This window comes from Tursiops truncatus, chromosome X (assembly GCF_011762595.2).
Source record: "Tursiops truncatus isolate mTurTru1 chromosome X, mTurTru1.mat.Y, whole genome shotgun sequence".
NCBI classification, from domain to species: Eukaryota; Metazoa; Chordata; class Mammalia; order Artiodactyla; family Delphinidae; genus Tursiops; species Tursiops truncatus.
This window is the reverse complement of record NC_047055.1, coordinates 27857946-28002124: the sequence shown is the minus strand read 5'-3', so window position 1 is coordinate 28002124 and position 144179 is coordinate 27857946. Positions and strand designations below refer to the sequence as shown.

Below are 144179 nucleotides of genomic sequence, written 5' to 3'. Positions count from 1 at the left end.
TTATTTATTTATTTTTGGCTTCATTGGGTCTTCGTTGTTGGGTCTTCGTTGCTGCCCATGGGCTTTCTCTAGTTGCGGCGAACGGGGGCTACTCTTCGTTGCAGTGCACGGGCTTCTTATTGCGGTGGCTTCTCTTGTTGCAGAGCATGGGCTCTAGGCGCATGGGTGTCAGTAGTTGTGGCATGCAGGCTCAGCAGTTGTGGCTCATGGGCTCTAGAGTGCAGGCTCAGTAGTTGTGGCACATGGGCTTAGTTGCTCCGCGGCATGTGGGATCTTCCCAGATCAGAGCTTGAACCCGTGTCCCCTGCATTAGCAGGCGGCTTCTTAACCACTGCACCACCAGGGAAGTCCCTTAATTTATTCTCTGACTAAAGTTTTTCTACAGACAAAAGGCAGGCGGAGGACATGGGTAGGGGTCTATTCTGGGAAGGCCTCATAGGGTCTTTCTCGGTTACATATCTGTGAGTCTGTTTCTTTTCTGGCATATTCACTAGTTTGTTTTATTTTTTAGATTCCACATATAAGTGATATCATATAGTATTTGTCTCCCTGACTTATTTCACTAAGCATAATACTCTCTAAGTCCATCCATGTTGCTGCAAATGCCAAATTTTCCTTTTTATGGCTGAATAATATTCCATTGTATATATAGATACCACATCTTCTTTATCCATTCCTCTGTTGATGGACACTTGGGTTGCTTCCATATCTTGGCTATTGTAAATAATGCTGCAATGAACACTGTGGTGCATGTATCTTTTCGAATTAGTGTTTTCAGTTTGTTTTCAGATATATACCCAGGACCACTCACCCTCTTTGAGAAGCTGGATGGAATGTTCAGAGTTTGATGGCCTATCTCAGAAGTCAGCAGTCAGTGACCAAAATTCATGGTGGCCAGAAGATTTCCAAAATGCTGCCAGTAACTCTGTGCTTACTTACGGTTCCTTCCTCTTCTGCTCCACTGACACTGTGAACAGAGACACTCAACAGGATCGGTGGAGTAAATGTGGTGGTTAAATGAGTCCTTCCTGGACACAGCTCTTGTGGAATCTGAGCACCAAATGCTGGGAAATCCTTGCCTATAACTGAGGCCCGGAATGACCTCCCGTGTGTCTTTTGCCATGGTGTGCCATCCTTCTTTCCAGTAATGACCAGTTATACTCTATTATAGTGTCTCACGCTTGTTGTAGTGGCTTTGACAATTTAGCTAGGCTAGAACTTTCCCGGGATTGCCTTCCCTGTCCTGAATTAGGGTTGGCTGGAAGAAAAATTGGGGCAAGATTTGGGAGGTAGAAGTGAAGCCACAGCCATTATGTTCTGAAATTTGGTATAAGACCAGGTGCTATTGCCACTTGTGCACGTTGGCACTGACCCTCTGGCATATCTTTTTGGCGTGGGACAGCAGTGGGGCCCGCAGCGACTCCACCCACAAGATCTCCTCCAACGTCTCCAGATCCTGGGCCGGGTGCGTGTGCAGCTCCGTGGCAAAGGATGGCAGTTCCTTCTCTAGATTGGAGACAGTAAGAGGCAGTTATAGGGTCCACAAAGTTTTGTGTCTTCATGGGTTTTAGTTTGTCCTCATGGGTTCAAGGGAATCCTTGCAGATTCCAGTTGGTCTTTGCTCTCCCCCATTTCACATGCACTTATCTGCCCAACTATTGGCCTTGAATATGTGCATTGACTTCAGGCCACCGTCAAATGCAGAGGCAATAGCCTTTCATAGACTTCTTCCTCAGCTCCCACAACTGCATGAGATCTAATCCCTATAATAAATTCCCTCATTGCCTTTCACTCCGCTTCTCTGATCAAACCCTACAACTGTGTTTAGGTGAGTCTTATTTTATACCCAAATTTGAAAGTCAGATACAGGATTACAGACATGACAAAAGAATGGTTTCTTTGTTTTTTGGCCGCGCTGTGCGGCATGTGGGATCTTAGTTCCCCGACCAGGGATTGAACCCACGCCCCCTGCATTGGAAGTGCAGAGTCTTAACCACTGGACCGCCAGGGAAGCCTGAGAATTTTTAAAACTGAAGTATGGTTGATTTACAATATTGTGTTAGATTGAGGTGTGCAGCATAGTGATTCAGTTTTTTGTTTGCAGATTATATTCTATTATAGGTTATTATATTACAAGGTATTGGATATAATTCCCTGTGCTATACAGTAAACCCTTGTTGCTTATCTATTTTATGTATAGTAGAGTGTATCTGTTAATCCCATATTCCTAATTTGTCCTTCACCCTCTCCCTCTCCGCTTTGGTAACCGTACGTTTGTTTTCTATGGCTGTTGAGTCTGTTTTTGTTTTGTACATAGATTCATTTGTATTATTTTTTAGATTCCACACAAGTGATATCATGCAGTATTTGTCTTTTTCTGTCTGACTTATTTCACTAAGCATAATATTCTCTAGGTCCATCCATGTTGCTGCAAATGACAATATTTCATTCTATTTTATGGCTGAGTAATATTCATATATATATATATACACACACACACACACACACACACACACACACACACACACACATATATATATATATATATATATATATATATATATATATCACATCCTTTTAAGCCAATCATCTGTTGATGGGCACTTGGGTTGTTTCCATGTCTTGGCTGTTTGTATATTTTGGATATTAACCCCTCGTTGGTTGCATTGTTTGAAAATATTTTCTCCCATTCAGTAGGTTGTCTTTTTGTTTTGTTGATGGTTTCCATTGCTGTGCATAAGCTTTTAAGTTTGATTAGGTCCCATTTGTTTATTTTTGCTTATATTTCTTTTGCCTTGGGAGACTGATCTAAGAATATATTACTACAATTTATGTCAAAGAATGTTTCGCCTATGTTTTTTTCTAGGAGTTTTATGGTGTCATGTTTTACATTTAGGTTTTTAAACGATTTTGAGTTTATTTTTGTATACGGTGTAAGGGAGTTTTCTAATTTCATTGATTTACATGTGGCTGTCCAGCTTTCCCAACATCACTTGTTGAAGAGACTGTCTTTTCTCCATTGTATATTCTTGCCTCCTTTGTCATATATTAATTGGCCATAGGTGTGTGGGTTTATTTCTGGGCTCTCCATTCTGTTCCATTGATCTATGTGTCTGTTTTTGTGCCAGCACCATGGTGTTTTGATTACTGTGCCTGACAAAAGAACCTTTGATTTCTCAAAAGAAAAAAAAAAGATTTGTACGTGACAGTTAACTAACCATCTATTACCCTTGCTTTCGTTTTGATGTCAAACTCCTTTAAATTGTACTCTACGTTTATTGCCAACTTATTTTATTTTTCTTCCTCCCATTTTCTCTACAATCCCTTGAATATGACTCCTCCCTTACAAAACACTTTTTTACTTCAGTAGGGACTTACCAAACAGCACATCCAGGTCTCAGTCTTCTTTATTTCTTCTTCGTACTTCTTTACACAGTTGGCTGCTTTCTTTTTCTTGAATTTCTCTCCTCTCTTGGTTTCTGTAATCTGCAGTCTTTGGGATTTTCTCCTCTCTCTCCAACTGCTCCTTCTCTGTCTTGTTTGCTGACTTTTCTTCTCCCCACTCCTCAAGGTGTAGTTGTTGCCCAAAGCCCAGTTCTTAGCACTCTTGAATTCTCACTTTACCCTTTATCCCTTTATGATCTCCTCTACTCTCATGGATTCAACCATCATCCCTTCACACTCATGATTTACAAATCTATGTCTTTATCTCTGCTGTCTCTCCTGAATGCCAGGATCATGTTTCTAAGCGTTCATTGAGTTGCACATGAATCTCAGATTCAACGTGTGTAACCCCCACTATTTGTTTACCACCACAAGTCAGTGTTCCCTAAATTGCATAATGGCATCACTGTCCTTCAGTCGTCCTGCTCAAAACTTCAGAGCTGTTCAACACTCTTCCCTCTAATCATCTTCAAGTCCATGAGTGCTCTGACTCTCCCCTTCGTCCAGTTCCCCTTGCCAGGCCCTCATTTGGGCTTACTTTTACAACTTACTATTACAACAAACTCCTACTTGATTCCTAACTTTAGCTTCCACCTATTTCCTTTCCTACCCCCTGCAGCCTGTGTTACTTTCCCAAAATAGGCATGGGTTTATGTAACTTCTTTGCTGGAAATATCTCCTGGTTCCCCCTTACATATATAATAAATACCTGCCAGTTTTGCACAGCACAGCCACATCTTGATTCCTTCCCTTTCAACCTCATGTCCTACGATACTCCAATCTCCCAGCATGCACAGTCTATGGATCCCTGGACATACCTGCCTGCTCCCAGCCTAGGGCCTTGGCTCAAGTCTTTTCTGCTTGGGCTCTGTACTATATTGAATTCCTAACCATCCTCTCTATCCAGGCTCAATTCTCACTCCTAGCTAGTGAATTGGGTAAGAATCTCTGAATCAGAGGTAGTTTTCATCAATAACATGAAAATAACAATACATATAATAGCAATAGCTCTCATGGCTCAAGTACTTACCTACTGTGCCAGGCACTGTTCTACATGTTTTACATGTATACATTCTTGTGTTCTTCCCAATAACTCCTCACCTGACATCTTCATGTCAGTGCGGACGTGGATACAGACTGACCTCACTCTTGATCCCTTTACTTGAGCGTCAGCTGATGTTGGTTGAGTGCTCACCATGGGCCTTATCTTTTTTTTTTTTTTTTTTTTCGGTACGCGGGCCTCTCACTGTTGTGGCCTCTCCCGTTGCGGAGCACAGGCTCCGGATGCGCAGCCTCAGCGACCACAGCCCACGGGCCCAGCCGCTCCGCGGCATGTGGGACCTTCCCGGATAGGGGCACAAACCCGTGTCCCCTGAATCGGCAGGCGGACTCTCAACCACTGCGCCACCAAGGAAGCCCATGGGCCTTATCTTTATTACGTTATTTAAACCTCACAACACCGTAAGGCAGGTACCATCATGATATCCATTCTACAGATGTGGCAATTGAGGCACAGAGGGAGGTCAGCCTTGCCCAGGGTCACAGAGTGAGTAAATGGTGGGGCTGGGCGATCTGCCTCCATAATTTGTGGCTTCCTTCTCTGGTGTGGGCCGATCTGCCTCTCGAGACTGAGAACCCACAGCACGATGGCTGGGTCAGGCATTGTGACATTCCCCACATCGCCTGGCACAGGGCCCTGTATACCAGCAGCTGACATAGGCTTACTGACTGATGCTCACAGGTACAGAAAGCGGCAGGAGGGACATTATTTTCACAGGAAAACATCCTGTCCTCGTTGAGAACCACCAGAGGATAACCATCTCCCCTCTTACAGACCCTCATGAATACATAAATAAATAGAAAGTGACTGAAGTGGTGAATATAAAGCAGTGTGGTGTGGTCATCTGTAAAGTTTTATTAGAAATATTCAATCCCAAAGTGTTACTGCCCATGATGTAAGTAACCGCTACTCCCAAAGACAAGCTTCCAAAGAGCACATCAGTGATGCGTGCACAAATCTCACGTCACCTCTTCTCCTCCACACCTGCACTAAATTGTCATTAAGAATGAGACATTTAAAGAATTTATAAATGGAATTAATTAATGACAAAAAATGATTAATGTCCTCCAGGGTAAAGGTACCTAAGAGGCTGCTTAATCAAATCCCCTTGTCCCCTCAAAGGCAGGTTGGCTGACACAGCAGCCCAGGCTCTGTCTATCAGCTCCTCCTTCTCTGTTCCAACTCACTGGTGGACGAGGGGCCACATCTGAAAGTGCAGTGAGTGGAACCACTTCATCATCAGGGCAGGGCAGGGCTTGTCTATGAGTGAGGTTGAGCCATTCCACCCTGGTGTAATTTCTTTTAAAAAGGGGATGATGATAATGATGATTGTGAAGGTAGAAATAGGATAAGTCATGTACAATGTCAAGCACAGGACCCATGGTTAGAAGCTATTCTTAATATTCAGGATATTAACACGCCCCTGGGGACCTGTAAACACCTCTTGAAGAACCATAAAACCCTCAATCTGGCCTGGCTTTCATTTGGCCCTTCTTGGTGGGGAACAAGAATTCCAATATGGAGAACAGTATGGAGGTTCCTTAAGAAACTAAAAATAGAACTGCCATACGACCCAGCAATCCCACTACTGGGCGTATACCCTGAGAAAACCATAATTCAAAAAGAGTCATGTACCAAAATGTTCATTGCAGCTCTATTTACAATAGCCAGGACATGGAAGCAACCTAAGTGTCCATCAACAGATGAATGGATAAAGAAGATGTGGCACATATATACAGTGGAATATTACTCAGCCATAAAAAGGAACGAAACTGGGTTATTTGTAGTGAGGCGGATGGACCTAGAGTCTGTCATACAGAGTGAAGTAAGTCAGAAAGAGAAAAACAAATACTGTATGCTAACACATATATATGGAATCTAAGAAAAAAAAAAAAGGTCATGAAGAACCTAGGGGCAAGACAGGAATAAAGACACAGACCTACTAGAGAATGGACTTGAGGATATGGGGAGGGGGAAGGGTAAGCTGTGACAAAGCAAGAGAGTGACATGGACATATATACACTACCAAACGTAAAATAGATAGCTAGTGGGAAGCAGCCGCATAGCACAGGGAGATCAGCTCGGTGCTTTGTGACCACCTAGAGGGGTGGGATAGGGAGGGTGGGAGGGAGGGAGACGCAAGAGGGAAGAGATATGGGAACATATGTATATGTATAACTGATTCACTTTGTTATAAAGCAGAAACTAACACACCATTGTAAAGCAATTATACTCCAATAAAGATGTTAAAATAAAATTAAATTAAAAAAAAAGAGGAGAGAGCTACCAAAAAAAAAAAAAAAGGAATTCCGGAAGTTAGAGGAGAGACAGAGTGGGAGGGGTGGGGTGGGAGATGGGGTGCAGGAGAAAAGGGCGGCATGGGGAAGATGGAAACTCTCCCTGGTCTACAATACAGGCCCAAGTGAAGGGCAAACATGCACCTATGTAGGGCACCTGCAGCCAGAGGTGTGGAGCAGAGTCCAGCGGACGATGCATAGCTCCACAGTTACGTCCAAAGTCGAAGGAAGGGCCCCTTGCACTGTAAACGTTCTTGGGAGCACTGATCACTGGCAGGGTTCTACACTTGCACTCTGACGTGGGTTAGTACAAATCTGGAGCACTTGTTGCATTCGGCAAGAGACAGGTTGGGTTTCTTGCAGCAGGCATCTGAGCACACAGAGTGCTCTGCAAACACAGCCCCAAGCTCCCACTATAATGCGCCCCAGGGAGCCAGAGCAAGCAGCTCCCTGATCATTTCATATGAACCACTAGCCCAATTCGTGGACTTTGCGGGCGAATGGAACAGAACCAGAGTCCCATCCATTAGTTACCGACTTTCGGGCGGTTAGGGGGAGAGTCGTGCTCAGAGCCCACACGACAAGGGGTGGTGACCGGGCTGGGGCTGCTGGGGCCCCGCGTGCTTTCTCCAGCCCCACCTCTGTGTCTCTTGCTCCGGGGTAACTAAGGGCAACGAGCCTGCGCCCATGGAGGGGCCAGGCCGAGAGATGTTCTCCCAACATTTTTCCCGGGCCCCGGGGGCGAGTGAGGTCTCATTCCCATGCCCCTCCCCCGCCTCAAGTTGGCACCCCTCTACGGTCACTCCCTGGCCTCGTGCACGCCTCAGCGGGTCCTACCCACCGCAGGCCAGGTGGGGATGGGCACCTAACCATGAGCGGGTACGCACTGCACCTGCGACAGACACGCTATAACCGGGACCAGGCGCCAAAAAGAGGACCTGACCCGGCCACTGACCCTAGCTCTATCCCCGACGAGGGCATCCCCACAGATCCCAGCGCAGCTTTATCCACAGCACTCAAGACGTGGAGCCTCGGCTCGTGTGGGGGCGGGGCAGTGGAGTAGCCTTGATGATACTGGCTATCACAGCCTGAGTCGGTGAAGACCGGGAAGAACCACAAGGCCAGTGCCCGGACCGGGACAGGTGCTTTGGCGAAGCCCAGGAAATGCCCTTTCCCTGGGAGAGGCGAGTGGACAGGACGCTGCTGCGGCTCAGTGACGGCCCTTCGCCTCCCTATAGGCTCTCTCTTTGCCTTTCCCCCTTTTCAGATATGAAGCCCTCCGTGATCTCAGCGATGGATGGTAGCGGGAGGTGAAGAGGAGGCAGTGTGGTCCGAACTGGGGCGGGGGAGGACGAGGAGGCGGTGGCCAGGAGCCCACAAAGCAGCAGCAGCAGGAGCTGACCTCCCCAGGTCCCTGAGGGGCGGAAGCCTGGGGACAGGTAGCGGCGCTTCTACCGCATCACATTCACCCCTTTGCAGCTACGGATGGAGAGCCTTTTACACCGCACTGGATACCCCGCCGTGTTCCCCATGTACGCGGCTAGCCCTGGAGGTGCCTAGCTCTCCAGGGGGCTCGGTTGTCTCTGGGTGTCTCTGGCTCTCTTCCGGAGTCTGAGCCAAAAGCCACCTAGAGGGCCCAAGGCCACCAGGGCCCCCTCCCCCAGGACTCTGGGGTGGGGGCAATACCTACCGGGCATCAAGGTAAATATTTTCATGCGGTATTTAAATCCATCAAGTAGGGAAACTTTGGCCGGAGGCCCGTTTTGTAAATAACGTTTTGTTGGAACCGTGCATGAGGCACCGTGGAGCAAGTGCAGGGTCAGATTCTACCTATGTTTAAATTTTGGTAATATTTTCATCATGGGCTATTTTTGCACTAATTTTGGTATTTGTTAAATACTACACTAAAACATTATTTATCTTGATTACTGATTTTTTTGGTGTCCCATTAAATTTTGTGTGGGAGGGAAAACCACCTGCTAAGGCGAGCCTGGAGCTGGATATTACAGAAAAGTGTACTGTGGTGGGGGGCATGAAGGGGATAGAAAATTTAAAACAAGAATGAAATAACATCCATATATTTAATTTCATCCACATCTCAGAATACTGAACATTTGTGATTTTCTTCTCGCTTGCAAGACACATGGATGATACTGAAGCCAAGGTGCAGGTGAGTAAACCTGAAAAAAACAACCTGGCAGGGCAGCCATCCTAAAACCTGCTTTGGGACTTGGACATCTTTGTCATGGACATTCTCACGTTGGTTTGTTTTTATTGCCTTTTCCATGATTGGAAAATAAGTTTTTGAACTTTGGGGACTTTAAGGGGTAGTAAATGGGATCAGTAAATTCCAGTTTATGGAAACTGCCCATCATTCCCAAAGAAGAAAAAATAGAACAGAGCCACTTTTCCTACACCTGTGGTATCTATCCATCTGAATATATATAGATATGTGTTTTTTCCAATAAAATTCAAGTCCTCCTAACACAAGTATCCTTTAGGGAGAATGTTAGCCCTCCTTAAAGCAATACTTCTATCTTCCATGCAGTCATGTTGGGACTCAATCTGACCTGGAAGTATTTACATTAATACACTGAGGAGCTGGGTTATAAGAGGGTTCAACAGTGCTAAATTATTTAAAATATTCAAAACCAAGCATAAACTCTGAGGTAAAATGAGTGATTCTGTAAACATTTCAGCACTGGTGCAAGGGAGTAATTGGTCCAGAGAGCACACTATAGGAGTAACTAGCATCTGTTTAGTTGCAATGAGACGGATGGGGTTGAGAGCTTAAAGTTCAAGTCCTCCTGCTGTTGTTTTTCAGCATTTGGTAAAGCAAGGTAGGGAGTGGTAGCCCTAAAGTTGTCTAAAAAAACAAAAACAAAAAAGAACAATTATGGATAAAATTCCACTGACCCAAAAAGGGTGAAAATGAGAATTCTAATATATTGTCAAAATATGCCTTGGAGATATCACACAAAATCAATGTTATGAAACTACCAAATGCATAAATGAATATTCTCTTGAGGAACTTCTCATCTAAGGACTTTTTTCCCTTTTGGTGGTACAATTAGGAACAAGTGGGTTTTGTGGAACTTTTTGGTGCTGGTGGGGTGGCTGTCAATTCAGGGTAGAGTTGGACCTGTGTTAATCTGAAGTACCTTTTCATTTCCTCAAGCAGGGATGACTTATTTCTAGGTCATGGAATCAAGAGGTGACTACTTAAGATCACAGAAAACCTTAGGTTGCATCAAGGAAGTATTGGTAGGAGGAAAAATCAGGATGAGCTTATTATTAGCTTTGCTGCAGAGAGCGTGTGTGAGGGCAGTGATGGACACGGGCTGCAGAGCTGGTGGTGGGGTCTGGAAAGCAGTGCTGGCGGCCTAAGGCCACGGGCTGGGCTCACAGTCAGGTCTGGCCAGGGCTTGGGAGGCGCAGGCCTCTGCTTTCTCAAGCAGGCAAAGCAAGCTCAGAGGAAAAGAGAAACTGAAGTTTTGGTGGCTTGCTTCTCCTGGGTTTACGTAGTGGTCTCTTAATGGAGTTCTGAAGGGAAAAGGAACCACAAGAAAAAAATAAGGAAAAAGAATGTTCTCATCTATTTCCAAACTACAGCATGAACCCCAAAGAACCTCCTTTTCTCTCTTTTTTTAAAATTGAGGTATAATTGATATACATTATATTAGTTTCAGGTGTACAACATAATTATTTGATATTTGTAAATATTGCAAAATGATCACCACAATAAGTCTAGTTAACATCCGTCACCACACCCAAATTTTTTTTCTTACGATAATTTTTAAGATCTACTCTCTTAGCAACTTTCAAATTAGTACTATTAGTACTTTCAATAGTACTATTAACTGTAGTCAGCATACTGTACATTACACTCCCCATGACTTAAGTTTGTACCTTTGACCCCCTTCACCCATTTCTCCTACCTCCCTCCTCTGGCAACCACCAATCTGTTCTATGAGCTTGTTTTCTTTTCTTTTCTTTTTTGTTTTTTGCGGTACGCGGGCCTCTCACTGTTGTGGCCTCTCCCGTTGCGGAGCACAGGCTCCAGACGCGCAGGCTCAGTAGCCATGGCTCACGGGCCTAGCCGCTCCGTGGCATGTGGGACCTTCCCGGACCGGGGCACAAACCCGTGTCCCCTGCATCGGCAGGTGGACTCTCAACCACTGCGCCACCAGGGAAGCCCCTATGAGCTTGTTTTCTTTAATTGACGGGGGGTTGTTGTTTGTTGCTTTTAGATTCCTCCATGTAAAAGTGAGATCACACATTATCTGTCTTTCTGATTTATTTCACTTAGCATGATGCACTCAAGGTCCATCCATGTTGTAGCAAGTGTAAGATTTCATTCTTTTTTGTGGCTGAAAAATATTCCACTGTATATACAGGCACACCTCATTTATTGTGCTTCACTTTATTGCACTTTGCAGATATTGCGGTTTTTTCTTTTTCTTAAACAAATTGAAGATTTATGGCCACCCTGAATCAAGCAAGTCCACTGGTGCCATTTTTCCAACAGCATTTGCTCACTTCTTGTCTCTGTGTCACATTTTGGAAATTCTGGTGATATTTCAGACTTTTTCATCATTATTATATTTGTTATAGTGATCTGTGATCAGTGATCTCTGTTTCTATTGCAGAAATATTACAATTTGCTGAAGGCCCAAGATGGTGGTTAGCATTTTTAGCAATAAAGTATTTTTTATTTTTCATGGTTTAAACAACAGAAATTTATTTATTTTTTATTTTTTTTAACATCTTTATTGGAGTATAATTGCTTTACATTGATGTGTTAATTTCTGCTTTATAACAAAGTGAATTGGTTATACATATACATATGTCCCCATATCTCTTCCCCCTTGCATCTCCCTCCCTCCAACCCTCCCTATCCCACCCCGCTAAGTGGTCACAAAGCACCGAGCTGATCTCCCTGTGCTATGTGGCTGCTTCCCACTAGCTATCTATTTTACTTTTGGTAGTGTATATATATGTCCATGTCACTTTCTCACTTTGTCCCAGCTTACCCTTCCCCCTCCCCGTATCCTCAAGTCCATTCTCTAGTAGGTATGCATCTTTATTCCCATCTTGCCCCTAGGTTCTCCATGACCATTTTATTTTAAGATTCCATATATATGTGTTAGCATATGGTATTTGTTTTTCTCTTTCTGACTTACTTCATCCACCTCACTACAAATAACTCAGTTTCATTCCTTTTTATGGCTGAGTAATATTCCATTGTATATATATGCCACATCTTCTTTATCCATTCATCTGTCAATGGACACTTAGGCTGCTTCCATGTCCCGGCTATTGTAAATAGAGGTGCAGTGAACATTGTGGTACATGACTCTTTTTGAATTATGGTTTTCTCAGGGTATATGCCCAGTAGTGGGATTGCTGGGTCGTATGGCAGTTCTATTTTTAGTTTCTTAAGGAACCTCCATACTGTTCTCCATAGTGGCTGTATCAATTTACATTCCCACCAACAGTGCAAGAGGGTTCCCTTTTCTCCACACCCCCTCCAGCATTTATTGTTTGTAGATTTTTTGATGATGCCCATTCTGACCGGTGTGAGATGATATCTCATTGTAGTTTTGATTTGTATTTCGCTAATGATTAATGATGTTGAGCATTCTTTCATGTGTCTGTTAGGCAATCTGTATATCTTCTTTGGAGAAATGTCTATTTAGGTCTTCTGCCCATTTGTGGATTGGGTTGTTTATTTTTTCAATATTGAGCTGCCTGTAAATTTTGGAGATTAATCCTTTGTCAGTTGCTTCATTTACAAATATTTTCTCCCATTCTGAGGGTTGTTTTTTTGTCTTGTTTATGGTTTCCTTTGCTGTGCAAAAGCTTTTAAGTTTCATTAGGTCCCATTTGTTTATTTTTGTTTTTATTTCCATTTCTCTAGGAGGTGGGTCAGAAAGGATCTTGCTGTGATATATGTCATAGACTGTTCTGCCTATGTTTTCCTCTAAGAGTTTGATGGTGTCTGGCCTTACACTTAGGTCTTTAATCCATTTTGAGTTTATTTTTGTGTATGGTGTTAGGGAGTGTTCTAATTTCATTCTTTTACATGGAGCTGTCCAGTTCTCCCAGCACCACTTATTGAAGAGGCTGTCTTTTCTCCACTGTATATTCTTGCCTCCTTTATCAAAGATAAGGTGACCATATGTGCATGGGTTTATTTCTGGGTTTTCTATCCTGTTCCACTGATCTATATTTCGGTTTCTGTGCCAGTACCATACTGTCTTGATTACTGTAGCTTTGTAGTATAGTCTGATGTCAGGGAGTCTGATTCCTCCAGCCCCGTTTTTCTTTCTCAAGATTGCTCTGGCTATTCAGGGTCTTTTGTGCTTCCATACAAATTGTGAAACTTTTTGTTCTAGTTCTGGGGGAAATGCCAGTGGTAGTTTGATAGGGATTGCATTGAATCTGTAGATTGCTTTGGGTAGTAGAGTCATTTTCACAAAGTTGAATCTTCCAATCCAAGAAAATGGTATATCTCTCCAACTATTTGTATCATCTTTAATTTCTTTCATCAGTGTCTTATAATTTTCTGCATACAGGTCTTTTGTCTCCTTATGTAGGTTTATTCCTAGATATTTTATTCTTTTTGTTGCAATGGGTAATGGGAGTGTTTTCTTAATTTCCCTTTCATATTTTTCATCATTAGTGTATAGAAATGCAAGAGATTTCTGTGCATTAATTTTGTATCCTGCAACTTTACCACATTCACTGACTAGCTCTAGTAGTTTTCTGGTAACATCTTTAGGATTCTCTATGTATAGTATCATGTCACCTGCAAACAGTGACAGCGTTACTTCTTCTTTTCCAATATGGATTCCTTTAATTTCTTTTTCTTCTCTGATTGCTGTGGCTAAAACTTCCAAAACTATGTTGAATAACAGTGGTGAGAGTGGGCAACCTTGTCTTGTTCCTGAACTTAGTGGAAATGGTTTCAGTTTTTCACCATTGAGGACAATGTTGGCTGTGGGTTTCTCATATATAGCCTTTATTATGTTGACGAAAGTTCCCTCTATGCCTACTATCTGGAGGGTTTTTATCATAAATGGGTGTTGAATTTTGTCAAAAGCTTTCTCTGCATCTATTGAGATGATCATATGGTTTTTCCCCTTCAATTTGCTAATATGGTGTATCACGTTGATTGATTTGCATATATTGAAGAATCCTTGCATTCCTGGGATAAATCCCACTTGATCATAGTGTATGATCCTTTTAATGTGCTGTTGGATTCTGCTTGCTAGTATTTTGTTGAGGATTTTTGCATCTATGTTCATCAGTGATATTGGCCTGTAGTTCTCTTTCTTTGTGACATCTTTGTCTGGTTTGGTATCAGAGTGATGGTGGCCTCGTAGAATGAGTTTGGGAGTGTTCCTCCCTCTGCTATATTTTGGAAGAGTTTGAGAAGGATAGGTGTTAGCTCTTCTCTAAATGTTTGATAGAATTCACCTGTAAAGCCATCTGGTACTGGGCTTTTGTTTGTTGGAAGATTTTTAATCATAGTTTCAATTTCAGTGCTTGTGATTGGTCTGTTCATATTTTCTATTTCTTCGTGGTTCAGTCTTGGAAGGTTGTGCATTTCTAAGAATTTGTCCATTTCTTCCAGGTTGTCCATTTTATTGACATATAGTTGCTTGTAGTAATCTCTCATGTTGCTGTGTATTTCTGCAGTGTCAGTTGTTACTTCTCCTTTTCCATTTCTAATTCTACTGATTTGAGTCTTCTCCCTTTTTTCTTGATGAGTCTGGCTAATGGTTTATGAATTTTGTTTATCTTCTCAACACACCAGCTTTTAGTTTTATTGATCTTTACTATCGTTTCCTTCATTTCTTTTTCATTTATTTCTGATCTGATCTTTATGATTTCTTTCCTTTGGCTAATTTTGGGGTTTTTTGTTTTTCTTTCTCTAACTGCTTTAGGTGTAAGCTTAGGTTGTTTATTTGAGATGTTTCTTGTTTCTTAAGGTAGGATTGTATTGCTATAAACTTCCCTCTTAGAACTGCTTTTGCTGCATCCCATAGCTTTTGGGTCGTCGTGTTTTCAGTGTTATTTGATTCTAGGTATTTTTTGATTTCCTCTTTGATTTCTTCAGCGATCTCTTGGTTATTAAGTAGTGTGTTATTTAGCCTCCATGTGTTTGTGTTTCTTACATATTTTTTCCTATAATTGATATCTAGTCTCATGGCGTTGTGGTCGGAAAAGATACTTGGTAAGATTTCAATTTTCTTAAATTTACTGAGGCTTGATTTGTGACCCAAGATATGATCTATCCTGGAGAATGTTCCATGAGCACTTGCGAAGAATGTGTATTCTGTTGTTTTTGGATAGAATGTCCGTAAATATCAATTAAGTACATCTTGTGTAATGTATCATTTAAAGTTTGTTTCCTTATTTATTTTCATTTTGGATGATGTGTCCATTGGTGAAAGTGGGGTGTTAAAGTCCCCTACTATGATTGTGTTACCGTCGATTTCCCCTTTTATGGCTGTTAGTATTTGCCTTATGTATTGAGGTGCTCCTATGTTGGGTGCATAAATATTTACAATTGTTATATCTTCTTCTTGGATTGATCCCTTGATCATTATGTAGTGTCCTTCTTTGTCTCTTGTAATAGTCTTTAAAGTCTATTTTGTCTGATATGAGAATAGCTACTCCAGCTTTCTTTTGATTCCATTTGCATGGAATATCTTTTTCCATCCCCTCACTTTCAGTCTGTATGTGTCCCTAGGGCTGAAGTGGGTCTCTGTAGACAGCATATATATGGGTCTTGTTATTTTATCCATTCAGTCAATCTATGTCTTTTGGTTGGAGCATTTAATCCATTTACATTTAAGGTAATTATCAATATGTATGTTCCTATTCCCATTTTCTTAATTGTTTGGGGTTTATTATTGTAGGTCTTTTCCTTCTCTTGTGTTTCCTGCCTGGAGAAGTTCCTTTAGCATTTGTTGTAAAGCTGGTTTGGTGGTGCTGAACTCTCTCAGCTTTTGCTTGTCTGTAAAGGTTTTAATTTCTCTGTCAAATCTGAATGAGATCCTTGCTGGGTAGAGTAATCTTGGTTGTAGGTTTTTCTCCTTCATCACTTTAAATATGTCCTGCCACTCCCTATTGGCTTGCAGAGTTTCTGCTGAAAGATCAGCTGTTAACCTTATGGGGATTCCCTTGTGTGTTATTTGTTGTTTTTCCCTTGCTGCTTTCAATATGTTTTCTTTGTATTTAATTTTTGATAGTTTAGTATGTGTGTTGGCGTGTTTCTCCTTGGATTTATCCTGTATGGGACTCTCTGCGCTTCCTGGACTTAATTAACTATTTCCTTTCTCATATTAGGGAAGTTTTCAACTATAATCTCTGCAAATATTTTCTCAGTCCCTTTCTTTTTCTCTTCTTCTTCTGCGACCTCTATAATTCGAATGCTAGTGCATTTAATGTTGTCCCAGAAGTCTCTGAGACTGTCCTCAGTTCTTCACATTCTTTTTTCTTTTTTCTGCTCTGCAGTAGTTATTTCCACTATTTTGTCTTCCAGGTCACTTACGCGTTCTTCTGCCTCAGTTATTCTGCTATTGATCCCTTCTAGAGAATTTTTAATTTCATTTATTGTGTTGTTCATCACTGTTTGTTTGCTCTTTAGGTCTTCTAAGTCCTTTTTAAACGTTTCTTGTATTTTCTCCATTCTATTTCCAAGATTTTGGATCATCTTTACTATCATTATTCTGAATTCTTTTTCAGGTAGACTGCCTATTTCCTCTTCATTTGTTAGGTCTGGTGGGTTTTTGCCTTGCTCCTTGAGCTGCTGTGTCTTTCTCTGTCTTCTCATTTTGCTTAACTTACTGTGTTTGGGGTCTCCTTTTCGCAGGCTGCAGGTTCATAGTTCCCATTGTTTTTGGTGTCTGTCCCCAGTGGCTAAGGTTGGTTCAGTGGGTTGTGTAGGCTTCCTGGTGGAGGGGACTAGTACCTATTCTGGTGGATGAGGCTGGATCTTGTCCTTCTGGTGGGCAGGTTCACGTTTGGTGGTGTTTTGGAGTGTCTGTGGGCTTACTGTGATTTTAGGAATCCTCTGTGCTAATGGATGGGGTTGGGTTCCTGTCTTGCTAGTTGTTTGGCATTGGGTGTCCAGCACTGTACCTTGCTGGTTGTTGAGTGGAGCTGGATCTTGGCGTTGAGATGGAGATCTCTGGGAGATTTTCGCCGTTTGATATTACGTGGAGATGGGAGGCCTCTTGTGGACCAGTGTCCTGAACGTGGCTCTCCCACCTCAGTGGCACAGCCCTGACGCCTGGCTGGAGCACCAAGAGCCTCTCCTCCACATGGCTCAGAATAAAAGGGAGGAAGAAAGGAAAGAAAGAAAGAAGAAGATAAAATAAAGTAAAATAAAATAACGTTATTAAAATAAAAATTATTACGAAAAAAATTTTTTTTAATAAAATTAAAAAGAAACGGAGAGAACCCTAGGACAAATGGTAAAAGCAAAGCTATACAGACAAAATCACACACAGAAGCATATACATACACAGTCACAAAAAGAGAAAAAGGGAAAACAATATATATATCATTGCTCCCAAAGTCCACCTCCTCAATTTGGGATGATTTGTTGTCTATTCAGGTATTCCACAGATGCAGGGTACATCAAGTTGATTGTGGAGATTTAATCCGCTGCTCCTTAGGCTGCTGGGAGTGATTTTCCTTTCTCTTCTTTGTTCGCACAGCTCCTCGGGTTTAGCTGTGGATTTGGACCCGCCTCTGCATGTAGGTCGCCGGAGGGCGTCTGTTCTTCGCTCAGACAGGATGGGGTTAAAAGAGCAGCTGATTCGGGTGCTCTGGCTCGCTCAGGCCAGGGGAAGGCAGGGGTATGGATGTGGGGCGAGCCTGCAGGTGCAGAGGCCGGCATGACATTGCACCAGCCTGAGGCGTGCCGTGCGTTCTCCCGGGGAAGTTGTCCCTGGATCATAGGACCCTGGCAGTGATGGGATGCACAGGCTCCCAGCAGGGGCGGTGACCTGTGCTTGCACACAGGCTTCTTGTTGGCTCTAGCAGAAGCCTTAGCGTCTCATGCCCATCTCTGGGGTCCGCACTGATGGCTGCGTCTCGCACCCGTCTCTGGAGCTCCTTTAAGCTGCGCTCTTAATCCCCTCTCCTCGTGTACCAGGAAACAAAGAGGCAAGAAAAAGTGTCTTGCCTCTTCAGCAGCTCCAGACTTTTTCCCGGACTCCCTCCTGGCTAGCTGTGGCACACTGGCCCCCTTCAGGCTGTGTTCACTCAGCCAACCCCAGTCCTCTCCCTGGGATCTGACCTCCGAGGCCTGAGCCTCAGCTCCCAGACCCCCGCTCAACCCAGCAGGTGAGCAGACAAGCCTCTCAGGCTGGTGAGTGCTGGTCAGCACCGTTCCTCTGTGCGGGAATCTCCCCGCTTTGCCCTCCACACCTCTGTTGCTGCATTTTCCTCCATGGCTCCAAGGCTTCCCCGCTCCGCCACCCGCAGTCTCAGCCCACGAAGGGGCTTCCTAGTGTGTGGAAACCTCTCCTCCTTCACAGCTCCCTCCCACTGGTGCAGGTCCCGTCCCTATTCTTTTGTCTTTTCTTTTGCCCTACCCAGGTACATGGAGAGTTTCTTGCCTTTTGAGAGGGAGGTCTGAGGTCTTCTGCCAGCGTTCAGCAGGTGTTCTGTAGGAGTTGTACCACATGTAGATTTCTGATGTATTTGTGGGGAGGAAGGTGATCTCTGCGTCTTACTCTTCTGCCATCTTGAAGCTCCTCACCAATAAAGTTTTTTTTTTTTTTTTTTTGCGGTACGCAGGCCTCTCACTGTTGTGGCCTCTCCCATTGCGGAGCACAGGCTCCGGACGCACAGGCTCAGTGGCCATGGCTCATGGGCCTAGCTGCTCCGCGGCATGTGGGATCTGCCCGGACCGGGGCACGAACCCATGTCCCCTTCATCGACAGGCAGACTCTCAATCAACTGCGCCACCAGGGAAGCCCATCGATAAAGTATTTTTAAGGTATTTACGTTGTGGGTTTTTAAAAAAATATTTATTTATTTTTTGGCTGCATTGGGTCTTCGTTGCTGCACACGGGCTTTCTCTAGTTGCAGCGAGTGGGGGCTACTCTTTGTTGCCCGGGTTTCTCATTGCAGTGGCTTCTCTTGTTGCGGTGCATGGGCTCTAGGTGCACGGGCTTTAGTATTTGTGGTTCGCAGGCTCAGTAGTTGTGGCATGTGGGCTGTAGAGTGCAGGCTCTGTAGTTGTGGCACACGGGCGTAGTTGCTCCATGGCATGTGGAATCTTCCCAGACCAAGGCTCGAACCCATGTCCCCTGCATTGGCAGGCGGGTTCTTAACCACTGGGCCACCAGGGAAGCCCTTTATGTTGTTTCTTAAGACATAATGCTATTGCATACTTTAATAGACTACAGTATAGTGTAAAAATAACTTTTACATGTATTAGGAAACCAAAAAATCCATGTGGCTCACTTTATTGCGATATTCACTTTGTTGCAGTGGTCTGGAACCACACCAACAATATCTCTGAGATGTGCCTGTATACACATTTTCTTTATTCATTCATCCGTAGATAGACAATTGGGTTGTTTCCTTATCTATCGCAAATAATGCTGCAGTGAACACGGGGGTGCCACACTGTTGCTGACCTTGTTCTAAAATGCCTAGTTCCACTCTCCTGCCTTAGAACTCTTGTTGGTGTTGGGATCTCCTAGTTGAGGAGTAGGGCTGGCAGGACCTACTCTGGCAACATCACCTTCCATCCAGAATCCTGAACCTGGAGGTAGAACCGGGTTAGCTGACAGTGTCCTGAGCCCATGAAGACTGGAGGGTGGGGGCAGGTTGGCACATGCAGAATGGACAGTGGTCTGCCTCTTTCCCTCCGAATTATTGGCTGGGCAGAAACTGGGTTTGAATGGAGTTGAACCTAGTTAGGTTGAACTTTCCTTAGCATTAAAGACTAAGATATCAAGGCAGTGACCAGATCTTCAGCAACTCTCACGTGCCAGTAAGACAAGTCAAAACCCCACTGGGCCCCTCTTGCCAGACCACCTTTCTAACTTTTAAGATGTTTCAGAGGGTGAATGACTCCTTAGTCATCCTTGAAGGAAGCCTTCTGTCTAAAAATCCAACATGTTCCTTCCTATTAATTATTTACTTCAGACTGAAGATGGGTTTTAAAATAGGGGCTGCCTCCCTCAGTATGACTTTGAAAGGGGTTGAATTTTTACCATGTTCAGCTCCCCCCATCACCAGGGTGACATTGTCTCTAGTGAGGAGGGGCAGGGCAGCTCGACTGCTGTCAGAACACTAACATGTCTTTACCCTGTTACCAGGCAAAGCATTAACAGCAAGGACACAGTGCAATTCACTAGCTGGTTTGCATGTAGGACATGGAAAATAGTTAAAGAATACTAAAAGTGGGAGGACAGGAACAAAGCAATAAGCCTAGACCAGAGCTTGGCATGTATAGCCTACGATCACTAAGTTTGGGCTGAAGGGAGGGGTGCAGTATTAATTTTCCTAAGATATTTGAGCAATAATGAAATAGTTTCTTCCATTTCATCAATAGCACATAGATTTGCATATTGTGTTTTTCTATTAAGACATTAACTGTTCAATATACTAAACCAATACCTTTTTTCCCTCTGATTAAAGTTTTGGTTTAAGAATGGGAGGGCCAAGTGTTGGAGATATCAGAGGGGTTTAATTCCCAGAAATACATCCCCTTTGGCCATGGGTCACCCTGTCATCATAATCCTGGATGGACCCTATAATGCCATATTTATTCTGCAACCCAACTGGAGTTGGGTTCCTCTGGTGCCACTGCAGCCCCAAATACCTGGGCCACCCATGCCATCCTTGCCTTGTCTGCCCTTGCCTCCTCCACCTATGTCTTCCTTTGGCTTAGCTTTGCTTGGCCTGGCATGGGTCCCTGTCATCAGCATTCATTTTCTAGTCCCTATCTTGTAAGACATGTTTTCTATGAGTTTTTCCAAAGTATTTTTTTGCCAGATTGAAATTTTTCATAGCACCTCAAGAGCAGTTCACCAAATGCCTAATAAATGAACTGAATAAATGAAAACAGTGCACTGTGTTTTTAATAGGGCATATTTTTTGTATTTTCAGTAAAGATGTGAATTCTCTTGTATACTTGTTTTTATGTGCCAAATGGGGTTAGTATGATATGGGTAAGAATTGCTAAGGAAAGTCAAGAAGGTCTCTTTTCATGAGGTGACGTCCCTAAGCACTATCACTAGACCCTGCACTTCTCAGATACATACACATGTAAGATGAGGTGGGAAAAGTCCCTAGTGAGAGAACAGTGTGCTGCAAAATGGGACCAAGCTCCATTCATGATGAGGAGCTCAGGCACAAGCCTGGACTCTAAAGGAAGCTTCCTAAGAAATTACTATTCATAGGGCTTTATGGGAAGGTAGCATCCAAATATTCACCTAGTTTTGTTCTAGATGCTCCAGATTCTGTTCACTACCCTCCCTTTTTGTGAAGGATATAGGGGAACAAACCATTCTGGCCCAAAGGAACTGCTGCTTCAAAGGGAACACAAGAGGTGCCTCCATTGAGGCCAGAAAGAGGCTCTTCTCCCTTTTCACCCCTCCCCCCACCACAGGAGCCATATTGTTGTGTCTTCCCCGGCTCAGAAGTGACAATTATCCCTTCAAATGTATTTTGTCTCATTCAGCGTCCTTGAAAGGACGCTAGATCTGACGATTAAACACTAAAAGGGAACATTTTGGTTTACTGCTGCTGGAAGCAAGAGGGAGGCCCTGATTAATATTCCAGATTAATAGATCACTGAAAAGAAGTGGTCAGACCTTGGCTTTCTTCATGCTGTCTTCCTCATGTGAAACTGCCAGGCTAGAAAACAAAATACAAATGAAGTGTGATAAAAAACTGAGGAATTACTGTTAAATTTTTAGGCATAATAATGGTAATGTGGTTATGTTTAAAAAAGAATGTCTCTCTTTTAGAGAAGCATGCTGAATTGTTTATAAATGAAATGATATCTGGGATTTGTTTCAAAATAATTGGGAGGTGGTGGCAACTTCTCACAAGTTGATAATTGTTCAAGTGGGTGATATGTACATGGGAGATCATTACACTATTCTCTATACTTGTATATATATTTGACCTTTTCCATAACAAAAATTAAATTAAAAAACCTGATCATCTGTGTTTCTTCTTTTTCTTTTGCTGGGCTTTTTTTTTGCTTTCCTTTGTATCTTCATCTGAAAATTAAAACACATTAAAATTGAAAAAAAAGTTTACCTCTAAACATTAGTACCTTTTTATAAATTTATTTATGATTTATTTATTTATTTATGGCTGTGTTCGGTCTTCGTTGCTGCGTGCGGGCTTTCTTTAGTTGCAGCGTGCTGGGGCTACTCTTCGTTGTGCCACACAGGCTTCTCATTGCAGTGGCTTCTCTTGTTGCAGAGCACAGGCTCTAGGCGTGCAGGCTTCTGTAGTTGTGGCACGTGGGCTCAGTAGTTGTGGCTTGCGGGCTCTAGAGCACAGGCCCAGTAGTTGTGGCACACGGGCTTAGTTGCTCTGTGGCATATGGGATCTTCCTGGACCAGAGCTCGAACCCAAGTCCCCTGCATTGGCAGGCGGACTCCTAACCACTGTGCCACCAGAGAAGTCCCCATGTTAATACCTTTGACAAGATAAATATGCTTTTCCTGTCCCATTTGTTATATCAGAGAAATTCAAACGCTTGTGTCACGAACCGTGCTAGGCACTGGAAGCATAGAAATTAAAGTCACACTAGGTATTAGATGATATAAGGAATTATTAACTTACTGGTAAGATAATGGTATTGTAGTTAAGTAGGAAAATGTCATTTTTTAAAGCGTTGCAGACAGAAATATTTAGTGTATTTTACCTTGACTATCTCAACAAAAAAATCCCTATCTGAAGCAAGTATGTCAAAATGCTAACAAATGTTAAACCTGAGTGACAAGTACTGTACATGGCATTAATACTACTACTCCCTTTACTTTTCTCAATGTTTGAGTATTTTCGTGATGTGTGTGTTTGAGGGTTTGCTTTCCAGGAGCTCATTCTAGTGGAGGAGACACAGGGAAAGAGGCGAATCTGAGTGAGAGGGAAGCATGGGGTGCTCTGGGCATACAGAGGAGTCTCAAAATCAGGCTGATTTGGGGATAGTGGTTGAGGAATGGTTGACCAGGAAAAGGTGACTCTTAAGCTAGTTATTTTTAAAATCAGTTTCATTACAAACGTAATGCATGCCCATCATAGCAATGAGTAAGCCAAGCCGCATGCAGGGAGAGACCGGCATTGTAGGCAGACAGACTCTCTGTATCAAGCGACAGAGTCAAGAGAAAGGACGTGCAGTATCAAGGAGATGGAAAGTCATCCTTAGGCCAAAGAGGACGCTGCAGGAGAGCCACAGGGTACGTGATGCGAGAGATCAATTGGTGTTGCAGTTTTCTTATGACAGGGCTGAAAGTAAGCTCATCACACGAGATGAACTGTGCAGAAGCACAGCAGTAGAGGGCTGCTGCTCGCTCAGGCAATACAGCGCCGTCTCATCCTGCTGTGGTGACTTTTATTTAAGCATTATCTATGTTTACATCTTAAGACTTAAAATTTTAACATTCCAGAAATGCCAAAGCAGCAATATATGCTTGTATTGATTAGACAAGCAACAGTGGGCTTTCTTGAAGACATGCCGTGCTTCATCCTTGAGTTCACAAGCAGCACAAGGACATCTCCTTGTGTTCCCATCATTCTGATTATACTGAGGTCATTTCATGGATCAGCGCCCAAAGTATCCAGGACTGCCTGCAGTTCTGGCTTACTCGCTAACCCTCGGTCTGCCGAGGGGTTCATGGGTCACGTCTCCTTTCCATGTCCTCAGTTATTCCTCTACAATTGGGATCTGACTTTACCCTGAAGGCCATGGAGAACTGTGGAAGGATTTTAAGTAGGGACCGCCATGCTCAGATCTGCGCTTCAAGAAAGCTCAGGCTTCTAGCAGTGAGGAAGAAAGGTGACAGTGAGGGCCAGGAAACCCAGGTGACATCAGAGGAAGGGGTGCCTTAGTGTAACGTGTCCCCAGAGGAGGCACCCTCTGTCAGTCATCAGCCAGGAGAGGGCACAAAAAGGTGACTTTTTTGTGATGTGCCGCCCCACAGGAAGTGTGATACATAAATCAGCTGCTGGCCAGAGGGAGTCCCCTATGGTGTACCTTTTTGAAAATTGCACAAAGGTGCCCACTAAGTGTGAGAATCTCACAAAAGAGCTGCTCCACTGGGCTGAGGCAGCCCCCTGTGGCTTGGTTTAGCACCACACGTCTCACAGACTAACCCCAACATGGTTCGGTGCCACATGCCTTGTACAGCTACACACAACCAATCTGGAGTCACACGGCTTAGGTCTGAATCCCAACTGTGTGGCCTTGGGTGCGGTACTTAATGCTCTGCTCTGGGCCTCCATTTCTCCATCTCTAAGATGTGTCCTACAGTGACTGTGTGGATTAAATAGCAATAATGCATATCAAGCACTTAGCAGGGTGCCCAACACAAAGTCAGTGAGTGTTCAAAACTCTTGGCTATTATTGTTTTTAAGAACCTGCTTCTAAAATAAGCTTTCAAGAAGTACAACTAGTTTTGAAGTAAGGCTCACAGAAGGATGTTGGCTTTCTTACCACTGGAGTCTGTTTCAGAATCAGAGTCACTGTCACTATCATCAGAATACTTCTTGTGTTTTCTTTTAGATGATTTTTTCTTCCTCTTTTTCTTGGACCTTTCTTTTGAATGACTAGACTTCTTCTTCTTCTTTTCTTCTACATAAAATACAAATAAAAAACTAACTTCTAAAGAAGTATTTCTGAGCATCAATTTTATTGTATTAAAAATACTGAAAAGATGGGCTTCCCTGGTGGCGCAGTGGTTGAGAGTCCGCCTGCCGATGCAGGGGACACGGGTTCGGGTCCCGGTCCGGGAAGCGGCTGGGCTCGTGAGCCATGGCCGCTGAGCCTGAGCGTCTGGAGCCTGTGCTCCGCAACGGGAGAGGCCACAGCAGTGAGAAGCCTGTGTACCGCAAAAAAAAAAAAAAATACTGAAAAGGAATTGATGACAGGCGATTTGAGTAAAGTCTAATATTCAACTATTTATAAATGTATTTTTTAAACTTCTCAATAAAAAAGTCCTATATTTAAAAAATACCTTCTGAAGTAGAAGCTAAAGTGGTGCTTTTCTTTGGCTCTTTGTCCTGTACTGCTGTATGTTCATCAGAGCTGAATTTAAAGAAAACTGTAGTAAGAATCAGAAAAGTGATAAAATATGGACCACAGAGTATAAAAATATACACTTAAAAATTTTCAGTAACAAACTGATTGTCCAAGAACCATTCAAAGCCAGCATCTGACTGCTTTTGTAACAGTACAGCTTATTGGCCAACCACCTTCAAAATAGTAGAATAATCATTTACATTTGCATAATGCTTTCGAGTTAACAAAATGCTATTCACACTGAAAGCAGCATGAAGGATTTATATTTTCAGAAGAAACCACAGGGCAAATGCAGGGAAATAGGAATCATAAGGAAAGATGAAAGAAACTGGACATAAGAAGGCTGAGGGAAGACTTCATAATTTCATTCTACATGTGGAACAGACATACGGTACAGTAGCAATTGTTGTGTCTCCCCAGAGTAAGAACCTAACACACTACAGTATAGAGATTTCATCCTGTTGTAAGAGAATTCTGAAAATGAGTATTATTAGCCTTCTACAATAGCTTAAAAAGGGCATTTCTGTATCACAGTCTTTTCCTCTTAACATCACATCTGGAATAATTTAGATATTGCCTAGAAAATTATTTTTAGGGCACCTTCCAACTCTAATTCTCTGATTTCATGTTCTTATACGGATATCTGTAAGTACAAGTTTCTAAGAATAATGCTTTATCAACTAGTCACAAATTAGAAGTTTATCTGTGAAGCACATTGTCTCAACTCAACCTAAAGTAGACACGGAAATAGAGGAGAGGGAAGCAGCAGCTAATAAAGAGCACCAAAGAGAAAAGAAACAAGGAAAAAGAAGAAGCATTAAACCTTCAGATAGTATTGTATATAGGAAAATTAACTAAACAAAACCATACTGACATGTTCATCTTTAAAATCCCTTTGTAATGCTAAAATCTGGCATGCAATCTGTTATTGGGTTAGTTGAAGAAAAAAAAATTCAAAATAACATAAATGCATTATTTGTCTTAACACGGAACCCTTCTATGAAAGGAAATTAGCACCCCATGAATTATAATTTAAAAAGAACAATTAGCATGCTAAAATCCACTGGCAACATGTTTTAATTCTTAGGTATGTTCCATATTTTTAAAACTTAAGGGACATAAAAGGATAAATCACAAGAAAGAAGAAATATGTGAGACGCACTTAAAGTTCCTCACTTAATTAAAAAATTTAAAATAGGCACTGGATTTAATAAATGTTATAACATATTTTAAAAATACATTTTTAAAAGACTTACTGTGGTTCAGTATTGTATTAGTCAGCTAGGGCTGCCATAACAAAATACCATAGACTGGGTGGCTTAAACAACAGAAATTTATTTTCTCACTGTTCTGGAGGTTAGAAATCCAAGATCGAGGATTGGTTCAAGATGGCGGAGCAGAAGGACGTGCTCTCACTCCCTCTTGTGAGAGCACTGGAATCACAACTAACTGCTGAACAATCATCGACAGGAAGACACTGGAACTCACCAAAAAAGATACCCCACATCCAAAGACAAAGGAGAAGCCACAATGAGACGGTAGGAGGGGTGCAATCACGATAAAATCAAATCCCATAACTGCTAGGCAGGTGACTCACAAACTGGAGAATGCTTATACCACAGAAGTCCACCCACTGGAGTGAAGGTTCTGAGCCCCACGTCAGGCTTCCCAACCTGGGGATCTGGCAACGGGAGGAGGAATTCCTAGAGAATCAGACTTTAAAGGCTAGTGGGAATCAATTGCAGGACTCTGACTGAACTGGGGGAAACATAGACTCCATTCTTGGAGGGCACACACAAAGTAGTGTGCACATCACGACCCAGGGGAAGGAGGAGTGATTCCGTAGGAGACTGAACCAGATCTACCTGCTAGTGTTGGAAGGTCTCCTGCAGAGGCGGGGGGCAGTTGTGGCTCACCACAGGGACAAGGACACTGGCAGCAGAAGTTCTGGGAAGTCCTCCTTGGTGTGAGCCCTCCCAGAGTCTGCCATTAGCCCCACCAAAGAGCCCAGGTAGGCTCCAGTGTTGGGTCGCCTAAGGCCAAACAACCAACAGGGAGGGAACCCAGCCCCACCCACCAGCAGACAGGCTGATTAAAGTTTTACTGAGCTCTGCCCACCAAGCAACAGCCATCTCTACCCACCACCAGTTCCTCCCATCAGGAAACTTCCACAAGCCTCTTAGATAGCCTCATCCACCAGAGGGCAGACAGCAGAGGCAAAAAGAACTACAGTCCTGCAGCCTGTGTAACAAAAACCACATTCACAGAGAGACAAGATGAAAAGGCAGAGGGCTACGTACCAGATGAAGGAACAAGATAAAACCCCAAAAAAACAACTAAATGAAGTGGAGATACGCAACCTTCCAGAAAAAGAATTCAGAATAATGAGAGTGAAGATGATCCAGGACCTCGGAGAAAGAATGGAGGCAAAGATCAAGAAGATGCAAGAAATGTTTAACAAAGACCTAGAAGAATTAAAGAACAAACAAACAAAGATGAACAGTACAATAACTGAAATGAAAAATACAAATTCCTAGAAGGAATCAATAGCAGAATAAATGAGGCAGAAGAACGGATAAGTGACCTGGAAGACAGAATGGTGGAACTCACTGCTGCGGTACAGAATATAGAAAAAAGAATGAAAAGAAATGAAGACAGTCTAAGAGACCTCTGGGACAACATTAAACACAACAACATTCACATTATAGGGGTCTCAAAAGGAGAAGAGAGAGAGAAAGGACCTGAGAAAATACTTGAAGAGATTATAGTTCAAAACTTCCCTAACATGGGAAAGGAAATAGCCACCCAGTCCAGGAAGCAGAGAGTCCCATACAGGATAAACCCAAGGAGAAACACGCCAAGACACATAGTAATCAAATTGGCAAAAATTAAAGACAAATTATTGTAAGCAGCAAGGGAAAAAATGACAAATAACATACAAGGGAACTGCCATAAGGTTAACAGCTGATTTCTCAGCAGAAACTCTACAAGCCAGAAGGGAGTGGCATGATATACTTAAAGTGATGAAAGGGAAGAACCTACAACCAAGATTACTCTACCCGGAAAGGATCTCATTCAGATTTGAAGGAGAAATCAAAAGCTTTACAGACAAGCAAACGCTAAGAGAATTCAGCACCACCAAACCAGCTCTACAACAAATGCTAAAGGAACGTCTCTAAGTGGGAAACACAAGAGAAGAAAAGGACCTACAAAAACAAACCCAAAACAATTAAGAAAATGGTCATAGGAACATACATATCAATAATTACCTTAAACATGAATGGATTAAATGCTCCAACCAAAAGACACAGGCTCGCTGAATGGATACAAAAACAAGACCCATATATATGCTGTCTACAAGAGACCCACTTCAGACCCAGGGACACATACAGACTGAAAGTGAGGGGATGGAAAAAGATATTCCATGCAAATGGAAATCAAAAGAAAGCTGGAGTAGCAATACTCATATCAGGTAAAATAGACTTTAAAATAAAGAATGTTGCAAGAGACAAGGAAGGACATTACATAATGATCAATCCAGGAAGAAGATATAAGAATTATAAATATATATGCACCCAACATAGGAGCACCTCAATACATAAGGCAACTGCTAACAGCTATAAAAGAGGAAATCAACAGTAACACAATAATAGTGGGGGACTTTTAACACCTCACTTACACCAATGGACAGATCATCCAGACAGAAAATAAATAGAGAAACACAAGCTTTAAATGACACAATAGACCAGACAGATTTAACTGATATTTATAGGACATTCCATCCAAAAACAGCAGATTACACTTTCTTCTCAATTGCGCACGGAACATTCTCCAGGATAGATCGCATCTTGGGTCACAAATCAAGCCTCAGTAAATTTAAGAAAATTGAAATCATATTAAGCATCTTTTCCGACCATAACGCTATGGGATTAGAAATCAATTACAGGGAAAAAAACGTAAAAAACACAAACACATGGAGGCTAAACAATACACTACTAAATAACCAAGAGATCACTGAAGAAATTAAAGAGGAAATCAAAAAATACCTAGAGACAAATGACAATGAAAACACAACGATCTAAAACCTAGGGGATGCAGCAAAAGCAGTTCTAAGAGGGAAGTTTACAGCAATACAATCCTACCTCAAGAAACAACAAACAGCTCAAATAAACAACCTAACCTTACACCTAAAGGAAGTAGAGAAAGAAGAACAAACAAAACCCAAAGTTAGTAGAAGGAAAGAAATCATAAAGGTCAGAGCAGAAATAAATGAAATACAAACAAAGAAGACAATAGCAAAGATCAATAAAACTAAAAGCTGGTTCTTTGAGAAGATAAACAAAATTGATAAACCTTTAGCCAGACTCATCAAGAAAAAGAGGGAGAGAACTCAGATCAATAAAATTAGAGATGAAAAAGGAGAAGTTACAATGGACACCATAGAAATACAAAGGATCATGAGAGATTACTACAAGCAACTCTATGGAAATAAAATGGATAACCTGGAAGAAATGGACAAATTCTTAGAAAGGTATAACCTTCCAAGACTGAACCAGGAAGAAATAGAAAATATGAACAGACCAATCACAAGTAATGAAATTGAAACTGTGATTAAAAATCTTCCAACAAACAAAAGTCCAGGACCAGATGGCTTCACAGGTGAAATCTATCAAACATTTAGAGAAGAGCTAACAACCATCCTTCTCAAACTCTTCCAAAAAATTGTAGAGGAAGGAACACTCCCAAACTCATTCTACGAGGCCACCATCACCCGGATACCAAAGCCAAACAAAGATACTACAAAAAAAGAAAATTACAGACCAATATCACTGATGAATATAGATGCAAAAATCCTCAACAAAATACTAGCAAACAGAATCCAACAACACATTAAAAGGATCAGACACCATGATCAAGTGGGTTTTATCCCAGGGATGCAAGGATTCTTCAATATACACAAATCAATCAATGTGATACACCATATTAACAAATTGAAGAAGAAAAACCATATGATCATCTCAATAGATGCAGAAAAAGCTGTTGCCAAAATTCAACACCCATTTATAATAAAAACTCTCCAGAAAGTGGGCATAGAGTGAACCTACCTCAACATAACAAAGCCCATATACAACAAACCCACAGCAAACATCATTCTCAATGGTGAAAAACTGAAATCACTTCTTCTAAGATCAGGAACAAGACAAGGATGTCCACTCTCACCACTATCATTCAACATAGCTTTGGAAGTCCTAGCCATGGCAATCAGAGAAGAAAAAGAAATAAAAGGAATACAAATTGGAATAGAAGAAGTAAAACTGTCACTGTTTGCAGATGACATGATACTATACATAGAGAATCCTAAAGATGCCACCAGAAAACTACTAGAGCTAATCAATGAACTTGGTAAAGATGCAGGATACAAAATTAATGCACAGAAATTTCTTGCATTCCTATACATTAGTGATGAAAAATATGAAAGAGAAATTAAGGAAACACTCCCATTTACCACTGCAACAAAAAGAATAAAATACCTAGGAATAAACCTACCTAGAGACACAAAAGACCTGTATGCAGAAAATTATAAGACACTGATGAAAGAAATTAAAGATGATACAAACATGATGGGAGATATAACATGTTCTTGGATTGGAAGAATCAATATTGTGAAAATGACTATACTACCCAAAGCAATCTACAGATTCAATGCAATCTCTATCAAATCACCAATGGCATGTTTTACAGAACTAGAACAAAAAATCTTAAAATTTGTATGGAGACACAAAAGACCCCGAATAGTCAAAGCAGTCTTGAGGGAAAAAAACGGAGCTGGAGGAATCAGACTCCCTGACTTTAGCTATACTACAAAGCTACAGTAATCAAGACAATATGGTACTGGCACAAAAATAGGAACATAGATCAATGGAACAGGATAGAAAGCCCAGAGATAAACCCACACACCCATGGTCAACTAATCTATGACAAAGGAGGCAAGGATATATAATGGAGAAAAGACAGCCTCTTCAATAAGTGGTGGTGGGCAAAGTGGACAGCTACATGTAAAAGAATGTAATTAGAACACTCCCTAACACCATACACAAATATAAACTCAAAATAGATTAGAGTTTAAATGTAAGACTGGACACTATAAAACTCTTAGAGGAAAACACAGGAAGAATACTCTTTGAGATAAATTGCAGCAAGATCTTTTTTGTTCCACCTCCTAGAGTAATGAAAATAAAAACAAAAATAAACAAATGGAACCTAATGAAACTTAAAAGCTTTTGCACAGCAAAGGAAACCATAAACAAGACCAAAAGACAACCCTCAGAATGGGAGAAAATATTTGCAAATGAAGCAAGTGACAAAGGATTAATCTCCAAAATTTACAAGCAGCTCAATATCAAGAAAACAAACAACCCAATTCAAAAATGGGCAGAAGACCTAAATAGACATTTCTCCAAAGAAGATATACAGATTGCCAACAAACACATGAAAGGATGCTCAACATCACTAATTATCAGAGAAATGCAAACCAAAACTACAATGAGATATCACCTCACACCAGTCAGAATGGCCATCATAAAAATATCTAGAAACAATAAATGCTGGAGAGGGTGTGGAGAAAAGGGAACCCTCTTGTACTGTTGGTGGGAATGTAAATTGATACAGCCACTATGGAGAACAGTATGGAGGTTCCTTAAAAAACTAAAAATAGAATTACCATATGACCCAGCAATCCCACTACTGGGCATATACCCAGAGAAAACTGTAATTCAAAAAGTCACATGCACCCAATGTTCATTGCAGCAATATTTACAATAGCCAGGATGTGGAAGCAACCTAAATGCCCATTGACAGACGAATGAATGAAGAAGGTGTGGTGCATATATACAATGGAATATTACTCAGCCATAAAAAGGAAAGAAATGGAGTCATCTGTAGAGACGTGGATGGATCTAGAGACTGTCATACAGAGTGAAGTAAGTGAGAAAGAGAAAAACAAATATCGTATACTAACGCATATACGTGGAACCTAGAAAAATGGTACAGATGAACCAGTTTGCAGAGCAGAAATTGAGACACTGATGTACAGAACAAACATATGGAAACCAAGGGGGGAAAGTGGCGGGGGGTGGTGGTGGTTGTGGGATGAATTGGGAGATTGGGATTGCCATATATACACTAATATGTATAAAATGGATAACTAATAACCTGCTGTTTAAAAAAATAAATAAAATTAAATAAAATTTTAAAAAAAAAGAAATGCAAGATCAAGGTGACATCAGTGTTGGTTTCTGGTGAGACCTCTGTTCCTGGCTTGTAGAATGCCACCTTCTTGCTTGGCCTCTTCTCTGTGTCCTCTGTGCTCAGGTCAGGAGAGGTGGGAGTGGGGAGAGAGGGAGAGAGGAAGAGTAGAGGGAGAGAGGAGGATAAGGGGGAGATAGAAGGAGAGAGAGAGAGAGACAGAGAGATACTGATTGACCGAGATCTCTGGTGTCTCTTCTTCTTATAAGGACACCAGTCCTACTGAATTAGGGTCTCATCCTTATGAGCTTATTTAAACTTAATTACCTCCTTAAAAGCCCTATTGCCAATTACAGTCACTTCGAGGGTTAGGGCTTCAACATATGAATTTTGGGGGCACACAATTCAGTCTAAAACAAGGATTCTTTGCAGAAAGTCCTCATACTTCAGGAGCTCCCAATTCTCTAATCCTATCTCACTTAATTTTCCAGAAGATATAGGCATGTAAATTATAACTCAATAGGTGAATTCTAGAAAAACGGGGAAAGCTAGAATGAATGCTGTGCTATGGATTGGAATTTGAGGTACTGGTGTGAACTCATGGATTTCAATAGGTAGAAATGTTATGAAATATAAATTTAAATATGGAAATTAAAAAATTTAAAAATAGCTGAATTCGGGCTTCCCTGGTGGCGCAGTGGTTGAGAGTCCGCCTGCCGATGCAGGGGACGCGGGTTCGTGCCCTGGCCCGGGAGGATCCCGCATGCCATGGAGCGGCTGGGCCCATGAGCCATGGCTGCTGAGCCTGCACGTCCGGAGCCTGTGCTCCGCAGTGGGAGAGGCCACAGCAGTGAGAGGCCCGCGTACCGCAAAAAAAAAAAAAAGCTGAATTCCATTATATATATATATATATATATATATATATATATATATATATATATATATAAATTTTATATATATTCAAATTCAACAAGTCCAGTTATTCTATTCTCCCTTTATGTTTTAAACTTTAAATTAATAAAAAACTTGGTATAAATGTAAACTTAACACTTAGGGTCTGATGTTCTGATAGTACCATCAAATGGTACAGACTACAGACAGCCTGAACAGCCAGGCTAGAAATGCAGCCTGGGAGGCTGTCAAGCGCATCCCTTCTGCCGCATGCATGACAGAGCTCCTAATTGCTCATTTCATCTTCTGCAATATGTGACAGAAACAGTTTTACATTTGGAAATAACTTCATTTGTTTATGCATATTTATGAAAGGAAAAAGAAGTCTGTTCCAATTTGGTTAAAACTTTAGTTTTCAGAAACCCAGGACCTAGTAAAGACAGCTTTTAAAAATGAAGCACTACTGATTGGCATCTTTAGATTTCTTGATTAAAAACCTAACTAAACTGATTACATTTTAGGCATTCTTTCAGTGATGAAGAGGTTCTTGGTGAAAAATTTGGGAACTATTTGGTGCTTAGTAGAAATATTTTGAATTAATGTATGTACCAGTTATTGCCATTTCTTTACCAAATTCAAAATTTTTCTGTCAAGTAAATATTTCAATTTTGAAAAAAAATGAAGCACTACAAGAAGTAGAAAATAAAGGGAGCTCTGAAAAGTTCTATGTTACAGAAGTTGTATTCAATGAGATCCAGGGTTTGTTTTCTTTGTTTTTCCTTTAGTTCCTTTTTGGAAAAGGAGTACATTGTCTATCTGTTCTTTGGAGGACATTAAATTTTTTTTGTTTTATTATAATGTTTGTCATTTCTTCTGTTTAGTATTTACTATTACTCATAAACTGAAAAAAAGAAAAGGAGAAAACTAACAAGAGGCTCAATTCTCCAAAGTTTAGCTGCTTGTGTCTCTGTTTTTTTTTTAATCCTTACAAAATAAATATATTTGGTCTCATTGCTTAAATAAATTATTTTTTACTTCTTTATTCAGAGGAAAAGGTATTATAACTGCAGATTTGGACTCAGAGGGTCACCCAGTTCCAGAAGCAGATAATCTAAAAGTAAACATACAAATAATAGCCCTTGGAATATATAAGTATAGGGGCCAATGATGCCTGCCAGACTGTAAAGACACACAGTCCTTGTGGTGTAGGGCCTAAAATTAAGACCCAATATTATGTGCTGCTTTGACATCTGGGGAAACCAGTAGGGCCTCCAACGGCCTAACTGCAAATTCCCCTTCCCACTCTGCTCCTGCAGAAAAGGTCCCCTAGCCAAACAACCCTCTTTATTAAAGGGACAGGTGCAGTTCCAGATTATCCCTGCATAGTGGATCTTATGTGTCCAGTGTCAGGTGTCCTATGTTCAGCTGCCCCATAACCCTAGGGAGGGATTACCTCTCTCACCAACAGGGTGAATAAGAGACCATTAAAACAGTCCCTGCTGCTACCTGGTTTCATCTGGACTCAAGATGAATTATCTTCTACATGCACAAATGCAAATTTCATCCAAGCTGTTCCTACACCTTTTGGTTGGGATTCTAAAATAACCTGTTTGCTTTTTGATTGACACAGATTGTGGGTGACCTTTCTGAAACATATAACTTGGAGAGGTAGGTCTCCAATATAACTCAGGACTATTTTTACTGTTCCTCCTCCCAGGTGTGAAAACCTAATAGCTAAAACATAATGTGTATTATGTTCCAGGCACTAAATCATTACAACAACCCTAAAAATGTCAGCACTATTTTTATCCCTGTTTTTACAGGTGAAGAAATGTACCTTGGAGAGGTTAAGTAATTTGCCCAATGTTTTGACTTCCTTAAATTAACATTTGTTAAGTGGAGCACAGGGTGCCAGATGGTGAGCCAAAGTTCAACAACAGACCACAAGAGAAATTGAAATAGAGAAGTTTATTACTCACAGGTCCGGTAGGAAGTATCCAGCACACCTCGAGGGGTTACATGGGGAGGTCAAGATAGGGTGCAGAGAGTGACAGGACCTGGGGCACATGCTTTTATTACAGTCTGTGGGTGGAGTGCTTTGGGGTTCCCAGGCTAGGGACATTTTGGTCAATTTAAACCAAAAGAGCGGGGGTTTTGGTAAGCCCCACGAGGGTCTTCTCTAAGGGGGCCATACAGCATACCGGCACTGGGAGGCAGGGGAGACTGCAGATCACAGGGGCTGTTAGGGAAGTCATATCAGGAACTTACATTTGCTTGTGATTTTACGGGTTGCTATCTAGGGCATGTGCTTACAGGAGAGGGCTAGACCCTGCAAACAAAATGGACGCTGAGGCAGCAACACCACAGAGTAGCTCAGGTAAACTCTCAATACCCAAAGTTATACAGGTATTAAGTGGCAAAGCAGGGCTTCAAACTCAGGCAGTCTGAATCCATCCACTATCTTCCTCCTCACTATGCTTTATTACCTTCCACTGCTGGAAGAAAAAAAATCATCAAGACATCTCCCAACTGTTGTAATTTCAACCTGCCCCTCAATGCCTGTAATGTTTGTAAATTTCTCATTTTTAACACATTCAAGGCACTTGGGAGGTATGACTACTTACACAGCAATAATTAGAACTTTTCCTTCTTAAACTATTTTTCCGCTCCAATACTCACTTTCATTAGAGGAAAATTGATCTCACCCTTCCCTCATTCTTCAAGGTCAAGATTGAGACCATTTAACAAGACCTTTCTCAAGGTAGCCCCATTTGCAGTTACGCACATTGCTTTTCCTACGTTCATCCAATCCTGTCGTGGGGGAAGGTTTTCTCTTCTCCAGTTTAAACCCTTAATCTCAACCCTTCCCAACTCCCTACAAAGAATTTCCACTTACACATCCTGTTATCATCTCAAACCAATCTGTTCATTCATTCAACACACAATGGTTGAGCTCTTACTAAGTGCTAGGCACTGCGAATTCTGTGATGAGTAAAATCGGGCTCCTCCTTTCCACGAACTCAGTCTAGTGGGGAATAAAAACTTGCTCACAAATGATAACACAACGTAAATAGGTCTGGGACCCTTGGCCATGTCTTCTGCCAGACCAGAGGTGAAAGGGGGTGGAGGGGTCACAGCACCGTATGAAGGAGCCCAAGGATGAGTGAGAATTAAGGGAGAAAAAGGGCAAATAAGGAGCTGTCGTGGACTGAAGCAAAAGATGGAAATGGGCGCAAAGAAGGTAGAAAATGCTTAATTGGAACCGTTCAGAAGCGGGATGAGAGATGAAGCGAACTCTTAAGGCAAGTGGGCTCCTCAGAGCGAAGATGCGGCCGCATCACTCACCTCCTCCCGGTCCAGGAGGCTGGGTCCCGGCTCGTCGCTCCCGCAGCGGCGCGAGTGGCGGCAGCGCTCAGCGGACGAGGACGCAGAAGCGGAAGGGGAGCACCGAGGTGCCGAGGGCAGCTCTCGCGAACGACACCGCAAGCCAGGGCCGCAGAGCTGGTTTCGGGAGCCTCGGCTGAGGCCACCCAGCTGATGGCTGAGGCCATTCCGGTCCCCGGGCCGAGAGCAAGAGTGCGAACGAGAGCGGCTGCCCCGCGGGCTCGGGGCTCTTCGACGAACTGCGATGCTTCCCACTCCGGGCCGCGCGAGCGAGACACTCGAGCCATTGTTGCCGCGAAAGAAGTAACACTCTCAAGAGCCCGGGAAGATCTCGGTCTCTTCGGCTCCCAGAACGCGCCGCTGCGCTACCCTCCCCCGCCCAACCAACGCTGAGGAAACCATTCCGGGTACGCCGGCAAAATCCTTCCCCAGGCCTACGTGGCCTCCCGCCGACGTGAAAGGGGTGTGTGCATCCGTGTAAATAAACCGCCGCTGCAATCGGTTCCTCTCATCCTTCCGGTTCCTCAGGAGGCGCGCCAGGTCCAAGTTGGATCGGAGACCGTGTTTTTCTCAGCCTCGTACTTGAAATGACCGAAAGGAAGGATGACAGACCACAAGATACATTTCACTGAGTGGCCGTATCACCAACACAGTCAATTCTGCTTGTGTTCCAGGTGCCTTCTGTGCGTGTGTGTTACATATTCTATACTATTGGATGCTTTTACTGTTTCTCGTGTGTGTGTATGTATGTACATACGTACATATACATAATATCAATATATGCACAGATGTGGGCGTCTATGTACATGTAGAATATATAGGAATGGCTCAAATCGAATTACATATTTTTTTCTGAGTCTATCCTGATTTCAAATAAAAATCTAAGTGGGACGAGAAGAAAAAGCACCAAGTATTCAAAGTATTTCCTATGCAGCTGACAGTGTTTTTATTTTAGTGTTGTCAGATTTAGCAAAAAGAAAAAAAATACAGTAGGTTCGCTTACATTTGAATTTCAGCTAAACAATGAATAATGTTTTAGTATAAGTATGTCCCATACAATAATAATGCACTATTAACTATTTTCTACTAAAGATGAGGAGATAGCCAATATTATACCTCCTCCCTCCTCTCCCACCACCTCTAAAATTTATTCCTTATATTCTAAGGCTTTTCACTTGTTGTTAGAGAAAATGGATTGGGAAGCAGCCCCTGATATCTGGAAGCTGACTAGCGCTCAGGCCATGTTCTTCTGTTGGACGTAAACTCACAGAACACCAATCTAAGACAAGGTCACTAGATGACTGACAACGTGAGACGAAATAAGACCACTTCATAATTTTGTCTAAGCACAGACAAAAAAAAAGTCACTGTGCCACCCAGAAAACACCAAACACCCCCTCTCTTGGCCAAAATTGGTGACTGCTACTTTATCAATTACAGCTTTATCTTTGCCCTAGTCTGCCCTCCCTATGTATGAGGTTATTGAGATGCCCAATCATACAATTGCCCCTGCTTTCTGACAGCATCTGATTTAGAGCGAACTGCCACTTCCTTAGACCCTCCCGTAAATCAGTCAAATACTATAGTAGGTTCTTTCTAACATTCTCTTACTGAAACACCCCATGGTTCCCTATGGTGTTCATTCTCCCTGCCTGCAAAGAATAATAAACCCAACTTGTCAGCTATGAGTAAGTTCCTGATGGTCTTTGGTTGAAGGGCATTGACATGTTCCACTGCCTAGAGTGCTCTTCCCCAGATATTTGCATGGCTCTTTCCCTTAGTTCATTCCGTTCTTTGCTCATCCATCATCTTTTCAGAGAGGTCGTCCCTGACCACACTATTTACAATAGCACCCTCATTATTCTCTCCCCCTTTATGCTATTTATTTTTCTTCATAGCACTCATTACTATCTGATATTATGTTATATATTTAGATAATATGTTTACTGTATGTCTCTCCCATTAGAATCTAAGTTTCATGAAGACTGCGACTTCATCTTGATGATGATTGTATCCACAGTGTGTAGAGCATTGCCTGGCACGGAGTAGGTACTAAGTGATATGTATTTAATGAACAAATGAATGAATGGATTTTTATTGTGTCAGGGTTTATAATAGTTTCATTCTATCACATATTCATAACCTTGTTGTTTGGTCTTAGTCCTCCATTTACATAGACTGGCGCACTGCAAAATGTCCATTCTTAATTCTTCATTTTGACTCATTTCTTATCAGATTTGATTTCATATTGCCAAGTAATTTTTCACAAAGGACACATTTGTAGTATATTCTCTCAACTTTTTTCATATTCGAAATAAGCTACCTGTTGCTTTTGGGGGGTAGATTGTATTATTGTCGGCAATATCCACTTCCTTTTTCTCAGTAGGAGGGTTATATATCCCTATCCAATTGACTTTAGAAGAAAAGGAGAATCAACTGTATCAAACAAGTCACTTAAAGAGAGAATTGTTGGGATAAAGCAGAAAAGGGGAGAGTGATGAAAAAGCAAACATATATTTAGAACTTACTGGGTTCCAGACACTCATTCCTTCAATATTAAGTAACCATATCTGTCTATCATCTACCATCAAGGCAGGCTTCACAAACATGTTAGTGTTTGAGTTGTGTCTTTCTTGAAGACCAGGCACTTGCCAAACAACAGGAGAGGCACAGTGTGAATACAAAAGGAATGGTTATTACAGGCTTAGGGTTCCAGGCACAGACATGAAAGCAGTAAACACCATGTCATATTTTGGAAACTGTACACAGTTTGACACTATCGGTAGTTAACTCATTTAATCCTCAAAACAACTCTATGGGAAGGTATTATTATCTCTATTTTACATATGAAGAATCAGGCTCAAGGTCACACAGCTAAGTGGGAGTACCAGAATCCCAACCCACTCACATCTGCCCAAGTCTTTGTTATTTCCACTATACCTTACTGTGGTTTCTTTTTATACTTGTGTAGTGACCTTACTAAATCTGTGTAGCTAAGCATAACTCAGTGGAAGGGCTCTAGGACTGAATGAATGCCGTTTTTTATCTTTTTAAAAATTTATTTATTTATTTATTTATTTTTGGCTGCATTGGGTCTTCGTTGCTGCACGTGGGCTTTCTCTAGTTGCGGCGAGCCGGGGCTACTCTTCATTGCGGTGCGCGGACTTCTTATTGCGGTGGCTTCTCTTGTTGTATAGCATGGGCTCTAGGCGCGTGGGCTTCAGTAGTTGTGGCACGCGTGCTCAGCAGTTGTGGCTCGTGGGCTCTGGAGCGCAGGCTCAGTAGTTGTGGTGCACAGGCTTAGTTGCTCCGTGGCACGTGGGATCTTCCTGGACCTGGGCTCGAACCCGTGTCACCTACATTGGCAGGCAGATTCTTAACCGCTGCGCCACCAGGGAAGTCCTGGTTTTTTATCTTTTATTGTCATCAATTAATATATATTAAGCATCCACAAGATTCTTGACATTTTAACACAGGAGAGGACAGTTGCTGGCCTCATGGAATTCATAATCAAGTTCAAAAAAGGCAAAGGCAAGCAAACTGACACATGGTTATAAAACCTGATTCCATTATCAGCCAATCAAAAATCTTTTTAGAATGTGAAACAATTGATACCTCCAAATCCATTTGATAAAGGTTCTTGTCTTTAAAAGCTACTATGTTGTTTGAAGTAGGGTTAAGCCTTCAGATAAAAAGAAAGTGAAAGGTGAAATAACTTGTTGAGAAACAGAAAATTAATGAAACTTTCCAAAGACCTTGTCCCAAAAGCAGCTGTTAAGGCCACTCAGATTTCTTGGTCTGCTCTGCTTTTCCTACCAAAAAATTCCTTTCCTGATCATTGGATCCCCTTTAATTATAGGTAACTTTTTTCTTTTTAAATTTTTTTTAATTTGAAGTATAGTTGATTTACAATATTGTGTTAGTTTCAAGTGTACAACAAAGTGATTCAGTTATATATATATTAATTTTTTCAGATTATTTTCCATTATAGATTATTATGAGATATTGAGTATTGTTCCCTGTGTTATACAGAAAATCCTTGTTGCTTATCTACTTTATACATGGTAGTGTGCATCTATTAATCCCATACTCCCAGTTTGTCCCTCCCCCTCTCCCTCTACCCTTTGGTAACCATGAGTTTGTTTTCTATGTCTGTGAGTCTGTTTCTGTTTTGTATATAGATTCATCTGTATTATTTTTAGATTCCATATATAAGTGATATCATATAGTATTTGTCTTTGATTTATTTCACTAAGGATAATACTCTCTAGGTCCATCCATGTTGCTGCAAATGGCAATATTTCCTTCTTTTTTATGGTTGAATAATAATATTCCATTGTATATATATGTACCACATCTCTAAGCCAATCATCTGTTGATGGGCATTTGGATTGTTTCCATGTCTTGGCTTTTGTAAATAGTGCTGCTATGAACATTGGGGTGCGTGTATCTTTTTGAATTAGAGTTTTTGTTTTTTTACTGATATATACCCAGAAGTGGAATTGCTGGATCACATAGTAGTTCTATTTTTAGTTTTTTAAGGAACCTCCATACTGTTTTCCATAGTGGCTGCATCAATTTATGTTCTCACCAACAGTGTACAAGGATTCCCTTTTTTCCACACCTTCTCCAGCATTTATTATTTGTAGACTTTTTGATGACAGCCATCCTGAATGGTGTGAGGTGTTATCTCATTGTGGTTTTGATTTGCATTTCTCTAATAATTAGTGGTGTTGAGCATCTTTTTTTGTGCCTATTGGCCATCTGTATGTCTTCTTTGGAAAAATGTCTATTTAGGTGTTCTGCCCATGTTTTTGATTGTGTTGTTTGTTTTTTGGATATTGAGTTGTATGAGTTGTTTTTATATTTTGGATATTAACTCCTTGTCAGTTGCATTGTTTGAAAATATTTTCTCCCATTCTTTTAGTTTTGTTGATGGTTTCCTTTGCTGTGCATAAGCTTTTAAGTTTGATTAGGTCCCATTTATTTTTGCTTTTATTTCTTTTGCCTTGGGAGACTGAGCTAAGAAAATACTGCTACGATTTATGTCAAAGAATGTTTCACCTATGTACCTTTCTAGGAGTTTTATGGTGTCATGTCTTACATTTAGGTTTTTAAACCATTTTGAGTTTGTTTTTGTATATGGTGTGAGGGAGTGTTCTAATTTCACTGATTTACATGTAGCTGTCCAGCTTTCCCAACACCACTTGTTGAAGAGACTGTCCTTTCTCCATTGTATATTCTTGCCTCTTTTGTCATAGATTAATTGACCTTAGGTGCATGGGTTATAGGTAGCTTTTAAATTTTAGCTTAGTTTTTGCTGAGTTAGGGGCTGAGCGACATGGACAGAAGGGAAGAGACAGTTTCCTGCACTTCGAAGTAATAGGCCTTCATCATACCTCAGTTGTGGCTCCACACTTTTAAAGCCCTTTCAGGAAAGGGACAAAGGGAAGGCAATTCTGTTGGGGGCCTTGGTGTTGTTGGTGCTGGTGCAAAAGAAAATGTATTGCATCTTACAATTTACTGAGAGGTAACCAACACACATTTGATATCAAGAGTGGCAGCTACTGCCACTGTGATCTGTATTTCAAAGAAATGTCTCATTTTAGTTTTAGTCAACTAAGCTACTGAAAGATAAATAGATCCTAAACTTTCAAAATGTACTTTGTCTTATTTCCTAATTTTTTTTTTTTGCTACTAAATTTTGGGGGAGGATGACTCAGAAAAATGGTCATTAATCTGCTAACTAGTTTTGTTAAATGCTCAGTTACCAGGAAAATACTACCATCTGTCTTCGTTTCTTTTACAACAGCACACTCCTATTTTCCATGAAATGTTTTTATATTAAACAATAAAACTTTCATAATTTTAAGGCATAATCAAAAACTAATAATGCAGTAATTCCCACATAGATTGTTTTCCCACAATACCAAACCTTGGAGAAACGCCTAAGGAATTTCATTTGGATTTCTTATCTCCATGTGAAAATACAGCTGTATCACACTACTTTGATGTTATGCTATGTGGCTTTACTTTATTGAGGAGAATGTAGAATAGATGAGAGATCGATAGATGATGACATCTTTGTCTGATTTTATGTTGAAGAAAATTAGAGATAGTGAGTAGCCTGGTGGACATTCCAACTGAATGGTAAATAAGTGCCAATTCAAGTTTTTGGAAACTGATGCAATATTATCCTATACGTATTTTTTAAAAGAAAATGAAGGTAGTGCATGGCTCTAGTTGTTGAAGAAAATGCTGCTATTTTGTTCTTTAGTTGAATATGATCAATAACCAGCCTAAAGGGAAATATTTTGCTCTCCAAACACCCATCCCATTGCTCCATTCATCGTGGTACTCAGTCGGAAGTGTATTACCAGAAGAGTTTTTAAAATTAGCACAACTCATTCATATATTCATTCACTAAACAATTATTGAACACCTACCATGTGTCAGACAGTAAAGCCCTCTGAGGAGGAAATGCTATGTAAATAAGAATAATAAATTAACAATGCAAGTGTTAATATTATTTATCTTTCAAGATGCAGCTCAAATTCAGTTTGCTACTCCTTTCTCTGTGTTCTGTACCTTACAAATATTTTGTCGATGTTTGAGTACCTATCTACTGAGCTCTTTGAAAAGGTAGAGACCTTGGTTTATTCATTTTTGTATTCCACAGAACCTAACATAAGATTTGGTACAGATCAAACAGGTGGTCAGAAAACGATAGTTGAAATGAAGGAATTAACATAGTGTTGCATCATTTAGTATTCAGTTAAGAAGATAGTACTTGTCCAAAAACTGAATTTATTTCTTCAAAGTATATATTATAATGCAGTTGTCATCGTGTTATCCTAGAACTTGGATTATCATAAATCATAATGAGTCGATACATTGTTTGATTATATTTATTCTGATTATATTTCAAGGTGGTTTATCATCTAACAGGCTATTAAATAGAGCAGTTTCAAACTTTCAAAAGAAATGAAACCCGTCTAGTCTCTCAGTTTTTACTCCCTAGAAGCTTACACGGAACGTAGACGAAAGCGACTACCTTCCCTCGCATCCCAACCGTTTGTGACCGCATTACCCCATCTTTCCTTTTTCCCACCCTTTCGCCCTCCGGAAGGGGCCGAGCTCTCCCGGTACTTCCCAGTCTTCCTCCGCCCCCTGCGGAAGGAGCCGAAGGCGGAGTGGGGCGCCGAAGCGGCGCGGCCTAACGCTCGGGCCCCTCCGGAAAGAGCCGAACCGCACTCGGAAGAGGAGGGCGCCTTTGCCTTTGGCGCCTCGCCCCCGCGCGGTGCCCTCTGTCGGCGGCTTGGGGCAGCTGTGGCAGTGGTGGCGGCGGGAGGCGGTAGCCGCGTCGACGTCGACCAAGACTGGAGCGACGTTTAAAGAAGGAGCCGAGTCGCCGCGGAGTCCGGCTTCTGGTTGTTGGAGGACTCCCACCCTTCCGCGCGGCCCGACGACGAGAAGCTGCAGCGCCGGGAAGCAGGTGAGGAGCCGGCCGCGACCCGGGAGGGGGCGAGGGATCGCGCCTGCTTCCTCCGTCCCTGGGCCGCGCCTGCCTTCGCTTTCTCCTCACTTGAACCAGGAAGCGGCGGAGACGGAGGCTCCGCTCCTCCGGCCCTTTCTTTGTGTGGGCCCGGGAGCGAAGGAGGGGACGAACCGGGAGGGCCGCGGCGCGGTCCCCTCCGCCGTCAGGGGCCGAGGGTCTGCCGGCGCCCGGGGTAGGCCCGGAGCGTGGGGAGCCCACCGCGGAGAACCGCTCGGCGTTTTCCTCGCCCCTCTGCCTGCCTTTTTTGCGCCTCTTTTCCCCTCCTAGCCCTTTGATTTAGAGCTTTTCGGCCTGGCCCATCCTCCCCTTCCGTCCCCTTCCCAGGGCATAACAATGCCGCCTGCTTGGCCTCATCCCCTCCCAACACCCCACCCTCCGGTTCGCCACCTTCTACTTTCCCCGGCTCGCCTCGCCTTACTACCCCCGCCCTGACTGTGCTGGCTGGACCTCCATCTGTATTTGCGAGAAGCTGCTTTTCCGCGTGAATGGGGGTTAAAAACCTCGGTTGCAGCCGGCCGGGTGCGAATGGGAAGAGGGGGTGGAAGGAGGAAGATGGGGTTCAGCTGCCGCAGGGAGCCGCGTGTCGGTTGTTTCAGTCTCGCGGGTGGTGTTTCTCTTTCCCACCTTCACCTGCCCTCGGTCAAGGATTTGTCTCACAGGAATGAGGAACGGCTTTTCCACAGTCGGGTCGCAAATCTTGGTTAGGGTGGGTTCAGACCGATTTGTGCTGTTCCTGGGTCCACCTTAACAGGGAAGAGGAGGTAACCTAAACAACAAAATGAAACCAAGTCCCGGTGTCACCTGGACACGTACATTTAAATCATTCCCCCATTGGGAACACCCATGTGCAAACGACAAAAATAGTGGGACCGTATTCAGAAAACCTATCTATCCACTGAAGAGGGACTTGTGTCGAAATCCCCATATTTCGGTAGCCCAGGTTGCTGGCTCGCTGTCCAAAGGTCACCCTTTCTGATGAATGCCTTTATGGTAACCTGGAATTCCTTGGTACCGTTAACAAGCAATGTCTTATAACATGATGTTTTAAATCCTTGATTTCTAGACTTTTCTCCTATTTTTTGTTTTTAAGCTATTATTTTGAAAAATTTAGAAGATATTTGAGACGCCCTGTCTTCCACGTGTATATAACTTAAGAACTGTGACAGTGGTACTACTTTGGTAACTCTAAAGAGAAAGAATATTAGCAATAAAAAGTGTTTCTTTACCAAAAGTACTTATCAACTAATTTTTCCCCCGCTTATCTATTTTATTTTATTATTTTTCAACATCTTTATTGGAGTATAATTGCTTTACAATGTTTAGTTTCTGCTGTACAGCAAAGTGAATCAGCTATACATATACATATATCCCCATATCCCCTCCCTCTTGCGTCTCCCTCCCACCCTCCCTATCGCACCCCTCTAGGTGGTCACAAAGCACCGAGCTGATCTCCCTGTGCTATGCGGCTGCTTCACACTAGCAATCTATTTTACATTTGGTAGTGTGTATATGTCCATGCCACTCTCTCACTTCATCCCAGCTTAACCTTCCCTCTCCCCGTGTCCTCAAGTCCATTCTCTACGTCTGCGTCTTTATTCCTGTCCTGCCCCTAGGTTCATCAGAACCATTTTTTTTTTTAAGATTCCATATATATGTATTAGCATACGGTATTTGTTTTTCTCTTTCTGACTTACTTCACTCTGTATGACAGACTCTGGGTCCATCCACCTCACTACAAATAACTCAGTTTGTTTCTTTTTATGGCTGAGTAATATTCCATTGTATATATGTGCCACATCTTCTTTATCCATTCATCTGTTGATGGACACTTAGGTTGCTTCCATGTCCTGGCTATTGTAAATAGAGCTGCAGTGAACATTGTGGTACATGACTCTTTTTGAATTATGGTTTTCTCAGGTCAACTAATTTTTAATTATATATACATGTATTTATTTATCTATTTATTTATTTAAATTCCGTGTCATTGTTATTGGATATATCTTCTGCAAAGTGCCAAAAATTGTTTTGGGGGTGGTACACAGCAATACTATTTATTGACAGTCCCCCTCCCCTTTTTTTCTAGAGTGATGTCTGCTCTGTTCCAGTAAGTTTATATCTTAATTTTCACTAGTTCATTTGGTGTGAAGAAAGTTCTCATATCAATGCTCATAATTCTTTACCAACAAAATTCAATGTTTTGTGTTTTCATGCAAATGAGCTTTAAGAAATGGTAAACTTTTCTTTTCCTTTGTTTTATTTTTTCACAACAGCATCTGTTGACTTCATTTGGCACTCTGTTTAACATTCCGCCTCTGGAGATTGTAAGGGTAGGCAGGTGAGGGGAAGTGGCAAGGGGAAGAAGAAAGAGGAGAGGGTAAGAAAGGTGTTTCATAGTTTATCCAGATGAGGCATCCCAATCAAAGTAAGAATAGAAAAATAATAGAGGTAATAATTGCCAGTGTTTATAAATTCTGATTTAGTCACTGGCTGCAGGGAATAGCTGTTGAATATGTTCTTAAAGATAAGTTAAAATTTAGGAAGACTACATATTTTGGACTCAGTGTTGCACACACCAAGCTTTTCTGACATTCAAAACATTCATTTACAGGTGAAATAACTTTTATGTGTTCATGATGAAGATTTTTCTTAAAGTTTTAAGACAGTTAAAAATTAACTCTTGGGCTTCCCTGGTGGCGCAGTGGTTGAGAGTCCGCCTGCCAATGCAGGGGACGCGGGTTCGTGCCCCGGTCCGGGAAGATCCCACATGCCGCGGAGCGGCTGCGCCTGTGAGCCATGACCGCTGAGCCTGCGCGTCCGGAGCCTGTGCTCCGCGACGGGAGAGGCCACAGCGGTGAGAGGCCCGCGTACCGCAAAAAAAAAAAAAAAAAAAAAAAAAAAAAAAAAAAAAAAATTAACTCTTAACTCTTCTTGAGGAGAAAATCCAAAATTGGAACTAAGAAAATTAATTTTAGTCTTTAAAACTAGCCTAGTGGTGATGCATGAATCTAAGATTCAAAGGAAGAGATTAATGTTCAAATCTGTAGATCAATTTAAAACTGGCTTGTCTCTTCTCAGGGGAAAGTCATGAGATTTGACATGTGGTCCAAAAACCAGCCTGTAAGAATAATTTATATAAAAACCAAAAAGTTATATCAAACTTCGGGTAAAACTCCAGTAAACTAGTTAATGATGCTGTAGCTGAAATTCTGAATGATGAAGTGCTTTTGTCCTTCTTTCCTAATCTCCCATCCTCCCCTTCCCTTTCTCTTACAGGCATGGAGAGTAGAAAACTGATTTCTGCTACAGACATTCAATACTCTGGCAGTCTGCTGAACTCCTTGAATGAGCAACGCGGCCATGGACTCTTCTGTGATGTTACCGTTATTGTGGAAGACCGAAAATTCCGAGCCCACAGGAACATCCTTTCAGCTTCTAGTACTTACTTCCATCAGCTCTTCTCAGTTGCTGGGCAAGTTGTTGAACTGAGCTTTATAAGAGCAGAGATCTTTGCAGAAATTCTCAATTATATCTATAGTTCTAAAATTGTTCGTGTTAGATCAGATTTACTTGATGAGTTAATTAAATCAGGGCAGTTATTAGGAGTTAAATTTATAGCAGAGCTTGGTGTCCCATTGTCACAGGTTAAAAGCATCTCAGGTACAGCTCAGGATGGTAATGCAGAAACCTTACCTCCTGGTTCTAGTGACAAGAACCTTGAAATACAAAAATCAAAAGATGAAGCCCAAGAAAATGGGGCCACTATAATGCCAATTATAACAGAGTCTTTTTCCTTATCTGCTGAAGATTATGAGATGAAAAAGATCATTGTTACCGATTCAGATGATGACGACGATGACGTCATTTTCTGCTCTGAGATTCTGCCTGCAAAGGAGACTTTGCCAAGTACCAATACAGTGGCAGAGGTCCAGCCTAACCCAGGCTCTGTTGCTATTTCAGATGTTGCACCTTGTGCGAGCAATAGCTCTCCCCCTTTAACAAATATCACACCTACTCAGAAACTTCCTACTTCTGTGAATCAGGCAACTCTGAACCAAACACAAGGAAGTGAAAAATTATTGGTATCCTCGGCCCCAACACATCTGACTCCCAACATCATTTTATTAAATCAGACATCACTTACTACACCACCAAATGTCAGTTCTTCACTTCCAAATCATATGTCTCCTTCAATCAATGTACTTGTGCAGAATCAGCAGCCACCAAACAATGCTGTTTTAACAGGAAACAAGGCCAATGAAGAGGAGGAGGAGGAAATTATAGATGATGATGATGACACTATTAGCTCCAGTCCAGACTCGGCGGTCAGTAATACGTCTTTGGTCCCACAGGCTGAGATCCCCCCAAATACCGCTTTTGATGGATCGTTGATACAGAAGATGCAGATTCCTACACTTCTGCAAGAGCCACTTTCTAATTCTTTAAAAATTTCAGATATAATTACTAGAAACACTAATGATCCAGGTTTAGGATCGAAACATCTAATGGAGGGTCAGAAGATTATTACTTTAGATACAGCTACTGAAATTGAAGGCTTGTCGACGGGTTGCAAGGTTTATGCAAATATTGGTGAAGATACTTATGATATAGTGATCCCTGTCAAAGATGACCCTGACGAAGGGGAGGCCAGACTTGAGAATGAGATACCAAAAACATCTAGCAGTGAGACGGCAAATAAACGTATGAAGGTAAAACATGATGATCACTATGAGTTAATAGTAGATGGAAGGGTCTATTATATCTGTATTGTATGCAAAAGGTCATATGTCTGTCTGACAAGCTTGCGGAGACATTTTAACATTCATTCTTGGGAGAAGAAGTATCCTTGCCGTTACTGTGAGAAGGTATTTCCTCTTGCAGAATATCGCACAAAGCATGAAATTCATCACACAGGGGAGAGAAGGTATCAGTGTTTGGCCTGTGGCAAGTCTTTCATCAACTATCAGTTTATGTCTTCACACATAAAGTCAGTTCATAGTCAAGATCCTTCTGGAGACTCAAAGCTTTATCGTTTACATCCATGCAGGTCTTTACAGATCAGACAATATGCATACCTTTCTGATAAGTCAGGCACCATGCCTGTCATGAAGGATGATGGTATTGGGTATAAGGTTGATGCTGGGAAAGAACCTCCAGTAGGGACCACATCTACTCCTCAGAACAAGCCAATGACCTGGGAAGATATTTTTATTCAGCAGGAAAATGATTCAATTTTTAAACAGAATGTAACAGATGGCAGTACTGAGTTTGAATTTATAATACCAGAATCTTATTGAACTCCTTTGAAATATCAGAAAGTTTTGGTTTGGATTAAGGGTCAGGGCTTTCAGAAGACCTGTAAAACAAAGGTGAAAACAAGTTGATTTGATCTGCCATGTCATCTGAAGGTAGTCTAGTTGGATTATTTGTTGATAATTTTTTAGAAGCAAATTATTCTGAAAGTTTGAATAGAGATTGAGAAGTTTTTCCCCCCCAAGTATCCATTTTTATAGTTAGCTTTCAGCACATTTAAAAGAGGCAAAAAGAAAAAAAAAGCTTGGAGAGATAGTTTCCTGAATAGAATTTGAAGCAGTCTGAATGTTCTTTGAAAATAACTGGAGTTATTAGCATACCCTAGTATATCTTGCAACTTTCCCCTTCCGTGTTAGCACTTTACTGATGATTCTCAATTTTCTTATTATTGAGACTATAAATGTGTTGTGTCTTATATATGGCATAAAAAGTAAACAAGAACTTCTAAAGTTGTCCTGGAAATTTTCAGAATAAATCTCTGCTTGGTTGTGTATTCTGCTAACCCAAATGGATAGCAACCTCCTGCCCCTCATGAAAATGGCCGTGCAGACAAATCTCTCATTTGAACAATGAAGTAGTTTTAGCTAATTAGAATTAAACCTTGCTTTTATTGCCATAGTCTGGAAAAGACCTGTGGCTGGACTACTGTATATATACCTTTGCAGTGTGGTTTCCATGGGCAAAAATACTAAAGGAAAACAAATCTCTGTAGTGCAGACAGGAAGAGGTGAAATGATCTGTCGCATTTGTTTTGAATTCTGCACTCTTATATGATAGCGACAGAGAATGGAAGTAAATGGAGATTTCCTTTTTGCTTGTTATGGTTAAAAATATTCCCATGACATTTTTCAAATTTTGAATCTGAAAGCCACCAAATTAATCTTTATGTATAAATCTTTATAAATGACAAATTTCACAAATGAGACGCCTGTATATTTTGGGCGGGAGGCTACTGGCATATATTTTTAAATGTTCATATTACTTAGAATCTCTAATAGGAAGTTTTTATTTGACATAGTTGAGTCAGTGATCTAGTATTTTCCTTTCAGCAAGACCTTTTAGGTTTTTACTCCTTCTAAAATAAGTTCCATTCCATCTGCAAATTGCTGCAGTATTATAGCATTCAGAAGCTATACGTGGAAGTTAAATAGGCTTGTTGATTCCCATTTATCTTGAGAACAATAAATACCACCTTTCTCCCTTTTAAAATGACACATATTTAAACACTTAGAAAATAAAGTAAAAACTTATTGAAGTGCTAGTACTAAAAGGGAAGCAGGTTGGAACAAATATATAGCCTAGCATTTATAACAGGATTGACTTGTCGAACTTCTGTAAATGAATTTTTGCAAAGGAAAAAAATTAATAGATATTGAAAAAGATTGTTGTGCATAGTTATTAGTCATTTGTAACCTTGCTTAAGTATTTCTTAATTCAACATAGATATTTTCTTTCTCCTTAACCACGTATTTTTGAAAATAGTCTATTTCTTGACTTTGAACTTAAAGCTTTAATCATAATTTCTCATGTATACGTCATTCTTACAGTAATCTAGACTTGAAGATAATGGTTTCAGTGTTTCTTAAGATGGTAGCTGAGGGTATCAGGCATCAGTATTTGCAGTAATATGAGAAGAAAGAAAAATAATATACTCCTTTGCTTTACCAAGGATTAGAATGATGTGCATCTTTCCGTTTTCTGTTCTGTGAGTTGAGACCTTAAGACCATTTTGTAAACTAATCCTTGGAAATTTTTTAATTACCTTACAACTTAAGAGTCTGATCTCTGGAATTGCAATATCTGTTTCCTTTCTTTGTAGGTACTGATAACATTACTCTTTGACTATAGGGTACACTCTGAAATCTTTTCAGTGGAAATTTGTTTGTTTCATTAATGCTGTTTTACCAGTTAGACATAATTCTTCTACAAGTGTGAATGATACTGATATCAGCAGAGCTTCCAGTCCTTTCAGACTAAACTGCTAGGTAAATTAGTTTGTCATAATAAAACTTGGTGGTTTCTACAAGGCCATTATGACAAACCAGGAGTTAATTCTATAATGGAAAACTATCCATTCTTAATTATCTGGATATAATTATTTGCTGCTGCTGTGCTCTATGTAAATTCTGAGGGTGAAATTTCAACTTGGCCTACTGAAGGTATCTTCTAGAGTTTTTTGGGAGGAGGAAAACTGGAAAAATCACTTTAAATTGTATTTTTGCCAGAAGACTTTTACTTGCATGTATGTCAGGGTCTTCTGTTTTTCTACAAGTCTCTATATACAAAGTTCAGAATTCATGCAGAATACTCCTTTGGGATTAAAACCATTCACCCCCAATATTTATGGGGTTGGAAATCTGTGGCAAGAGGCTGTTCAAAGCTTGTCATGGGGTGTTCCTATTTTATACTTAGTTTTCTGGCAATTGAACTTCCTTTTTTTCCTTTCAAGTTGGCTTCAGATTTGCTCCTATGCTAAATTACCTATAAATATTCTGGATAGGAACTTTGAAATAGCAATTTGTTAAAAGATGACAAAATGAAAGTGCTCAAACAAAGCAAAGATTTTTTTTTTTTTTTTTTTTTTTTTTGCGGTACGCGGGCCTCTCACTGTTGTGGCCTCTCCCGTTGCGGAGCACAGGCTCCGTACGCGCAGGCTCAGCGGCCATGGCTCACGGGCCCAGCTGCTCCGCGGCATGTGGGATCTTCCCGGACCGGGGCACGAACCCGTGTCCCCTGCATCGGCAGGCAGACTCTCAACCACTGCGCCACCAGGGAAGCCCCTAAGCAAAGATTTTTAAATGTTGTAGCAATCTTGCAAGATTCACTTTAGAATAAATCTTAAATGATTATCATTTTGGTGGTAATGATCCCACACACACAACCGCTATGAGGAATTGATGCTGGGTTTTTCCCATTGTACCAAAAAGATAAAACAAATGGTAAAAATGATGAAGGTATTTTGTATTGTCAAGGCGTGCATATTCTAAAGAATTAAATACTAATTCAGCAGCACTGGCTTTCTCATCTCTGTCAATCATATGAAACCTTGTTCATTTCCATCCAATACTGTAATGTTCATACTTGTTCACTCTTCTCTGTCATGACTTTAAGTTCTACTTTTCATTAACCGTTACCTGATATTAGTTCGTAGAGCTTCTTATGGCAAAAATAAAATGTTTTAATTCTGATTTTTGAGTGCATTTTTTACAAGATGTTCTTTCAGAAATTACATAGCTTATGTTCTGTTGTTTTTCAGTTTTTGTAGCAGGAGACTGGAACTGTATTTCTGATGACGGCATGACAGAATTTCCCATTAGGTTTTATATGTTGGTTAATCACATGCCCATTGTATCTTGAACCATAATAGTCAAAAGTGAGTCAGCTGCTGTCAGTTGCTTTAGAGTGTTTGTGATACTTCTGTTGATTCCATGAAGACACATGTAAGTTGATAAGGAGGAGGATAGTTTTATTAATTTGAAACATCACAAAAGCAGTCTGGGTTTCCAACATGGCAGTGATACAGATTTTAAGCAACATCCAGTTATACAGGTTCTGGATTAATATTTTAATGTTTCATGCCCAGTTCAATACTTTAAAGCAGAATTAGGAATAAAGCAGTAAATATTACAAAATGCAGTCAAGGTACATTTTGGAAATACAAATTCCTTCATTACAGCAAATGTTTTTGCAAAAGAGTAAAGCAGCAAATATTAACTTTTCTAAGGTAACATGCACTTTTTATAGTTCAATGTGATAAAAAAAGAAGCTGCTCAAATTAAGTGTTACAAAATCTATACTGTTTCAAGTTACTTTGTAAAGTAAGAAAAATACATAGAAATGAGTCATAGAATCTTGACACTTTAAGAAATGTGATGAATGTAGGATATACTATGTAATGGTGCCTTTAAAAAAATTAAATACCCATACACGTTCACTAAAGCAAAATGTAAAGTGTAAACAGCAAGAAATTTCATTGAGTATTACAAGTTGATATTTGTATAGTAAGTCAATTGGTTATTAGTCCCTTTTTGAAATCCAATAGAATTTTAATATGCTCAGAACTGTAGAAAATAATAGTAACTTTATATAACACAAAAGGATTATAGTTGTTCAGATTTGAAATCCAGATGAGACATCAGTCGTGATGCCGAAAGTTAAACTGAATGTTTTGCCAACATTTACTGTGAACAATGAGCACACTGGTTGTACCTTGGTAACTCTTGATGGCTGGGTGTCTACAAGGTAGATGGGAGCACCAGCATTTGCCTGCTACCTCTAATCCATGAAGTTGGGAGGTAGCGAAATTGGCTGGAAATTTTTCCTGTATGTGTTCTGTGTTTGCAGAACTGTCTAATTAGGTACCCTCCTGTAGCCCTGTATTTTTATGTTGTACAAGTATAGGATTATCAATCTTCCTTTAAATCAATCGATTCTCAGGTTAACATAAGATCACAATGAAAGTGTTCATTCTGAAATGAAGGCATGGTGCCGAAGTGTTAAATTCATCAGATTGAGGTTTAAAGCTATGTATAATTAAAAGAACTGTACAAATACCTACCACAATGTGCCAGATGGATTTTAAATCTACGATAACACTTAAGAATTTGTCAAGTTGGCTACATTTGAGGTATTGCAGACAAAGCGGCATTGTAACACTTTCATAACCTTGAACACTGTCATGATTGGTCTCAACAGAAAAAAGGACCAATAAGAGCAGTGGCATTAAAATACAGATGATTCTTTTGGGGTGGGGTGCAGGATACGTGCGGTTTGCTGGGATTGAAGCACAATATTTGAAGATAAACAGTCACAAAGATTAGTAACAATCATAACACGACCCAAGAACCTAATCTAGCATTTTTGAACTCAATTTTAACCGTAAGATTTGTATCTCCTGCAGCAAATGCAACATGTAGTAGAACCGCTGTCTCCTAAGTTACCCGATGTATAACTGAGATCCACTTAAAACATCTCACATGTTCTGTGTATTTCAGTGCTTCTTGAACAATCAATCCTGTTCCCCACTACTCAAAGGACTATTGCACTTTTCCCTTTGGGAGGTACCAATCACAAAAGCTGAGCTGAATGATCACAATAGCCATTTTTACAATACAGAGAAGAAAGGAGTAAGAGACATGGGCAGCTTTTTTCAGCATCCAGACACAAGCAAACAAAATCTTAGAACTCTCTTCATTGGAACTACCGTGTAGCCCCATCATCTGGGAAATTTTCCTTAGGGACTGACTTTAGTGGTAGGGAAAGACAGGGCCTATAAGCCAGGCGCTTCAACCAAGGTGCTAGGGTGGCGATCTGCCAACGGCCGGAGGACAACACTCCATTTACACAAAGTGAAGCAGATGGCAACCACACTTCTGCTGCACACAGAGGCGGGGCCATAGGGTAATGCAGGTCCAAACAAGACAAGCTGCTTGCTGGGATGGCTCTCCAGCCTTGCGCTGCCCTTCTTGGAAGTGCTGGGCTCAGTCTAGCCACCCCTGCTCTGCACTGATAACAAATAAGCTTCTTCCCTATCTTTCCTTAGCCTGGCAGGCCATTGCAAAACTTTATGCATAAGAATCACACTTTAAAGTTTGTACCCTACACACTTCCACTAAAGCAGAAATATAAAAGCCACAATAATCTCAATAGCCAGCAGACATTCCTCTTTAGGGGCTGTAAGGGGGTGGCTTTTCAAAAGGCGGATAGTAGGGTGGAGAGTATCGGGGTGGAGCACTCGAGGACCACATGTAGCTGGGCGAAGGAGAGGCAGACTGGGGCTCATCAGAAAGTCCAGAGGGTGGGGAGGATGGAAAGACACTGGAATGCTGTGTAATCAAAATAGAACAACATCAGTTTAGGCAGTGAGGTTGCATTTCTCCAATGTCAGTCATTATTTTAAAATGAATACGGACCCAGTGTGTTTCTGTTTGGAACAACCAAGAGTTCCTAAACCTCGCAGGGTTAATGAGGGGCATGAAACTGAGCTGGTCCCACCTTCTCTCAGTCACTCAGGCTGCAGAGCTCACGCAGAGAGGCCTTGGAATCCTCCCCCACCCCTCCCTTTGGACCCCTCATTCAGTCAGTTACCGAACCCTGTTGCTCCTACTTCTGTGTCGTCTCTGGAATCCATCACTCCCTTTACCACGTTTATAACTCAAGCCTCCAACAACTACCCCCTGAGCCATGGCAACAGCATCCCAACTAGTCTTCAAAAAGGTAGTTTGGGCCTTAAGAATATTTGAGGTTAAGCCATTAATACCTGGGAAAGTCTTTGCTACAAAAATATATCATCACAGAGCCCATCTCACAGACCAAAACAAAACAAAACCAAAAAACTAAGGTCAGAGAGGTTAAATGGCTTTCTTGGATCTGGGGTCTTCTAACTTGAAGTCCAACAATTTCTATTTCATCTTAACTGTGGCCCACCACCCCAAAGTGCAGGGTATGTCGGAGGGCAAAGAGGAACAAAGGCGTGGAGGTAAGAATCACAAAGGTAAGAGTGAGGAGCGATCTACCAGGTTGCAAGGACACTGAGGACTCTTACTTGGTGCTGTCTAACTTTTGTAGTCTTTGGGAAGGGAGCGAGATATGGGTTAAAAAAAAAATACCCAGTGAACTGGAGTGTTAGGAGTCATCTGCCACTTCTCTTTCCCTGGCCCATGTATATACCCTTGACCCTAATGATTTTCCTGCTCAAGGAGAGTTGGCCTGTTTTGTTCACTGCTCTCTCCCCCAGAGCTCAGAACAGTGCTTGGCAAGTAGGAGGTACTCTAACTTCAGGAGCATAGAAGATGAACTTGGTATGATTTTTTTTTAAATAAAATCTATTTTCAAAGACTACGGTCACATCTTGTGGGTACTGTTGCCTTGCTCCAGTGGTGGAGCATGGCTGAGGCCTGAAGGCTGGAGGGGTCTATAGGGATGGCAAGAGGCAGGAGGCCAGTTTTAGGCTCTCAGGAAGAGGAAACGTAAGCCAACGAACGGGGCTGCAGAACTGCAATTTTCTGTTGTGCCTTAGCTCTAGGAGGAACTGCTATATTAAAAAAAAAAAGACCCACTTAAATCAAAAAATTTCTCAAGAGTTCAAGTGCTGTCTGGGGAGGTCAATGCCTTTTCTTTGTTCAGCTGGCCGGAGTCTAAGTAGATCACGTCATTTTCAGGCCTAGAGCAATCTAGAGTCAGCCTTGCCATGAGGTATCTGGAGCCCGAGACCAGTTGGCTGATTCTCCTTAGCACCAGTCCTGACCTCTGCACTCCTTAGAAAGCGTTGTCCTGCTTTCTAGGTCTTGCTTGAGACACTGAAATCTCCATCTCCCACCACATAATGTCAGGACTGAGAAGAGGCCGTAGCGGCCAACATCCCCTCCTTCCCCATCACATCCATCCTTTCGATCTGAGAGAAGGAATGACAGGGTCATAGAAAGCCTTTAAAGACAAAAGAACTTGAGGCAGTGGACTCGAGACAAGCCAGATTCCTTCCAAAAATCTCAAAATTTCTCCTCCCTCCAGGAGGAGATATGCTTTCTAAGACACTGGAATCGTGATTTCCTAGTTTTCCACTCCGCCCTGCACAACTCTCTCCTCTCTCTCCCTCCTCTTCTGTTGCTTTCCTCAACTAAGAACGCTGTCCTCTTAAACCAGAGAGGAGAGCAAAAACCCACCAGGGACAAGATCTCTGTGGCCGGGGATGTGCCACTCTGCCCTTCTAAATCCCGTTCCAGGATAGTGAGAGCCAGGAGGCCAGTTCTCTGTGGCCCAGCCACAGAAGGGAGGGGCAAGTTTCTGAAGGTGGAGCTAAAGGCCGTTCCGTCCTGAGAGGCAGTAAAAGGCTGCCGTGGGTAGCAGCTGCCGTGGGTGGCAGTTGTACACTTTGATAATAAGAGGGGGTGGTACAACGGCCTTGGGTTTTCACTTCTCAGTTTCATGTTTGGGAAAGTATTAAGGGGGAAGGGGGTGGGATGCTTCTCACTTCCCTTTGAGGATGCTGGGAGTCTTAGGGATAAACTCAAAGGGCTCCTGGCAGAGCTAGGGAGCTAACTGGCTGCAGTCCACACACACCCTTGGGATTTGTTGCGGGCGGGGGGGGGGGGGTCGCCCACCGTACCAGTGCATAGTTTCCTAGCAACAGGCAGGCACCTTGGGAAAGATCTGGCTTTGTTGCAGCTGGAGAGCTGGCCCAGCGCATTTTGGTTCCTGCCTAAGAGTCGACTTGACTAGGGACAGGCAGCTCAGAAGAACAGAGCTTTGAATCCTTTCGCACCACAAAGCATGAAAAGCATGAAAAGCATCTAAATAGCCTGCTGCTGGGCCTGGTCAGCTAGAGCTTCCCGAGCTGCTGCTTAGAGGCTGGGGTGGCCTAGGGCGGTGGAGCTACAGAGGAGGGAGCGGGCTCTCTCTCCCGCCTTAGCCTGCCCCTCCCTGCCCCATGCAGACCCACAGTCCGCAAGACCCTTGTGCGTTTCTGTCACGTGTGCTTCTCTCTTCGGAAGCACTGGGAGGCAGTGACTCCAAAAAGAGCCCCGGAACTGGCCGGGTGATAAAGGGTACCAGCAAAAGATGCTGTGTCCCAAGGGTGAAATCCAGGGTCTCTTGGTTCTTTGCATTCCCCCTCTGCTTCTGACCCAGAAAGCAAAGCCAGGGGAGACGGAGAGAAGAGTAGAGAAAAGGAAGAGGAAGAAAAAGGGAGGGATCAGAAACAAGAGAAAGGAGGAGAGGCAAGGAGAACCTCAGCAGGAGAGGGGAAATAAAAAGTTGAGTGGCGGCAGCAGCGGCGGCCTCCTAAGGCTCTCAGCAACCTACGCCATCTACCGCCTCCCCCCGGACTAGCGCGACTCTCTCATTCAAGGGGCCCGATTTATAATGGGTCCTGTTCAGTGGCTACGACGAAACCTAGAGTACCTTCATGTGATTTAATAAAGAGCATAAACAGAGGTGCTCGCATTTTGCAGAGGCTTTTGTTTTAAGCTAAACTTGGCGATTCACCAAATGGCTAGAGTGAAATAGCGGGTCTGGCCCAGTAGGCCAGACTGGGGAGTATGGCTGGAAGCCTTAAGGGATTTACCCCAAAGCTACACTGGGTTGAATTTCCCAGAAGTAGAAACGGATGCTTTATACCCTACAGGATATGGACTGCTTGGCCATGGGGAAATGAGTGCAAGGGGCAAGAGAAGTGAGCGCTGGGGAGGTGAGCAAGGAGGCACCAGCAGTCTTGACTTCTAAGCTTGGACGCCTTGGAGTCCAACATTTGCAAGAGTCACAACATCCTCAGGGCCGCTGACCAGACCCACGTCCTCGCTCCCGTCTGACCACAAGAAACGTTTCCCAAGCTTCCTGACTGGACAGCTACCCAATAAGAGCATGACTTTGAGGGGTGAAAACAAAACCCTATAAATCTCCTCTTCCTTCTATCAGCCTTGGGATAAAAAGGAAAGAGAAGTCTTCAAAGGCAAAGTGACATAAATAGTCCTATTTGGAAATGACCAGAATGGGGAAGTCATTCAGGAGAAAGTCTAGAAAGGTCAGTTTTCCTGCTATGATTTGGGCCCTTTTACAATCTGAGATGAGACTAAGGGAGCTCTGGCTTTTTATTTTTTGGGTAGGTCTGTGCTTCTGATGGTTTTATTGTCAGAGATGGTGTGCGTTTTGCTGACTACTTTCTATTTATCTGGGAACATAACAGATGTTCCTTCATCCTCTTGGCTTTCTTGGGGAAAGACTGGTATTTCCTCCTATGAAACAATAAGGGAATGGAACTTGGTGAACAAAAGAAAGCTCCACTCAAATACTAAAGTGAAATACTTTGTAAGTTCTAGAAGGAAACAAATCACTTAAAAACATACACCTTAAAACCCATAAATTTATAAAATCTCCAAAAACGAAATACAAAAGACGGCTTGAACCTACAGAAAGAACCAGGAGAGGTATAAGAAGTGTCCCAGAAGTCCTTGGAGTGGGGAGCAATTTAATAACATAATAAGAGAAAGTAAAGGGAATTCCCTGGCGGTCCAGTGGTTAGGACTCTGCGCTTTCACTGCCAAGGGTACGGGTTCAATCCCTGGTCAGGGAACTAAGATTCCACAAGCCGCATGGCACAGCCAAATGGAAAAAAGAGAGAGAGAGAGAGTAAAGAGACCCTTTCTGAGTCAATGATTAGGAAGCCCATAATTTAAACCAGTAGAATGCGTAAATATCCTAAAATTAACTGGGGAAAAGATCAGTGCTATACTCAGACTTATAGCTTCTCCAAAGAATCCCTCAAGCCAATCTCTGGCATCAGACAGACCTGGATACATATTCTTGTCCTCCACTTACCATCCCTGTGACTGTGGAGAGGTTACTTACTTCCTCCATGACTCAGTCATCTCAACTTAAAAATGGCAATGACAAGAGTTATTTCCCTCAAACGACAAAAATGAGATGATATCTGTAAAGCACTTAGCACAATGCTTGGTACATAGTAGGTGCTCATTGAATAGGAGCTTTCATTAAAAAGCAGAGGCTTCCACAAATCCCTGAAGTGCCTGCTTTGAGCCCACGGTGTAGGGTTGGGTTAGGTGGCTAGATTTGGATCCCTTCTCTGAGTTAGGTACCCTGTGTCTGGGTTTCCATAGCACTCTGGGTAATAGTCTACTTACTGTTTTGTCCCCACTGCTGTCCCCTAACCAGTCCCCTTCAGGTCCCTAGACTGGTCTCTTAATGCAGGGCCTATGTCTCATTCAATCTCTACATCCATAGCTCCTGGCACAGTTCCTGGCACATGGGAACACAGAGTCAACATTGACTGAACTGAAACCAACAGCCTGGGCCACCACTAGCATTGGCAATCTTGTTTTCATGCCTGGGGTAGTGTTTGAATGAGGAATGATAGACAGAGAGATGGCTCCATCCCCTAAACAGGGGCTTCCTGTCTCAGAGCTTGCAGCAGCCATCACCAAGGAGGTTATTGTTACTACTTCAGGGGTTCGTTATAAAGTGAAAAGTCCTAAAATCAATATAGTCAATATAATTTACTTCGATGTAAAAATATGGAAGCAGCCTCTTGGGAGCCATGCATGGCCCCTCTGTCCCAGGATGAGTTTTTATTATGGGCGTCCCCAAAGAATGGTGACCCTCCTGTGCTAGGTTCAACATCCCTGCATTCTTTTTAAGGATTCCTTTGCCTCTGTCACTACTGCAATTATCTATGCCCTTTTAGAACTTATTTGTGTTTTCCGGTCTATATTGCCTATTTGGGGAACAAGTTCCCTGAGTTGTCTACCTGTGAATACAGTAGGCTTTAAAACAAGTTCTAACATCTTTTCCCAAACTTTAATGGATGCCTCCTTGTGCTGGTGCTGTATTTTATGACAGCAAACAAATCCATCTTCACACTATAGGTACGTATTCCTATTGCCATATAGAGTCCCAGACCTCCCTGTACAGTATGTAAACCAAACCAAAGTACACTTTATTCAACTAAATAGGGGGTTTTTCAGTTTCAATTATTTTGTTAATCTGAAGTGGAAATTAGGTTGCCCAAGGGCTCTGTTTTTCTCAACTGGCTGGTTAATTGGGACCACCCCCAAACAGTCATGCTTTTATGTCCCCTTGGAGCATTCAGGGCTCTTGGTCAATAGAAGTAAATTCATTATGAGCTTCCCTCCTTTCAAAGGCATTTCCTTAGTCCCCAAATTTTGAATTAAACAGATTCGAGTGTAATCCCATCCTTCTGTGGTCCAGGGTTTAGGGTCACTGTAAATGCCTAAAAGACTGTTTCGTTTGTTTTCCTGAAGTGTCTAGTTCAGTGCTCTGCATACAATGAATTCCTTTTAATTAAGTGCCTTTTGGGTTCTGTTCTTCTGTGCTTAGTCTTAGCTCAAAAGGAAAATGGTAAAGGGCAAATTTGGTAACACTTATTTCTGACCCACGTGATAACAAGGCAAAAGAAGGGGAGGAGGGTGTTATAAAAAATATTTTCTCTGTAGAGTCCCAGTTAGGAAGTCTGGAGAAAAAGAAGGGACTTCTTCCTCATTACAGATTTGATTCAAACCCGTGTGTGGCTCAGAATGCCCTTGTGCTAAGGAGGCAGGCCTCTCCCAGTGGCAGAGAAATGGAAAAGGTCATTGTTGGACAGGGGTCCGTGGTGACATACTCATGAGTACCTCAGTGTAGGTCAAGGCAACTTGGGACACCTGGATCCTATCTCCTCTCCCCTTTTCTTCCCTCATTCTGTTTCTTCTCCTCTTGTGTCTTTCCCACACTCCCCATCTCTCCCATCATTGCCTGCCTATGCAGTCCTTAAGCTAGTCACTGGTACCCACAGGCTGCTAAAGGCCCTCAGGGATAGAGAGCCTGGCTACGTCATATATATTAGGAAGGGTCCATAATTAGGGAGAGAACGAGACAGCATGAGTGAGAGCAAGGGTAATGGAGAGTTCTTTTTCTCTCAAAACATACCTGAAAGTCATAAGCAGAATAAGGTGGCAGATGAGGAGGGCTATGGTAGTAGGTATTATAGGATGCCACTTGAGGACGAGCGTAGTAAGAAACAGTCGGATGGGCATTTTCAACAGAACAGTTCAGTGCTGGGAGAGCTGGGTTCTGCAGAAAAACATAAATTAGAAACAACATAAACGTTCATCACTAGGAGAATGGTTAAATAAACCATGGTACATTCGTACTACAGAATACTATGGAGCTACTGATAAACAATGATGTGCACCTATATTTAGTGACAGGGAAGTTGTCCAGGATATATTGTTAAATTAAAACAACAAAAACAAGCCATTGGCAAAACTATGGAGACAATAAAAAGATTAGTGGTTGCCAGGGGTTGGGGTTGGGGAGAGGAATGAATAGGCAGAGCCCAGAGTATTTTTAGGACAGTGAAAATACTGTTTGCCACCATAATGATGGATACATGTCATTATACATTTGTCCAAACCCATAGAATTACAACAGCAAGAGTGAACCCTGGGGCTTCCCTGGTGGCGCAGTGGTTAAGAATCCGCCTGTCAATGCAGGGGACACGGGTTCGAGCCCTGGTCCGGGAAGATGCCACATGCCACGGAGCAACTAAGCCTGTGCGCCACAACTACTGAGCCTGCGCTCTAGAGCCCGCGAGCCACAACTACTGAAGCCCACGCGCCTAGAGCCCGTGCTCCACAACAAGAGAAGCCACCGCAATGAGAAGCCCACGCACCGCAATGAAGAGTAGCCCCCACTCGCCGCAACTAGAGAAAGCCTGTGCGCAGCAACGAAGACCCAAGGCAGCCAAAAATAAATAAATAAATAAATTTATTTTTTAAAAAAAAGAGTGAACCCTAAGGTAAACTATGAACTTTGGGTGATTCTGATGTGGCGATATAGCTTCATCCTTGGTAACAAATGCACCCCTCTGGTGGGGGCTGTGGGTAATGGGGGAGGCCATGCATGTGTGGGGAAGGGGTACATGGGAAATCTCTCTATCTTCCTCTCAATTTTGCTGTGAACCTAAAACTGCTCTAAAAAATAAAATCTTTTAAAAAAGGCACCATGTTACATTAATGTAGCATAATCCCAGTTTATGTAAAAAATAAAGACTCAATTATACACATATGTGTGTTTGTCAATGAAATTAATCTGGAAAGATTCACAACAGACTGTTAACTATGGTTGTCTCTGGGGAGGGCAGCAGTACTAGGAAGTAAATGGGGACTCTTCACTTTCAATTATATAGCCAAGGTTTTCACAATTAATATGTATTACTTGTGTCATTCCCCCACAACTTATTATTTTGAAAAATTCAAACCTATAGAAAAGTTGAAATCATTTGTATGATTTTCAAAAACAAAAAAGAAAAAGAAGAAATTGAGACCCCAAATACAAAATGCCAAACGGACAAGGCTATTGCTATTCCTGTGACAGAAATGTGATCGATCACAAAGGGTTTATAAAAGTTGTAAGGATTCTTGCAGATTCCACCCCCACTTTTTGGGAAAACAAAGCAATGCAGAAAGAATTTAATACCATTCTTATAACATGGTGACATGTGTAGCCCTTCAAGGGTTAAAGCTAATCTTATCCAGGATGGGGCTGCAGATTTCAACAAGGCCAAAACACTGCTCAAGGAAGCCACCACCGCTCATTAGTTCCCAAGCAGGACTGTGCGCTGTACCTTATGAGTGCCACATGGGTCAAGGTGTGGGTAAATGTTCTTTCCATCATCCATGTCATTGACACCCCCTCCATTCATGTGGATAATCGACAGCTGTCTGTAAAATCAACATGTCTTGTTTCTGGTATGTATCGACTTTGCACTAACGGAGAGCAGAAGCTTCCTCTCAAGTGATGAAAATGTGTGGGCAGGCTTCGGCAATGTCACAGGCAACCATGGTGGGATGTTGGCAGAGGAAACTCCCTTATAGCAAGTTTCAACACAGTCTGTTGCTCTCTTCCTTGGAGTGGGTTACTGTTTACATCTCTAGGAGGTTTGAAGAGTTACAAGCCTCAGTCATTATGATGCTGCTCACAGACAACCAGAGAAATGTTTCTCAGCCTCTCTCTTGTGTGGGAGAGAACTTAGATCTTGACCATTCCAAGGGCTGGCTCGCGTTACAGAAGAGTGCTCAGAAATGCCCTTACCTCTCCACAAGGATTCCAAAAAGAAATGTCATCCCTGAGGAAGTCCGAGAAACCATGTTCTGTTGGCCTTGTGTCAGTTAAAAACACACCCTCCAGCTCTTGCAAAACGAAACCAGTTCTTCTATGCAAATAAACTAAGCCTAACCATAGAGAAGCAATCATGCAATGTAAACTCTATCTAGAAAAGGTTTTGTGCGTGCAGCGAGGCTGGGGGTCCAGGATAATCTTTGAAAGGAAGTTGACTATTTAGAGAAAGAAACACAGGCGGAAGATTAAATAAGCACAAGAAAGCCACAGAAGAGAAGTGTAGAGGACGTAGAGAAAATGGACGGGCACCAAGAGAGGTTGAGGGAGTGAAGGGGGGTGAAGTCAGGAGTCAGGCAGGGGAGAAGCAAAAAGGATGGCCCCAAATAATGGTCTGGTTATGGTTGTTGTTCTTTTTAATATTTACTTATTTTGGCTGCTCCTGGTCTTAGTTGCGGCATGCAGGATCCTTTGTCACGGCATGCGGGATCTTTACTTGCGGCAAGTGGGCTTCTTAGTTGCAGCATGCATGTGGGATCTAGTTCCCTGACCAGGGATCGAACCCGGGCCCCCTGTATTGGGAGCATGGAGTCTTACCCACTAGACCACCAGGGAAGTCCCATGGTCTGGTTATGTTTTAAATCAGTAATTCTGATTTTCCAATAAATCTGGGCTCCATCTCTACTTGTGTGTGCATATAGGAGTGTGTGTATTTCTGTACCAATAGTTCTGGGGCTTAAGTTATGAGAGCCCCTTTTTTGACCAGTAGCATTCTGAGCTCCAGTGAAACGAACAGTTACTAGGTAGCACAGGAAATGGTCAAAGCCGTCTCTCCTGGACAACACTGAGTCTCTTCTGAGACAATTGCGGACTTTTGGAGAGAAGGCCGCTTTGACTTCTCCTCACTTTACTCTAAACCAGAGACATCAAGTAGGAGAAAATGGCAAGATATCATCACCTTTTAAAGATTCACCTCAAATTCTTATATCTTTGGGCAGCAAGCACTTTGGTCATCAAACATTTGTTCAAGACCCTTTTCACCAAGCCCCTCTGGTCAGGGAAAGAAGACGTCTTTTTTCCTTTCAGGTTCCCACAACTCTGGAAACGATGCTCTGAGCTGATCTCTTTGAAGGCTGCCAGCTCACAGCTTCGGGCTCCTGGCCTCCCTCCTCAGGAATGCCCTTCATCAGCCAGCACCCTTGGGCCTCCCTGCAGCCCCCAAGGCATTCTACTCAAGGTGGAGGCAAGCCAAGAGTCACCAAGCACATTTGGACCCAGGCCGAGGATTTTGTGTAGGCCTACCTGCTTGATGTTCCAGGATTTTCCACACCATGCCTCATTTTAATAAAGTGATCCAAACAATGGTTCCTCCTTGGTGCTCCCATCTTATAACTCCCGCTTGTTCTCTCCCGTCATGAATCAAATCTCCTGCCCCTGCTCTTTGCCTTATCTTTCGTTTTCCCCACTGGCCCTTGATTGGGTTCCCAGGCCTGGCATTTGATGACGCTCAGGTCTTCCCTCGCTCTCCTCCTTTCCTCTCCGAGAAGCTCCCAACAGGTGGAAACAACTTGCTTTTAATTTTTTTAATGAAAGCAACTAAACAAAGGAGGTAATATCTGTTAAAACACTTGTAAAACCAGAAAGGGTTCCACTCCCAGCTCTGCTATTTAGCCCTGGGCAGGTAACTTGACCTCTGTTGGCCTGTTTCCTCATCTGTTAATGGGGGGGTAATATTTACTTCAGGAGGTACCAGTGGTGGTGAGAAGCGGAGAAAGAGGAGAGTAAAGGGGCCATTACTGGCACCTCTCAGGACAGCCTGTCAACAAACCCCTATTCCCCTAGAGATCAAGGTCACAGTGAAATTAACAGTGCAGACTGTACACCTGAAACTAATACGCTATTGTAAGTCAACTATACTTCAACAATTAAAAAGAGTTCAGAAATAAACCTAAACATCAATGGTCACCTGAGTTTTGACAAGAGTCCTTGCAGGAGCCCCACAGAGCCTACCAAGTGGCCGCCAGCCACTCCATTTGTACATCAGGGCACTTGGCTGTCCATGTCCGAGAGCTCGAGGGATAATTCAGAGAAGCCTTAACACTCACCCTGATGTCCCATCTCAACTCGCCAGCCCCAACCAGAAGCTTCGTTTCCAGCCAGAGCGGCTCAGATTCTACACAAGGCCTCTGCTTTCACCTGCCCCCTGGGGAAAGTCTCCAAGAACAAAGGGCATTCTTTTCTCCAAAGAAGCTCCAACCCAGAAACAGCTTTTCTGAAGCTTTCTCACCCCAATGCTCCATCAGGCCCGAACTTACAGGACAGCCTTCTCCCTCCAAGGGGCCCCCCTACCTTGAGGCTTCCCCCGAGCTTGGGCTTTCCCGAGTGGGAGGAGGGCCCCGGGAATGAGAAATGCGCGTATGAGAGAGGGAGGGGAAAAAAGAGAAGGATAGTCGGGCTGGGCAGGAGCAGGGTCACCAGCGGGAACACTCAATACTTCCAGTTAGCCCGGTTCTACTGGGGACTTGGTGCCCAAAACTGCAGTTTTTTCTCTTCCCTGGTCCTACCGCACCTTTCACTTTCCATTACTCATCCTTTTGACAGTCCAGGGCCAAACTACAAACTGTCTTTCAGCTTCCTGTTCCTCAGTGACCCCCCAAATGGGACAGAAACAGCCAAAGGCCTAGGGGTTATCTGCCTCATTTCTGGGGTCAAAGGAACACCCTGTTTAGGCACAAAATGATTCCCTAGACATGGGTGGGACATTTCTTTAAAGCAGCCATACGCAACCATGGCCACAGTTGGAGTCACCTGGGGGGCTTTTAAAAAAGTATTGATGCCTGGGCTTCAATTTAGACCAATCAAGTTGGCATCTCTGGAGGAGCAGTCCGGGCAGTCTGAATTTTTAGAGCACCTCAGGTGATTCCATTCTAATCTGAAGCCAGGTTGAGAACCATAGCTCTAAAGCTATTATCTCCATTATTAGAGATCAAGGTTTATTAAATAAGCAAATAAATACTTTGAAATGCTTTAAAAGCAAAAGAAGGAAGGACCCCACTATTATGGAGCACCTACTGGGCACTGAGTCCTGGGGTGCCTTTTCAGACATACACACAAACATGGAATAGAGTTGAAAGGGAGCACAGGGGACGCAGGGAGACTGAGAGTGAGGTTAAGGTTGAGGACAAGACCTGACCAGCAGTTTAGCCTAGGGCTGGGCCTTCACATGCAGAAAGAGTCCGGAGGCTCTTTCTGGAGAAACTCCAGGAGGAAATTCCTGGGGAGGGGGAGACGAGCAGTACTCTTACCTGTAGCTAAAAACGTCTTTGCTTCCAGCTCTCCCAAAGTCTGTTAATGGAAATACCACCCAAAGAGGTTTCTACTAAAAGTGTGTGTGTGTGTGTGTGGAGGGAGTGGGGGGCGGTAATTAAAGGCTATGTTTACATAACTAGCATGAGCCCCACCCGCCCCCAGAATGTGCCTCAAAAACACAGGCAGGGCTTCCCTGGTGGTGCAGTGGTTGAGAGTCCGCCTGCCCATGCAGGCAACACGGGTTCGTGCCCCGGTCCGGGAGGATCCCACATGCCGCGGAGTGGCTGGGCCCGTGAGCCATGGCTGCTGAGCCTGCGCGTCCGGAGCCTGTGCTCCACAACGGGAGAGGCCACAGCAGTGAGACGGCCGTGAACCGCAAAAAAAAAAAAAAAACAAAACACAAAAAAAACACAGGCGGGCTTCCCTGGTGGCGCAGTGGTTGAGAGTCCGCCTGCCGATGCAGGGGACACGGGTTCGTGCCCCGGTCCGGGAAGCCGCGGAGCGGCTGGGCCCGTGAGCCATGGCCGCTGAGCCTGCGCGTCTGGAGCCTGTGCTCCGCAACGGGAGAGGCCACAACAGAGAGAGGCCCGCGTACCGCAAAAAAAAAAAAAAAAAAAAAAACACAGGCAACTCATGTTAACAAGAAATGTCTGCAGGCTGATGGCATCACCTGGCTCCTTCGACTTGAGCTGTTTGAAACCAGCTACATTTTTTTTTTTGGCCCCACTGCATGGCATGTAGGACCTTAGCTCCCCGACCTGGGATCGAACCCAGGCGCCCTGCAGTGGAAACACGGAGTCCTAACCACTGGACCGCCAGGGAAGTCCCAAAGGCAGCTACATTCTTGAACCAACGGTTTCTGTTCCTCCCTTCAAAGCGTGGGTCCCCATTGCCCCCAACCGTCTTGCCTCGCCCCAGCCCTGACAGGAGGAGGGGTCTCTGTGGGATGGGAAGTCACTTCCTTCCTTACCATGTCCTTAAAGCCCCCCAGGACAGCGGCAGTGATGATGCCCAGGAAGAGGCCGACGATGTTGAGGATGGTGGCGGACCAGAGCAGGTGGTAGAGGTGGATGATATCCTGGCAGCTGCTGACGTCAATGTACTCATAGTAGCCACCGGTGATCTCCACCCGGCTGGACGGGGAGAAGCACATCCAGTCAGTCTCCAGGGAGCAGGCTGTCCCTCTAGGGCTTTGGCTACCATGCGGCTCAGTGAAAAGACAGATGGGCAGGTGGGGAGCTATCGTAAGGGACATCGTAGCCAACAATGCACTCGGGGAGCAAGATACGATAATCAATCAAAGTGTGACTACCGTTTATCCCCGAAACCCTCCTACCTGCCAGAGAAACACTTGTTACCATCAGCTAAGGCTAATCCTAGGTGGCAATTATCGACACCTGCTATGTGCCCGGCAAGGGGCTAAGCATTTTACAGACATGAATTCATTACATCTGTGCTAATATGGCGGCTTCTAGTCAACAGGTGACTATTAAAATTAAGTAAAAAATTCAGTTCTTCAGTCTCACCAGGCACATGTTAAGTGCTCAGCAGCCACAATTTTAAGGGCCACACTAGTGGCTGGTTACTGTACTGGACAGAGCAGATTACAGCATTTCCATCATCACTGAAACTTCTATTAGGCTGCGCTGCAAATCCTTACAATATTGTGTGAGGTAAGTACTACCACCGTTCCCGTTTCACAGATGAAGAAACTGAAGCACAGAGAGGTTAGGAATTTCCTCAAGTCGTAAGCGGTAGAGCTGGGATCTGAATTCAGGCTTCAAAGATTTCAGTGTTTCCTCTCCCAAAACAAAACACCAACAAACAAAAAACAACATCCCAATAAAGTACTAAAGCTGAGTTCCTGCACAAAATCTGAATATCACCTCCTCAGAGAGGCCTTCCCTGACCACTCTGTCCAAAGACATCCCCACCCCCACCCAGCCTGGTCACTCTCTAGCCCACTACTTGCCATGAACTGAATTGTGTTCCCTTCCAAAATTCATATATTGAAGCCCTAACTCCCAAGGTGACTGTATTTGGAGAAGAGCTCTTAGGAGGTAATTAAGGTTAGATGAGATCATAAGGGTGGGGCCCTAATCTGATAGGATTGGTGGCTTTACAAAAAGAGGAAGAGAGAACTCTCCACACGCATGCACACACTGAGGAAAGACCACGTGAGGACACAACAAGAAGGTGGCCATCAGCAAGCCAGGAAGAGAGCCCTCACCAGAACCTGACAATGCTGGTGCCTGATCTCGGACTTCCAGCCTCCAGAATTATGAGAAAATAAAGATTTGTTGTTTAAGCCAACCAGTCCATGGTATTTTGTTATGGCAGCCCAAGCTAATTTCCCTTCCCTAAATCCTCTGCAGCACTTACTCCTTACTAATGTGTGTGCTTCATTACTGTCTGTCTCCCTAACTTGAATGTGAGCTCCATGAGGGTAGGGACTTGGTTTGTTTTGTTCATTGCTGTGTTGGACACATGGTTGGTGCTACATAAATACTGGTTAAATTAATTAAATGGAAGCTCCTGTCTTCCTGGATGTTGCAAACTAGTTTACAACTTGGCCACTGGAATCAATAATGAATCTTAAACACTGTGATTCTTACAATTAAACTTAGAACCAAACCCCCTGGCATCAGGATAGTTATGTGTGACTCCCCTGCTATAAGAATATAGAAAATGAAAAAGAAAAAAAAATTAAACGTTAACCTCCAAAATGAATCAGGGAGAGATTATTCACAGAAGACTTTTAAACTTTACAGATGAATTATCTTAGAATTCTTTAAAACCAGTGCTTCTTTAAGGAATTGAAATCAGTGTGGTTACAGGACAGCCTGCGTCAAAATCTGTGTTTGTGTGTCTATGTGCCTGCCTATGTCACTGTGTTATTTGTGTGTGCCTGTGGGAGTCTCTGTGTGTCTGTGTGTGTGTGTGTGTGTGCATGCATCTTTGAGAAAGAGATGGTTAAACATGCAGATTCTGAGGCCCAGCCACAGTCCTACTAAATCTGGCAGAATCTCTTGGGGTGAGGCTCTGGAATCTGTGTTAATGAGCTCATTGATATTTGAGACCCGCTGTTTTAAATAGTAAGCTTCCATAGTGAAATTTTAATGGTGTTTCAATTCATCAGAATTTGAGCTAGATTTCAGGTTTTTCGGGAGCATAGCTGGACACCACCTGGAAGCATACACTGAGTGTCTCCTATTAGCTGGCATGGTACTCGAGCCTGGGGATGCGGCAGGGAGGATACACAGATTACTTACCGCTCAAAAAGGCACCGCTGTACAAGGACTCTCCCCTGAAAAAGGCAGGCCTGTGTATAAGGGCGAGTGTGGGGTTGTAGGGGTGCAGGGGAGGCTTGAGAATCAGCTTCTGACTTCTCCCCAGGTATCTTTGCTTATGTCCTAAAACACCGAGGGTGGGCTGGTAGCACATACAGATGTGTGGTACAGCAGAGCAGACTCTGGAATCAGACTGCATTTGAACCCTGGCTCTGTCACTTATTTGCTGTCTGATCTTGAGCAACTTTCTTAACTTCTCTGAGCCCAGGGGATTTCATGAGCGAATGCACGGAAGCAGTACTCTAGCACATTGTAAGGGCCCCCCCCCCAAAACATGTAGCTGTGTTTTTTCCCTTTTAAGAGCCAGCCTCTGGCAAAATGATTCAAACCTTTGAATCGTGTTCTTAAAGGCAGTGACGCTTTAAAAGCACAGACCACAACATGGGGCTAGATTAGTAGTTCATTTAAAAGTATTCACTAATTGTAGAGAATATATGTTTGGTTTCAGTTTGAGTGGGTTCAACAGCTACTAAAATGATTTTTTAACTGAGCCGTGAAGCAAAAGAACATTAATACTAGATCTGGTTCAGGGTTTAGCTAATTAATGTGGTTTGTTTCTGTTTGAGATTCACGATTCCATTTGGTTCAGTCTCTGGGCAGAGCTTTGCCTGATATTCCATCGTTTGGATTCTCACTGCTCCCACCCTCAAGCCTCCGTGACTGCAGCGCCCTCCTGCCGGACCCCATCACTGCCTGGTTCAGCTTCCTAACACATTTGTAAAACTAAGTCATTCATTTAATCAAAAGCCTTCCCTGGCTCCCCATTACCTTCAGGAAAAAGTATCCCAATTCCTCAGTCTGCCATAATCCAACTCCAAAATGGAATCCACATTCCAGCCAGGTTGGAATCCTCAGAAGCACCAAACTGGCCATGCTGGGTACTTATTCCAGACCTTTGCTCAGATTTCTCCCCCTGCGTGGGAGGTACTGCCCTCTGTTCTCTGCCTGTCCTGATCTCTCCCGCTGCGCAAAGCTTCAACACACACTTCTCATTCTTCAAGGACTCCAGCACCTATTCATTAGCTTTGTACCTGGACTCCCACAGCCTCAGTCTGTTCTTCTCAGTTTGGCACGTTGCATATGTCAATAATTCAGCTATTCATTTCATCTGATATTTACCGAGAGCCTACCCAGTGCTGAGTACCGTGCTGGGTGCTAAAACCACAACCAAGGCCAAGGTGGACACGACGGCTCCGTCTAAATTCTAACCTCTGGAGGGCGAGGTCATCTCTTACACTTCTTTTGTGTCTCCCTCACTGCCTCCTAGCTGGGTGGTAGAAATGTTATGGGTCATCAACAGATACTTGGTGAATGAGTAACTGAGTTCAAAGACGGATCATTGCATTGATCATAAGATTGATTACCCAGTGCGGGCTTTTACCCCCTTGCTCCCAACTTGCCGGGTGTGACTGGAGAAACAGATAACCTCTCTGTGTTTCAGTCCCCAATCAACAGAGTAGGAGGCAACAGATCTTAGAGAAAGCCAAAGGGCATCCTTCTGCTCTTCCACAAGGGCCTGGAACTATTCACCAACTGTTGGTGGACAGGCAGCGGCTATGGGCAGCCTCTGTGCACCTTTCTCTCACTGCGTGTATTCTGTGTATCAGTCTAAACCCCCCTCCCCATAATCCCCCTGGTAAATTGAGTTCCTTAAGGGCAAAATGTTATTTTAAGGATATCTATCCTTCTAGAACAGTCCCTGGCACACAGTAGGAGCTCAGTAAAAGTTTGGCAAAGGGAGGAATGGATGAAAGTGAGCTATCATCTTTCATTTTATTCATCGTCAGCTGCGGCAGTTCACAAACCACGCCCATTTCCTTTCGCGTCCTTTAGGTTACACACCGAAAACCAGTGATATTGACTTGACCTCTCCAAAGCTGAGTGAAGACTGAAAGGCAGCTGCTGCAGAGCTGCGTCCTAGAGAAACCACCTTCCTGCACAGGGTGAAATGGAATCGTCTATGTTTGGTATTAAAACCTCGCTGCCCCTGACGTCAAAGAAGGTCTGTGGCTTCGAGGGGACAGCAGAAACTCTGTTTCCGTAGCGCTGGACAAATGACTGCCTGATGTTTTTGTTCCCACTTGTTTTTTTCTTGGCCTCCTTTCCAGGAAATGGACTAGAGGAGCTGGTAATTGATTAAAAATAGGCTTCGTGTGAGGAAAAAAAAATACGCATTCGGCAAAATTAAAGTCTCCGAGCCTCAGAATGCTTGCAGCTAGCTATATTTAGGCCTGGAGATTAGGTCTCCTTCGAGCTGGCTGGAAAAAGTCTCGGGTCAAAGAAAATCTTTTCCTTCTATTGTAGGATCATCACCTCTTAAGTCTCGCGCCTTGCTTTCTGACCGCATGGGACTGTGTCCTGATGAAAAGCTCAGTAAGTGCTTTTCTAGTGGCTTTGCCCTTGGAATCTCAACGCTACAGACCTGGGCAAGGCCTCGATCGCCGCCTGAGGCTGGTCCCCAGGCATCAGGTAGGTGAACAGCGTTTCCAGCTCAAAGGTCGTTAGGGGCAGTGTCCCCATGAACCCTCTTAGTTGTCTGGTCCAATAGTTTATTTTCCTGGGGAAAAGGGTGTTCCTTTTTGATCCTTTTTAACACATGTCACTCCCTTGTCATCAGGTCTTTCATTCAAGCCTGGTCCTGTGCCGGGGCCTGAGGATAAAGATAAGATGAAGTTGTGTTCGCTGCCTTTAGGGAGCCCAGAGTTTAGCAGAGCTCCTCATAAAATTCCTTTAGGGCCTTGAAGACGATCCTGGCACGACTTGCTATAAGAAAGTCAGTTATTATGAAGTTCAGATTGACAGGAAGATAAATTGGGCTTGAGTCTCCACTTAAAAAAAATTCACCTAAGGGCTCAGCTAAATGGAATTTAAGGTAGGATTTAGTTTATGCAGACCTTTTTCAGAAACACACCTAATTGTGGAGAGAAAGGTGTGCCCATAAGGAATCACTTCTCAGCCCTCTCAGCGGGCCTCCTCTCTCCTCCTGGGATCTCAGAACGGAAAGGGAAAGGAGAGGAGAGCAGAGCTGGCCAGAGGAAGGGGTGTCAAAAGGAGGGAGGGGGTAAAAACAGAGGGGAGGACTGAGCAGGGGGAGGGGGATGGACAAGGGGAGGCAAGAGGAAAGATAGCGAACTAACCCCAATTCCCCTAGGACCTATTTTACATTCCTTTGATCATTTTTGGAAGGATGGGCTCAGGAAGTACAATTATAGCCAGCTCTCCATCACTGCTAAGGAGGGAAGTCCTTTACAAGTGTTAGTTATTATTACAACATGAATAATTGAATCTCCCAGATAATCCCCAAACCTCATTTGAGTCTTTAAGTTTCTCTTCCTCCACCGCCAAACCTTTTAATGAAATGAGACCGAAATGAGACCGGTGCTAGCAAAGAAAGTAAAAGGGCTGGCGAGAGTCCCCCTTCTCCTCCCATCGCTCCACTGCCTCTGGTCTGTCAGGTCTTTAATCCTCAAACCGGAGACACTGGCCCCCCAAAACCATGAGTAGGGAGTGTGAGTGAGGAGGGGTGCCTCCTGCTGACCTCTTTGGACCTAGCTCCATCCGGGCCCCTTCTGCCAACTCCTCCCTCCCTTCCACCCTCCCCCTCCTCAGCACCCCTGCACTGATAGCTGAAAGAAAATACGTGCATGGCAGGCACTGGCTGACACACCCCACGTACAGGGCCGTTTACTTATGTTCTGCATCACCTGCTCACGCATTCCTGTCTATTCCACCTTCTAAATTGCTCTTAAAAGTACTCCTTGCTTTCCACCATCCCCAAACCAACTTAATCTAGACTCCGTTCCCTTTGGCCTGGACTCTTGCAGTGGCCCCCTAGTAGCCTCCAGTCTCTAACCACTCAAATCCATCTTGCACGCTATACCCTTCAATGGCTCCCAGTTGCTCACAGGGTCAAGTCCAGAGGCATTCCTATGGCCAGTGAGCCCTCCATGATCTGATCTGTGACCAGCGCTCTGCCCTCACCTCCCCCACACTTCTGGGAAGACCCTCCTCACCTCCACCCCACTTGGGTTTGTTTCCTAACTCCCTCCTTATCCTTTAAATCTCAGCTCCCACATACCCTCCTCCTTGACACGCCCCCCTTTGCCCCCAGTGACTCTGACTTCCAGTCATTTGCATAGAGAGGGTCTCCAGTACAGCCCCCAGATCCGCACTGCACTTCTCACACTAGACTGCAATCAGTGGCTCCCAGGTCGGTCATCCCTGCTAGTCTGTGAGTTTCTCCGCAGGACTCTCTGTATTCCTGGCACCTAAATATGTCTTGAAAGAGAATAAATGATGTTTTAACAATTGAAGGGCAGAGCGCCAGAGTGGTTGTAACAGAACTAGCACCAAAATCTAAGTTCTGTGAGGGCAAGGAATTTTGTTTTGTTTGCTGCTGAATCTCTAGCGTCTGGAACACAGTCAGGCTATTTGTTGAATGTTGTTGAACTTGGACTTAGACAGAACTGAGTGTGAACCCGACCTCTACCATTTTCGAACTCTGTGTCACCTTGAACTAGCTGTCTGTTTCCTCTGAGCCTCAGTCTTATCATCTGTAAAATGGGGATAATAATTCTACATACATCATAGGTAAGAATTAAATGAGATCAGATACTTGACAGCACCTAGCATAATGCCTGGCACAGAGAAGGCAGGTAATGCATGTCAGCTGAAATCCTTTGAAGACCAATGTCTTCTACTTCTCTGATCCCTACCGTGCGCCCTTCCCCCACCCTAGCCCTGCTCGTGCCCACTGTGGTCAAACCATCAGGGGCTCGGCACTCACTTGCCGCAGTTGTAGAGGTCACAGCAGAAGCAGGTGTTGCCCCGGATGCGAGGTGTGCAGAATCCACGGCTGAGGTGAGGGCAGTTCACCTGGGGACACACCACAGTGAGTAGGTGAGCTGGCACTGGATGGGAGGCGGGACCCTCTGGGATTGGCACTGTGAGTTAGTGACTGATGGAGACGGTAAGGATGGCTGTGAAATGAATACACCAATGCACGGGCAGGATGGGGCTGGGCAGGTGGCTGGCTGAACTCGTGTGTGAGGCAAGTCACTGTGGAGCTGGGCTCACGTGCAGCCTCGTCCACAGCCCTCAGGGCCCCATCCCTGAAGGGTGGAGATGGAGAGGAGGAAGGACGGATGGAAGGACGGACAGAAGAACAAATGGATGGTAGGAAATGAGGATACAAGGGGCGGGAAATCAGGGTATGGGGGAAAGGGGACCAGATGGGAAGGAAGACAGAGGGGCCATCACATGCACTTTGAAGTACAGTAGTACCTCTCGAGCTGCCTGGGTAAGGTTCCTCATAACCCTCGCAGAAGGAGAATTTTTGGTTGAGGAACTTATGACCTTATATAGGAAAAATAGGGTTAGGGGGACCAGGGTTACAAGTGAACCTATGGAAGTCATTATTAACATTTTTACAGTCACCAAGTTAACACAAGAATGAGAACACGATGAAATCCAGAGAATAGCAATGATATTTTACACATCTCGTGTTTGCAAAAAAAATGTAAAAATTAACTTCCATTTATCATCTCTTATTTGTGAGAAATCTTCCAGGCTCTCCCCCGCCCCATATGGATGCAATGAAGTGCTTGTAAATTTGTTTCACTGTGTTATAGAGAATGTTGGTGGTAAACGCGCACTTTTTTCTATATTGGGTCCTTCATCCAAAAGCTCATGCCTTTCTGATAAGCTGTTGGCACATACATCTTTCTACTCCTTTCTAACCCGAGAATAGTTAGAAAAATGGTAAACTGGTGATTGGGGAAGGAAAATGGGGCAAGTGGATGGCACTGTTCACACTGTATGTCAAGGAAAACAGCTTCCTCTGAAGTTATGCAATGCAGTCACCATTTTATATCCACTTGCCACCTTTTTCTAACAGTCACAAGTTTACCATTTTTCTAACTATTCTCAGGGGCGGGGGGGGGCATTGACTTTCAATTTGAAGTTAATAGAGAACCAAATGGTCGAGGTTGCTAGAAGCACATGGTAGAGTTTTATATTAAAGGGCTCTCTGGATTGGAGAGAGGTGAATGTGAGCTGAAATGAAAGCTCTCCAAAAATGACCTGGAGCCGAGCTTCACCTCACCGCCCACTGCCTCTGCTTCTGTGTGAGGCAACAAGGAACCCAAGGAGAGCCATGCGGGGCAGGAGAGACACACCCTCACGTGTCCACTCAAGCAGCAACAGACTGGCCTCCGGGCGTGTCGTGACAGGCCTCCCCAGAGCCTCAAAGTGGACAAGGCTTCTCAGTGACCCTCATTGGCTTCCTGACCCCTCCCATATGTGGGACTCAGACTCTGCCTCCCCGGTCCAGGCCTGCTGCCTTGGTGGGGCTCCCACTTTTCTTCCAGCTGGACATCAAGTCCAGGCAGCTGAACCATCATCCACGGACATGGGGGAGGGACCTACCCTGTGGCCTCTGTACTCTTCGTCTGTCCCTCTCGGGATCAAAGCCACACACTGAGAGGCTGCCTGCTGGGGTCAGAGGGGCAGCCTGTGGCCACAGAACAAAGTAAATCTGATTAGGCCTCATGAGGCTCTAACCTATGACCATGGCCCCATTAGCACTGTGCTCTGACCCACCGAACAAATCAACTAAACATACCTTGTAGCAAGCTGTAGGCCTGGGAAAAAGAGTAAAAGAAAGGGGGTTCCAGGCAGAACAGGAGACTTTCCCCAAAGGTAAGACGTGCAGCCTCCTTCTGGCTCTTACCTCCTCAGCTTCCTTCTGGGATGTCTTGGGCACATAGTGGCACCGGTTAGCATAGAGTGGTTTCAGATCCTAGAAACGGAAACACCAAACCAAATGGGTTTTGGCTTTGGAAAATAGAGCAGCAAGTGCTCTGATTGGTAATAAAAGATTTGAATACACACACACATACACACACACACACACACACACACACACACACACACACACACCCCAGAGCAGGTAGTGGGTTGGGTTGATTTCTGAAAGCTGCCCATCTAGGGAGCCTGAGAATGTGAGGATCAGATAAAAATGTTCTAATAACTGCTTTCTATTGGGCCACTTGGTTAATGAGAAATTAGGAAATTGACTGAGAAGTGGGTTTCTTGAAATTTCCACTCTGGTTTTCTTTTATTTCTAGTCTTTGTCTCTTTGCAAAGAGTCCCCAGGGAACAAAAGTCAAAACTCCAAGTTATTGCAACATCACACTCCCAATCGGAGGGAGGCCAGCTCCAACAATGAGGATTCATTATCACCTGGGGACAGGACCAGGGCTGGCTGACACGTACCGTCTGCTGTCATTGCCACAGCTTTTTCAGAAGGAAGAGCTCAGGAAGCAAGCCCCACGGGGATGGGTAGCCATGGAGCCTGCTGTAGATTTTAACTCAACTGAATGATGAGCCATTTTCACTCAATTACACAGATTAAAGACAGTGAACTCCAAAAATACCACTGAAGCCCAGAAAACTAACATGGGGCTCAAGGACAGTTGACTAACCCTGCTGGCTTGGGCAGCTTCCTGGTGAGGGAGCTCTCAGACACAGGGGCTGGGGTGGAACAGATAGATGCAATCCAGTGCTACCTGGAAACTGTCAGTCAGGGGATGCTGCCCACTTTCCGGGGGACAGTAAACATCCCCTGACTGGTAGGGGGCTTCGACCAAAAGCAGGTTAGCACAGGACAAGCAGTTTATGCAAACTGACCTTTGGAACTCGGCCAAAAGCACCTTGGCAGAGGGAGTTTATCTATTGCCCCTCCTTCCCCCTAAACCCACTTCTCTCACCGTTTTCAATAATCCTGGTGGCTGCTTTTCCCCACACATGTGATTGAGCATCTCCTGCACCAGACACCCAAGTGCCTCCTTGCCTCCCTGCCTGCTGCCCCGTCAAGGACCTAGGACCTTCCATCAGCTGCTTCCACATGAATGTCCTGACCGCTCCGTGTTCTGAAAGTACACTGCCCTGTGGGCTCAGCCTGGAGTCAGGCTGGAAAGGAATGAGGGTTCTCATGGTCACTGCCAGCAGGGTTTATTTTCCGACTTTGGGCAATGGCAGAAGTCATCATCATCCTGCCGAAGGGGAGGCTTGATGTGCTGGTCGGAGCCCTCCTGACCTCCTGGTTCTCCAAAGAGCATTCAGCCACCAACTGCCTAAATGAAGACAGACGTGTGTGTGTGATGGTCGCCCATATGCTGCCGCTGGGTGCTCTTGTGCACTGAGGCCCCAGGGGAGGAACAAGCCCATGTGACTGGCCAGTAAGAAAAGACCACTTAGCCGCGCAGCCTTTTCCATCCGAAGGGCTAGCGACTCCGGAGTGGAGGGCTGGCCACGAGACTGCTTCTTGCTGAGTGTCAGTGTGCTCTGGGCGAGGCCCTCTCAGGGCGCGTTCACACCCATTATTTCATACCGTCCTCATGTTAACCCTGAGAGGCAACCAGGTTACTATCACATCCACGTGGAAGAGGAGAGACTGGGCATGAGGAGGGAAAGGGATTTTCCCAGCTAGTTAATTGCTATATTCGGGGAGGGGAAAGGAAGGAACCTGGAGACGAGAGAGAAGGAATGAGACACATTTAGAGGGGGGTCAGGAAGTAGGTCTTAAGGGGAAGTGCACATGTCCCCAAGCCAAAGGACAGGGCACCAGGAGGTTAAAGGGCTCCAACAACAGGAAAGGCTGGCTCTAACCCACCCGAGCGGTGCTGGGGTCCAAACGTGCCTTTCATTTAAACTGGCCAACAGACATCACCATAGATTAATAAAGCCTTCTCCCTCAAAACTGTCTGGGTACCAGTGAGGACTGGCAGATGTCTTAGGACAGGTACAATGTAGGCAAAAAGTTGTTCTCAAAGACTCCTCCAGCCTTACTCCAACCTCCCGAATCAAATGCTCTACTGCAAGCCACTAACGGCAGGAGGTACAGAGGGCCTAGACTCAGAAGCTGGAAGAAACTTCCAATAAATATAATTTGGATTTTTCTCGCATTGCCTTTGGCTGAGGCCAGTGATCAAAACCTTTAGGAGTTTAGGAGTCGGGAAAATGCAAATCCAAACCGCAATGAGAAACCACTTCATACCTACTAGGATGGCTAGAATTTAAAAGTCGGATAATTACGGGAGTTGGCAAGGAGGTGCAGAGACTGGCACACTCAGATACTTCCAGTGCGAATGTAAAACGGTGCAGCCACTTTGGAAAATTGGCAGTTCATCGAAAGGTTAAACGTAGTTACCATATGACCCGGTACTTCCAATCATAGGTATATACTCAAAGGAAATGAAAACATATGTCCACGTAGAAATTTGAACACAAATGTTTATAGCAGCATTATTGATAACAGCCAAGAGGTGGAAACAACCCAAATGTCCATCAACTTGTGAATGGATAACCAAAATGTGGTATATCAATACAATGGAATATTATTAGACCATAAAAAGAAAGGAAGCAATGATACATGCTACAATATGGATAAATCTGGAAAACATTATACTAAGTAAAAAAAGTCAGGTTACAAAAGACTACATATTATATGATGCCATTAACAGGAAATGTTAATTAATATAGGGAAATCTATAGAGAAAGTAGAGTAGTGGTTGCCTAGGACTTGGGGGAGCAGGGGGAATAGGGAAGTGATAGCTAAAGGGTATGGGGTTGTTTGGGGGATGATAAAAATCTTCTAGAATTGACGTGATAGTTTGCACATACACGTGAATGTACTAAAAGCCACTGAATTATATACTTCAGATGGGTAAATTATATGGGACGTGAACTATATCTCAATAAAGATGTTTAAAAAAAGAAACATTAGGAGTGGGAGGAGGAGGGAAAAGGAGGAAGCCATTTTAGCTCATGATGCCATGAAAATCTACTGCAGGCTTCTTGGCCACTAGGCCTATGTTGCCATGGAGACTGCCTCGGAGTGAAGAGCGCTTGTCAAATGGGGATAATAACACCTGCCCTACATATCTCACAGGATTGCTGTGGGTCTCAAATGAGATAATAGACGTTAAGGCACATTGAAACACTAAATTCACTATACAAAAACAAGGAATTATTGTTATTAAGATGGCGCCTGTTGAAACAAAATAGCACACGTACTATGATTGTCTACAAGCATGCTACAAAAATAGGTATATACTCAGAGGGTAATATGCAAAAATTGCATATGCAATAGAATTGCTATGTTAGGGTGGTAGGATAGTGGATGTTACAAGTTCCTGTTGTGTCACTTGCCTTTTCAAAAAGAAAAAGATGAAGAAAAAGATGGCTCTCTCAGCTAAACTCAAAAGGGATGAGTCTGATATAGGGGCTGACATATTCCTGACCCCAAAAGAAAACTGGGCTAAGAGCTTCTCTCTTCCATCCCATACTTTTCCCCCTGCCCAGTAATTATCTCCTGACATGCCAGCACTGACCATAGGAATTCCACTAATCTTGGCAAATGAGGGACTGACTCTTATGTCTAGGAGGAGAGTCCAAGAGCAAGTTGGGATTGAAATAATAATGTTAATCATATGCAAATGTTAATATTATGTTAATAATGCAAATCATCCTTTCCCAGATCCATCCATACCCAGGACACTCCCTCAGGATGACCTGCACTATTAGCCAACGATTGAAATGGAATAAAATATGATGGATCCACACAATATTCTGATAATACAATTTTTCTCTAATTCAATTGTTTTAGAAAACATATAATTCCAACTAGTTCATAGGATGTTTTCATTTTCAATGTTGGTTCACTTGGGGGAAAAAATGAGTATCTGAGCTTTTTGTGGGAGCTCAGGAAGCTGCTTGGTTTGCTCTCGATTTGGGTTTGTGGGCCAGATCAGGGCTATACTATGACCTCCCTGGGACTTCTGCCTTTTGTGGACAGCTTCCTCCATTAAAAATTGTTGAAAATGATATTTCATTTATTTTGATTATATCTTATGACTGCATTGGTATAAAGACAAATTTCTATTATGTGTGAAAACATTTTTTTTGGCCTAAAAGTTCGTCATTTTTCTTCTGATTTGAAAAGAAATGATCATATTTTTCTGGGACCCTGAAAGTCCGTGGGTCACAGGCACTGTTGTCTGCTGAGCCCAACAGAGAAGGCGGCCCTAGACCAGATATCTGGAATCGTAAGAGATGGAAAGCGCCGACCGAGGGGTGAGGGCTCCTGCAGGGAGCCCTGTGGGAAGGACCCGAATCCCAGGCTTCTCCAAGAAGGAGCACAGGTTTGGGTTTCAGGAGTAAAGTAGCCTTACTCGAGGCACAGCTTCTCCAGAACAGGAAGCATTTGGCGCCTCTACTCCAGAACTGGGCTCGTTTTGGAGACTCCCAGCTCTGGGGCTTCCTCCGGATCCCAATCACATCACTCCTCTCCAACCATGAAGACAGCGAAGTTCAGGTATCCTAGAAAAGGTGTCTGTCCTCATGGGCTGCTCTTGTCACTGTTGGAGGTGGGGGAGGTCAGCTATTGCCACCTCCAAGGCTCTCAGGAAGTCATGTGGCTTCCTGCGGCTCTCTCCCTACCTGCTCACTCCCAACACCAATTCCAAGCCAGTCCCCTGGCCCTTGTCTCTGACTTTTCCAAATGTCACCCACGTGTCAACAAAGGCTTAGCTCCAACCCCTCCACCGTGGGGAAGCCTGCTCTGATCCAAGGTAAACCACTTGGGCACTTAGAGTTTATATGCCCAGCTTAGACCAATTTCTCTAGATGCCCGTGTGTGTCCAGGGATGTCCTCATTTTGACGTCACCTCCTTGAGGCCGGTGATGTCACCTCCCTCTCCTGTACCCCTCACAGCCCTTAGCACACACCCAGCACACACACACTCGATGAAGCCTTGTTGTATTGCCCATTTACTTTAACCCAGGACTAAAAATACTCACAATGTGTCTGGCAGCGAAGACCCCGTCGACTATGGCACAACAAAAGGCTGCAATCACACCAAAGCTGATAAAGACGATGGAAGCCACCAGCTGTGGGAGTAAGGGTGGGGGACAAAGCAAAAGTGTCTGTTAGCCCTCCACTATTGCTGCTTCTGGAGACAAGGCGATCCCCAAGACACCGCCAGCCAAAGCAGAACTCTGGCCTGCCAGCCCGTGTGAAGAGTGAATGCCCTTTTCAGTCACGCAGCACGAGTGGGAGCGGGGGAGGGCGACGCGGAGAAGGGGCCATTGAAGCACTTCTTACACTTTCAGGGCAAGCTAAGAAATTCACTCCAGGAGTCTATGAGTGCCCAAGGAAGAGAAGGCCGAGGAACTAGACTGCATGGCTCTTCCATTCTCAGACTCAGAAAAATGTTGGACCTTTGACATCATGAAGTCCCACCCCCTATTTTATTTATTGTGGAATTGGAGGCTCAGAGAGGGGAAGTGGTGTGTCCAAGGTCACTATCCAGTCTATGGAAGAGCCTGTGCCCACCAACTCCTAGTCTAGTGTTCTTCCCAACCCCTCATGGTGGGCAATGATGAAGAAGGGATGATTCTGAGGCCCCGCGCAACCCTACATGGCCCTGCATCACTGAAGAAAGAGAACACTCAACTTATTATGGCTTAGGTGTCAAAGACATTTTACAAGGGTTGAAGTCTCTGAAATTGATCAACTCTGTGTGGTACATACAAAAAAGTTCAAGTAAGAGAAATGTTTGCTGGAAGCAGACTGCCCTATTCTCTGATCGTGTTAGATAACAGAAATTTTCCTAGTAATTTGTCTTCCATTACAAGGGCGATACCACAACCCAACGTGGGGGTAGGTGTTTCAAGGCGTAACCAGGGGCAGGGATAGGTACTGCCTAAGCCCACCATCTGCCCGTGTTGACCCTCAAAACACCCTCTTTGAGGTGTTTGGGGGCTAAAGTAGAGAAATAGCATGGCATTAAGCTGCTCCCCAGGGAGGAGGAGGAAATCACAGTCAAGGCCACCCTAAGGTCCTCCCATCTCACAGGCTAGAAGGTAATACTGATCTCCTTTGGGAGTTGTTCAGAAACGTCGCCCCATAAATCTCGCTTCACAGCACTACCGAGAGTTGGTAAATAATGGATGAAAGATGTCATGAAATTGGCATTATCAGCTATGCTATGATCAGCTCTACAATTAGAACTCCCCTGTCATTTTGAATAATTTAAACCCAAAGTGCAAACACAACTGGCAGCGGAGAGCCCAGGTGAAATGGAAGAAGAGAACTATTAGAACCCCTCTGAGGGTGATTCCCTACATTGCTGGGGGGAGAACACACGGTTAGAGTTCCCTGTCCCTGGAGCTATTACGTTATCTGATTAAACTTGCTGTTGAATAGACCCTAGCATCAGTCTAGATGCCACAGTGACTTGTACGGGGAAGCCTAATCAGTCCACCATCTGACAACTCACCAGGCATCTTGATTTACAAGCCCATAAAACTGCAATATGCTTGCAATTCGGTCTGTACCGTCTTCTCTTGCCCTCTAGGAAGCCTTCTCAGGCTGAAGCAAGAAAATACAACAGTCTGCCCTTGCGGGCCCCCATTCGGACATAGAACTTTGTGAGTTTTACCTCCTGTTATATGCGTACCCTTCCTCTCAACGTTACACATACTTAGCTTTGAACTATGTATGGGTAATGGGAATACTTGAGGTTGGCTTCGTAATTTCATTTCGTCTTCTTGCGCCCTAAATATATTTGTTCTGTTAATTAAAGTCCCCTAGATTGGAATCTCCTAAAAGGCAGGAACCCTCTGCGAAAACTCCTCTCCAAGATTATGCATCAGAGAGGAAGGTGTGAGGGTCGCCAGTGAGCCAGGGCTGCAGCAGCAGGAATCGAAGACACAAAGGCATCCGATGCGAGGACAACTGGCCTGACTGGATAGGCTGGCACACTCCTTTGCGAAGGAGGAGAAAAGCAAAAGGCAAGATCCAGATTATTCCATCCCTGTGACTTAAGGAGACTAGCTGGGCCACTGAGGGAACATCAGGCAGGGTGAGAACAAGTCCCATACCACAGGGTCACTTTAAAACAAGTTCCCCGGAGGCTTAGGAGAAAAGTAAAGTAGCTGTTTCTTTTGTGGCCCAATTTGGGCAACCTTAAGAAATGTGTCACTTATCCACAGAAATGTTGAGCTTTTTCAGGTGAAGAATTTGATTCTATAACGATGAAAACTTACCATTTGCCGTTTGTTCTCCACGAGGTTTGATCCGATGATTCCAAGGAATGAGCCAAAGCCGAGCTGCAAAGCAACATGGCACAGGTAGCACGTGGGAAGATGGTTAGCCTGACCGCACGGTCGTTCCACCCCTGGGATACAATTCAGGATAACAGAAAATACCCGGGGTACAGATGCTAAACCCGTGCAGCTGTTACACAAATACAGTATGAGTAAGAAAAGTATTTCTCCCACCATTGGCCAATTTTTCCTCGTAGATATGAATCACACCTAAAAAGAAACTCGTGTGCCCAGGAGCTAAAAGTAAAAGTCAACCATAGCTTTTCAGAGGCTGCTTGTTTCAATTTCAATATCCATTACCTAGCATGTGACTGGTGAGTCAGTAAAAGATGGATAATGGTGAAAAGCACGCATTATATTCTGATCTTTATCTTTTCTTTGAAAAGAGACCTTCTATCCTGATGCACGAATTACAAAATAAAGGTTTGAAATAGCGATTTCTGATGCATCAGACACGCTAATCAAACGCAGGAAGTACTTTAGAAATCAGCAAGCACCTTAACCTAGACTTAAAAAAAAAAAAGAACTATTTTTTGAAAGCCTGTATTTGTGGTTGACCCACTGCCGTTTATGTTAGCACTTATTCACCTCTTCTTCCATCTCTGCTTCATTTATGGACAGAAAGCATTCATTAAAGGGTGAATAGAAATGGCGGTGTAAAACCCTGAAAAACAATTTCCCTGCCTAAGCGGCTGGGATGATGGCTCGGGGTAGCAGATTCCACTTTGCTCTCAGTTCTGCCATTAGTGGATTGAGTCTGCCATTCTCAGCTGAAAATGATCACTAACCGATGGCTGCTGTCAGGGGTGAAAGTGGAAGAAGTAAAAAGTGGTGGGAATGGACCAATAAATCTTAACACAAGTCCAGCAATGTAGTTACACTTCTCTTGAGCCTCACTAAGGATCTGGCCTTCCATCTGCCGCCTTACCTTGGCTCACAGGGACATCTCTTTCAGTCTGAGGCCCCCAAGCCTTACACCAAGTCTTGGAAATCTAATGGACCCAAGGGCTGGGCAGGAGCCTGGTGGGGCAGTGTAGGGGGACTGGGTGCTTGCCTCAGAAACCTAAGCATGAAAGAAGAGAATGAATGGAAGGAATGAATACAAATTTCCAAGGACTCATTCTGCAGGGCCACTCAGCCAGCAACCCCTCTTGAGAAATAGAAGCTGAAGAGAATAAAGGTGTAACCCATGCCGTCCAAGACTCTACTGAGAACATCCTCACTCAACGGTTAAACTATACCTGTCTCCCGCCTGGTCTTATTTGAAATGTAATTAAAATGTGTTGTGATGAGGTATAGTGATTAAAACCTGGTCATCAGACTAGCCTGGCTTCTAACCCCAGCTCTTCCACTTGTGGCTGTGCGACTTGAACAAACTGACTGACCTCTCTAAACCTCAGTTTCCTTATCTGGAAAATGGGGACCATAGTAGTAGCTGTCTTATAGGATTTTTATAAGGATTATCCAGGACAATACAGTCAAAGAACTTTGCACAGGGCCTGGCACACAGTAAGTTCTCAGTAAATTCGAGTTATTGTTCTAGTGATTATTATTACTATTTTTAAAGACACCTAACTTTGGGGCAGCTCTAACCTGATTTGAGCTGGCAAATCCTATCATTATCTGCTCTGTTTCATAAGAGTTTTGTATTCTGTCTTATCTCCCCTCCCAATATGTTGCACAGCTTTTATTTTTCAGGAAGAATTCCATGAATAGCCTGTGCTTATGACACTCTGGGCCATTTGTGGAGACTGAAAGAAAGTCAGAGGGCAGTTTCTTACATGGAAAATAAGTCCTTTCACTGAGCAGTTCATCAGTTTCCACAGATATTCACTGAATGTTCTGAGCCTCAACAGCAGTCTTTGCCTTAAGACGGGAAGCAAAGACACTCGCTCTTCCTGACACTCTCAAATAACTCTCTGATGGCAGTGACCGGAAGAGGTGGCCTGAAGCCTCATGGAATTGGCCGGAAAGACAAGGTGCTCTGGGACTGGAAATCCCAGGCCAACCAGTTAATTCATCCAGTTCCCTCCCCTTTCCTTCCATTCTATTTCTATTCCACTCCAACTCATTCCATTTTCTAACACTCACTGAGTACTTTTGGGAGATAAATAAGATGACATGGCCCCTACCCTGCAGGAGTGCATAGTCTAGTGAGGGAGAGGCAGACTGTGGCTTAAGGACCACAGGCGAGGTAGAAACAAAGTGCTGAAGGAGCAGAGAATAATTCATTTTGTATTATATCCTTGGCTCTGCTACTTATAAACTGTGTGACCTTGGGCTAGTTCTTTAGCCACTCTGTGCTTCGTTTTCCTCATCTATTAAATGGGAATCATAATGGTCATGACCACACAGGACTGCTGTGAGGATTAAATGAGATAAGGTATGTACGTAGCGTGACCTGCATAAGGTAGGCTGCTAAATACATATACATGGTCGTTCTCAGATCTCACAGAGGGGATAAATGGGGTCAAAGACAGGTAGAGTTCACCAGGTGGGGAACTAATATCAATTGAGTCCTGGCTGGAAGAATTCATTCATCTGGATGACAGGTTTATGAACTAACTCACCAGTATCACTAAAACTACCTTACATTTGAAGAGCATTTGAATTTAAAGAAGCGCTTGCCATGGTCACAGTCATGTTAGGGAGTTCGGTGGAGCTCATATCATTCCCATTTGATAGATAGCAAAACGGAGGCCTAGAGAATTGTATGGGCTCATCCCCTCTTACAGCAAGTTCACGGCAGGGCCAGGACGAGCCCTCAAGAACACCCTAACAGCTGGTGTTCTTCCAGCCACACTTTGCTGTATTTGTGGCCAGTGTTAGCAGAATAGTGACCTTCACCTCTGCCCCCCAGGGAAGAAGTTCCCTGTAAGGATGGAGTGAGAAGTCCTATTTGAGGAAGAGCTGAGGGGGTGAAAGTAAAGAAGGAAAAATCAACAGAATTTCCTGAAAATGGGCAGCTGCTTCTAATCAACTGTTTGCTCTCCTGAGGCCTCCGAAAGGTAAGCTCTGTGGTCCTTGCTCGAGAACTGCCCGGAATCATGGAATGTTCAGACCTTTGGAACTCCATCTTGACTCCCCATTACCTGAACAAATAACCAGTTTGCTTTGTTTTGGCTGCCCTCCACTTGTAGAAGAAAAAAAGGCAAATCATGAGAACTCAGTTTCAAGAGCTCTTTTTAGGCTGCACCCTATAATCTATGCCTATTCCCATCCACTGGGACTGAGGTGCAAATGGATTAATCATTCAACAAGTATTAATTGGACATCTACTCTGTGGCAGGCACTGTGCTACACCTGTGATATGGAGGCCAGGAAGCAGGGTGGGGTATGATACCAAGACCAACAAGACTCGGCCTGGAGGAGCTGTAATTAGATAATGGGTCCACAATCCCTTTCTGTAATACTGAAATCAACAAGGCTCTTAAAACCAAAAGGGTTTTTGGTAACTAACTTGGTGGCAAAACCTGACCTTGAACTGACGTGAGGTTATTTTATAATGTTTATCTACTTAGTGTAAAAATTCACAGTTTATTGTAGAAAGACGAAGGTGCTTGATTATGGGGTATATCTCAAGACCCCACTGGGATGTTAGATAATATATGATATATGCAGTCTATTATCTTTCTGAAATTAAAAACAAAACAAAACAGTCTAAAGTTGCAAACACATCTCACCCAAGGGTTCAGATAAGGGATTGTGGACCTGTATAAACAAAGCTAAATGAGAATATAGCCCAACATCCCACAAAGCAGAATGTGACTATTTCCCAAGAACTATGAGTGGAAGGAATCTACAGTAGGGAGTTCAAAGATGGTAGACACCACTGTGGATCCCAGTAGCTGAGAAATGTCCCAGCTGTGTCTTTAAGTTGGAATAGGACAGAGCATTTGGATAAACAGAGAGAGAGAGCACAGGGAGGACGTTCCAGCCCAAGTCATGTTCAGGGGACTGTGAATTGAAAATTTTGGTAAAAGAAAGGTATGGGAGACCAGGCCAAGGGCATCTTCAGAGAGCTTTGAATGACAATGCTAAGGAGGCAACAGGAAGCCAATGAAGGTTAGTCTTATCTAGTAAATCAAGGCTCAAGTGTCATCTCTGAAATGTACTTACTAGCTAGGAACTTTATCTTAGAATGATCTTATATTTTAGAAACATTTTCAACAAGAGGTAGAAAAAAATTCTGCCTAATTCACAATAAACCACAAAATCCCACTATCCAGACCTCCTTCTACTTCCTGAACATTCAAGTTAGTCAAAACTTTCTTGGATTTATCAAGAGTCTTCACATGTGAAGCTGAAGCCACGCTGGCCTAGAGGTTTCTGACCTATTGACTGTTTTGAATGATCCCTGTTGTCTCTGTATCCTACTACCCCATGGCAACTCTGATATAATTTTCAATTAACTGGACACCCCCCTTCCCCCACCTGGGAGAGGGGACAGAAGCTCCTGGTTTCTTTCCTAAAAGAAAACCCAGGCTGGTGTGGGCCCTAGCAGTATAACAGCTGGTGGAGAAGGTTCTAGAGTGAAAGGCTTTCAGCACTGATCAGGTGGCCAACTCCATCTTGCGGGTTGCATGGGAAACACATGTAGAGGCCTTGTTCTCCTGGATGTAAGGTTAGAGAGCTATAGAGAAGGACCTGGCTCTCTCCCCTGCATTTTCCATCTTCATACAACCGAGGCTCTTGGTTTTCTTTAGGCCTCCAGAGTAGAAAGCTCACTGGAACGCTTCTGGAACGGACTATGTCTTGAACATTCGAGGACAGTAAAAATCCTAAGCCAGTTTGTCTTTCTGTGTTCGTTTTAATTTTTTTTTAATTTTACATTTTAGCCTGTACAGATGAGCACATCTGTAAAGATGCCTGTTGCATACATGTCTTAGGATGATGATACCACATTCTAGCTCAGGTAGAGTAGCTAACACCCTATCATAATGCACCTCACTGTACAAGGGCATCTCGTTTGGCAAAATAAAGATGGCTCAGAAAAGTTTTGCATGACTTAGAGTTATGCAAACGCGATTATATTTTTCAATGCCTGAGATCTCAATATTTAAATGAATTGTATGGTAAGTAGTCTTTAAGTCGTCTTTAAATCTAGTAACTGCTCCCTAATTTGTTTGTTTTAAAATTTTAAATTCTCATGTGCACATTTAACCAGAGTCCTAAAACAGCAGAGTTCCAAATAACCTGACATTTTCCCACAAATCTATACCATGATCTTTATATTCAAACTGACCAATTTGATAGTGTGGAATCTGAAAATGACACATTTTGCTCATTCTGGTTTTATTGCAAGCATACTTTGTTTATTGTGGGTATTTTCTTTTACATCTTTATTGGAGTATAATTGCTTTACAATGGTGTGCTAGTTTCTGCTTTATAACAAAGTGAATCAGTTATACATATACATATGTTCCCATCTCTCTTCCCTCTCGCATCTCCCTCCCTCCCACCCTCCCTATCCCACCCCTCTAGGTGGTCACAAAGCACTGAGCTGATCTCCCTGTGCTATGCTGCTGCTTCCCGCTAGCTATCTATTTTATGTTTGGTAGTGTATATATGTCCATGCCACTCTCTCACTTCGTCCCAGCTTACCCTTCCCCTTCCCCATGTCCTCAAGTCCATTCTCAACGTCTGTGTCTTTATTCCTCTTCTGCCCCTAGGTTCTTCAGAAACATTTTTTTTTAAGATTCCATACAGATGTGTTTGCATACGGTATTTGTCTTTCTCTTTCTGACTTACTTCACTCTGTATGACAGACTCTAGGTCTATCCACCTCATTACAAATAACTCAATTTCGTTTCTTTTTATGGCTGAGTAATATTCCATTGTATATATGTGCCACATCTTCTTTATCCATTCTATTTATTGTGTTTTAGTTCTCCAGGTGGTTGCCAATCCACCTGAATTAGACTCCCCTGGGGTGTTTATTAAAATACACACCAAGGTGGGGAAACCACTGGCTTAGAGTTTATATAATACCTCTCTAATAACCAAACTATTCAATTAGTGAAAGCACCCCAGTCCCGGATAAATCTGGATTCCCAGGCATTTATTGTTTCAGAGGTATGAGTTGTTTATTGTATTTGTTATAACATGATCTGACCTATCAACTCAAATGGATTTTTCTGCTCTTCGATCTGCAGTCTTCCCCCCTTCACTTCCTATAACTAAAACCCATTTTAAAGAAACAATCTACAGGAACTATAAAAGCAAAAAAATTAAGATTAAACCATAGGGCACACTGCTAGGGCTGGCTCTCCTATTAAGATTTCCATATTAGCTCTTAGCCAGACGCACACGCACAGACACACGCCCCCACTGCTTCAACTTCCAGTGCTAGCTGAACGTCAGGTACTCCAATAACAACAATCACGCGCCCTCTTTCCTTTGTTAATGTATTCCAACCCAGCCACCCACAGGCAGATATTCTACAGAGAAGGTTCAGAAGCACCGTTCATGAATAGTAGTTGCTACTCTTAAATGACATGGAAAATACCTTCCTCTCACCCAGGGAGAGTCTGAATCTTGGCTTGAGCATTTGCTCATCAGTCGGAAACCTTTTACTAAATGCAGCTACCTGAAGCCCACGAAGTCACGTAGACCCTATAAATTGCTTTCCCAAGCCACCAAAATGCAATCTTAGCCCCCCCTTCCTCTGTCCCCCGCCCCTCTTGTGTTTAAAAATAAAACCCAATTCTGCTGATGACTGGTTTTCTTGCCTCACCACAGGAAGTGGACCGGGTGAGTTCTCACATCACATGCTTAGCAGAGGGCACCAGACGGTGTCTGTGGGACACCTGCCCTCGGCTCGGCTCAAGAGCTGCGAAGGAACTTCCCGGGAAGGGCGGGCGGCCTTCAGCAGCTGGGCCCCAGTGTCAGGCCCCGGCTCCGCTAGGGCTATTGAGACGGCTGACTGCGGAATCGGTGACCTAGGCAACAGGCGTCAGGCTTGGTCACTCCCGGCGCTGGTTTGTCAAAGGCATCCATCTTTAATCCCTTCCCCTTTCTTTGCTTCTCTTTCCAACACCCCCCACTCCAAAAAAAGAGTAAAAAAGAAAAGAAACAAAACAACAGCAACAAAGCCGTCTGCCCTCCCTGATAACCTAAAATGTAAACAACAACAACAAAAACCCACCCTAACCTTCCTTCCCGCTCTCTAGCAGTTACAATTGGGAAGTCATTTAGTTGATATTCAAAATACGATCCAACCTCTAGAGTTAGGTTTTAGGGTTCGATAGCAGTGTGTGTAGATCCAAATGAGGTTTTGGTTTGGTTTTCTTTTTCTTTTCTTTTTTCCTCAATTATATTGAGGTATAATTGGCAGATAAAATGGTATATATTTCATTTCATTTCATATACAACATGATGATTTGATATAAAATGAGGTTTTGTATGCAAAAAGAGTTCAGCGCTTTCCAGAGTGGATTGCATGCAGCCCGGGGATCCGTAAAACAATCCACTGACGTATGGAAAGAAATGATTTGAACTCTTGTTTCCTATTTTTTGTTTATCTAAAAGAATAAGAAAGAAATTACGCGTTACAAATATTCAGTGAACAGACTGTCACTGGCGCCCTCCCTCGGTGTGAATGTCAGGTGACAAGGCGAGAGCTATCGTTCTGGAGGAGGGCAGGTTCCAAGCAGCAAAGGGTTGGTGGTGGGGCAGCCACCACGTGTGCCCGGATAGTCTTATCTAGTCTTCACTAAACTAGTCCCAAGAAAATGGACAAGGAGTTTGGAAAGACTCCTGTTGATAAACCATGAGTTGAAGATGACCCTAATAATGTAACACAGCGAGAAAATGACAGAGCTGACCCTTGGAACTCTCAGGGTGAGCTCTTTGTCAGCCACACTGTGAGATCACATGAAAAAAACAATGATGCTCATGACAATCTGTTCATATCTGAGAAGAAAGCACAAAATATTCAAAATTATCTAGTAAGCTATTTGAAATAACGACTTACAGCCACTATCTTTAATGAGATTTCATGCGAAGTGCATACCATTCCTTGAAATTTTAGCTAGTGTTAGTATGAAGATATTAAAAATTAAAGTGTATTTCATTTTCATCTAATTTTTGAACTTCCATTTTTGTACGTGTTATGAATATGCATATAATTTGTAAATGAATAATTACACATATTTGAGGAGTAAGCATCCCACATATTTTTCCTGAGAGGAGGGCAGGATGACTTTGGAGATCAGTGCTGTGCGTCACAGACTGTCAAGCTGCAAGGGTCCTCAGATTTCAGGTAAGGTCAGGTGACCCCTATTATATATCTAGGAAAGCAGATGCCCAGAGAGGAAAGGACCTCAGCCTAAGGTTAACACTGCTCATTAGTAACATGTCCTAGACGAGAAAACCGAAGTCCTAAAGAGTGAGATGACCTGCTCAGGATCACACTGCTAGTTAGGGATGGCGCTGGGATTCTTCTGAGTCTTAGTTCAGTGCCCTCCTAAACCAGCCCAGAGGAAATCTGAGCAAACACAGAAACTCAAACAGAATTGAAAACCATCAGAGTAGAACCAAATGTCTGTAGCCAGCAAGCTACTGAGACCTACCTATGCCTTTGATACTCACAATAACTCCCGGGTAGTAACCTCCAACAGTCACATTCTGGGTCCTGGTGGTTGCGGCGAGGCCCACCGTGAGAATTAATACGGACACGATAAGCAAAGTCACGGTGACATAGATGGAGTTTCGTTTCCTCCGATTAAAGGCTCCTGAAAGCACACAGAGAAACTGAAATTGCTCATTTCGGCTGGAGAAGGGATGGACTTCCAGAAGCAAATCACTAGGAAGGTTTTCCTTTCCTACTTCAACTGGTAACTGGGGTTATCTCTGGGGAGTGGGATTATGGGGAAGAGATGGAGCTTTAGTTTTTTGCAGTCATCAGGTGTTACGTTTACAATAATATATATATGTTTCCAGTTTGAAAATAAACAACAGAAGAAATTGTACCAGTTACATAAAAAGTAAACGCATTCGATAAAAGATGTATCATACCCACTTAGTGAAGTGTTTCTTTTTTAAGCCAAATTATAAGGTACATGATAGATGGAAAGTGTACTGTGGAGATATTAAATGAAAATATTTTAAGGCCAATATGCAACTAAGGAGGGTTTTTTCATAAGATGGAGATATGAAATTTCATTTTCAGTGTAAATATCAGAACCAAGCCAGGTACTGGGATTTTTTTTTTCATTTATTTCTGACATTTGCCACCTCATGTATAAACTTTAAAAATGGTGTGTTGGCAAGATTTGCCACATAACAAATGTGTGTAATAAAGTAAGTGTTTGGAGGCCATTAGTCCACAAAGATATGTATCGGGGGAGGTAGATGGGGAGGATTATAACTTACACCGTTTAGGCTTATGTGAGGGTGACATAAATACAAATGATGAGAAACCCGTTCTTCTACTCAGTGCTTATCGGACATGATAGTGCAAACCAATATTTTTTTTCGAAAACAGGCTTATTAAGTCAGATAGAAAAATGGTATCTAGACTCGCTTTTGAATTTAATTTTTTTTTCTAAGGAACGAAGCACTGCTCAACACTCTGCGTGCGTTTTTTCTGGAGGGGGTTCTCAACAGGAAATACCAGGGATGAGTTACACCTAGGAGTTCTCATAAAAATAAGCAACTGGGGGACTTGCTGTGAGAGTCCAGTTCTCTAGTGGGGAGCCTTATGACAGGGTTGCCCACTCAGGTGGCTTGGCTGTCATTTATGGGCCTAAAGAGGCCACTTGGGACTGATCGCAGGACCCCGCCATTCTGGGAGGCCTCGCTGCAGCCTCAGGAAGCAGCTGCCTTTGAAGCCGCCCAGACTGCACCACTGGGAGGGAGGGGAGAGGGGATGAAGGAAGGGGGAGGGAGGCGAGAAAACCAGGGAGACCCAGGAGGCCTGATGGTGCTGAGAGGGAGGCACTGTGGCTGGCTCTGCAGCCCCCAGCAGATGCCCCCTCCTCGAGGGAAGAAGAGCGTCAGAAGTGCCACCCTGGGTGAGCCCCACCATCCGTCTCGTCTCCCCCAGTGCGGTCCCTGCCCAAGGCTCCAAGGGAGGTGGGAGGGGCTGGCGGTCTCTCCCCTGACGTCAGCCTCGAAAGTGAGGGCCGTGACTCATCAGGGTCATTTCTAATACGGTACTATTCCAAGACCATTTTACATCGAAATGTAGAAGTGGCTTGAGCGTCTGGAGGCACCCACAGACTAAAGCGCCATATCGCACCCTGGGAGGAGAGGTAAAGTGAGTTGGGAAACGAGGCTCCTCTCCTGGGGGGCCTGAGTCCAGCCTCCAGGGGGAAAAACAACGGGACCGCTGGAGACACCTGTGACATCAGGGCCCTTTGTGTGAGAGGGCTATTTGGGATGCAGATGGAGAGCTGACTGCTGGTAAACAGAGGAGCAGAGCGGGGAGACACAGACTGCGAAGGGTGCGGGGGGAGAAGAGCAGGGATTTATTTCTTCTGTTTATCTGAAGGTTAGTTACCCCTCCTCTAGATTTCGAGGGACCTTAAATGAGCCTCCAAACCAGGATCCCTAAGTCCATTTGATGATAGCCAGTTCTCAGTGAATCTGCCAGTTGGCTCCACAGAGGGGCTCTAAATAACATAAACTTACCAACATCGCCCCCCACCCCTGTCTGCATTTCTACACCATCTTAGCCCTCCCCCACCCCAAACTGGCCAAAGAGAGTGAGGGAACATCTGGAAACAAGGGTATCTTTGTGGCACACCAAAGTGTCTCAACACCTCACAGGGGAAACATGTCACCTTAGAGACTAGATGTGGGGGTGTGTGTGTATACAGTCTTTCTAAATTCGGAGTATCACTCGCCTGCTCCTTCCTGGCCAACTGGCTTTTGATCTTATTCACAGCTCTTGGGTCTCCTTTGCAAATATCACTCTAACTCTTAAAAGAACAGGAGCCAGGTCAGAAAAGTGACTCAGCAAACCACATGGTGTCATTTGAAAAATCTATTTTTTTTTCCTGCTTTGGAACCTGAATTGAAAATCCAGTCAGTTGAGAAACCCAGGCAGAGATCCTGCAGCTCCACAGGGGCCTTGCCTCCAGACAGGATTAGTTTGGGATAAAATTCCTAAGAAAACTCTCCCATCACTAGGTTGAATATCTATTCTCTGTCCCCTCACATCCTCCCCCAAGTCACCCCTTATTTTACACTTATAAGGACTAAAATTGTGTAAAATGAAATTACTTCTAGCTGCACTTGGGGAGTTGACCATTTTAAGGAACCCCAGGGTGAAACCCTTTGAAAAGTGAAGAATCATCCCTTCCATTTATCTTTAGTGTCAATTTGACTGAAAAGTCACATCTACTTAGAGCAAGACGCACCTGTCCTCTAAAGGAAAAAAGCAGCTCTTTGTGTCTACTTAGGACATTTTCCTGGCTGTTGTTCTATTTAAGAAGGGAGAAGTAGAGTTCTGTTCTTATTAGGGTACAATTTGGGGCCTGCCTTAGATGTTCCCGTAAACACAGGAACATCTTATTCCGATTTTGTTTAGTAAATCAACATATAAAAAAACCCTCAGACACCATAAGGTACTTCAATAAAGCAGCAGGTATGTGAAAACAGTGTCCATCACAGTGTCTGATACCTAGTGAGCAGTCAATACTTGTTGAATAAACAAGTCAACATCTCAGAATAGCTTCCTTTCTAATCAAAAAGGCTGTAGGGGGGAACTGTGAGAATAAATATGGGCTACGCTCATAGAATTGGTTTTTTAAAATAGGGTACACCCAAGGGCTCCCCAGATCTAAAAGCTTTCTGGCCAACTAGTGTCGCAACCCCAGTGGCTCTCACTAGCCTGTCTACTTGGCGCCCAGTATCTCTCTGTTTAGACAAAAACAACCAGCCCTGCAACCAACAGCAGTGGGAGAGTCTGAATCCCATTACTGGCACTGCCTGCCCCCCTCCGCCCCCAGCAGCCTCCCTGCAGAACTACTGCAGCCCTCCCTCTCTGCAGTGCCCCTCCTCCACCCCAGATTCGTGACGACCAGGATGCTCTGCTCTAGAAGGGCCCAATTATTCGCTGTCTCCACCCTTCCCAGTACAGCCAGCTTCTCCCTCCTCCGAGTCCCCTCCCTGGTCAGAGCCCCACCTGCACTGCGGTCTTTGAATCTGAGTCCCTCCCTTCTTCTGAAACCTTCTCAAAATTCACCTCCTCCGAGAAGTTTTTCTTGATCAAGCTCACTCTAATCACTCATTATTTCATGTCCCTGAGTTCCTAGATACGTCACTCAGTAAGTATATTAATTATAACTGCTACAAGTACAGTTGTAATTGTGGGTCTGGTCCACCACCCATATGATGTCCACCAGTTCCAGGATTACGTATCTGACGGGAACCAAGGTGTGGGTTGCCAGAAGGTAGGATGATTGTCTCTGCTCACTTGTTTTTTCACCTAGTACCTGTTCTTGATTCCACCCCTTGATTATAGGGTGTGTAATCTCCGTCAGAGTGCAGCAAGGATGGAGGCCCAGTATCCTGTCCTGTGCACTATGTTGTTGCTGACTGGCTAATTCTTCGGGCTGATCTTTGAACCGATTCGGATTTGCTTACCTGAGTCAGCTTTGCCATACAGGGAGGCTCCCAGAAGTCCCAGCCTTGAGCATCGGTGGAAACAGGTGGCTGCCCACACAAGAGCCTCAAGGCTCTGCCAGTCTCCCAAACATTTCCTTAAAGGTGCTGAAATCCCCCCTTTGGGCAATTCTTTGACCGGAGACATCCAAGGCCACCGGTGAATCACAAATATGTTATTTGCAAGGGAAGGAGAGCCCCGCTGTAGTAGAGGTGCCTTAGCGCCTGGGGGCGGTGTTGCCAAAAGGGAGATGGGGGTAGCTGGGAGGGGATGAAGGGGCGCCGGAGTCAAATTACCAGCCACGCGCCTGCTCCGCCCCAGCCAGCCAGCAAGAGTAGAGTGCAGGCACCTTGGTGCAGTGTGTGTCCGTGTGTTTTATATTTTATTGTTTTGGCTGCGGTTGTGTCCTGCCAGTAGAGGGAATCCCCTCAGAAATGCTGCCCTTGGAGGCTGAAACACTAAACCCACCCACCTCCACTTCCCTTCCCCCCCATGCAAGGGAAGGAGGCGTTGCCGGGGCTGAGTTAAGTGGGCGTAGCTCCTAAGTAGCCTAGACGCTGTTTCAGGCCCGGGCTGTGCGGGACCAGCGCCAGGGAACTCCGGGGAGACTCCCCTGTCCAAACTCTGGAAACCCAGGGTTACCACTCGACTGGGGAATTTGCTAGTGCCCTCGGTCTGCGCACTTTACGAAGCGGGCTGCGTGGAGAGGGCTCGCGCGTCCATACGGGATCTCTGATTCTTTCCCCTCAGTGTCGAGTCTGGGCTGGGCGAAACCCACTCATCTTCTTGTTGCGCAGATCTTTCGGGAAACGCATGATTGGCTGAGGGCCCCTGGGAGCCCAAGAAAGAGCTCTCTTCATCTCGTTCCCCAACCCACAGAGCAGGGTGCCAAGGAGCAACGCTCTACGCCCGGGGTCCCTAACCTGCCCACTCCCGCACGGGTAGACGGGCGGGCGCGGGCGGCCGGGTTTGCAGGCGGTTGTGGCCCACTGCGGGGATGCGCGCGGCCGAAACCTCGCATTCTTCCACCCAGCCCTCCCTCGCGCACTGGCCTGGCGTCGGGGAGCCAGGGCTGCGTTGGCGCCACAGCTGGCCAAGGTGAGGAGTGCATTCTGTGTGCGTGTGCTTGTGCGCGTGTGTGCGTGTGTGTATGTGTGTGCGCGCGTGTGTTCGGGAGAGAGAGCTGGGGGGGCTGGTACTGCTGGGTTCTGGATTCGGACCCGAGTCCTTGGCCTCATTTGTACCACGTTGCAAATAACTACGCCCTTAAAAATAAAAAAAGAGCAAATTCTTATACTGAATATGCAAAACCACTGGAAATACGGATCTTTCCACCATCCAGGAGATAACACTTTCTGGGGCCCCTCCGGTGAACGAATTCTGTTGAGACGAGGTCTTTTGCAGGCAGTAGGGAGCTCACGTAGGGGTTTCAGCCCCCTCCCCGCCCCCTCCCCTCGATGTTCCCGCAAATTCTTCGGAGAAGACCTGAGCCGACTGTATGGCAAGAATTCGGGACGGAGGGATTTTGCAGAATGTAAAGTATGTTGGAAAGAGAGAGTTCGATTTGGTTAAAGTGTATCCGAGGCGAATTTTAAGGTTAGGTGGGATCATGGTTTGACAATCCCCTCCCGCTCTCCTGGGCTCCAAATTAATTTCTCCGCCCAGTGAAATCATAGTACTTGGGAAGGTGCCTAACCGCTGAGTGGGACTGGGGTTTTTGTTTGTTTGTAACTACCAAAAAGCAGCTTCTAGGGGCAGCCAGGTTGGTGCCTGGAGGCAGCTGTCCCCCACTTTTCATGAGGAAAGGTGTTGAACCAAATCAGGCTAGTGGGTTCCCCCTCCTCCCTCTCCCTTCCACCCTGAGAGGAAAAGCGCGACTTCAGAAGACGCGCGGGCTCGCGCTCGCTTTCTTTCTCGCGCTCTCACTCGTCGTCCCCCCTCTTTTTTCACACTCACGCACAATTCCGGGCATTTGGAGCAAAATAGGAATCGAATTCAAGGAATGTTGATCCTGCCGCTGCAGACGGCAGGGCTGGGCGGTCTTGAGTGATTCCTCAGGAATTCCCCTCCTGCCAGCCCCCCTTTTCTTCTCCCCACCCCCCGCCGCCCATCCCCCAGGGTTGCGCAAACCCCCCCATCAGCGAGGTGCAAGTCAGGCCTCCCCCACCGCAGCTCTGAATTTCAGGGCAGCTTCGACAGAGTTGGGAGGGGGCGAGGACCCTGCTTCTTCTAGTTCTCGTTAGTCGTGAGCTCTTAGAAGTGACGGGGACTTTGCAAAGAGGGAGCGTCTAATAGAAAGCGAAGGCGCAGGTTGCAGGGAAGTGTTTTGATCCCCAGACAGCTGGGATTTACCACCGGCTGCAAGACTGTCGGCACACGCACACAAACACGCACACACCCGCACTCCGGGGCAGGGATACTCCGACGCAAGCTGGGCGCTCGCATCTCCGCGCGTCGTCCCCGCCCCCGCCGGGCCGCTCCCCTGGGGCTCGGGTCCGGGACCCCGACGCTGGGGCGCGCGGACCCCCCTCCCTCGCCCCGCTTCCCGCTCCCTGGCTCTCGGGGCGGCCGGGGCGCTCGCAGTCCAGGGGGCAGCGCACTCACCCCTTGCCGCCGCCGCCCCTAGGCAGGGCGGCTAGACTTACCCATGGAATCCGGCAGGGACATGTCGCTGGACCGCTGCTGAGTCAGGGACTGATGCATGGTGAAAGCTGCCCTGTGGCCCCGGCCCCCGAAGCTGCTTCACGCGCCCCAGGCTCAGGGCGCCCCGCAGAGCATCCTACTCCGCGGCTGCGCTCCCCGTCCCTCCCGAGAGCTGAGAGAGACTGCCTCTGGTTGCGAGCTGCAGCCCAAGTGCCGCCTCCCCCTCCCTTCCCCTCTTCTCCCTCCCTCCTCTCCTGCCTCCCTCTGCTCCGGGAGGCAGCAGCATTGGCGGTCCGAGCAGCGACGTGCGCTTGCGCAAGACCCCCCTCCTCCCTCCCCCTCGGCCCCCCCATCCTAGTTATCCACCTCCCAGCCTCCCAAGCCAGACAGGGAGCCGTTTTAGCCCCTTGGGGCCAGGACTGCGTAGAGAAAGAGGGGGAGGCTACAACCTGGGGCCGACCGGTCTTCTCTGTAGTTTGGAGAGAGGGTCTTGGGCAAGCACCCTGTTCTAGGATTTATAATTGGGGAGGGGGCAGAGTAAGAGGGTCAGAGCTGAGAACACACACACAGACACAGACACAGACACACACACATTTGTGCAGGTTTGGTCTTAGTGCTTCCAGAATGACATAATGGAGCTGGAGATGATCCAGAGAAGGGCCACTCTATAATCAAGAGGATGGGGGAGGGTGGAGGGGGCTGCCATATGAAGATAGATTAAACAAATGCAGACTCTTTAGTCTAGAAAGATGAAGGCTGGGAAGGGATGTGACTAGAGTGTATAAAATTATGCAGAGATGGAGCAAGGGAACACAGCCTTATTCACCAGATCTAAGAATTCTAGAACCAATAGCCCCCTAAGAGCTAGAAGGAGATTCAGCTAAAGCAAATATGACTCTGCATCAGCGCCCGAGTTTGTGCTTTTGTTCAAGGTGCTTTTATGTTAAGGATCTCATTTTCTCGTCACAGCAGCCATGCAAGGCAGGAAGAAGAGGTATCGATAACCCCATTTTACAGTTGAAGAAACTGAGTCTCAGAGAAGGGATGAAAATTTCCTGTATTCACTCAGCTAGTACGTGACAGAGGTGGGATTTGAACCTAGATCTGTTGGACTCCCAGCTCAGCGCTCTTCCTGCTACGGCAGCTAGTAGAGAAACGCAACTCTATCTAGTATATTGAAAACCTGAGGGAGTCATTAGCCCCAAGAGGTGAAATAGGATGAAAACACAAGTAGCCTTGGAAAGAGTGAGAAAGTCATGGCTGACAGACCCCCTGTGCATCGCTAAGGGAAACTGGGGATGTGGTAGGAATGTTCCTGATCTTGGAGAACAACCAAGTCCTTCCCCAACCCATCCTCCCAGACCCCATTAGGATATTGGGCTGGAATCACTACGTTGTTGGCCTAGAGGGTGGTTCTGATGTCCCCAAAAGGGCTGAACAGGATGAGGCCTCCTTGGAGTGCCCCAAGATATCTGGCTGGTGGCCAAGGGAGGAGGAAGGTGAGGAAGGGGAGAGCAGTGGGCTCCAGCTCCTTCTGGAAACTCAACCCTGCGGGCCTGGCATTGCAGGGAATTCACCTGTTTGAAGGCACTCATTCTGCCCCAGTGAGAGGTCCCAAGTTCTGCTTGCCAGGTCTCCTTCCAACCACCTCCCCCTGATGACTGCTGCAACCCTCTCTCCATGTGCACCCTCAAAACATCCCCAAATCAAGTATAAAACACTCCTGAGAGTCGATGGGATGAAGGAGAGTACTTGGTTCTTTCCAGCTCTAGCTTGCTAATCTACTGCGAAGCTTCATTTCCTTATCCAGGAAATGGAACCGAGGGCCCTTGCCCTTTCCCATCTTCCAAAGGAAGAAAAGAAGCTTCCTGAAGGTTGAAAAGGAAGCCCTTTGTAAAGAACTCAGGGCACCCCAGGGGCCACGCTGAAGGCCATGTCAGGTATTATTAGCAGCTGTACACTATAGATGCAGTTTAGAAATCTGTGATACATGCCCTAGATAGAGACAAGATGCCCACTATTGTAGGGGTGTGTGTCTTAAGCATGTCTGGCTTATGTATCAGAGTCTCCATAAACTCCACAAAGGCAGAGAGAAACCCCATATGTACACTCTTGCCATGTGTGTCTCCAGTTCTGTTTACTAGTCTCTTCCTTCCCCCAGTCTAAATATCTCATATATTTAATGCGAAGAACTCCTGCAACCAGCACTGATTTCTCAGGAGTACTTCATAATTAACTGATTTTGTTTCTGTGAAAGTAGCCTTGAAGAGGTTTTTATACAGGCTGGAAAAGACACCTTCACACCTTCTTCGGGGATTTGGGCCCCCCAATAGCAATGAGACAGCTAGAGATCCCTAAAGAAGCCAAATAGAAACTTGTTACTATGCTGGTTTCGATGCGTAGAATGAGGACTTTTCACTTTAGAGAGAAGCACGTTACGGGATAATTGACACAGAAAGCGTATGTAATCTGACCTTTATAATCAAAGCCGTAAACTGGGGAGGTGCCCTTAATGGAGGTGAGCCTTGCTTTTTGCAACATCCATATTCCTGAATCTGGCGTGAAAATGAAACACTATTTTAAAAAATACTAGAGGAGCTAGCTATTTCAAAGAACTGCATACTGTATATTTCCTTCTTACTGTCTCTCGGGGTACCGTATGGGACTTGGAACACAGCAGGCTCTCAGTCAAGTTAAAAATGACTTTGAGACCAGTAGCAGTGGCAATAGCAGCAGCTGCAGCAGCTCAGAGAGTAGTAGCAGTCTTCTCCCCAGAGATGCTGTGCTTGTTTGGTCAGAGGATCTGGGATAAGGGGAGGAACTAGAAGGGGAACTTGGGGATAAAAAAACCACAGCACATTTCAACTGAGCCTGGCACAGAGACCCCCCTTCCTCCAAAAGAAAGTTTATTTTAACTCTGAATGAGATGGACAATTAAAACGCAAGAGGCGAATTTTCATGGGCTCTATTCTGATTTCCTTCATGTCAGAACACTTGTGGGTTTTATACATAAATTAGCTCATAGTAAAATTTACCAATAGTCAAGCCACCTAGATGAAGAAACGGGTCTTTCATGCTAATGAAGGCTACTATAAAACTGCTTGGTTAGCTTCTGATAAAAAAGAAATTATTAAAATGGCTTAAAATAAATCCTTTTCATTGCAAGCTTAATCAAGCATACAGTGTTGCCCTAGGTTGCAAACTGTTTTATAGCATGAGGAAACGTTTGCCAATGGGGCTGCAGCCTGCTTCTCTCCGTCTTCTTCAAACCAATGATGAGCGCGCTCCCCAGAAGCCTTCAGACCACTAGAAAAATGCCAGATGGCGCTCTGCCTCTAATACGTTCGCCCTGGGAATAGTCATAGCACTTCATCACGCCCTTATTTTGATGATCAGTTTGACTGCTTAAAATACCATAGTACCTTCCTGATTCCAAATATGGGGATGCAAACTAGAGGGATCATGTCTACATGTGTACACAAACATACATGCATTCATGCATATTTGAAATAGTGGCTGCACAAGTATTCACAAATGCACAGACACGTATACACACACATACCTATTTACATCCTAACCATTCCCTCTCCACGGTGGTTACCACCACCTACCTCTCAGCTGCAGACTTGAGTTGATCAAGTATAGAAAGGAGCTTCAGAATAATGGAGAACCTGAAAGAGTCCGAACATCCCTAATTGAGACTGGAGTTGTGCCCACCAGGTTACCTTAGGTCAATGCCTAGTACCCAGTGCCTGCACCACAAACAGCTGAATCAGAGGAGAATCATGGTTGGTGGTGTTATTTTGCCCACGAAGCTTGACTAGTTCCCATCGTCAGCTGGGCATTTTTTTTGAGTACCAGGAAAATCGCCACAGCATCAGGGAATAAAGCTGGTACTTGTCTTTACTTGTTATTGTTTTCTTCCTATTCTGTGACCTGCTTCAGTTACCAAACACTATATCATAAATAAGTGTTTTCCAATACCAATACAAAATTTTTGATAACATGATTTTAAACACATGGAACATCATTTATTTATCATTCCCTGGTATGGGATATTTTAGAGGTTTCTAATTTTTCACCATTATAAATAACACAATGAACTAAATATTTGCATCCTTATTTCCATAGGATACGATGTTACCGTGGACTTGTTGGTTCAAACGTTTCAAATATATTTCCCAATTAAAACATTTTAATCAACATACAGTAAAGTGCACAGGCCTTACGTGTACATATCGATGAGCTTCTACATAACTATATTCCTGTAACCATCACCCAGATCAAGATGTTGAACCTTCCCAACATCCCAGATGGCTCCCTTGAGCCCCTTCCCAGCCAATAACCCTCCTAGACGTAACCAGTATTCTGATTTTTATCATCCGAACATATTTAAGGTTTTTAATAGATATTGCCAAATTGTCCTCCAAAATATTTGTAGCAAAGTATATTCCCACCATCAGCATGTGAAAGTACCTGGGGCCTCGCACCCTCTAGGCTTTACCTTGCAAAAGAGATGTTTTAGCACTTAAGACACACCTGGTTACAGTCAGCGACCGGAAGGGCCAGTCAAGAAGCCAGCTTGGAGTTCAGCTGGGCGCTAGGCATCCAGTGGGAACCACAGATCTAGGAGCCAGAGGTGGAGGGCAGTCCACAAGTACCTTAGAAACTGTCAACTGCTCAGTTGCTTTCTCTCTGTTGCACATACCCAAAGTCTTCTTTTTTATGCAGCTTTCAAACTTTCTATAGTGATCACTTAATTATGCCTGGTACACAGTAGGGACTTAAATACTTGTTAAATATATGGCAATTTTTATCCATTGCTTTTTTCTGCTTACTGAAATAAAACATGACACTGTAAATATTCTCCAAACTGCAGAGATGCATGATGCAGCAAATTACCCTCTCCCCACAATTCTACTCCCCAGAGATAACAACAATTTACGGATTGGAGTGCATCTTTCCTGGTTTTGTTCTCCATGTATACTTTTCCTTTTGTTTGTTTTGAGAGTTAAATACTCCTTTTAAAAAGTAAATTTTCTCAATAATAAAATAATATATTTTTTGTTAGGCATTGTAAGTTGCATTTAGTAGCGTTCCAATATGCCACATCAAAGTTCATCTTCAATCAGTCAAACCCAACAGTAGTTCATCCTTGCACAATAAAACCCCCTTCAACTTGTATTACAATACCTACTTAGCTCTTATGGGCAGGAAATGGAAATTACATCTCGCTTCTGTTCACTAATGTGTGATGAAGAATATCAAGAGAATTATATGAAAATGAATATAAAGAAATGATTGTGATTTCAAAGTACGTGGTTTGGAAACATTACCAAAAGCATAAAAAATGATACAGGTATACATACTTCTAGTAAGTTCTTGATAGGAAAGTTCTGAAGAACAAACAACCTGTTTCTTCCTACAGAAAGAAGGTAGTTTCTTTTTAAAATCAGTGGTTTTTTTCCCACAGAATTTCACATTTTCCTAATTTGAAGGCATAAAACAGAGAACAATAATGCATGCAGAAATAATACACTAGGGAAATCTTGATATTCAAAAAGGCTAGATCATGCTTTTTTGAATTTTAGAATAAATGTGACAGGTTAATAATCACAAAATGTTAAGGTTAGAGTGAGATCAGTGATAAACAAAATTACCATATTTTATACTGTAAACTATTTATTGAAGGAAAAAAATCCATACAGAAAAATTCACCATATGTACTGCTTTACAATCAGGAAAAAAGGGCAGGAGATGATGTTGAGTGGCCTCAAACCCACAGGAATGGGTTGGGAGATCATTTGGTGGGTTTCACCGTTTGGATGCCCGGGTTTACCTGCCAGAGATGGTGGTTGGTGGGGATCGTCGAATAGGATTCAGTGAAGCTGTAACTGCCTTGTTTCTTTCCTCTAATTAATTACAGAGCTCAGTACATCCTTTTCCTTTATCCCCATCAAAAAACATTCATTAAACACCTAATTAGATGTGGCATTGTCGCGGGCAGGGGCGTGTATGTCCAACTGCTTTTTGCAGGTTTGACTGGAGAGGATTTCTGTGTTCAGTAGTTTCTGGGAAGCAATAGATTTGCTCCCAGTTCAAACTGCTCCACAGAGCCTTTAAAAATGTTTACACTCTGTGACCCAGTATTTCCACTTCTGGGAACCTGTACTAAGGAAAGAGAAATCTGGACTAAGATTTATGTGCAAGGATGACCATGGCAATGTTATTTATAATAAAGAGAAAAATTGGGGAAAAAAACCCTGAAATGCCCAAATTTAGGGGAATGATTAACCAGATGATACCACAGCCATATGATGCATATATTATATAGCTATTAAAATTGGGTTTTCAAATATTAAGGACATAGAAATATCCATAATAATGAGCAAATATGTAGGTTAAGAACTGCATGTATAGTGTGATCCTAATTTTGTTTAAAATTGCATACACATGCACAGAAAAATGCCTAGAAGGAAAGTCATAAACATTCACTGTAGTTACCTCTGGGAGGTGGAAATATAGGCGACTACCTTCTTCTTTATACTTTTCTGTACCTTTCAAATATATCCAGTGAGAATGTATTATTATTCACATTAGCCCCCCAAACCCTCCAAATTCTATTTTATAAACAAATTAAACAAACAGGTGAATGTTTCATAATTGTACTCTGTTCTCCCTGTGGTGTGTGCTTGGGGCCACTCAGGGCTCACTTACTCTGGTTCTTCTCTCTCTCTCTCTCTCTCTCTCTCTCTCTCTCTCTCTCACACACACACACACACACACACACACACACACACACAAACGCACGGCTCTGCTTTCAGTCTTCCTTGCCTGAGTACAAGTTTCAGGCAAGGTGTCACCTCTCTAAAGGGAATCTGTACTTCTCTTTCATTGTGTGATTAAAGCTTGTTGATGCTGGCAGGTGGTAAGTGTACTTCTTCTGGTCCAGCTCTTTCTATGCCCCTGAAATTACACCGGTAGGGGGCTGTCTACTCTGTGGATTGCCTGAAAGGAACAGCTTTCTGGGAAACTGACCTGCCTGGGAAGATAAAAGGAACTCTGCCTGGGGTAGGGTGAGGTGACTGTAACTTGAGGGAAAGATAGAATATAGAGAGGGATCAAATGAGCAGCTTTGTTTATTAGGGTACCATTAGTAAGGTTGTATTTTAGTGTTTTGCTGTTTAAAAGAAATACAGCACTGCAGCTCAGATGGTCCTGTAGGAAGTTCTGTTGAAGGTGAAATGCCCCTAACTCCATGCCTTCCTCTCAGCTCTGCTAGGAACCCAGATCCTGCTATAACGAGGAAGCAGCTGCTCAATAAAGTCTGCCTTCCTTTAACAAACAGCCAGCGTGAGATATGCACCTAAATTTCGAACAATACAGAAGTGTATAAATTAAAAAGTGAAATTCTTTCCCTCCCCAATCTCACTCTTCAGAGGTAAACTCTATTAAAAGTCTGGTCTGTATTTTCCTAGACTTTTCCACTTTTTCTATGCATATATAACAAGTATATGCATACACACACAGGGACCTACACACATAGGTAGTGAACAAAAATGGAACCAAACTATAAACATTATTTTTCAACTTACTTTTAGAAAACCCAATATTATTTCATGGGCATGTTTCCATATCAGTATATATAGGTTTACCTCATTTTTTTAGCAACTGCATAACATTCTGTCGTGGGAATGTTTCAGACTTATTTAGCCAAATCCCCATGGTTGGACATTTAATTTAGTTTCAGTTTTTCATAGCTACAAGCAATAGTGCAATAAACATCCCTGTACATATACCATGGAATCATCTTAAGGGGAAATCTTCTTTCCATCAGCTGTGCATTACCTAAGCATTTGCAATTAGTTTCCTGGGCTCTGGAGAACAGTTTTTAATGGCCATGCCAAATGTTCTGTAGCATCCCGAATGGTCCAAGGCATCCTTTCCAATTAAGTCGCAGCCTACTACATACTGCATTTTAAACGACATTATGCTTTAAGGACAGGGCACTGTCTTACATTACTGACACAGTGTTATAATGCTCTATCTTCATATTAATGCCCTGGACTTGAATGGGTACTGCCTGTAGAGGGTGGGGCAGCCAGAGACTGCTGGTACACATCAGCAGGGGCAGCCCAACCAACCCAGGGAGACACAAATACGTGATCTTCCCTCCTCCACTTCCACCCAGCATCTCTCCACCACTTCTGGCAGGAAGATGCAACTAGAGATAAGGTACTTCATTTGCCACCTACTGGCTTGGGGAAAAGAAATAGGGGAGCACTAATTGTAACATCTGAAATGAAAGAGACCAGGCTGCTTTCCACCCCTCTCGCCTCCCCACCGCCCTCCCCGACACCCAGGTGCTCACTGTCTCCACTCACCTTCTGGCTGTTTGCAGGCCCTTTCTCTGGAAAGGGTCACCCTACTTGGAGGTGACCTCAGCCATTGCCTGCACCGCCATCAAAACACATCTCTTTTTAGAACTCTCAGTTGCCAGTATTCATTTGTGTTAGCATGACAGACAGCGCTTAAGGTTTGGCATCAGGAGACCATTTTCTACCCCTTGGACTTTGATCAAATCAGTTAATCTCTCTGAGCCTCCATTTTGACATCTGCAAGATGGGGATAGTAATAATATCTTCTATCCCCATCAACCCTGGGTTGATGTAGAGAGGAAATGAGGTAGCATAGGGGAAGGTCCACTGAAAGCAAGGAATAGTGTTCTGTGATTGTAAGGTGCCGTTATTATTTATGGATTCTCTCTTCCAGATAAACCAGTTTGATTTTATTTTGTTTAAACAGGGGATTTCTGGAGACTACAGTGTTTTAGCTGGGAGGAGTGCTTATTACAGTGAAAATGTCAGGCAGTGGAGCAGGCCAGTGGGGAAGCTGTTTTGAGATGGGGAAACCCTTCCAGACCTTCAAAGCCACGTGTGTAGGGGGCTGCTGGCACCGCCAAGATGGAAGGCTGACCAGAGTCCCCCAGGCAAAAATGTCAGAAAGGTCTTTGTTTCCCTTTTCTATCTCCGGGGGAGAGGAAGATCGGTTGGAAGGGGGCAAGGACAGCAGAGATTTCTGTGGGGTGGCCTGAGGACCTACTCTCCCCGGGGAGATGTGTTCTAGCAACTGTTTGGTATATTTTTAAAGGTCAGAGAGGCTTTGGCTCTATAGGATGGAGTGGCTGTGACACCTGATTAATGTCTGTGCAGTACTTTCCAGAATGAAATTTAATCAGCAGAATGATTGCAGCAAGCAGCTGCCTGGAGGAAAATGATCCTGTTCTAATGGTGGCTTGTTTGATGTGTTGGCATTGTAGTGGGGCACGTACATTATAAGTCCAGCCCAGGGGGGCCCAACTAGGACACTGGATCAACTAGTAAGGAAATGCTGCAAACAGCAGCAGCCCTTCTATGGCTCTGTGTAGGGTCATCACTGTCGGATTGTCAGCTCCTCCCCACTCCAAGGACCTTTACTGTCCGCCACCTTCCTGCCCCCAGGGTCTTCCCTGTCAGCTCCGTTAACCCCCTCCTATCATTATTATCCATTCCCTGAGTCCCCTCAGGTCCATCATTCTTAGTGCTTCCCCCCTCCAGCTTCCTCCAGCACACTCTCGCAGACACACAAGCATACGTCCCTTCCCTCCCCACACAGGTGTTCTCAAGGCTTAAGTGAAATGAAAAATGGTCTCTCCTCACAAAATGACTGGAGTCCCTTGGTCTAATTAACCCTTCTTGGTCTATTTTCCCATCAGAAGCACAGAGGTTGTTATACTGACTCACAGAAATTCTGTAGTCAGTATTATACTCCTTAACAGGTAGGAAATGCAGCAGATACCTAGGTGACTGCCATGTCCTGCCACTCAAATGCCATGGTGTGCCTTACACCCAAGCTGACTGTGCTGGGCCTTCTTCACCAAGGATCTGTGGTTTGAGATGTTTTCCCAGTAGTAGAGCCAGGTTGAATGAGCTAGTCACACTTTCTTGTTGCTCTTTGTTTCCCCAGTTTGAAAAACTTCCACTTAACTCCTCCAGGGTGTACCCCAGAATCACCACAGGGACCTGACCCAGGATGAGGGAAGTGTTTGGAATTATTGAGGCCCCAGTTTACAGTGGAAAGGGTAGCCTTTCAGGACTAAAAGGATCAACGTGGATTGGGCTGTAAGAACCCTTTCTAAATGCAGAGGGCTGAGCAGGCTCTTTCCCTGGGCAGTTGGGAGTACTTCAGGACTCCCAGGCTTGGTCTGAGGCACCGCCCCAGGGTCCTATGTATGAAATGAACCTGAAAGCCAGGAAAAACAAAGAACTGACCAGTGTTCCTGGCCACAGCAAGTTGTGCAGCCGTGTGGGAGGGGCTAGAGGCAGAATTGAACCAGAGAGAGTAGAGACTGTCTTTAAAGTTAGAAAACACCTTGAATAGTATAGGACAAACCATTATTGAGCACTTGCTATGTACCAGGCCCTAGAAATAAACAAGATTCAATAAATAGATAAAATCCTCAAGGAGGAACTCTCAAGGAGTTCACAGGGTTTTTTTGGTTTGGTTTTTGGGGTTTTTTGGCCACATGGTGCAGCTTGTGGGATCTCAGTTCCCCCGCCAGGGATTGAACCCTGAACCCGGGCCCTTGGCAGTGAAAACATGGAGTCCTAACCACTGGACAGTCAGGGAATTCCCTCAAGGAGTTCACAGCTAAGTGGGGGAGAGAGAGATCTGTAAAGAAAATAAACAAATAAAAATAATAATTTCAACACAAAAAACTAAATGCAATGGTAAAGGAGATTTATCCCGGATTCTGACAGAGGACTGAGAAGGGAGGGGAGAAGTGGTGCCTGATTTAAGTCTTAAAAGATTTACTCATTCACTCATTCATTTTCTAAGATGTAAGTCCCATGAGGTCAGGGGCTTGTTTTGTTCACTGTTGTAGGTCTAATGCCTAGAACAGTACCTGGAATATGGTAAGAACACAATATTCATTGAATAAATGAAGACATGCCTATTCTGTGCTAAGTGCTGTGTTAAGCACTTGGGATACATGGGGGAGGGGTGCTGAAAAGGGAAGAGTCAAGGAAGATTTCTAGGTTTTTGGCTTGAGCAGAAGGATTGGTGTTAATTCTTCCGTGGTAGAATTTGGCAGTGAAGCTATCTGGTCCGGGCTTTTTGTGTATGTGTGTATATGTGGGAATTTTTGATGGCTGATTCGATCATTTTACCTGTATTGGTCTATTCAGACTTTCTATTTCTCCTTGAATCGTTTTGATAACTTGTGTCTTTCTAGAAATTTGTCCATTTCATCTATGTTATCTAATTTCTTGGCATACAATTGTTCATAGTATGCCTTTAAAGAAATTTCTCTAAGGTCAGTAGTAACGTCCCCAACTATAACTGCTGAATTGTCTATTTCTCCCTGTAATTCTGTCAGGTTTTCCTTCATGTATCTGGGGGAGGGGGTGTTTTTTGGTATGTATATATTTACAATTGTTATATCTTCCTGAATTAGTGACCCTATTATCATTATAAAATGCTCTCCCTTGTCTCTAGTAATAATTTTTGTCTTAAAGTTTATTTTGATATTAGTATATCAACTCTCTTTTGGTTACTGTTTTCATGATGTCTTTTTTCATCCTTTTAATTTCAATTTAATTGTGTCTTTGAATTCAAAGCATGTCTCTGGTAGACAGCATATAATTGGATCATGCTTTTTTATCCATTCTTCCCATCTCCTCTGCCTTTTGATTGTAGTGTTTAATCTATTTGAATTTAATGTAATTAGCAAAAAGGTAGGATTTATGTCTGCTATTTTGCTATTTGTTTTCTATACTTCACATCTTTTTTGTTCATCAGTTCCTCCATTACTGCTTTCTTTTGGGTTAAGTGGATTATTTTCTAGCCTACCATTTTGATTACCTTTTTTAAAAAAATTAATTTATTGTTTATTTATTTATTTTTGGCTGCTTTGGGTCTTTGTTGTTGCACGCAGGCTTTCTCTAGTTGCAGAGAGCAGGGGCTACTCTTCGTTGCGGTGCGCAGGCTTCTCATTGTGGTGGCTTCTCTTGTTGCAGAGCACAGGCTCCAGGCGTGTGGGCTTCAGTAGTTGTGGCACGTGGGCTTCAGTAGTTGTGGCTCGCGGGCTCTAGAGCACAGGCTCAGTAGTTGTGGCGTGCTGGCTTAGTTGCTCCATGGCATGTGGGATCTTCCCAGACCAACGCTCGAACATGTGTCCCCTGCATTGGCAGGCGGATTCTTAACCACTGCCACCAGGAAAGTCCCCCTTGTTTCTCTTATATTTTCAGTTATTTTCTTAGTGGCTTTTGGGGATTGCAATTAGTATATTAGTTTATAAAAACCAACTTAAATTAATACCAAATTAATTTCAATATTATTTAAGAACTTTGCTCCAAGAATGCTCCATTCTCTCCCCACTCCTTTATGCTGTTATTGTCTTACAAATTACATCTTTATACATTGTATGTCATCAACACAGATTAGTCCTGATTACTTTACACAGTTGTCTTTTAAATCAGAAAGGTGGGGGACGGGGAGGGGGGTACTTCCCTGGTGGTCCAGTGGCTAAGACTCCGTGCTCCAAATGCAGGGTGTCCGGGTTCAATCCCTGGTCAGGGAACTAGATCCCACATGCCACAAGTAAAGACCCTGCGTGCCTCGACTAAGACCTGACGAAGCCAAATAAATAAATAAATATTAAATCAGAAAGGGGGGAAAAGGAATGTGGTATATGGCCTAAAATTAATATTCTGCGTTGCCTTGACATATGGTAAAATTGAGAATGCCTCAAATGACCTAACTGCAAATTCCCCTTCTCATCCTCCTTCCACAGATAAGGTCCTCTAGCCAAACAACCATCTTCATTATGGAGACCAGGCATAGTTTCTGCTTATCCCTGAGTAGTGGGCTCCAGTTCCCTGCCAGCCCAGAGAATTATTTAAACAAACCAGTCACATCCTCCCACAGGAACCAGGGGTTACTCCATCCTCTTTTTTTTTGGCCGTGCCACTCAGGATCTTAGTTCCCTGACCAGGGATTGAACCTGTGCCCTCCGCAGTGAAAGCACCGAGTCTTAACCACTGGACCGCCAGGGAATATCCCATCCTCTTGAAACTACAAAGCCTGCCTCCCACACCCCTGGTTGTTCACTCTGTTCCCAAGCGCAAACCGCTTGTGGCTCTGTGTGACATGCAGTGTCCTCCTCTTCAGGCTGTAAATATATGTGACAAATAAACTGCTGTCTATTTCAACTGTCCAGTGTTGGGTGTTGTGTGTTTGGTCATCCCCATAATCCTAGGGCAGTATCCCTCCCTCAACAATGTGGTGAAGAGGCGGTGATCAACACAACTGGCGTCATGAACAGGATGGACCAACCATGACCAAGGACACTGGGTCAGCTTTAATTAACTGTTCACGGCTAATTAACTGGTTCCGTGATATGGCAAATACTGTCTGGGACAGAACTGACAATTGCCAGTGGACTTGTGCTTTGGCTTGCAAGGCAATGTGTTGTCTTTGCTGGGTATTATCATCTATTCCTACTCTGAATGCTCTAATCCTCAAGATAAGAATGGTTGCTAATTGACTATATCCCAACATGGTATGCTGTTGGTTTGGGCCCGTGTTTGGCAGGTGGTCTCTGAGACTCCTGCCTGTGAAGGCAGCACACACAGCATCTTGACCAGTTGGCACTTGAGTCACAGTCACCAGCAGTAAGGCTATAGCTCTGTGGTCACGGTATCTAGCCTGGTTACTGTCACTAGCTGCTTGGGCAGCCATAACATACCTTGTTCATGATTGTGCACTGCCAGGATGGGCCCAGGGACACTTCTTTGTGAGGTTCGTGGAAAGGAAGGAGACCATCACCCTGGGGAGAATTAAGTTGACTATTAGTTGCCTAATCGTCATTGTTATTCAGGCAAGGGTAGCATTTTCACTTCTCTCTATACTGCTGCTTCCCTTGCTACTGTTGTGTATGCTCTCCTGACCCCCAAAGGTATTGAGGTGCATATCCATGGTGGCCCATGGTCCAGGCACCGATGATAAAAAGAAAATGGAAAGGAGTATTTCATACTTAATTGCTGTCCCAATCCATAACCCCTAGCCAATGTGCCTGGGCTTTACCTAACATTGCTGCTTACAAGCACGCCAAAAGTCCTAATCTTGCAATCACGGGGCTTGATGAATCCCATCCAGGCCATAGACAAAATGATCTTACTGGATGTGGACTCAGCTCAGGGAAGATTGACTGGAATTCCCTGGAGGAGAAGGCAGCTGCCTATGAAGTGGGCCCCAGGGCCCTGAACCTTTCCCTGTAACCACCAAGAAGGTCCACATCACAGGTGATTGGGTAGAGACAGAAACTGAAAGCAGCAGCTTTACATGGCTAGAAATCTAAATTGTTATGAGGGAATTTTTAGAAAAAGAAAAGAGAGGGGGAAAGGGAAGTCCCTGTAGGGGAAAGAGTGGGGCTGTAGCAGAATTGTGGACCCAATGATCTTCTGTTATACCACTCTGCTGCTTACGCCTCCACTGCAACAAAGAGCTCAATTCTCAGGGTTGCAGGAAAAAAATTAAATTGAAACAAAGGTCCACAATTTAACACAACTGGAAATACAAAATTTACTAAAATAATTTATACAGCAAAAAAGACAAAGGGCACTTTTACACCTTTACAACATAGGTTCTGAATTCACTTCAACACTTGCAGTTGAAATGCACCAATTGGCAAACGTTCGTGGACTAATACTGGGACTCAAATCACAGTTATACCTGAGGACCCGTTAAATTTAAACAAGGCACCCTCTATAATCTTAAGGAAATTACTGACTGTAAAATATAGGACAAATAGGTATGCCTCACCTTAACCATCAGAATTACTATTTTGCCTAAATTCTCCACGGTCATTGCACCCATTATCCTAAAATATCCTTTAGTGGGCATGGACATTCTGACCCATGAGTAATAAATTAAAATTAAATAAAGTTTTGGCACTTACAAATTTCTGTGACTAAGTGAGGTGCCATGGATTCCCCAGTTAAAATAGTTAATATGACCTAATGTAACCTAAAATAGGGCCTTCAAGGATTAGAACTTACTATATGTAAGACTGAACTAGTGAAGGGGTGATTATCTCCACTGCTCCTTCATCTGACATCCCAATTTGGCCTGTTCTTCAACCTGGAAAGAACGAATGGTGCCTCACAGTACGTAAGTGCAACCTCAATTCAGCAGCCCCATCCACTATGGCCCCCATATCCAGTACCCAATATTATTGGAATTACTGACTCCATCCACTTGGCAACTATTTTGCTATTATAGATTTGGATAATATATTCTGTTCAGTATCTACTTCAATACCTTTTCAACTGTTGTTTGGCTTCACCTCCGAAAGGATACATACACCTTTACTAGGCTACTCATGGGGTACCTCAGCGGCCTGGCCATCACACGAAAGATCCTAACTGCAACCACGTTTCTCTAGGAATACAGATATGACATTACCTTGATGACGTCCTCCTCCAAGGAGATTCATTTAACACATTTACTAAGGTCATACAAATACTCACAAAGGAGCTCATAAAAGGGGATAGACTATTGCTCCACACACAGTGCAAGGCCCCACTACCTCTGTACAATCCTGAAAATTCTTTAGTAAACTGAGAGCTGCTCTATCTCTGACACTGTCAGGAAACAGCTATTGACCCTTTAAGTGCCCACAATGTTAATACAAGTCCAATATCTTTGAGTATTTCTTTTTTTTTAGCATCTTTATTGGGGTATACTTGCTTTACAATGGTGTGTTAGTTTCTGCTTTATAACAAAGTGAATCAGTTATACATATACATATGTTCCCATATCTCCTCCCTCTTGCGTCTCCCTCCCTCCCACCCTCTCTATCCCACCCCTCCAGGCGGTCACAAAGCACCGAGCTGATCTCCCTTTGGGGTTCTGGAGGCACCATATTCTTCATTTACAAATTTTATTTTACCTCACTGATGCTGCTACTTGCAAACTGACCCATCTTGAATGGGGCCTTCTCCAACAGAAAGCTCTAGAATCTGTCAAATTGAAATCAACAAGCACTTCTGTTAGTGCCCTCAGAGACTCCTTCATTGTAGCTTCAGCAACCTCCTTTCATACCTCCTGGAATCTCTAGGCCACCTACAATGACCTAGTTGTCCCTAGGCTTCTGATGTAAGAAATTGCCCTTCATAGGACTGCACTATATACCATCAGGGCAGCAATTGATGGCCACATATTGAGATCCCCTGAAAACTGAGGTTCTCACAGTCCCTGAGCCTGTGACCTTTTATACCTAGCGGCTCATTATGCCTTGGGTCTTGGAAGCAGCACCCCACAAGCATATCACAGCTAATGAGGCCTCCTTGACACAGGATGGAACTGAACCTGGGCCCTCTAGTGGATCCCAGCTACAGGAGGCGTGGCCTCCTCTATCCTCAGTCCTTTGCCAGAGGTCATGAGGCTGGAGGAGGTCAAGCCTCTCCCTTGGCTACCTGGGGACTCCCTTAGGATCAACTGAGTGACTAATAATGGGAGTTCATACACTTTATGGGTGGCATCACACCGTCATACCTGATGGAGTTCAGTAGAATGTTGCTGTTTTTCATCCCTTAACCAGAATGTCTCTGAAAAGGATGGCACACAAGAGTCAGCACAATTGGCCACACTTCAGGTAGTCATTTTAACAGTGGATGCCCTAGCCAAAACTTAGTCTCATCTGCACATTTTTACAAACTCTCGGGCCATTGCCTAAGAGTTGCCCCCTTTGGGGTAAAAACTCTGGGAATCTCTTGCCTCATAGATACCCAAAATATAAATCAAGGTCACACATGTGTTGACATATACTAAGGCCACAATACAAGTTCTTACCAGGATACTTCTTATGTCCTTTGGAGTTGTAGATATAACTGATCATGACAAAGGTACTCATTTCACTTTTCAAAACACACAATGCTGGCTCTTAAAGAAGGCATTCAGCAGAACTTCCACCTCTCCAATAGGCCCCAGGAAGTTGGTTTAATTGAAAGGCAAACTGAACTCCTCAGAGAATTCTTATTTAAGTTACAGAGTGGCAAATGGACCCCCCACTGGGTGTCACTATTGCCACAGGCATTGATTAGTCTAAATTCATGCCCCCTGGGGACAGGTACTCCCTGTACCAATGCCACACAGGTCCCTCCAATGCGTTTATTGGCCACAAAGGGGTCACCTCTAAAGTTACTATTTTTTGATGATCACCTCACCATGTGGCCCTCTTTCTCCTGGTCAAGTTCCTCCTTCACTTCCTAGGGAGGCACTTCTACTCCCTAAAAGTCTCAATCACAACCAAGATTTAAAGTGATATCAAGACCTTCAAGAGGTCAGCTGCAATGTAAATCTTAAAATTAAGTGCTGCCTTGACAGCTGGTAAAATCAGGAGGGCCTCAAATAGCCTAACTCCAAGTTCCTCTCCTCACTCTGCTCGTATGGATGATAAAGTCCCCCAGCCAAAAATTCTCCTTATCATGGGGATCAGGCAAGTTCTTACTTAACCCTGAGTAGCATGTCAGCCCATGGAATTATTCAAACAGGCCAATCACATCCTTCTGTGGAAACCAAGGGTCACCTCATATTCTTTTTTTTTTTTTTTTTTTTTTTTTTTTTTTTTGTGGTATGCGGGCCTCTCACTGTTGTGGCCTCTCCCGTTGCGGAGCACAGGCTCCGGACGCACAGGCTCAGCGGCCATGGCTCACGGGCCCAGCCACTCCGCGGCACGTGGGATCTTCCCAGACCAGGGCACGAATCCGTGTCCCCTGCATCAGCAGGCGGACTCTCAACCACTGCGCCACCAGGGAAGACCTATATTCTTGATACTATAAAGTATGACTCCTTCAGACCCTGTTTGTTCACCCTGTTCCCAAGTGCAACCCCCTTGTGGCCCTGCATGGCATGTGGTGTCTTCCTCCCCTGGACTGTGAGTATATGTGGCTAATAAACTGCTATCCATCTCACCTGTCCTAGCCATCCCCATAACCCTAGAATGGGGAATCCATCCTTCACCAATGGGGTGAAGAGGAGGTGATCAAAACAAGGAATTATAAAGAAAAAATGCATTCATAGTGTCTCATACTTACCTATGTAATTAAATTTAACAGTTTATTTTTTCATGTGAATTCAAGTTGCTATCTAGTGTCCTTTCATTTAAGCCCGAAAATATCACTTCAGTATTTCTTGTGGGGCAGATCTGCCAGCAATAACTCCTCTTAGTTTTTGTTTATCTGGGGATGTCTTAATTTCTCCTTCATTTCTGAAGAAAAGTTTTGCTGGATATAGAATTCTTAGGTTGACAGTCTTCTTCCTTCAGCACTTTTAACGTGTCATTTTATTGCATTCTGGCCTCCATTGTTTCTGATGAGAAATTAGCTGTTAATCTATTGAGTAACTCTTGTATCTAATGAGTCACTTCTCTCTTGCTGCTTTCAAGATGATCTTTTTTTTTAATAAATTTATTTATTTTTGGTTGTGTTGGGTCTTCATTGCTGTGCGCGGGTTTCCTCTAGTTGTGCTGAGCGGGGGTTACTCTTCGTTGTGGTGCATGGGCTTCTCATTGTGGTGGCTTCTCTTGTTGCAGAGCGCGGGCTCCAGGCGTGCAGGCTTCAGTAGTTGTGGTGCACCGGCTTAATTGCTCTGCAGCATGTGGGATCTTCCTGAACCAGGGCTCGAACCCCATGTCCCCCGCACTGGTAGGAGGACTCTCAACCACTGCACCACCAGGGAAGCCCAGATGATCTCTTTTTGCGTTGTCTTTTGACAGTTTGATTATGATGTGTCTAGGTGTGGATCTTTTTACATTTATCCTACTTGGATTCATTTAGTTCCTCAGATGTGTAGATTCATGTTTTCTTTTTTTAAATGAAATTTGGGAAGCTTTCTGACATTATTTCTTCAAATATACTTTTTTTCCCATTCTTTCTCTCTTTTCGTTCTGGGTCACCCATTGTATGCTTCACTGTGTCCAAGAGGTTTCAGAGGCTCTGTTCATTTTTCTTTTCTTCTTTCTGCTCCTCAGATTAAAAAATAATCTCAATTGACCTATCTTCAAGTTCATTAATTCTTTCTTCTGCCTGCTAATTCTGTTGTCAAGTCCCTCTAGTGAATTTTTCATTTCAGTTATTGTACTTTTCAACTCCATAATTTCTATTCCATTCATTTTATAATTTCTATCTCTTTGTTGATAATTGCTATTTGATGAGACATCATTTTCATACTTTGCTTTAGTTTCAGTAGACTCGAGTTCCTTTATTTCAGCATATTTAAAACAACTCATTTAAAGTTTTTGTCTGGTAATTCCAGTATCTGGACTTTCTCAGGAACGGTTCTTATTGACTTCTTTTTCCCCCTGTGTATGAGCCTATCTTTCTTGTTTCTTTGCATGTCTTATACTGTTTTGTTTTGTTTTGTTTGAAAAATATAACGTGGCAACTCTTGAAATTAGATGCTCTCTTATGCCCAGGGTGTTTTATGTTTTGTTTTGTTTTTCTGTTTGTCTTTGTTATTGTTGCTGTTTGTTTGGTTAATGACTTTTCTGAAGTAATTCTGTAAAGTTTGTATTCTTTGTCATGTGTGACCACTGAAGTTTTCACTTGGTTGGCTTACTGATCAGCTAATGATTAGACAGAGATTTCCTTAAATGCCTGGAATCAATGTCTCCCAGTATTTATTGAGGGGCTCTGTGTTCACTTTGGGGCTTTCAACACTGAGCCAGATAATTTGAAACTCTGTCTTAGCTGCATTTCCTGATTATGTAGAACCTCAAAATCAGCCAGAGGTGAGAGCTTTGGGCCTCCTCAGGTTTTTCCTAAGCATGCACATAGCCCAACACATGTGTGTGGCCTTCTAGATTCCCAGGAATTTGTCCGAGCTTGTCAAAACCCCTACGGATCTTTCATTTCCCCGTTTTTCCTTTTAAGCTTTTTGGTTAGCCTATTGTGTCCCAACTATTATCCATTGCATCTAGCAGCAATGACGTTAAATAATTGGCACTTATTATTTTCAGTCAACACCCTCCGGGACAAGGCTGTTCACACTGGGTGAACTCTGAGTCAGGTCAAATAAAGACAAGTCTTGTGAGTGGGATCTTCCAGGGAAATATCAGACAGGTCAGATGATAAGTATATGGGTATAGCACTTTGAAGGCGCTCTAACCTCATTTTGCCTCCCCCAGTGGCTGCCAGGCTCTTGGTTTTCTACATGATTGTGGGTTGTCAGTTTTAAAGGTTACTGCAGAGCTGGAGAGAAGGGGATGGGCATAGAGCAATGCCACTAAGCTTGCTGTTCTTATCACAACTTAGCTGCTTTTCTTCAGTAAATGCTCTCTGATTCCTGCAAGCACTTTGTTAATTCCCAGAGGCCTAAAAAAGTTGATTGTGACCATTATCACCAGTGTTCTCATTGCTTCTGTGGAAGAGAGTATTTTCTGTGGTCCTTACCACATCATTATTGCTGACATCATTCTAATTAATTCAATTTTGAACATTTTGAGTTTGAGATATCTGTAGGATATCTAGGTGCAGATATCCAGTAGGAAGCTGAGTATATAAATCTGAAGACTGGGAGGGTCAGTCTGGTATAGAGATAAAAATGTGGAAATTGTCAGAATAGTTTAAAACACTGGAGGGGGTGAAATCACTCAGGAAGAATTTGTATGATATAAAGAATAGAAGTTTTAGGAAAGAACTGTAAAGAACAGCAATATTTAAGGGTCATTTTGAGACCCAGAAGATTGAGAAGGCACAACAAGAGAGGTAACAGAAACCAGAAAAACTTGGATTTATGAATGCATTTTTCCTTGGCCATGCCCTCTGTGGTTTGAAATCCAGTGTAGTTCCCATCTTGTTTTTTGCCAACATAGACTATCCTGTGTGTCCACCTACCCTTGGACCAGCAGGATGCTTAGAACTGCTCCATCCTCCACTCAGGGACATAGACCTCAGGTCATTTATCAGGTCTACCAGCCCTCAGTTTGTCTCCTTCACTGGTCTTTTCAACTGCTGCTCAAATTCTGTCTCCTCCATGAAGCCCAATATGAATTAAAGAAGAAGCAATGTGTATCCTTGATGCTGACTCCCTGAAGTTTAAAAAATTTTTTTCACCACTATCTATATCTATGTCTATGTCTATATCTATACCAATTCGTTCTTTTTCAGAGTTGTTTTGGACATTTAGGTCCCTTTTGCATTTTCATATAAATTTTAGAATCAGCTTATCACTTTCTGAAAAAAAAAAGCTGCTGTGATTTCGATTGGGATTGTGCTGAATCTACAGATCAAGTTGGAAAGAAATGACATTTTAAGAATATTGAGTCTTCTAATCCAGTAATACTTTATATCTCACGATTTACTTAGGTTTTCTTTTATTTCTCTCAGTAATGTTTTACACTTCTAAGTGCACAGATCTTCCACATCTTTTGTCTGCTCATTATATTAAAATCATATATTTGATATTATTGTAAGTAGCATTGTTTTTAATTTCAATTTTAGGATCTTCAAGGCTAGTATATAGAAATACCATTGATTTTTTAAAAAATAAGTTTATTTTATTTATTTATTTATTTTTGGCTGTGTTGGGTCTTCTTTGCTGTGCACGGGCTTTCTCTAGTTGCAGTGAGCAGGGGCTACTCTTTATTGCAGTGCACGGACTTACTGCGGTGGCTTCTCTTGTTGTAGAGCACAGGCTGTAGGTGCATGGCCTTCAGTAGCTGTGGCACATGGGCTCAGTGGTTGTGGCTCGAGGGCTGTAGAGCGCAGGCTCAGTAGTTGTGGCACACTGGATTAATTGCTCTGTGGCATGTGGGATCTTCCCGGACCAGGGCTCGAACCCGTGTCCGCTGCATTGGCGGGTGGATTCTTAACCACTGTGCCACCAGGGAAACCCAATACCATTGATATTTTTAAAAATTTTTTATTGGAGTATAGTTGATTTACAATGTTTTGTCAGTTTCTGCTGTACAGCAAAGTGATTCAGTTATACATATACATATATCCACTCTTTTTTAGATTCTTTTCCCATACAGGTTATTACAGAGTATTAAGTAGAGTTCCCTGTGCTATACAGTAGGTCCTTATTAGTTATCTATTTTATATGTAGTAGTGTGTATATGTCAATCCCAATCTCCCAATTTATCCTTCCCCCACTTTCCCCCTGGGTAACCATAAATTTGTTTTCTACATCTGTGACTGTTTCTGTTTTGTAAATAGGTTCATTTACACCATTTTTTAAGGTTCCACATATAATATCATATGATATTCCACATAATATCATATGATATTTGTCTTTCTCTGTCTGACTTTACTTAGTGTGATAATCTCTAGGTCCATCCATGTTGCTGCAAATGGCATCATTTTGTTCTTTTTTATAGCTGATAATATTCTATTGTATGTATGTATCACATCTTCTTTATCCATTCCTCTGTTGATGGACATTTAGGTTGCTTCCATGTCCTGGGTATTGTAAATAGTGGTGCAATGAGCATTGGGGTTCATGTATCTTTTCGAATTATGAATACCATTGATTTTCGTATATTGACTTCATATTCTGCAACCTTGTTACTCACTTATTAGCTGTAATAACAATTTTTTGTAGATTCCTTAAGATTTTCTACACAGATCATCATGTTGCCTGTGAATAAAAAGTTGTACCTCTTCCTCCAACCTGTATGCCTTTTTTTCCCTTTTTCTTGCCTTATTACATGACTTAGAATCTTTGATACAATGTTGAATAGAAGTGGTGAGAGCAGACATACTTGCTTTGTTATCTTAAGAGGAAATAATTCATTTTTTCATGATTAATTATGATGTTAACTATAGGCCCTCCATAGTTCTCTTCTCTTCTTAGTGTCTGAGAGATTTTATCAGGAATGGATGATGGATTTTGTCAAAGCTTTTTTTCTGCATTAGTCTGTTAATGTGGGGAATTAAAGTGATTGATTTTCAAATGTTAAACCAACTTTTGCTTCTTGGGAGAAATAATAATTTAGTGATGGTTTATTATCCTTTTTATATATTGCTGGACTCCGTTTGCTAAAATTTTATTTGACGTTTTTGTGTCTATGTTCCTGAAGGGTCTAGGGTCCTGAAGATGGTCTGCACTTCGCTTTTTTATGTCTCTCTATGATTATGGTATCAGGGTAATGCTGGAATAGAGTTTTGGTGTTTTGTTTTGTTTTGTTGGTTTTTTTAACATCTTTATTGGAGTATAATTGTTTTACAATGCTGTGTTAGTCGCTGCTGTATAACAAAGTGAATCAGCTATATGTATACATATATCCCCATATCTCCTCCCTCTTGCTTCTCCCTCCCACCCTCCCTATCCCACCCCTCTAGGTGGACACAAAGGACGAAGCTGATCTCCCTGTGCTATGCAGCTGCTTCCCACTAGCTATCTATTTTACATTTGGTAGTGTATATATTTCCATGCCACTCTCTCACTTCGTCCCAGCTTACCCTTCCCCCTCCCCATGTCCTCAAGTCCATTCTCTACATCTGCGTCTTTATTCCTGTCCTGCCCCTAGGTTCTTCAGAACCATTTTTTTTTTAGATTCCATATATATGTGTTAGCATACGGTATTTGTTTTTCTTTCTGACTTCACTCTGTATGACAGTCTCTAGGTCCATCCACCTCACTACAAATAACTCAATTTCATTTCTTTTTATGGCTGAGTAATACTCCCTTGTATATATGTGCCACATCTTCTTTATCTATTCATCTGTCAGTGGGCATTTAGGTTGCTTCCATGACCTGGCTACTGTAAATAGTGCTGCAATGAACATGGGGGTGCATTTTTTTTTTTTAATTTCACTCTAGGTTCATTTTAGTTATTCTGCTTGGTATACATTGTGTTTCCTATATCTATGGATTCAGATATTTTCACCAGTTTTGGAGAATTTGCAGCCATCGTCTCTTTAAGTATTATCTCTCCTCAGCTCTTTCAATTTGCTCTTTCTGAAATTCCAATAAGATGTATATTGGACTTTCATACCATCTTCTCTTTTAACTTCTTTCATATTTATCATCTCCTTGTTTCTCTGTGCTACATTCTGAGTTACATCAAAACTCTATTCTATTACTCAACCAGGCTACCAGAGATTAATAGATCTGAAACGTAGCCAGAGGCACTTATCACACAAAAAAAGAAAATTTATGTTCACACAAAAACCAGTTCCTGGATGTTCATGGCAACTTTTGGGCAAAATATGGTATTGGTTAGATGTCTTTCAATGGGAGAATGGTGAAAGTGCTGTATGTACATACCATGGAATACTACTCAGCAATAAAGAGGAACAAACTATTGGTACCCAAAACAACTTGGATGAATTTCCAGGGAATTATGCTGAGTGACAAAAGCCAATCCCCCAAAGTTACATACTGTATGAGTACATTTATATAACATTCTTGAAATGACAGCATTATAAAAATGAGGAACAGATTGGTGTTTTCCAAAGATTAGAGACAGGAGAAGGGGGTAGGAGGGAGATGGGTGTGTTATAAAGGGGCAAGATGAAGGATTCTTGTGGTGTTGGAACTGTTTATTGTCTTGACCGTGGTGGTGGATACACAAACCTGTATGGGTGATAAAATTGCATAGAACTTAATATACATTCACACAGACATATACACAAAAATGAATGTGAGTAAAAATGGGGAAATCTGAATAAGATCAGTGGATATTAATATCCTGGTTGTGATATCATACTATTGTTTTTGCAAAATGTTACCACTGGAAAACTTGGCAAAGTATACAAGGTATATCTTTGTATTATTATTTACAACTGTATGTAAATCTAAAATTCTATCAATACAATTTTTAATTTTAAAAAAGTAGCCAGAGAGAAAATACAGATCTCCCACAAAGGAAAGACAGACTGCCAGCAGACTTCTCAGTAGCAGCAATGAAAATCAGAAGATAGTGCAATGAGGGACTTCCCTGGTGGTACAGTAGTTAAGAATCCACCTGCTAATACAGGGGACACAGTTCGATCCCTGGTCTGGGAAGATCCCACATGCTGCGGAGCAACTAAGCCTGTGCGCCACAACTACTGAAGCCCACGCACCTAGAGCCTGAGCTCCGCAACAAGAGAAGCCACCACAATGAGAAGCCCACACACCACAACAAAGAATAGCCCCCACTCGCTGCAACTAGAGAATGCCCATGTGCAGCAACGAAGACACAATGCCGCCAAAAGTAAATAAATAAATAAATAAATAAATAAATAATAAAAAGAAGATAATGCAATGATATCCCCACAGGGCTGGCAAAAGTCTGTCAGTTCTGAATTAATACCCAGGAAAAATGATCTTTTGTGTGCGATGGTGAAATAAAGGCATTTTCAGATAAAAACTTAGAGAGTTTAGTAAAGGATGTACATCAAGAAAATAATGATATCAAAAAGAAGGTCTAAATCACAAAAAGAAATAGTGAGAAAGAATTGGTGATCATGTGGGTAAATCCACAACAAACAAGGCAAAACAGTAGTGTACAATTGGTAATATTTTAAAAAATAATACAATGAAAATACTAAGCAATAATTGCATGAAAATAATTAGAGGTTTAGCAAGGTTGCTGGATACAAAATCAATATACGAAAGTTATTTGCTTTACTCTACTTTTGCTAAATAATACAGCCATTTTAGGGGCTGGGAGTGGAGGGAGAACTAACCCAAGAAACTTTTGAACACAATATATTGACTATATAACCTAGACTTAAAAGCAAAATAATTGTAAACATATAGTGTACTCTAGGTAGTGGGTATGTTTTTTGCAGTGGTATGGGTTAAAAATTCTGGAGCTGCTTTATGTGTGCTGTCTCCTTCCTTCACTATCCATCCTAAATTCCTCTCACCCTCAGATACCACCTCTGCTAGTCCTGGTGGCTTACTTGGTGTTGTCAGTAAAACCCTCATTACTGCGAAATCTGAGCCCTTGGCAACCATACACACCTCGGTTTGGGGTTGCTGCACTTGTCCATTCACAGTTAAAATGCAGCAAGGCAAAGGAGTACCAGGAGTCGTCCAAATGGATTATGTAAGCTCCATTCATATTTCATCTTGTCCCCGTTTTGTAACAGCAGCCCACTGGGACTTGGCATAAACTCTACAATGCATATTTTCTTACTCCTTATTCTTCCCACTCCACAGGGTCTGCTGGATCATATGGTTTGAGCAGCAGCGCTGCTTTTACTTCCTGGATCTGTTGAAAAGAGCCCTTTCCTGCTCTGTGACTTATTCAAAGGCGGTAGATTTCCATGTCTCCAGGTATATGAGTGGATCGGTGTTCTTAGGTATGGAATGGTTTGCTCTAAAACCCAAACAGTTCTTCCTGGTACTGTGCTTTTCTTCTTTGTAGTAGGCATTATAAGATGCCACAATTCGTCTTTTACTTTGACAGGGATTTTCCTGCATGCTCCTAACCACTGGATCCTTAAAAAAACTTCATTAAATCTTTATAGGTTTTATCTCCTACAATGTGGAGCACATGTGTCTTACCAAGGCCTCCAGAGCACTAGCCATCTGCTGCTGTCCTGCTCAATCAGCATGATGCGGTCATCGATGTAATGGATAAATGTGATGTTTTTGTGGCTGTTCAGAGAGGCCAGATCTCTTTGAACTATATTATAACAGAAGGGAGAAGAAGTAACATATCCCTGGACAAAACTTTAAATGAATATTGTTATACATTCCACATAGATGTGAACTCGTTCTGATCCTCTCTCTTGTTTGGAATAGCAAAGAACATATTTGCCAAATCAGTGGCCATATATCATGTACCTACAAGCCAAATTAATATGCTCTAGTAAAGATACGATGACCGGCATAGAAGCTGAGATTGGCTACTACTTGCTTAAACTTTCGGTCATTTCCAGTCATCTTTCAAGTTCTACTCATTTCTGCATGGTCTATACTGGTGTATGTGTGAAATGGGGAACACCATCCCTTCATGCTTGAGATCCTTAAGGTAGCACCAATCTCTGCCATACCCCATCCTGGGGCAGGGGATGGAATACTGATTTTTATTTATTATCTTGACTGTCAGCTGCAGCTTTAGAAACTTCAACCTGGCCTTTCCACTACTGTAGCTCTTACACCACAAGACAAAGACCCAATGTGAAAGTTACTCCAGCTGTCGAGTATGCCAATCCCAGTGAAGACACAGTGACCAGGGAAATGAGCACCTAGTACGTGTAAAGACCTAGTGGACCTTCTGTAAGGTGTCTTTTTGCCAGGACTCTATTTATTATCCGGTCTCCCTATAATCCACTCTCTAAAGGGAGCCATGATGACACTTTCAGTCTCTGGGTATCAATGTCCAGTATTCCTCTAAATGTCTCCCCTTTCCCCAATGTACAGTCACCCAAATAAACGGCAATAGGTCCCTTTGGGAAAGACCTGGGGTTAGTATTATGGTCTGTAATTGCCATAGTGATTTAGGGTCCTTCCTCCTGGGGACCTGGCCACCTTTTCAGCCAGTGGGTTCTAGGTCTGAAAACTGAGTCAGGTGCAGGAACTTGGCAAGGGATCATGGTTTTCTCAGACTGCTGCTCATTCATTGCAGATATATATATATGTGAATGAGTACTCAGCTTCCTAGTAATGCTACTGCCTGTCTCACTAGCACTTTCCTCATGGCCTTGCTGAACAGCGTGTTCCCTGAGCCCTTGCATGGAACATAGTCTCCAGTGGGTCTTTTGGTCTCACATAACATATACACTGCAGCATGCCTACTTCCTTGCGCCTTTTAATCCCTTCCTCCACTGTCTCCCGTAGCAACTCAGGCATTTTTACCGCACTCAGTGTGGGTCACCACGTTGCCCAGGCTCCTAGGAGTCACCCTAGCAGCAAATGTGCATCTTTCTCCTAGGGTCCTGGCTGGAGTATTGCCTCAATCCGTTCAGGCTGCTATAACAAAATACTACAGACTGGGTATCTTATAAACAATAGAAATTTATTACTCACAGTTCTGGAGGCTGGGAAGTCCAAGATCAAGGTGCCAACATGGTCGTGTCCTGGTGAGCGCCCTCTTCCTAGCACACAGCCAGCACCTTCCCACTGTGTACTCACTTTGCAGAAGGGGCTAGGGAGCTCTGTGGGGTCTAATCCCATTCATGAGGGCTGCACCCTCATGACCCAAGTACCTCCCTAAGGCTCCACCTACTAATACCATCACCTTTGGGGGTTAAGATGTCAACATATGAATTTGAGGGGAACACAAACATTCAGACTACAGCATTCCACCCCAGCCCTCCAAAATTAATGTCCTTCTTGCATGCAAATACATCCATTCCATCCCAACAGCTCCAAAAGACAACTCGTTTCAGCATCAACTTAAGTCTAAAGTCCAAAGTCTCATTTAAATAGCATCTAATTGTTTCCCAAAGGCGCATGATGGAGCGAAAATCTGGTATACAACCGTTTCTCCAAATGTAAACTCTTTTGTTATTGGAGAATCTCTAAGAGATCTCTCAGATCCTTGGTTTCTCTCTCTTTTAAATGACAGGATTGGGTTATACCTAGGCTGCCCAATACAGAAGCTACATGTGGTTACTGGGGACTGGAAATGAAGCTATCCCGAATCGAGATGCTCTGTGAGTGTGAAACAGACCAGATTTTCAAGACTTAGTCCAAGAAAAAAAAAAAGGAATATAAACTATCTCATAAATATTTTGATATTGATTACAATGATAATACCACATAGGCTAAATAAAATACATTATTCAAATTAAAATAAAATAAATAGCATCTAAAACCAGATATGGATGAGACTCAAGGTATGATTCATTCTGAGGCAAATTCCCTTCCAGCTGTGAACCTGTGGAATCAAACAAGTTATGTGCTTCCAAAATGCAATGGTGGGACCAGCATAGGGCAGACGTTCCCATTCCAAAAGGGAGAAACAGGAGAGAAGAAAGGGGTGGCAGGTTCCAAGCAAGTCGAAACTCCAAGGCAAACAATATTAAATCTAAGGCTTGAGAATAATCTTCTTTAACATAACTCTTTGCCCTCTGGGGCAGAGGTCCTGCTTTCTGGACACATTGGGGTAGGCGTCCTGCCTTCAGGACACACTGGGGCACTCGACCTTCATGGCTTTGATGAACCATGTGGCAGCTCTCTCGGGCTGAAATCACATGCTAGTGGCTCTATCAGTCTGGGTCTTGGGGGTGACCCTACCCCCCATGACTCCACTGAGCAGGGGTCTAGTACCCACAGCTCTGAGTGGGACTCATCTGGCTTGTTGAAACTCTGGAGATGGCCCGCCGCTCTTGAAACCAAGGAGGCAGCCCTGATAATCTCTGAATTGCCTTTGGGTCCTTCTTCTTGAAGAATATTGTACTTTTGTAGGTGAATAGTTCTATGGTCCCGTCCTGCAAAATCTAAGAAGTCTAATAACAACTTTCCTTTCATTCTTTCTTGTCTCCTCCTTCAGTTCAAATTGGCTGTTTTCCTGCTGAGGTGGCTGATTAAGTCCATGGCTGACACCCCTACTAATCCCCTTATCAAAGCATCCCTTGGTCATGCTTATTAGTGTTCTCATCTGAATATGCTTTCTCATTTTTTGCCATATGGATAGGCTGAGAATTTTCCAAACTTTTAATTTGTTTTTCTTTTTTTTTTTAACATCTTTATTGGGGTATAATTGCTTTACAATGGTGTGTTAGTTTCTGCTTTATAACAAAGTGAATCAGTTATACATATTAATTTCTGTTTTTCTTTTGATTAACAATTTTAAGCCATTTCTCTCTTCTCTCATTTTACTATGAGAATTCAAGAGAAGCCAAGCTGCTCCTTCAACACTTGGCTTGAAATAGCTTCAGCCAAATATCCAATTTTATCGTTCACAAATTCTGTCTTCCACAAAACTCTAAGACATGAACACACTTCAGTGAAGCTCTCTGCCACTTTATAACAAGAATGGCCTTTCCCCCAGTTTCCAGTAAGATGTTCCTCATTTCCATCAAGACTTCATCAGGAACTTCCGGGAAGATGGCAGAAGAGTAAGACGCGGAGATCACCTTCCTCTCCACAGATACACCAGAAATACATCTACGCGTGGAGCAACTCCTACAAAACACCTACTGAACGCTGGCAGAAGACCTCAGACCTCCCAAAAGGCAAGGAACCCCCCACGTACCTGGTTAGGGCAAAAGAAAAAACTAAACAGAGACAAAAGGATAGGGACGGGTCCTGCACCAGCGGGAGAGAGCTGTGAAGGAGGAAAAGTGTCCACACACTAGGAAGCCCCTTCGCGGGTGGAGACTTCGGGAGGCGGAGTGGGGGAGCTTGGGAGCCGCGGAGGAGAGCACAGCAACAGGGGTGCGGAGGGCAAAGCGGACAGATTCCAGCGCAGAGGATCGGGCCGACCGGCACTCACCAGCCGAGAGGCTTGTCTGCTCGCCCGCCGGGGCGGCCGGGACTGGGAGCTGAGGCTCCGGCTTTTGTCGGAGCGCCGGGAGAGGACTGAGGTTGGCGGCGTGAACACAGCCTGCAGGGCGTTGGTGCGCCGCGGCTGGCCGGGAGAGAGTCCGGGGAGGGGTCTGGACCTGCCGAAGAGGCAAGAGACTTTTACGTCCCTCTTTGTTTCCTGGTGCACGAGGAGAGGGGATTAAGAACGCTGCTTGAGAGAGCTCCAGGGACGGGCGCGAGCCGCGGCTAAGAGTGCGGAGCCCAGAGACGGACATGGGACGCTAAGGCCGCTGCTGCCGCCGCCAGGAGGCCTGTGTGCGAACACAGGTCACTAGCCACACGCCCTTCCGGGGAGCCGGTGCAGCCCGCCACTGCCAGGGTCCCGGGATCCAGGGACGGCTCCCCGAGAGAGCGCACGGCGCGCCTCAGGCTGCAGCATCACGCCGGCCTCTGCCGCGGCAGGCCCGCCCCGCACTCCGTAACCCTCCCTACCCCCCGGCCTGGGTGAGCCAGAGCCTCCGAAGCAGCGGCTCCTTTAACCTCGTCCTGTCTGAGCAAATAACAGACGCCCTCCGGCGACCTACACGCACAGGCGGGGCCAAATCCAAAGCTGAGCCCCTGGGAACTGTCAGAACAAAGAAGAGAAAGGGAAATCTCTCCCAGCAGCCTCAGAAGCAGCGGATTAAAGCTCCACAATCAACTTGATATACCCTGCATCTGTGGAATACCTGAATAGACAACGAATCATCCCAAATTAAGGAGCCCTGTGGATGAAAGGCTCTTGGTGCTGCAGCCAGGACTCAGTGCTGTGCCTCTGAGGTGGGAGAGCCAACTTCAGGACACTGGTCCACAAGAGGCCTCCCAGCTGCACATAATATCAAACAAAAATCTCCGAGAGATCTCCATCTCAACGCCAGCACCCAGCTTCACTCAACGACCAGCAAGCTACAGTGCTGGACATCCTATGCCAAACAACTAGCAAGACAGGAACACAACCCCGCCCATTAGCAGAGAGGCTGCCCAAAATCATAGTAAGTCTACAGACACCCCAAAACACACCACCAGACGTGGACCTGCCCACCAGAAAGACAAGATCCAGCCTCATCCACCAGAACACAGGCACTAGTACCCTCCACCAGGAAGCCTACACAACCCACTGAACCAACCTTAGCCACTGGGGACAGACACAAAAAACAACAGGAACTACGAACCTTCAGCCTGCAAAAAAGGAGACCCCAAACACAGTAAGATAAGCAAAATGAGAAGACAGAAAAACACAGAGCAGATGAAGGAGCAAGATAAAAACCCACCAGACCTAACAAATGAAGAGGAAATAGGCAGTCTACCTGAAAAAGAATTCAGAATAATGATAGTAAGGTTGATCCGAAATCTTGGAGATAGAATGGACAATAGAATGGACAAATTGCAAGAATCAGTTAACAAGGACCTAGAAGAACTAAAGATGAAGCAAGCAACGATGAACAACACAATAAATGAAATTAAAAGTACTCTAGATGGGATCAATAGCAGAATAACTGAGGCAGAAGAACGGATAAGTGACCTGGAAGATAAAATAGTGGAAATAACTACTGCAGAGCAGAATAAAGAGAAAAGAATGAAAAGAACTGAGGACAGCCTCAGAGACCTCTGGGACAACATTAAACGCACCAACATTCGAATTATAGGGGTTCCAGAAGAAGAAGAGAAAAAGAAAGGGACTGAGAAAATATTTGAAGAGATTATAGTTGAAAACTTCCCTAATATGGGAAAAGAAATCGTTAATCAAGTCCAGGAAGCACAGAGAGTCCCATACAGGATAAATCCAAGGAGAAATACGCCAAGACACATATTAATCAAATTGTCAAAAATTAAATACAAAGAAAACATATTAAAAGCAGCAAGGGAAAAACAACAAATAACACACAAGGGACTCCCCATAAGGTTAACAGCTGATCTTTCAGCAGAAACTCTGCAAGCCAGAAGGGAGTGGCAGGACATATTGAAAGTGTTGAAGGAGAAAAACCTGCAACCAAGATTACTCTACCCAGCAAGGATCTCATTCAGATTTGATGGAGAAATTAAAACCTTTACAGACAAGCAAAAGCTGAGAGAGTTCAGCACCACCAAACCAGCTCTACAACAACTGCTAAAGGAACTTCTCTAGGCAAGAAACCACAAAAGAAGGAAAGGACCTACAATAACGAACCCAAAACAATTAAGAAAATGGGAATAGGAACACACATATCAATAATTACCTTAAATGTAAATGGACTAAATGCTCCCACCAAAAGACACAGATTGGCTGAATGGATACAAAAACAAGATCCATATATTTGCTGTCTACAAGAGACCCACTTCAGACCTAGAGACACATACAGACTGAAAGTAAGGGGATGGAAAAAGGTATTTCATGCAAATGGAAACCAAAAGAAAGCTGGAGTAGCAATTCTCATATCAGACAAAATAGACTTTAAAACAAAGACTATTAGAAGAGACAAAGAAGGACACTACATAATGATCAAGGGATCGATCCAAGAAGAAGATATAACAATTGTAAATATTTATGCACCCAACATAGGTGCACCTCAATACATAAGGCAAATACTGACAACCATAAAAGGGGAAATCGACAGTAACACATTCATAGTAGGGGACTTTAACACCCCACTTTCACCAATGGACAGATCATCCAAAATGAAAATAAATAAGGAAACACAAGCTTTAAATGATACATTAAACGAGATGGAGTTAATTGATATTTATAGGACATTCCATCCAAAAACAACAGAATACACATTTTTCTCAAGTGCTCATGGAACATTCTCCAGGATAGATCATATCTTGGGTCACAAATCAAGCCTTGGTAAGTTTAAGAAAATTGAAATTGTATCAAGTATCTTTTCTGACCACAACGCCATGAGACTAGATATCAATTACAGGAAAAGATCTGTAAAAAATACAAACACATGGAGGCTAAACAATACACTACTTAATAATGAAGTGATCACTGAAGAAATCAAAGAGGAAATCAAAAAATACCTAGAAACAAATGACAATGGAGACACAACGACCCAAAACCTGTGGGATGCAGCAAAAGCAGTTCTAAGGGGGAAGTTTATAGCAATACAAGCCCACCTTAAGAAGCAGGAAACATCTCGAATAAACAACCTAACCTTGCACCTCAAGCAATTAGAGAAAGAAGAACAAAAAAACCCCAAAGCTAGCAGAAGGAAAGAAATCATAAAAATCAGATCAGAAATAAATGAAAAAGAAATGAAGGAAACAATAGCAAAGATCAATAAAACTAAAAGCTGGTTCTTTGAGAAGATAAACAAAATAGATAAACCACTAGCCAGACTCATTAAGAAAAAAAGGGAGAAGACTCAAATCAATAGAATTAGAAATGAAAAAGGAGAGGTAACAACTGACACTGCAGAAATAAAAGAGATCATGAGAGATTACTACAAGCAACTCTATGCCAATAAAATGGACAATCTGGAAGAAATGGACAAATTCTTAGAAATGCACAACCTGCCAAGACTGAATCAGGAAGAAATAGAAAATATGAACAGACCAATCACAAGCACTGAAATTGAAACTGTGATTAAAAATCTTCCAACAAAGAAAAGCCCAGGACCAGATGGCTTCACAGGCGAATTCTATCAAACATTTAGAGAAGAGCTAACACCTATCCTTCTCAAACTCTTCCAAAATATAGCAGAGGGAGGAACACTCCCAAACTCCTTCTACGAGGCCACCATCACCTTGATACCAAAACCAGACAAGGATGTCACAAAGAAAGAAAACTACAGGCCAATATCACTGATGAACATAGATGCAAAAATCCTCAACAAAATACTAGCAAACAGAATCCAACAGCACATTAAAAGGATCATACACCATGATCAAGTGGGGTTTATTCCAGGAATGCAAGGATTCTTCAATATACGCAAATCTATCAATGTGATAAACCATATTAACAAACTGAAGGAGAAAAACCATATGATCATCTCAATAGATGCAGAGAAAGCTTTTGACAAAATTCAACACCCATTTATGATAAAAACCCTGCAGAAAGTAGGCATAGAGGGAACTTTCCTCAACATAATAAAGGCCATATATGACAAGCCCACAGCAAACATCATCCTCAATGGTGAAAAACTGAAAGCATTTCCACTAAGATCAGGAACAAGGCAAGGTTGCCCACTCTCACCACTCTTATTCAACATAGTTTTGGAAGTTTTAGCCACAGCAATCAGAGAAGAAAAGGAAATAAAAGGAATCCAAATCGGAAAAGAAGAAGTAAAGCTGTCACTGTTTGCAGATGACATGATCCTATACATAGAGAACCCTAAAGATGCTACCAGAAAACTACTAGAGCTAATCAATGAATTTGGTAAAGTGGCAGGATACAAAATTAATGCACAGAAATCTCTGGCATTCCTATATACTAATGACGAAAAAGCTGAAAGTGAAATCAAGAAAACACTCCCATTTACCATTGCAACAAAAAGAATAAAATATCTAGGAATAAACCTACCTAAGGAGACAAAAGATCTGTATGCAGAAAATTATAAGACACTGATGAAAGAAATTAAAGATGATACAAATAGATGGAGACATATACCATGTTCTTGGATTGGAAGAATCAACATTGTGAAAATGACTCTACTACCGAAAGCAATCTATAGATTCAATGCAATCCCTATCAAACTACCACTGGCATTTTTCACAGAACTAGAACAAAAAATTTTGCAATTTGTATGGAAACACAAAAGACCCCGAATAGCCAAAGCAATCTTGAGAACGAAAGAAGGAACTGGAGGAATCAGGCTCCCAGACTTCAGACTATACTACAAAGCTACAGTTATCAAAACGGTATGGTACTGGCACAAAAACAGAAAGATAGATCAATGGAACAGGATAGAAAGCCCAGAGATAAACCCACGCACATATGGTCAACTTATCTTTGACAAAGGAGGCAGAAATGTACCGTGGAGAAAGGACAGCCTATTCAATAAGTGGTGCTGGGAAAACTGGACAGCTACATGTAAAAGTATGAAGTTAGATCACTCCCTAACACCATACACAAAAATAAGCTCAAAATGGATTAAAGACCTAAATGTAAGGCCAGAAACTATCAAACTCTTAGAGGAAAACATAGGCAGAACACTCTATGACATAAATCACAGCAAGATTCTTTCTGACCCACCTCCTAGAGTAATGGAAATAAAAACAAGAGTAAACAAATGGGACCTAATGAAACTTAAAAGCTTTTGCGCAGCAAAGGAAACCATGAAGAAGACCAAAAGACAACCCTCAGAATGGGAGAAAATATTTGCAAATGAAGCAACTGACAAAGGATTGATCTCCAAAATTTATAAGCAGCTCATGCAGCTTAATAACAAAAAAACAAACAACCCAATCCAAAAATGGGCAGAAGACCTAAATAGACATTTCTCCAAAGAAGATATACAGAGTGCCAACAAACACATGAAAGAATGCTCAACATCACTAATCATGAGAGAAATGCAAATCAAAACTACAATGAGATATCATCTCACACCAGTCAGAATGGCCATCATCAAAAAATCTAGAAACAATAAATGCTGGAGAGGGTGTGGAGAAAAGGGAACCCTCTTACACTGTTGGTGGGAATGTAAATTGATACAGCCACTGTGGAGAACAGTATGGAGGTTCCTTAAAAAGCTACAAATAGAACTACCATATGACCCAGCAATCCCACTACTGGGCATATACCCTGAGAAAACCATAATTCAAAAAGAGTCATGTACCAAAATGTTCATTGCAGCTCTATTTACAATAGCCCAGAGATGGAAACAACCTAAGTGTCCATCATCGGATGAATGGATAAAGAAGATGTGGCACATATATACAATGGAATATTACTCAGCCATAAAAAGAGACGAAATTGAGCTATTTGTAATGAGGTGGATAGACCTAGAGTCTGTCATACAGAGTGAAGTAAGTCAGAAAGAGAGAGACAAATACCGTATGCTAACACATATATATGGAATTTAAAAAAAAAAAAAAAATGTCATGAAAAACCTAGGGGTGAAACAGGAATAAAGACACAGACTTACTAGAGAATGGACTTGAGGCTATGGGGAGGGGGAAGTGTAAACGGTGACAAAGCGATAAAGAGGCATGGACATATATACACTACCAAACGTAAGGTAGATAGCTAGTGGGAAGCAGCCGCATAGCACAGGGAGATCAGCTCGGTGCTTTGTGACCGCCTGGAGGGGTGGGATAGGGAGGGTGGGAGGGAGGGAGACGCAAGCGGGAAGAGATATGGGAATATATGTATATATATAACTGATTCATTTTGTTGTGAAGCTGAAACTAACATACCATTGTAAAGCAATTATACTCCAATAAAGATGTTAAAAAAATAAAAAAAAATAAAAAAAAAAAAAAAAAAAAAAAAAAAAAAAAAAAGTCATGCCCTGATACAATAATACAGATTCCAGGAAACTATTACTGCCATTCATAATTCTGGAAACTGCTGCTGTCACTCCATTATGATTTTTTAAAAGATTTTTATTGGAGTATAGTTGATTTACAATGTTGTGTTGGTTCTGGGTGTACAGCAAAGTGAATCAGTTATACATATAGCCACTCTTTTTAAGGATTCCTTTCCCATATAGGTTATTTCAGAGTATTGAGTAGAGTTCCCTGTGCTATACAGTAGGTCCTTATTAGTTATCTATTTTATATAACTCCATCATTATTGTTGAAACGCAGCTACTCTGAAACAGGTACTTTACAATGGGACACCAATTCTTTTCATGCCTCACCCTTTGCAATTTGCATTGTTTTTCAGACCCACAACTAACATCAAATCCCCACACGCTCCAGGTATCGTAGGCTTAATAATGGTCCCAAAGATGCCCACATCCTGTCAAAAGATAAACTGAAGCACATTAAAATTTTCAAGTTTATTTGAACAACATCAATTCGAATTGGGCAGTGCCAAACCGAAAGTGGTTAGGAATGCTCTCAGGACTGGAGCTGGGGAAAGGCTTTTATAGAGCAGCCTCAGAAGCAAAGCAAGGAAATTATTTGATTGGCTATAGTTTAAGTGGTTGCCTTATTTGGGAAAGGCTAGTTGGCTCTTTGTGATCGGGAGTTCTTAAATTTTGTTTTCTGGGATATGAGAGCAAAAAAAAAACAAAACAAAAAAAAAAAAAAAAAAAAAAAAAAAAAAAAAAAGACTTCATCAGAATGACCTTTAGTGTCCATGCCGTGACATACTGTGACCAGGCTGTTTATGACCACTTAGGTATTCTCTAAGATTGAAGCTCTCTCTACACTCTTACCTTCTTCTGCGCCCTTATGCAAATTGCCTTTAATGGTCCATTCATGGCAATGTCGACTTTTTCTAGCACGCACCTCCAAACTCTTCCAGCCTCTACCCATGACCCAGTTCCAAAGCCGCTTTCACATTTTTAGGTATTTGTTACAGCAGTACCCCACCCCAAGTACCAAAATCTGTATTAATAAGGGCTCTCCAGAGAAATATAATCAATAGGATATATATATAGATATATATAAGAGGAAATTTATAGGGATTGACTTACATGGTTATGGAGGCCAGAAGTCCCATGATCTGCTGTCTATGAGCCGGGGACCAGGTAAGTTGGTGCTATAATTTCTTCTGAGTCCAAAGGCCTGAGAACCAGGAGCTCCAATGTCTGAGGGCAGGAAAAATGGACATTCTAGCTCAAGAAGAGAAAAAGGAAATTCGCCTTTTAAAATGATGCTTGTCCACATTGGTGAGGGTGGATCTCTTTGTCAGTCTACGGAATTAAATGTTAATCTCTTTCAAAAACACTCGCACGGACACACGCAGAAACCATGTTTTATCAGCTATCTGAGCATCCCTTAGCCCAGTCAAGTTGACACATAAAATGAACTATTACAGGCACAGGGATATCGGCTTGGTGCTTTGTGACTGCCTGGAGGGGTGGGATAGGGAGGGTGGGAGGGAGGGAGACGCAAGAGGGAAGAGATATGGGAACATATGTATATGTATAACTGATGCACTTTGTTATAAAGCAGAAACTAACAAACCATTGTAAAGCAATTATACCCCAATAAAGATGTTTAAAAAAAAGAACTATTACAACAATTAGATCTTGTAACCCAAGAGAGTACCCCCAGATCAATAAACTCTCCCTTATCCAGTCTTATGACATGGCCCCCTTGATTGAGCACCCTCAAAATCAAGTCCCATGAATACCCTTCTGACTGCTGCTGACACATTCTAGCTAATTTGTGTGGATCCCTTGGGCTATAGGCCCTGTCCTCTCCTATCAGGCCCATGTCGTTCTTAGATGGGCTATGCAGCTATGCCTGCCCAACAGGAGAAGAGGTGGGGGCAGATCCTGAGGGGGGTCTCCTGTTGCCTTGAGGGAAAGAGGCCTCTGCAGTGTCTTCCCACATGGGGGTGGGCTGGAGTGCTATTTCTTAATAAAAAGGAATGGGGGACTTCCTTGGTGGTGCAGTGGTTAAGAATCCGCCTGCCAATGCATGGGACACGGGTTTGAGCCCTGGTCCAGGAAGATCCCACATGCCGCGGAGCAACTAAACCCATGCGCCACAACTACTGAGCCCGCATGCCACAACTACTGAAGCCCATGCACCTAGATCCAGTGCCCCGCATCAAGAGAAGCCACCACAATGAGAAGCCCGTGCACCTCAAAGAAGAGTAGCCCCTGCTCACCGTAACTAGAGAAAGCCCACGCACAGCAACGAAGACCCAACGCAGCCAAAAATAAATTAATTAATTAATTTACAAAAAACAATGTGGATAAAATTTGTATTAAAAAAAAGAAGAAGAAGGAATGGGCCATCTGTGCAGGTTCTGAGGGTGCAGAGAGGCCTGGGGTAGTGGTGTCAGATAATTGACAGGATGCTCAGTTAAATTAGAATTTCAGATAAATAAATAAAATTTTAGTATAAGTATGTCCCATGCAATATTCTAATTTTTGTTATATTTTTATTTGCTAAATCTGGCAATGCTAGTCTGGGGAGCTGCTATGATCTGAATGATTGTGTCCCCCCTAAATTCGTATGTTGAAATCCTAATGCCCAATGTGATGGTATTAGAAGGTGGGGCCTTTGGGAGGCGATTAGGTCATGAGGGTGGAGCCTTCATGAATGGGATTAGTGCTCTTATAAAAGAGACCCCAAAGAGCTCGCTAGCCCCTTCCACCATGTGAGGACACAGAGAAAGGTCTGAGACCTGGGAAGAGGGCCCTCATCCAACCATGCTGGCACCCCGATCTCAGACTTCCAGCCTCCAGAACTGTGAACAATAAATTTCTGTTGTTTATAAGTCACCCAGTCTGTGGTATTTTGTTATAGTAGCCCAAACGGACTAAGGGAGACGTCAAAATGTTCAGGGTCACTCATCAACACGTGTCCCAAGTTTTCCCAACCAAGACTCTGATTTTAACAAAATAGACTTGCCTCCGCCAAACAGTCATCTTTGAAGCTGGATTCGAAGTTTTAAACCTGGATTAAAGAACCTGGATTCTTTAAAATCCTGAGTTTGGTCTTGAGATTTTTTTTCTGTTCTTCCACCACAGAAGATAAGAGCTTCGGTGTAAGCTACCAAAGAGACACTCTGGATTTCACAGTATTTGTTTGTTAATGGCCCTCACCTTTTCATTAGCCTTCTGTAGGTATCCATGCAACTAAATGATAGCTGGCAAATCTCATTGTCTTTGTAGGATTCCCTCTTCTCCCCTCCCACCCGCCACCCCGCACCAACCCATTTCCCAAAAGCCTGAATCACTGCACTGACAAGGCATTCCCTTCCACAGAACATTTCCCCAAGACACTGCTTGTGAAAGTTTTAGCAAGTGCGCCACCATCTGGTGCCTGGGACAATCCATACCCCACATACCACTGGGGATGGGGTCTATGGTGACAGCCTGCTAGTGAGTAATCCCATCCCCCAAATACCATTTTACTGCCTGGTTTCTTGGATCACTCCTGGTAGCAGATGTGTTAGTTTAGGTCCTCTGGTAAGGAGACACTGAATTGGAGTACAAAGTACAAGAGGTTTATTGGAGGGTAATGTTTGAAAGGAAGGGAAAGCAGGATTGGGCGTGGAGAACCTCAGATCGTGAAAGTTTTGGCATCCTGGATGAAGAGTTCATTAGAGGAATCCCTCAATGGGCAGAAAGGATCAGGCCTTAGTACGCCTCCCATGCTCACTCATTGGCTAGGGGCTGCGTGGGAAGAGCTTGGCTTCTGCTTAAATGCTTTAGCGATCTCAAAGGTGCTGCACCTTGAAGCTGACATCTAACTGCACTCCTTGCAGCTGGATGGCAAATTCTTTTTGAAAGAATAGCCAAGAGACACAGATGCTTCTTTTCAAAAATGGTGCTGGGACAATTGGGTACCAATATGGAAAAAAGGAAAGAGATTGGACCCTTACTTCAATTAATACCCCAAGATCAGTACAAGTAGATTATACATCTAAATCTGAAGGGCAAAATTATGCTTTTACAATGTAAATGATTATGTTCACAGCTTTGGAAGTTTAAGAACTTCTTAAACAGTACACAAAACTATGAACCATAAAAGAAAAAACTGATACTTTGATTATATTAAAATTAAACAGTTCATTAAAATATACCATGAAGGGGCTTCCCTGGTGGCGCAGTGGTTGAGAGTCCGGCTGCCGATGCAGGGGACGCGGGTTCGTGCCCCGGTCCGAGAAGATCCCACGTGCCGCGGAGCGGCTGGGCCCGTGAGCCATGGCCGCTGAGCCTGCGCGTCCAGAACCTGTGCTCCACAACGGAAGAGGCCACAACAGTGAGAGGCCCGCGTACTACAAAAAAAAAAAAAAAAAAAATACCATGAAGAAAATTAAAATTGATCCATACAGTAGCAGAAGATATTTGCAATATATATGTAGCAAATAAAGTTCTAGGACTTGGGACATATACAGAACTGCTGGAAAATGATAAGAAAAATTTTTTAATGGGCAAAAAGTCATAAACAGTTACTTCACAAAAGTAGAAATCCAAATGGCCAATAAACATATGAAAATGTCCTTAACTTTATCAGAGAAATGCAAATTAAAACCATTATGAGATACCACCACACATCTACCAGAATGGCGGCTGGCTTTGTGTGTTTTTTTTTTTTAATCCTTACAATACCAACTGCTGGCAAGGATATGGAACAACAGAAAGTCTGACACACTGCTAGTGGCAATGTAATTTGATTTAACCATTTTGAAAAAGTTTGGCATTATCTAGCAGATTTGAAACGAATGCATTTTCTGTGACCCAGCAATTTCACTTCTATATATATACCCAACAGAAATTTGTGTATATGTTCATCAAACGACATGTACAAGAATGTTCTTAGCAGCACTGTCTTAATAGCCCTTATACTTGAATAAGCCAAAATTCAAGCAGTTGAATTTTGACCAACAGTTGAAAGGGTAAAACATCGTGATATTTCCAAACAATGGAAAACTATTCAGCAGTGAAAATTAATGAGCTACAGCTATATGCAACAACATGAATGTACCTTACAAACATGACACTGATGGAAACAAGCCAAGAACAAATATTACATACTGTATGGCTCCATGTATATAAAGCAGAAAAACAGGGAAAACTAATTTACATTGTTTAGGAACTCATACATAGGTGGTAGAACTATAAAGAATACCAAGGACATGATTAACAAAAGTCAGGATATTGGTTATTTCTTGGAAAAGGAAAAATGGGAGTGATCAGGAAGGGACACACTGGAGGACTTCTATTTTTTTTCCAATTTTCTATTATGGAAAATTTCACAGATACAGGAAAAGTTGAAAGAATAATACAAGTAACATTCGTGTACCCTCCAGTTAGATATAACAGTTGCTAACAGTTGCTAACATTTTGGCATTTTGCTTTATATCTCTCCATGTATACTTACATATATTTTTAGCAGCTTTATTGAAATGTAATTCATATCTCATACAATTCACCCATTTTAAATGTACAACTCAATGGTTTCTAGTATAATCATGGATATATGCAACCATCAGCATATTCAATTTTAGAACATTTTCATCACCTCAGATGTAAACTTCATACTTTTGGCTATCAATTCCCTATCCTCCCATCCTCCCAGCAAGCACTAATATAATTTCTGGCTCTATAGATTTGCCTATTATGGACATTTCATATAAATGGAATCATATGTGGTTTCTTGTGATTGGCTTCTTTCATTTAGTATCTTAAAGGTTCATACATGTTGTAGCATGTGTCAGTAATTGTATTAGTCTGTTTGGTCTGCTATAACAGAATACTACAACCTGGGAGGTTTAAACAACAAACTTATTTTCTCGTAGTTCTGGAGACTGGAAGTCCAAGATCAAGGTGCCACCAGGGTTGGTTTCTGGTGAGACCTCTTCTTGGGTTGCAGATGGCCACATTCTCACTGTGTCCTCACGTGGCCTTTCTTCTGTGTGCCTGCAAAGAGACAGATCTCTGGTATCTCTTCCTCTTCTTACAAGGATGCCATTCCTATGGGATTAAGACCCCACCCTTAGCACCTCATTTAACCTTAATTATCTCCTTAAAGGTTCCAAATTCAGTCACATTGGGGGTTAGGGCTTCAACACATAATTTTGCGGGGGTGGGGTGGGGCATAATTCAGTCTATAACAGCACTTCACTCTTATTTATGGCCAAATAATATTCCATTGTATAGATATGTTACATCTTGTTTATCCATTCACCACCAGTTGATGGGCATTTGGGTCGTTTCTACCTTTTACCTATAATGAATAATGCTGCTATATTATAAACAGTTGTATATAAGTTTTTGTGTGGACATGTGTGTTCATTTCTCTTGGGTATGTACCTAGGAGTTGAATTGCTGGGTCATGTGGTAACTCTATGTTTAACCATCAGAAGAACTGCCAGACTGTTTTCTGAAGTGGCTGCATCATTTTACATTCCCACCAGCAGTGTATGAGGGTTATAATTTTATCAAGTCTTTGACAACACTTGTTATTATCTGACCTTTTATTATAGTTATCTTAGTGGGTGTGAATGGCATCTCATTGTGCTTTTAATTTTGCATTTCTCTGATCAATCATGATGTCAAGCATCCTTTTAATGTGCTTATGGGCTATTTGCATTTCTTCTTTGCAGAAATGTTTATTCAAATCCTTTGCCCAATTTTTAATTGGGTTATTTCTCTTGGTATTATCAAGTTGTAAGAGTTCTTTATGAATTCCTTGTTTCGTGTTTCCTTGCATTTCCTGTTTTTGTCTTGTTTTGTATTTACTTACAGTTTATGGAGCTTCCTGGATGTGTAGACAAATGTTTTTCAATAAATCTGTGAAGTTTTTAGCCATTATTTCTTCAAATAATTTTTCTGCTCCTTCCTCTCTTCTGCTTCTAGGAGGTTAGTATTCGGTGGAATGGAGGCCAGTAGCCTCAAGTTTTCTACGCTTGCTTCTCCCAGC

The 144179-nt window shown here is 43.3% G+C and overlaps 2 protein-coding genes across 3 annotated transcripts; one reads left to right on the top strand and one right to left on the bottom strand.

Annotated features, from left to right (window-relative positions):
• Window positions 1-43615: 43615 nt before the first annotated feature.
• Window positions 43616-52678, top strand: ZBTB33 (zinc finger and BTB domain containing 33). 2 transcript variants are annotated; one of them, XM_019949546.3, is made up of 3 exons: window positions 43616-44117; window positions 46264-46284; window positions 47454-52678. In XM_019949546.3, exon 3 carries the CDS (start codon window positions 47456-47458, stop codon window positions 49472-49474), a length of 2019 nt encoding a protein of 672 aa, XP_019805105.1. In that variant the 5' UTR covers window positions 43616-44117; window positions 46264-46284; window positions 47454-47455; the 3' UTR covers window positions 49475-52678. The 2 variants fall into 2 exon arrangements, with proteins under 2 accessions (XP_019805105.1, XP_019805104.1); XM_019949545.3 differs by lacking the exon at window positions 46264-46284 and having other exon boundaries at window positions 43617-44117.
• Window positions 52679-52951: 273 nt separating this feature from the next.
• TMEM255A (transmembrane protein 255A) lies at window positions 52952-100357 on the bottom strand. Its single transcript, XM_019949411.3, has 9 exons — window positions 100205-100357; window positions 93539-93681; window positions 84887-84949; window positions 82637-82726; window positions 77505-77573; window positions 75561-75649; window positions 68395-68557; window positions 61926-62069; window positions 52952-55315 (listed from the first exon to the last, which is right to left on the bottom strand). Exons 1-9 carry the CDS (start codon window positions 100260-100262, stop codon window positions 55157-55159), a joined length of 978 nt encoding a protein of 325 aa, XP_019804970.1. The 5' UTR covers window positions 100263-100357; the 3' UTR covers window positions 52952-55156.
• Between the last annotated feature and the right edge of the window lie 43822 nt (window positions 100358-144179).

Excerpts from the sequence above, each read along its gene's own strand:
- ZBTB33 (XM_019949546.3), top strand. The coding sequence starts at position 47,456 with ATGGAGAGTAGAAAACTGATTTCTGCTACAGACATTCAATACTCTGGC.
- TMEM255A (XM_019949411.3), bottom strand. The coding sequence starts at position 100,262 with ATGCATCAGTCCCTGACTCAGCAGCGGTCCAGCGACATGTCCCTGCCG. Across the intron at positions 84,950-93,538 it reads GTTACTACCCGGGAGTTATT|CTCGGCTTTGGCTCATTCCT; the intron begins GTGAGTATCAAA and ends GTTGCTTTGCAG. Across the intron at positions 62,070-68,394 it reads TGGGGGGCTTTAAGGACATG|AACCCAGCTCTCCCAGCACT; the intron begins GTAAGGAAGGAA and ends GTTTTTCTGCAG.